At 44.0% G+C, this 108,608-nt stretch overlaps 3 protein-coding genes and 1 long non-coding RNA gene across 4 annotated transcripts in view; 1 reads left to right on the top strand and 3 right to left on the bottom strand.

Annotated features, from left to right (window-relative positions):
- Positions 1–956: 956 nt before the first annotated feature.
- On the top strand, positions 957–22,806 carry LOC106582228 (uncharacterized). The gene is made up of 3 exons (XR_014382055.1): positions 957–1,279; positions 22,192–22,299; positions 22,494–22,806. It is a non-coding gene; the product is annotated as an uncharacterized LOC106582228 (long non-coding RNA).
- A 17,511-nt stretch (positions 22,807–40,317) lies between these two features.
- On the bottom strand, positions 40,318–62,650 carry LOC106582195 (acetylserotonin O-methyltransferase-like). Its single transcript, XM_014165035.2, has 5 exons — positions 62,627–62,650; positions 62,338–62,531; positions 62,115–62,186; positions 61,241–61,347; positions 40,318–40,568 (listed from the first exon to the last, which is right to left on the bottom strand). The coding sequence occupies exons 1-5, from the start codon at positions 62,648–62,650 to the stop codon at positions 40,318–40,320; spliced, it is 648 nt and encodes a 215-aa protein (XP_014020510.2).
- A 2,715-nt stretch (positions 62,651–65,365) lies between these two features.
- akap17a (A-kinase anchoring protein 17A) lies at positions 65,366–75,762 on the bottom strand. The gene is made up of 9 exons (XM_014165088.3): positions 75,627–75,762; positions 75,002–75,098; positions 74,283–74,392; positions 73,912–74,041; positions 73,514–73,717; positions 72,774–72,998; positions 68,412–68,560; positions 67,875–68,115; positions 65,366–67,727 (listed from the first exon to the last, which is right to left on the bottom strand). Exons 2-9 carry the CDS (start codon positions 75,089–75,091, stop codon positions 66,735–66,737), a joined length of 2,142 nt encoding a protein of 713 aa, XP_014020563.2. The 5' UTR covers positions 75,092–75,098; positions 75,627–75,762; the 3' UTR covers positions 65,366–66,734.
- A 27,276-nt stretch (positions 75,763–103,038) lies between these two features.
- The window catches only part of LOC106582226 (E3 ubiquitin-protein ligase SH3RF3), a 91,104-nt gene continuing 85,534 nt past the window's right edge, over positions 103,039–108,608 (bottom strand). Inside the window, exon 9 of the mRNA XM_014165087.3 lies at positions 103,039–105,089. Coding sequence (XP_014020562.1) covers positions 104,921–105,089 — 169 coding nt within the window. The 3' untranslated portion in view covers positions 103,039–104,920. The remainder of the gene's footprint in view (positions 105,090–108,608) is intronic.

The raw sequence follows: 108,608 nt of genomic DNA, 5'->3' as shown, positions 1-108,608 counted from the left end.
CTTATAATATAGGTCATTAAGAAGTCACATTCTGATGAATGTCTACGCTCCACAAACCCTAAACAGGCACCATGCTGATCATTGTTTTATTTATATGGCTTTTCATTTTAATCTGTTTATACCAAATAAGAAATCCTATTTAGATCATTATTGATGGTAGCCTAACCATTAGGCTATCAGCTTATCCGAATTGTTCCAATGAAATCAATAGGCTAATGTTGATGACCGAAAAATACATCTATAAATATTGGCCTATACTAATGAATAACATAGCTCTCTGAAATAAAGCTTAATCATGTTCAACTGAACGAATGTTGTTGCTAGCATGAAAAAAGGCTCCTAGCTGTGCGATCTGTTACAATACAATATGATAAACATACAACCCTATTATGTTACTAGCTACTCACAGAGCGAATGTATAGCCACAGAGATTTATATTGCCTCGAGTCATGACAGGACCGTGTTATTATTATCGTTATTACCAAGCCCCTCACAGCGTGTGCTGCCTGCTGGTCGCCCTCAGGCACTTTTAACCGAGTTCACCACATGCACGCCTCACGGAGAGGATAGGAATACTAATCAACCGGTTTCCTTCGCGACTCGCTAACTGAGCGCAGCAAGCTGCAACAGCTCGCAACTTGGAAATCCTCCGATTCAAATGTGTTCTGGTTGATTTTAGATGTATTATTTAGTCTTTATCCATCATTAAGTTCATTGTTGGATTCATCAGTATTGTTGACTGTGAATTTCATACATGGAGATACCGTTTTGTTTAATAGACAGAGACATCTGAGTCATAACGACTATGTAACAGAGCGGAATTCTGGTGGATTTCTGGATTTCTGCTCTCAGGAATTGGGAAGCCTGAGCTGTTTGCTTGTGTGAGTGGGTGTGTGGGTGTTTAGGTGACTGTGTGAATAATTGTGTGAGGATTCCGCACATCCATCCTCAACAGTTAATGCTGGTAGAGAGCAGAGAAGTGTGTTATTGAGACACTTAGCGTGGAAACACACACACAGAAACCTACACACACACACACACTGTGCTGTCACACACTGTCTGCCGATGAGCTCTGTCATGCAGTCGTTTCTCTCTCCAGTGAACAAGGCTATTCTAGTAGCTCTGTTCATCTTCGCCATCCTCCTCATCCTCTATGTGATCCTCTGGTACATCTGTAGAGACGTGGACTGCGACCACGGCATCTGATCTGATTAACACCGGGAAAACCACCGAATAACCTAACGGTGGAGAGAGACCCGTCTGAAAGAGGGTCACCCTGGTAAGTCAGCACGTCTCCTCTGCTTCACGTTCCTGTGTTTGTGTGTATGTGTGTGGCTCTGTAGTGTCAGAACAAGTGAAACAGAAACAGACAGTCCCGCGCATAGGTTCCCGGTTGCGCCTCCAGGTTCCAGTCCGTTATGAAATGTATGTATAATCTTATTTACCAGATATGTCTTGAGGCTAAAAATCTCTTTTTGGAGATAGAAACCTGGCAAGAAGGTCAGTTGGGAATTATATATATTATTTATTTTTTTTGGCCATTCACAATACAAAACGAGGAGCATAAATTTGTCTTCGTTTTGGTGTAATTGGGGTCTTATTCGCCTGTAATGCCCCCAAATAACAGTAACAGTGTGTGGGCTGGCCACAGAGACTGAAGTAACACAATGCCCGCGGCAGGAATGTTCTGTTATCGTCTCCAGTATGAGCGGAGAGGTAACGGCTAGAATACCAGATGAGCGCACGAGGACAGGCAATGACACCACGCGGGAACCGGCGCTGTCCCAGTGGGCAAGTTTGGGCTGTGGTGATACCAATGTATCATCGCTGTGTGTGTGTGTGTGTGTTCGCCCTTGCATACGTGGGTTGAGCATATGAGCTGCATAGTCCTATATGATCTGACATTGGCATTAACATCGAACATTTTTACATTTAGCAGACGCTTTTATTCAGAGCAACATTCACCTAGTCGGCTCGGTGTTTAGAACCAGTGACCTTTCGGTTACTGTCTCAACGCTTTTCACTATTAGGCTACCTGCCGCCTAACGCGATCAAACAAGAAGATTTAAAAAACAAGATTGTTCTTCACCCTATTGAATCCAATTTCTTACATGAGCTTTTCTTGTGTCATGCATTAATCATTTGATGTTTGTCGCTAGTACTCTATACCCTGACGCTGACAAACGCGTTCGTTTTTGACTGCTGCTGCCCAATAAAAAAATCTGTCTTTCAGTGTGGGATTAATCTCTTCTATCATATGCCTTTACAACCCTGCACCCAAATACATTTGTTACAAGAATAGCAATGAGCATGCCATTTATTCCTCTAATCATCATAGCCATGCTGAGTCAATGTTGCGTGGTTGTATTCAATACATAATACACCTTTAGGCATGTCGACCACTTGGCAGTGAGTGTGTCTGAGTGTGTGTGTCTGAGTGCGTGTGTCTGTGTGCATGTGTGTGAGAAGCACCTTTGGCAGCGATTACAGCATCCTAGTCTTCTTGGGTATGACGCTACAATCTTGGCACACCTGTATTTGGGGAGTTTCTCCCATTCTTCTCTGCAGATCCTCTCAAACTCTGTCAGATTGGATGGGGAGCTTTGCTGCACATCTATTTTCAGGTCTCTCCAGAGCTGTTCGATCGTGTTCAAGTCTGGGCTCTGGCTGGGCCACTCAAGGACATTCAGAGACTTGTCCTGAAGCCACTCCTGTGTTGTCTTGTCTGTGTGCTTAGGGTTGTTGTCCTGTTGGAAGGTGAACCTTTGCCCCAGTCAGTTTCATCAGACTAGAGAATCTTGTTTCTCATGGTCTGAGAGTCTTTAGGTGCCTTTTGGCTAACTCCAAGGGGGCTGTCATGTGCTTTTTAGTGAGGAGTGGCTTCCATCTGGCCACTACCATAAAGGCCTGATTGTTGGAGTGCTGCAGAGATGGTTGTCCTTCTGGAAGTTTCTTTCATCTCCACAGAGGAACTCTAGAGCTCTGTCAGGGTGACCATCAGGTTCTTGGTCACCTCCCTGACCAAGGTCCATTTAGCCAGCAGCATACCACCCTGCATCCCACTGCTGGCTTGCTTCTGAAGCTAAGCAGGGTTGGTCCTAGATGGGAGACCAGATGCTGCTGGAAGTGGTGTTGGAGGGCCAGGAGGAGGCACTCTTTCCTCTGGTCTAAAAAAATATCCATCTGTAGTGTACTGTCTTTTGGATGGGACGTTATAGGGTGTCCTGACTCTCTGAGGTCATTAAAGATCCCATTGCACTTATCGTAAGAGTAGGGGTGTTAACCCTGGTGTCCTGGCTAAATTCCCAATCTGGCCCTCATACTATCAGTCATCTAATCATCCCCAGCTTACAATTGGCTCATTCATCCCCCTCCTCTCCCCTGAAACTATTCCCCAGGTCATTGCTGTAAATGAGAATGTGTTCTCAGTCAACTTACCTGGTAAAATAACAGTTAAATAAATCTCCCCTGATTGCTGCCGGGTGGCCAGCTCTAGGAGGAGTCTTGGTGGTTCTGAACATCTTCCATTTAAGAATGATGGAGGCCACTGTGTTCTTGGGGACATTCAATGCTCAAGATAAATCAACGTGTCTGTAGAAAATTCCTCACACACCCTTGAAATGTAAAATTTTATTTGTCCATATACTTAAATAATAGGCCGACTTAAATAAAGTATAAATAGATCGACAGTGTTCTGATCCAGCTGAAGCTGTATAAACTGACTGACAGAATAACGGCTTCTATCCTGCCTGGAAGAAACAGATAAACCATCCAGAATAGCAACATGAGGGGCTGAAGGACACATCAAGGACAGAAGATACAGCCGCCTTTCTCTGTGTGTGTGGATGTGCGTGTGCGCGCGTGTGTGTATGTTAGATAGTGTATTTCTAGGTTGAGGGTCAGTGAAGCGGTCCATCCTTGTGTGTGTGGAGATCACATGGGCCGAGACTAAGTGTTCGTGTCACACAGGAAGATGACAGTATAGGGAACAGATGTCTTTAGATTACTAACACTACAACTAGGTTATGGTATGTGAGACAGTCGGTGAAATATGAAATATTTTTACACCAAAAAACATCGTTCATCAAGCCAACATGGAACAGGCTCCATCATTTTGTACAGATGAGCTTCCACATAGACAGTGTTCTGACTGGGCTACGAGGGACTGAAGTCGCTTCTCTAGGAGTCAGGCTGGTCAACCTATCATGGTCAACTGTAGATCGTCTAGACACACACACACACACACACACACACACACACACACACACACACACACACACACACACACACACACACACACACACACACACACACACACACACACACACACACCGTCTGTGTCATCATTCTCGTACTCTGTAGTTATTATTATCAAACATTCCGTGGTAAAGCCAGAGTCCTGTACTGTGTGTGACTCATAGTATTTTTTGAGATGTCAGTATAAAGTGGCCCCCCACGGTTTCCTCTTTGTCTGTGCTATGAGCTCAAGGTCCCTGTGATGTGACCTGTCATTATCCTCTCCTTCCCTCCCCCTCTCTCCTTCTGTCACTCCATCTCCTTCTTTACTCCCTTCAAATCAAATGAAGTTGTATTTGTCACACACTTCGTAAACAACAGGTGTAGAATAACAGTAAAATGCTTAGTTATGGGCCCTTCCCAACAACGCAGAGAGAAAAAATGTTAAATAATATAAAAAATAATAACACAAGGAATACACAATGAGTAATGATAACTTGGCTATATACACTGGGTTCTAGTAACAAGTCGATGGCAGGGGTAAGAGGTCATTGAGGTAGATATTCCTTCCTCTCCCTCTTACCCCACCCGCTCTTTCTCCCTCCTTTCTCCTTCCTTACAGACGGTACCTCCTTATCAATCTCTTTAACCCAGGCTAAAACTGTCCCATGGCTAGTTTACCCTCCTTGCACACAGGCATTTGTTAACCCAAGGATTAACACTAAACCAGGGTTAAAGGCCGGCTCACACGTGTTCCCTGAAGCCCACATTTTAAAATGTTTTATGATGAAGAGAGTAGAAACAGCCAGGTAATAGAAAGAGAAGGTTGTGTGGGAATAGCGGTAGGACGGGGATTCAATCCAACACTCGATCATATTGATGTACATATACCAAAGGCGTTGGCAGTAACCACTAGACCAAACCCCAGGGCCACACTGGCTGTCTTGGGTGATTTCCGGGGGGAAAAAATCTAAAAGTCGGTACTACTAACCCTAATCTGGAGCAGGTCCGGCTAAACCCTGGGCTAAGGTTGGGGTTATTCCACTTTCAAACCTCCCTTAGCCCTGGGCTTCGAGGCTCCATTAGCCATTGGAAGTTCTTAGTCCTGGGCTAAACTGAATGTATTCTCTGTGCTGGATAGCACACATACCCTCGAGTTCTGTCATGCTTCATGTCCACTGTACTTATCTTTGAGTTATGCAACATGTTGCACACACACACACACCACACACACACACACACACACACACACACACACACACACACACACACACACACACACACACACACACACACACACACACACACCACACACACACACACACACACACACACACAGCAACACTGTGATAAGTCTGTCTATGATCTTATTAGTACACATTGCTGAACAACAATCCCAATCCGAAGGGATGTGTGTTTTTCGTGTTCATTTGTGTGATTATGTGAGAATGTGGTTGTGTATGTATTCATGTGTGCATGTGTGTATACGGTAGTGTGTGTATGCGATAGTGTGTGTGTACACGCCCGCGAAGCTGTCACAATACTGTCCCATCATCCTAAATAATCCCACAGTCATGCGTGAGATGCGATTTCCAATACAGAGGTGTGGGCCACCTCACTCACCCTGAACCTAGAAGCTCACTCATTCACTCACTCACACTCTCTCTCTCTTTCTCAATGTATGTAAATTGTAAAGTCTTTGTCTGTAATGTCTATTTTCGCTAATGGGGATCCTAATAAATAAAATAAAATACACACACGCAGGTTAAGTCTTAAATAGGAGGAACTTCTTGGTGCAATTAAAGCCTTTAAGTCCGGGAAAACTCCAGGGCTGAATGGCATACCAGTGCAGAAGGGTTGGGTATGTTACTTTCTAAATGTAATCCATTACAGTTACAAGTTACCTGTATAAAATTGTAAACTTTTGGATTACCCAAACTCAGTAATGTGATCTGATTACATTCCGTGACTTTTAGATTAGAAAGACATCTATTGAAGGATAAATCAATGTTAAAGTTTACATAGTGGCCATATATTGATGTTACATTTTACTTTATGAGTTGGTTATGTAGACTTCTTCTAACCCATCGCTTTCTACTACATATAATAATACAATTAAATGATATCTTTACATTAAAAACCAAAGTCTATCAGAATTCCAGTCGTTTCAATAAATGTTATACCCCTTGATCTTCAAGAATAGGACTTGGAAATATGGAAGTATAGATTAGCCAAATTGTTTTACCTGAGCATGACCCCAAAATTAAGGACTTATTAGCCAGCCTTACTCCGTTGTTTATGATTTTGTTGTCATGGAGGACTGATTGGGCTCATTGTTTTCGAGTTGAAAAATAAATGCTGCGCTCATGGAATGCAAAGCTTTCATCAAGGGAAATGGTGGCTACTTTGAAGAATCTAAAATCCAAAATATATTTTGATTTATTTAACACTTTTTTGGTTACTACATGATTCCTTATGTGTTATTTCGTAGTTTTAAGTTATTCACTATTATTCTACAATGTAAAATATATATGAATGCCTGGAATATTTCAATGTTGGAGAATCTGTTATAAAATGGGTTAAAGTTATGTATAGTAACCCCAGGTGTAAAATAGTAAATAATAGCTACTTCTCATGAAGTTTTAAACTGTCAAGAGGAGTAAAACAGTGTTGTCCACTATCGGCATATCTATTTATTATTACCATTGACATTTTAGCTGTTAAAATCAGATCCAACAATAATATACTGCTCAAAAAAATAAAGGGAACACTTAAACAACACATCCTAGATCTGAATGAAAGAAATAATCTTATTAAATACTTTTTTCTTTACATAGTTGAATGTGCTGACAACAAAATCACACAAAAATAATCAATGGAAATCCAATTTATCAACCCATGGAGGTCTGGATTTGGAGTCACACTCAATATTAAAGTGGAAAACCACACTACAGGCTGATCCAACTTTGATGTAATGTCCTTAAAACAAGTCAAAATGAGGCTCAGTAGTGTGTGTGGCCTCCACGTGCCTGTATGACCTCCCTACAACGCCTGGGCATGCTCCTGATGAGGTGGCGGATGGTCTCCTGGAGGGATCTCCTCCCAGACCTGGACTAAAGCATCCGCCAACTCCTGGACAGTCTGTGGTGCAACGTGGCGTTGGTGGATGGAGCGAGACATGATGTCCCAGATGTGCTCAATTGGATTCAGGTCTGGGGAACGGGTGGGCCAGTCCATAGCATCAATGCCTTCCTCTTGCAGGAACTGCTGACACACTCCAGCCACATGAGGTCTAGCATTGTCTTGCATTAGGAGGAACCCAGGGCCAACTGCACCAGCATATGGTCTCACAAGGGGTCTGAGGATCTCATCTCGCTACCCAATGGCAGTCAGGCTACCTCTGGCGAGCACATGGAGGGCTGTGCGGCCCCCCAAAGAAATGCCACCCCACACCATGACTGACCCACCGCCAAACCGGTCATGCTGGAGGATGTTGCAGGCAGCAGAACGTTCTCCACGGCATCTCCAGACTCAGTGTGAACCTGCTTTCATCTGTGAAGAGCACAGGGCGCCAGTGGCGAATTTGCCAATCTTGGTGTTCTCTGGCAAATGCCAAACGTCCTGCACGGTGTTGGGCTGTAAGCACAACCCCCACATGTGGACGTCGGGCCCTCATACCACCCTCATGGAGTCTGTTTCTGACCGTTTGAGCAGACACATGCACATTTGTGGCCTGCTGGAGGTCATTTTGCAGGGCTCTGGCTGTGCTTCTCCTGCTCCTCCTTGCACAAAGGCGGAGGTAGCGGTCCTGCTGCTGGGTTGTTGCCCTCCTACGGCCTCCTCCACGTCTCCTGATGTACTGGCCTGTCTCCTGGTAGCGCCTCCATGCTCTGGACACTACGCTGACAGACACAGCAAACCTTCTTGCCACAGCTCGCATTGATGTGCCATCCTGGATGAGCTGCACTGCCTGAGCCACTTGTGTGGGTTGTAGACTCCGTCTCATGCTACCACTAGAGTGAAAGCACCGCCAGCATTCAAAAGTGACCAAAACATCAGCCAGGAAGCATAGGAACTGAGAAGTGGTCTGTGGTCCCCACCTGCAGAACCACTCCTTTATTGGGGGTGTCTTGCTAATTGCCTATAATTTCCACCTATTGTCTATTCCATTTGCACAACAGCATGTGAAATTTATTGTCAATCAGTGTTGCTTCCTAAGTGGACAGTTTGATTTCACAGAAGTGTGATTGACTTGGAGTTACATTGTGTTGTTTAAGTGTTCCCTTTATTTTTTTGAGCAGTGTATTAAGGATTAGAAATCCAGGGCTTAAAAACAAACGTGTCATTGTACGCTGATGATTCATGTTTTCTTTTAAATCCACAATTAGAATCCATCCACAGCCTCATAGAGGATCTAGATACTTTTTCTAACCTCTCTGGATTAAACCCAAATTATGATAAGTGTATTATATTACGTATTGGGTCACAAAAAAATACAACTTTCACATTACCAGATAGTTTACCAATAAAATGGTCTGACGGGATGTGGATATAGTCAGTAAACATATCCCGAAAGAAAGAAATGATCTCACTCCAATAAATGTAAAAAGAAAGTTAGCAAAAATAGATACGATCTTGCTACCCTGGAAAGGAAAACACCTGTCTATTTGTGGAACTCTTTAGTCATATCACAGTTCACCTATTTGCTTATGGTTTTGCCTACACCTAGAGACCTGTTTTTTTAATTATATGAGCAAACAATATTCCATTTTATTTGGAATGGCAAGCGAGACAAAATTAAAAGGGTCTATTTATATAATGAATATCAATTCGGAGGGCATACATGATAAAATATTAAAGCATTAGACCTCTCATTAAAGGCGTCAGTCATACAAAAGTTATACTTAAATTAGTCTCACCCCATGTTCAAGAATGGCCTTTTCCCCCTTATTCAGATTACAACCGCTCACTTACGGTTATTTGAAGACGAAATAATCTCCAAAATATCGTTCTTTTTTTAAACAAGCCGTAGAAAGTTGGTTGCAATTTCAGTTTAATCCACCAGAAAAGACAGGACAAATAATACAACAAATATTGTGGTTAAACTCAAATATACTAATTGATAAATACCTAGGTGTCTGGCTACACTGTAAACTCTCCTTTCAGACTCATATATTAAGCATCTCCAATCCAAAATTAAATCTAGAATCAGCTTCCTATTTTGCAACAAAGCCTCCTTAATTTTGTACCCTCATAAAACTGACTATCCTGCCGATCCTTGACTTCGGCAATGTAATTTACAAAATAGCCTCCAACACTCTACTCAGCAAATTGGATGCACTCTATCACAGTGCCATCCGTTTTGTCATCAAAGCCCCATATACTACCCACCATTGCGACCTGTATGCGCTCGTTGGCTGGTCCTCGCGACATATTCGTCGCCAAACCCACTGGCTCCAGATCATCTACAAGTCTTTGCTAGGTAAAGCCCCGCCTTATCTCAGCTCACTGGTCACCATAGCAACACCCACCCATAGCATGCGCTCCAGCAGATATATTTCACTGGTCACCCCCAAAGCCAACACCTCCTTTGGCCGCCTTTCCTTCCAGTTCTCTGCTGCCAATGACTGGGACGAATTGCAAAAATCACTGAAGTTGGAGACTTATATCTCCCTCACTAACTTCAAGCATCGGCTGTCAGAGCAGCCCATCTGTAAATAGCCCATCCAACCAACTACCTACTTCATCCCATATTTGTTTCGGTTTTTACTGCTCTTTTGCACACCAGTATTTATACTTGCACATCCTCATCTGCACATCTATCACTCCAGTGTTAATTGCTAAATTGTAATTACTTCGCCACTATGGCCTATTTATTGCCTTACCTCCTTACTTAATTTGCACACACTGTATACAGATTTTCTATTGTGTTATTGACTGTATGTTTGTTTATCCCATGTGTAACTCTGTTGTTTTTGTCGCACTGCTTTGTTTTATCTTGGCCAGGTCGCAGTTGTAAATGAGAACTTGTTCTCAACTGGCCTACCTGGTTAAATAAAGGTGAAATAAAAATAAATAAATATATAGATATTTTTTCTTGATTAAATGTTTATAAAAGGTATGATATTTGTAAATTATTAAAGGCAAGTGGAAGGGAGAAAAAGTAAGGAACTTGTCCGTCGGCCCTGCATTAAAGACCAAAACTGGTTAAAGAAAATAAATAAAATATATACCAGTTTCATTTAAGGACCAAAACATTGACAGTTGTGCCATATAGATTGCAAAATAGTTGGGAAGAGATTTTCGATGTACCAATTCCATGGCACATGGTTTGTGAATTGACACTTGTAGGCCGTCATTGTAAATAAGAATTTTATCTTAACTGACTTGCCTAGTTAAATAAAGGTTAAATAAAAAAAATATTGAAAACATGAATTGACACGCAAAATGACGGCGGATTCAAAACTTTGAATATATCTATTTAAATTATTATTAAAATAATTATTGCATCTAATATAATGTTATATGGGGGATACAATCTTCCCAGCTCTGCAGATTTTGCTGCGAGGAGGCAGAGTCATTAGATCATTTATTTTGGTACCGTCCATATGTAGCTTGTTTTTGGTCACAGGTCCAGGAATGGCTGAAGAATTGCAACATTTACCTGGAGCTAATGCTGCAGATTATATTATTGATCGATTGACTATGACTTTTCAAATCACCCAGTAAAAAATCCCCCATAAATAGTGGGTTCTGTAGCAGTATTGATGTTACTCATATTGATGTTACACTTGAAATGGAAACAAATTGTTACTTACCGTCTTCATGTACTTGAGGTGCTGGTTAACATCATGCATAGTAAAGTTTGCTTAACTATATATCTTTGTCTGTCGTGACCACAACACAAAGCATATTGAAACTCAAAAGAACCTGGATCTCATCGATGTATTTGAAGAATACATCCCAGGCGGCAGTTTGGACAAGTGTCCCGTTTACAAGCTAGTCATCGAGCCGAACGTCAACGCTAGCTGGCTCGTGAGTGATGCTAAAGCAAACTGGCTATGGGACAGAAGCAGATTCGTGAGCAGCTAACATTCCATTCTATAAATAAATCGCTATGGAAAATGCACTGAAACCTCCGAGGGAACAAAGACTGATGATTGCAATTTAGCCTTTACCTAGAAAAGAAGGAAAGAGGAATTCAATTTGTACATGGCTCTTACAATGGGAGAAAAACCTGATGACTACGAAGTGAAGCTACTGTATTATCTCATTGGGGAAAAGGCAGAGAGATTTGTGAGACCGTCTGTGTGGGCTATACAAAATACATTCTCTTTGTTGAGGAGTAATTGCAGCACTGGATGCATTTTGTGATCCCAAGAAAAATGAAAACAATTGGGAGATCTAATTTGTTCATGCGCAGTCATGGCCAAGATGAGAGTTTAGACAAATATATCACTGAATTGAGGACTCTAGTGGCCACCTGCAACTTTGGAGTAATCACAGACTCTCTTATCAGAGACAGGATTGTGTGGCACGTGCGGCCCACACTCAAGAGAACGCTTACTCAGAGAGACTGATCTCAGTTTAGAGAATGCATATAGATTGGAAGAACTGCTAAAGTCATAGGGCCCTGTAGCAGTGCATGCATTAACATACAGAGAGACCGAGAGGGAGAGGAGACCCTACAGAGGGGCCAAGAGGGAGAGGAGACCCTACAGAGGGAACGAGAGGGAGAGGGACGAGAGGGAGAGGAGACCCTACAGAGGGGCCAAGAGGGAGAGGAGACCCTACAGAGGGAACGAGAGGGAGAGGAGACCCTACAGAGGGAGAGGAGACCCTACAGAGGGACAGAGCATTATACAATACAGATACTGTGGACAGACACATGAGAAAAAATGAAAAATGCCCTGCATATGGACAAAAATGTCAATTCTGTGATAAAACAATCTCTACGGTTTACAAAAGTGCGAGAGAAACAGAGTCCTGGCAATGGATAATGTGTCAGCTGACTCAGATAGCGGTGAGGATGTTCTCTGCATCACACTAGGGCCAAAGTCAGAGAGCATCAATGTGGTTCAGGAGAAAACCACAGACCCCAATGCACCTCTCTTTACAACCATGCTGGTCAACAAATGTAAGTCAGATTTCAGCTAGATTGTGGTGCTAGTTGTAATGTTATCCCTGCAAACCTCATAAAAGCCAGTCACCTAGAGCCCTGCAGTCAGGTATTGGTGATGTATAACAAGAGTACTCTGGGGAAGTGTACACTTAAAGTGATCAATCCACGTAATAAGAAAACCTACAGAGTTGAGTTCATCGTAGTCAACAATAATGTGCACAGGCCCATTCTAGGCATTAAGGCTATCCATACAATGGAGTTGATTACAGTGCAGCATCACAACATCCTGGCCATCCAGAAAACAACAGGATCCTGGACTAAAGAGCAAATAAAACAGGATTACGCTGATGTCTTCCAGGGAGACGGCTGCTTACCTGGCAAACTGAAGCTGGAAATGGATGAGCGAGTAAGGCCTGTCCAGCTGCCAAAGAGAAGAGTGCCAGCAGCACTATATGAACCACTCAAAGAGGAGCTTGGTGGTCTAGAGAAAAGAAGGATGATAAAATCAGTTGAAAAAAGCACAGATTGGATTATCAGCCTGATCGTAGTGCAGAAACCGTCTGAAAAACTAAGAGTGTGTATTGATCTAAAACCTCTCAAGGCGCTCTGGAGGAGCCATTACCCACTTCCCACTATTGAAGATGTGCTGCCAGATCTGAACAGAGCACCTGTGTTCTCTGTTTGTGATGTGAAAAACTGATTTTGGCATGTGGAACTGGAGGAGGAATCCAGCTATCTCACCACGTTCTCTACTCCCATGGGACGCTACAGGTGGCTGCGCATGCCAATGGGAATCAGTCCAGCCCCAGAGATCTTTCAGAGTAAGTTGAACCAGGCAATGGATGGTCTTCCAGGAGTCAAAATCATTGCAGATGACATCCTGATTTTGGGAGAAGAAGACAATGATGAAGCAGCGACTCTAGACCATGACAAGAACCGGAGAATGCTCCTGGACAGTTGCAGGAAGCTCAATATCAAGCTGAATCCGGAGAAGCTGCAGCTTCGGCGAAGGAAGTGCCCTATATTGGCCACCTGCTAACATCAGAGGGGTTGAAAGTGGACCCAGGAAAAGTGACAGCCATCAGACAGATGCCTAGGCCTACAGATGTGCAGGGGGTGCAGTGCTTCCTGGGCATGGTAAACTACCTAGCCAAGTTCTGCAGCCACGCCACAGAGTTCTGTGAGCCACTGCTGCAGCTAACACACAAGGACTCACTGTGGGAGTGGTCAGAGAGACATGAGCTGGCTTTCAAGAAAATCAGGGATGCCATTGCACAAACCCCTGTGCTGAAATGCTACAACCCAACAGAACAGCTTGTACTACAATGTGATGCTTCAGAAAGTGGGTTAGGAGCAGCCTTGATGCAGGGAGGACAACCAATAGCATATGCCAGCAGAGCCCTGACAGAGACTGAAAAGAGGTATGCACAGATAGAGAAGGAGCTGTTTGCAGTGGTTTTTGGCATGAAGAGGTTCCACCAATTCACATATGGACGAGCTGTGGAAGTGCAGTCATATCACAAGCCTCCAGAGAGCATCATGACAAAGCCTCTTCTCAACACACTAAAAAGACTACAACACATGATCATGAGACTCCAAAACTACAAGGTCAGTCTCCGATACGTTCCTGGAAGACAAGTGGTGCTGCCCGACCTGCCTGTGTCTCCGAGAGACTAAAGGCCATTCAGAGAGACACTGATCTGGACCAGGAGCTCCAGACACTGAAAATGTTGATCCTGCAGTGGTGGCCTGAAGTGAAAGAACATGTACCCTTTGAAGTAGCCATGTATTTTCACAACAGAGATGAGCCGAGTGTGCAAAATGTTGTTATCTTCAGAGGTGAGCGAGTCGTTGTGCCTGCTGCCCTCAGGTGAGAGATAATGCAGAGAATCCATTCCTCACACAGGAATTGAGGGATGTCTGAGAAGAGCTCGCAAGTGTGTCTACTGGCCAGACATGAATGGAACAATGTAGCACCTGCACTGCATGGGGTGTGAAGCAGCAGAAAGAGATGCTGAGGCCACAAGAAGCACCAAAGCGTCCCTTGGGAAAAAATAGGGATCGACCTTTTCCACTTCAACGACAGAGACTTCATGGTCACAGTTGAATACCTCTCAAACTTCTGGGAAGTGGACCATTTGGAGAACGCACAGTCGAAAAAGGTCATTCCAAAACCGAAAACACACTTTGCACGCTATGGGATACCTGACATCCTTTACTCAGACAATGGCCCCCAGTACTCTTTCAGCAAGGCTTGCGACTTTAAACACAAAACATAATCTCCAGAACACCCGCAAAGTAATGAGAAAGTGGAATTGGCTGTGAAAACATCCAAAAGACTAATGGCAAAAGGAAAGAGAGCAGGTACTGACCCATACCTGGCCATGTTGGATCACAGAAATACCCATCACAAGGAACATACAGCAGCCCTGTAATGGCGCTCATGGGGAGATACAAAGACACTTCTGGTAATGAGTGAAAATCTACTGAGACCGGTGATGACAAACTGTCAGCAGGAAGGTTCAAAGAAAGACAGCAGAGACAGGCAAAGTACTACAACACCTCTGCTAAGGATCTAACAGTGCTGCAACAAGATGACAGGGTGAGAGTTCAGCCACTCACAGGACAGAAACAGTGGTGGCAGAGGGCCACAGTAGTCAGACCTGTGGAGCAAAGGTCCTACGAGGTGAGGACAGGGAGAAGTCTTCAGAAGGAACAGGAAACACCTGAGGAAGAGCAGAGAAATAGAGGAATTCCTCACTGTTGAGGAGCCTGGCACAGAGCCAGTAAACAGAGCACCAGCTGATGCCCAGCAGGGTGCGGAACACAACCTAGAGGTGAACGCTGCACCTCAACAATAAGATCCAAACATCACAGGTCAAACACCTCCTGATGTAATCAACACTCCTCACACAAGGCCTCGTAGGGCCACCCGAAGACCTATACACCTGAAAGACTGTGTGAATGTAAATAAAATCTACAAAATAATGTAATGGACAGTCAGAGACATTAAACAACCGTTCAGTTCAAATTCCAGTTTATTGCAGACATGGACTAAAAGCCAAAGTTAGGTAGAGTCTGCCTTTCTTGTAAAAATAAAAAATGAGAACATGTAGCAATATTGATCAAATCACATGTTATTTGTCACATGCGCCAAATACAACAGGTAGACCTTACCGTGAAATGCTTACATACGAGCCCTTAACCAACAATGCAGTTTTAATAAAATAGAGTTAAGAAAATATTTGCAAAAGAAACTAAACTAAAACATTTTTAAAAAATGGAATCAAGTAACACAATAGAATAACAATAATGAGGCTATATACAGGGGGTACCAGTACCAAATCAATGTGTGGGGGTACAGGTTAGTTGAGGTAATTTTACATGTACAGTAGGTAGGGGTAAAGTGACTATGCTTAGATAATAAACAGTGAGTAGTGGCACTGTAAAAACGAATGGAAGGGGTGTCAATGCAAATAGTCCGGGTGGCCATTTGATTAATTGTTCAACAGTCTATGACTTGGGTGACTGGAGTCTTTGACAATGTTTTGGGCCTTCCTCTGACACCACCTAGTATGTAGGACTGGATGGCCGGAAGCTTGGCCCCATTGATGTACTGGGCCGTACGCACTACCTTCTGTAGCGCCATACGGTCAGATGCTGAGCAGTTGCCATATCAGGAAGTGATGTTATTCATATTAATGTTGCACAGGGAACTGCAACCAACTGTTACTTAGGATCTTGTACTTGAGGTGCTGGTTAACAACATGCATAGAAAAGTTTGCTTAACTATACGGTACCAGTAAAACATTTGGACACACCTACTCATTCAAGGGTTTTTCTTTATTTTTTCTAAATTGGAGAATAATAGTGAAGACATCAAAACTATGAAATAACACATATGGAATCATGTAGTAACCAAAAAAGTGTTAAATAAATCAAAATATATTTTTGATTTTATATTCTTCAAGGTAGCCACCCTTTGCCTTGATGACAGCTTTGCACACTCTTGGCATTCTCTCAACCAGCTTCACCTGGAATGCTTTTCCAACAGTCTTGAAGGAGTTCCCACATATGCTGAACACTTGTTGGCTGCTTTTCCTTGACTCTGTGGTCCAACTCATCCCAAACCATCTCAATTGGGTTGAGGTCGGGTGATTGTGGATGCCAGGTCATCTGAATGTGCACTCCATCACTCTCCTTCTAGGTCAAATAGCCCTTACACAGCCTGGAGGTGTGTTGGGTCATTGTCCTGTTAAAAAACAAATGATAGTCCCACTAAGCGCCAACAAGATGAGATGGTGTAATGCTGCAGAATGCTGTGGTAGCCATGCTGGTTAAGTGTGCCTTGAATTCTAAATAAATCAGTATCACCAGCAAAGCACCCCCACACCATCACACCTCCTCCTCCATGCTTCACGGTGGGAACCACAAATGCGGAGAGCATCCGTTCACCTACTCTGCGTCTCACAAAGACACGGCAGTTGGAACCAAAAATCTCACATTTGGACTCATCTGACAAAAGACAGATTTCCACCGGTCTAATTTCCATTGCTCATGTTTCTTGACCCAAGCAAGTCTCTTCTTCTTATTGGTGTCCTTTAGTAGTGGTTTCTTTGCAGCAATTTGACCATGAAGGCCTGATTCACGCAGTCTCCTCTGAACAGTTGATGTTGAGATGTGTCTGTTACTTGAACTCTGTGAAGCATTTATTTGGGCTGCAATTTCTGTGGCTGGTAACTCAAATGAACCTATCTTCTGCAGCAGAGGTAACTCTTCCTTTCATGTGGCGGTCCTCATGAGAGCCAGTTTCATCATAGCGCTTGACGGTTTTTGCGACTGTTCTTGAAATCATCCGGATTGACTGACCTTCTTGTCTTAAAGTAATGATGGACTGTCGATTCTCTTTGCTTATTTGAGCTGTTCTTGCCATAATATGGACTCGGTCTTTTACCAAATAGGGCTATCTTCTGGATACCAACCCTACCTTGTCACAACACAACTGATTGGCTCAAATGAACTAAGAAGGAAAGAAATTACACAGATTAACTTTTAACAAGGCACACTTGTTAATTGAAATGCATTCCAGGTGACTACCTCAAGAAGCTGGTTGAGAGAATTCCAGGAGTGTGCAAATATGTCATGGTGGCTACTTTGAAGAATCTCAGATATAAAATATATTTTGATTTGTTTAACACTTTTATGGTTACTATATGATTCCATATGTGCTATTTCATAGTTTTGATGTCTTCACTATTTACAATGTAGAAAATAGTAAAAATAAAGAAAAACCTTGGAATGAGTAGGTGTGTCCAAACTTTTGATTAGTACTGTATATATATGTCTGTCGTGACTACAACACAAATTTGTCCCAATTCTACTACTGAGCACACACACACACACACACACACACACACACACACACACACACACACACAGACACAGACACACACCATCTCGAGAGGTGGTCTGAGTTCGGTTCGCTTGAATTCCACGGTCCGGTTCCCTTTTTTAGGGCAATGTGAACACAAAGCTCCCCAGTTTATTCCCTCACCACACACTAGACTACTGCAACACCATTTCCCCTGCCATAACCCCTCACATTGGTGCCACAAATGAGAGAAGAAGATCATGTGCAGGTTCGTGGAAAAAAACGTGTGCTGTTTTTGGATATTGATTAGCAATTGTCAAGGATGGACAGAAATTCCAAAATATGTGTGGAGTTTTCAGTTCAGATTATTTGTTTTCAATATGTGATCTATTGGCTAATAGAGCTTCATAAGCTGTTTATTGATGGTGGGGTTTGAATAGTGTGAGAAGACAACATATTTGGTGAGAATCACAACATAGGGTACAAAATCTAATCTAACTCAATTCTATTCTAGGGGCAGTAGCCTAGATTGGGTGTACAATTTTCAATTACAGCATTATTTAATCTGCAGTGATTCTTCTGCTATTTATTCTGTTACCAATAATATTGACATGTTAATAGTATCTTCTGATTACAATTACTGTCTTTTAACTAAATGCAATCTATTAACTTCCAAAATGTACAGTTGAAGTCGGAAGTTTACATACACCTTAGCCAAATACATTTAAACTCAGTTTTTCACAATTCCTGACATTTAATCCTAGTAAAAATTCCCTGTCTTAGGTTAGTTAGGATCACCACTTTATTTTAAGAATGTGAAATGTCAGAATAATAGTAGAGAATTATTTATTTCAGCTTTTATTTCTTTCATCACATTCCCAGTCGGTCAGAAGTTTACATACTTGTTTAACCTGGGTCAAATGCTTCGGGTAGCCTTCCACAAGCTTCCCACAATAAGTTGGGTGAATTTTGGCCCATTCCTCCTGACAGAGCTGGTGTAACTGAGTCAGGTTTGTAGGCCTCCTTGCTCGCACATGTTTTTTCAGTTCTGCCCACAAATTTTCTATGGGATTGAGGTCAGGGCTTTGTGATGGCCACTCCAATACCTTGACTTTGTTATCCTTAAGCCATTTTGCCACAACTTTGGAAGTATGCTTGGGGTCATTGTCCATTTGGAAGACCCATTTGCGACCAAGCTTTAACTTCCTGACTGATGTCTGGAGATGTTGCTTCAATATATCCACATCATTTTCCATCCACATCATTTTCCTCCCTCATGATGCCATCTATTTTGTGAAGTGCACCAGTCCCTCCTGCAGCAAAGCACCCCCACAACATGATGCTGCCACCCATGTTGGGATGGTATTCTTCAGCTTGCAAGCATCCTCCTTTTTCCTCCTAAAATAACGATGGTCAATATGGCCAAACAGTACAATCTTTGTCCTCATGTGCAGATGCAAACTGTAGTCTGGCTTTTATATGGTTGTTTTGGAGCAGTGGCTTCTTTCCCGCACATGTTTTTTCAGTTCTGCCCACAAATTATCTATGGGATTGAGGTCAGGGCTTTGTGATGGCCACTCCAATACTTCGACTTTGTTATCCTTAAGCCATTTTGCCACAACTTTGGAAGTCTGCTTGGGGTCACTGTCCATTTGGAAGACCCATTTGCGACCGAGCTTTAGCTTCCTTACTGATTGGCCTTCCAGGTTATGTCGATATAGGACTCGTTTTACTCTGGATATAGATACTTTTTTACCTGTTTTCTCCAGTATCTTCACAAGGTCCTTTGCTGTTGTTCTGGGATTGATTTGCACTTTTCGCACCAAAGTACGTTAATCTCTAGGACACAGAATGCATCTCCTTCCTGAGAGGTATGATGGCTGCGTGGTCCCATGGTGTTTATAATTGCGTACTATTGTTTGTACAGATGAACGTGGTACCTTCAGGCATTTGGAAATTGCTCCCAAGGACGAACCAGACTTGTGGAGGTCTACAATTTTTTTTCTGAGGTCTTGGCTGATTTCTTTTGATTTTCCCATGTTGTCAAGCAAAGAGGTACTGAGTTTGAAGGTAGGCCTTGAAATACATCCACAGTTACACCTCCAATTGACTCAAATGATGTCAATTAGCCTATCAGAAGCTTCTAAAGCCATGACATCTTCTTCTGGAATTTTCCAAGCTGTTTAAAGGCACAGTCAACTTAGCGTATGTAAACTTCTGACCCACTGGAATTGTGATACAGTGAATTATAAGTGAAATAATCTGTCTGTAAACAATTGTTGGAAAAATGACTTGTGTCATTGTAACGCCCTGGCCATAGAGAGGGGTTTTTGTTCTTTATTTTGGTTAGGCCAGGGTGTTACATTGGGTGGGCGTTCTATGTTCATTTTTCTATGTTTTTGTATTTCTTTGTTTTCTGTCTTGTGTGTGTTCACCTGGCAGAACTGTTGGCTTTCGTTTTCCCTGTATGTTTTTGAAGTGTCTCATTAAAAATCATTATGACCACTGACCACGCTGCATCTTGGTCCCCTCTTCCAGACGATCGTTACAGAACTACCCACCACAACTGGATCAAGCAGCGTGCTCGGGAGGAGATGGACACCTGGTCTCGTCAGGAGTGGCTGGGGAGGAAAGACTGGACATGGGGCCAGGTGATCGAAAGATATCGGAGCCTATCTGGGAAGAACGAGAGGCAGCCCCCAATTTTTTTTTTTGGGGGGGGGCACACGGGTAGTTCGGCTGGACCAGGGGTGAGGCCTGAGTCAACTACCCATGCTTCTCAGGTGCCTGCCTCGCACTCTCTCTCCAGTACGTCCTGTTCCTGCTCCCCGCACTAGCCTGAAGGTGTGTGTTACTAGTTTGGCGTCTCCAAAGCCAGTCCCACGCATCAGGCCTACAGTGCGCATTCCCAGTCTGGAGCCGCCAGAGCCGCCCGCCTGTCCGGAGCCGCCAGAGCCGCCCGCCTGTCCGGAGCCGCCAGAGCCGCCCGCCAGTCCAGAGCCGCCCGCCAGAGCCGCCAGAGCCGCCCGCCAGAGCCGCCCGCCAGTCCGGAGCCGCCAGAGCCGCCCGCCTGTCCGGAGCCGCCGGAGCCGCTCGCCAGCCCGGTGAGTCCTGTGCCTGCGCCCAGGGCCAGGCCTCCTTCATGTCTCCCCAGCCTGGTGAGTCCTGTGCCTGCGCCCAGGGCCAGGCCTCCTTCAGGTCTCCCCAGCCTGGTGAATCCTGGGTCAGTGCCGCCGGAGCCGCCCACCAGCCCGGAGCCTCCGGAGCCACCAGGGTCGCCCGCCAGCCTGGTGAATCCTGGGTCAGTGCCGCCGGAGCCGCCCGCCAGCCTGGAGCCTCCGGAGCCACCAGGGTCGCCCGCCAGCCTGGTGAATCCTGGGTCAGTGCCGCCGGAGCCGCCCGCCAGCCCGGAGCCTCCGGAGCCACCAGAATCGCCCGCCAGCCGGGCGCAGCCAGGGTCGCCCGCCAACCGTGCGCAGCCAGTGTCGCCCGCCAGCCGGGCTCAACCAGAATCGCCCGCCAGCCGGGCGCAGTCAGGGTCGCCCACCAGTCCTCCGGCGCGGCCAGGGGTGCCACCTAAGTGGGCGACGCCGAGGGTGGAGCGGAGGCCACGTCCCGCACCTGAGCCGCCGCCGTAAGAAGGCCCACCCGGACCCTCCCCTTCAGAGTCAGGTTTTGCGGCCGGAGTCCGCACCTTTGGGGGGGGGGGGGTACTGTAACACCCTGGCCATAGAGAGGGGTTTTTGTTCTTTATTTGGTTCGGCCAGTGTGTTACATTGGGTGGGCGTTCTATGTTCATTTTTCTATGTTTTTGTATTTCTTTGTTTTCTGTCTTGTGTGTGTTCACCTGGGAGAACTGTTGGCTTTCGTTTTCCCTGTTTGTTTTTGAAGTGTCTCATTAAAAATCATTATGACCACTTACCACGCTGCATCTTGGTCCCCTCTTCCAGACGATCGTTACAGTCATGCACAAAGTAGATGTCCTAACTGACTTGCCAAAAGTATAGTTTGTTAACAAGAAATTTGTGGAGTGGATGAAAAACAAGTTTTAATGACTCCAACCTAAGTGTATGTAAACTTCCGACTTCAACTGTAAGTAGTTATCTAGCTGTCCGATAACACGATCTGATGGAATGGCTTGTCCTGCATATTGTAAAAACCCAGAGTAAATTTTGTGAATGTTGGAAAAAGATCTTCGATCTTTGCAATGTGAATGCAAAGAGGACTCGGACCACAAAAAAGGGGAAATGATCTGGCAAAAGAGTTGAGTCCTCATTCAAAGGCAAGGGCAGTGTGAATACAAAGATAACTGAATTATTTAGCTTTTTTTTACCCCAGAGTTCTCTTTAGAGAGGACTGAGATCGGTTATTTTAAAGTGGACTACATGTAAAAACACCCTAAGATTTGCACCATGTTTATTGCTCCATTCCATTTGTACTTTTGTTTATTTCATTTCTCTAGAGCTGCCCAGACAACATGGCAGAGTTGGTATAGTGACGGGAGGCATCAGGGGAATCTGCTTTGAGACCACAAGACACATGGCCAGCCTGGGGGCACACGTTATCATAGGTAGGGCTACAGTAACACAACATACTGTACTCTATAGGCCTACCAGTGTGAATGTATTATTCCTAACGTAGTTCAGGTGCATGTTTGTGCGTGTGTGTGTCTCTCTCTCTCTCTGAGTGTTTACTGGGTGTGTTTAATTAGGAGTTTAAATACATCAGTATTCTCTCTTCCCCTTCCCTCTTCTCTCTCTCTAGCTGGACAGCATGAGCGGGAGGGTGTGTCTGCTGTGAAGAGGATTCGTGTGAGGAGAACAGAGGCCAAAGGTCACAGTCCACACAACCCTGTTTGGTTTTGTGTCTCCTTGGCTCTGGATATTACTGATTGGCTGGAGAGTGAACACACCTTTACAAAGGTAGAAATCATTCCCTAGTTATAAGACAGAATGACCCTCTGATCTAGTGCGTCACGTCAGTTAGAGGTAGAGAGGGCGTCATTGAAGTATATTTCCAGACTGGGACTGTTGCAGGATCGATTTCTTTTCGTTAAGACTAAGAGGCAGGCGTTGAGGGGTGTTAGGGAATGGGGGGGAGGGGGGGCAGCGTGACAGTGCTCTGATTGATGGGGGTGAGTTGGGAGGGGGAGGAAGTGGGGGGAGGTGAGCAGCATTTAGCTCTGTCCTCTGAATGACAATGTGCCGATGGGGCGATGAGGTGGGGGTAGGGAGGAGTGTATGCACTTGCATGCGCGTGCGTGTTTCTGAATGACAATCTGACAGAAGGTTTATTATCATGTGAGGCAAGAGCTTCTCACCAAACGTCCTCTCGCTCCTGGTGTGTGTGTGTGTGTGTGTGTGTGTGTGTGCACCCTCCCTTACAAAAAAACATGAAAAAATCATGTAGTGAAAAAACAAAATATTCACTAGTCACTAGTGAAATTTCACATGTACATTTTTCATGTGTTTTTCCCTCACGACCTTGCCTAGCTTCAGATGAAAACCATTAGTGGGATGCAGGGTGTTATGTTGATGGAATTTATGTGGCAAAACTTGCAACTGGTAAAAAGGCAGAGAAATTAAAGGTCAGGGTAACATAACCATAGATGGGGGAAATTGCAGGAAAAAGAGAGGTGTTTTATATAATTGAATTATAAAAATATTTTTTGGCATCCATTTACAATTACAGTGGCAAGAAAAAGTATGTGAACCCTTTGGAATTACCTGGATTTCTGCATAAATTGGTCATCAAATTTGATCTGATCTTTATCTATAAGTCACAACAATAGACAAACATAGTGTGCTTAAACTAATAACACACAAAGGATTGTATTTTTCTTGTCTATATTGAATACATAATTTAAACATTCACAGTGTAGGTTGGGAAAAGTATGTGAACCCCTAGGCTAATGATTTCTCCAAAAGCTAATTGGAGTTAGGAGTCAGCTAACTTTGAGTCCAATCAATAAGACGAGATTGGAGATGTTGGTTAGAGCTGCCTTGCCCTATAAAAAAACACTCACAAAATGTGAGTTTGCTATTCACAAGAAGCATTGCCTGATGTGAACCATGCCTCGAACAAAAGAGATCTCAGAAGACCTAAGATTAAGAATTGTTGACTTGCATAAAGCTGGAAAGGGTTACAAAAGTATCTCTGAAGGCCTTGATGTTCATCAGTCCACGGTAAGACAAATTGTCTGTAAATGGAGAAAGTTCAGCACTGTTGCTACTCTCTCTAGGAGTGGCCGTCCTGCAAAGATGACTGTAAGAGCACAGCGCAGAATGCTCAATGAGGTTAAGAAGAATCCTAAACTGTCAGCTAAAGACTTACAGAAATCTCTGGAAGATGCTAACATCTCTGTTGACGAGTCTACAATACATAAAACACTAAACAAGAATGGTGTTCATGGGAGGACACCACAGAAGAAGCCACTGCTGTCCAAAAAAACATTGCTGCACGTCTGAAGTTTGCAAAAGTGCACCTGGATGTTCCACAGCACTATTGGCAAAATATTCTGTGGACAGATGAAACTACAGTTGAGTTGTTTGGAAGGAACACACAACACTATGTGTGGAGAAAAAAAGGCACAGCACACCAACACCAAAACCTCATCCCAACTGTAAAGTATGGTGGAGTGAACATCGTGGTTTGGGGCTGCTTAGCTGCCTCAGGTCCTGGACAGCTTGCTATCATCGACGGAAAAATGAATTCCCAAGTTTATCAAGACATTTTGAAGGAGAATGTTAGGCTATTTGTCCGGCAATTGAAGCTCATCAGAAGCTGGGTGATGCAACAGGACAACGACCCAAAACAGAGGTAAATCAACAACAGAATGGCTTGAACAGAAGAAAATACACCTTCTGGAGTGGCCCAGTCAGAGTCCTGACCTCAACCCGATTGAGATGATGTGGCATGACCTCAAGAGAGCAGATCACACCAGACATCCAAAGAATATTGCTGACCTGAAACAGTTTTGTAAAGAGGGATGGTCCAAAATTCCTCCTGACCATTGTGCAGGTCTGATCCGCAACTTCAGAAAACATTTGGTTGAGGTTATTGCTGCCAAAGGAGGGTCAACCAGTTATTAAATCCAAGGGTTCACATATTTTTCCCACCGTGCACTGTGAATGTTTACACGGTGTGTTCAATAAAGACATGAAAACGTATAATTGTTTGTGTTATTAGATGAAGCAGACTGTTTTCTCTATTGTTGTGACCTAGATGAAGATCAGATCAAATTTTATGACCAATTTATGCAGAAATCCAGGTATTTCCAAAGGGTTTACATACTTTTTCTTGCCACTGTAATTGGCTCTTGCATTTAAAAATGATTTCCTTGTAATGTTTTCTTATCATTACTTTTGGGTTTATGTTTTGCTTTTAATATCATTATTTTTGTTTGCAATACTAAGAATGTTGTTCCTGACTTCAGTTGTTTTGCTTGATATTGATGGCACAAAAGTAACTCACGCTAGAGGATTGCACCATATAATAACACTATGACTCTATTAAAGGAACTCACGTTAGAGGATTGCACCATATAATATCACTATGACTCTATTAAAGGAACTCACGCTAGAGGATTGTACCATATCACTATGACTCTATTAAAGGAACTCACGTTAGAGGATTGCACCATATAATAACACTATGACTCTATTAAAGGAACTCACGTTAGAGGATTGCACCATATAATATCACTATGACTCTATTAAAGGAACTCGCGTTAGAGGATTGCACCATATAATAACACTATGACTCTATTAAAGGAACTCACGCTAGAGGATTGTACCATATCACTATGACTCTATTAAAGGAACTCACGCTAGAGCATTGCACCATGTAATAACACTATGACTCTATTAAAGGAACTCACGCTAGAGGATTGCACCATATAATATCACTATGACTCTATTAAAGGAACTCACGCTAGAGGATTGCACCATATAATATCACTATGACTCTATTAAAGGAACTCACGCTAGAGGATTGCACCATATAATGTCACTATGACTCTACTAAAGGTGTTTAAAGCAGCAATCCTGTTTACAGTTCTGTAAACAGCTGAGGGATGAGGCTGTAGAAATGCAACCACTCTCAAATCCATAGACTACGCTATGGATGCAAGGACTGACAATCCATGATATCAAAATTATAGTTTTAATCATGTTTTTAGGCTATAATTTTTTTTTTTTTACATTACTTTGTTTATAAACATTGGAGTAAATGTGGAGTTTTCTTACATATGATACTGCAAATGTGATTTTCACTTTCACTTGTGGAATTGCAAGTTCACATGTAAAAATCAAATTTGCAGTATCATATGTGAAACTTTTACATGTGGTAATCTCACTTTCACATGTGGAATTGCAAGTTCACATGTGAAAAACAATCGCGTGAAAGTTTTTCACGTATGAATCTGCAAATTAGATTTTATCACGTGATTGATTTTCACATGGGAATTTGCAATTACATTTTCCCATGTGAAAGATTTTCACGTGAAGCTGCCAATCCGATTCTCATACGTGAAACGGCAGTTTACATGTGAGGTGAAAACATGTTACTCTCCTTATATGTGAAATGGTGGTGTTAATGTGTGAACTCAAAATGTAATACATGTGAAAACCACTATTTGACATGTTTTTGTTGTAAGGGTGTGTGAGTGTGTACGCATGTTTATGTGTGCGCTCAGATGATCTGCCCAAAGGACAATCTATTCGTTTTGAATATACTGTTGAAAATTAGATGGTGCATCTCAAGAGATTTCATCCGGCAACATTTCTAATAAATAAATAAATAAATAAATATGTGTATGTACTGTGTAGTGTATTTAAGTGACTGCTGTGTGTGTGTTTTGTGTACTCAGTGGAGTTTGAGCAGTTGGATTTGGCGTCTTTGCTGTCAGTCAGGCAATTCATCCAGACTGTCAAGAGGTGGGGCCTACTGCTGCACATGACACTCATATGCACACACGCACGCGCACGCACGCACACACACACGCGCACACACACATAAACACACTCCACCTCTCCTTATTTCTCCCCACTCCCACTTTTCTCAACATCTTTCTCTCTTTAGACATTATTATTCGTCCCAAGCTGGCGCTGCTCTTATTTTTGTCCCACCTGCAACAGAGGCTGAATAGAAGAGGGTTCCCAGTGAGCTCATGTGCAGTGGACCCTGGGATGGTCGACACGTCGCTCTACCGCCACCTCTTCCCCCCATCACACGTCTGCTCTTTAGGGTACACACACTACTAATCCAGTATCTAAATAAAGGGAAGACATAAGTGATAATTCCCCAAACTAACTTCAGCATCACTGACACTACTGTCAACGCTTTCAGAAGAAATCTGAATGATTTATTCAAGAAGTTAATTACAGAATAAGTGTCTTAAAATGTGTGCTGTGGCATTTCACTAAGTCAGTATATAGGCAAAGCTAGACGGAGAGAGAGAACTTGTGAAGCTTAAGAGAGAAAATTCTGAATGCATAAATCATTGTCCCATGACTCTCAAACACACACACACACACACACACACACACACACACACACACACACACACACACACACACACACACACACACACACACACACACACACACACACACACACACACACACACACACACACTCGTGTTTCATCTGAAAATGTAGTTGTAAAACATTTGATGGTTTGCTTACTAAGCTGTGGTTGTTTATTTTAGTGGGTTTATTTTAGAATGTGTTGCATATTTTACATTATTACTTGGCTTGGAGACACTTAATGTCTGGAGGATGGGATGGAAGGAGGCAGCCGTGTGTGTGTGTGTGTGTGTGTGTGTGTGTGTGTGTGTGTGTGTGTGTGTGTGTGTGTGTGTGTGTGTGTGTGTGTGTGAGTGAGAGAGAGAGAGAGAGAGTGTAATCACTATAGGCAGTTGCCTCAGTAAATGACCTTTGGGAAGCCTCTGCCCTGCAACTACAAATGCGACATTAATCACAGGCTTCTCAGCGCTATCACATTAACACACACACACACACACTGTAGAACTAGGATCAAAAGTAATGTTGATGTAGGAAAACTGCAGGCTTTTCGTGTGAGTTTGCATATCTAGCTCTGTCTTTATGCCAGTGAAGTGCTGCTGGTTGTGTGTGTTTGTATAACAGCCTCTGTGTGTGTGTGTGTGTGTGTGTGTGTGTGTGTGTGTGTGTGTGTGTGTGTGTGTGTGCTCCCGTCCCAGGGAGCATCTATGGTCATCTACACTGCTCTGTCTCCATCTCTGGAAGGGGAGAGAGGGAGCTACAGGAGCAACGGACGCACAGAGATGTCATCACCAAACACCTACAACCCCAGGCTCCAGCTCAGCCTCTAGGACTCCAGCTGCAGACTAGTGAGCTTGCAGGAGCAGCACCAACCATGACCCCTGACTTCTAACCCCTGAGCTCTTACTCCATGACCCTGACCCCAACACTGTATGGCTGAGACCCAACACTTCATCTGTCATCCTGCCGTTATCTTTGTTTTCACAATCTCCTCACCACCAGACTGTGATTGGATAAAGATTGATGACCAAGGCTGGACTGTGATTGGTTAGTGAAGCAGTAAGCCCTGTTGCATACTCTTCAGATGAATGGGCTGATGAAAATGAAGCAACCTTCTCCCGCTGGCACTGTGAACCCACACACACTGTGTTATGAGTGTTTATAGTGCTGCTATGAGTGTCTGTAGCACCGCAACCTTATGCCAGTTGGTACACAGATCAGAACAGAAAGAACCTTCCCTCCATGGGAAAACTTTATTTAATCATAAACAAGTGTCATCAGTGTGTGTATGTGTCCATATCAGTTATCATTGTGTGTGAGTGATTTTGTCAGTAGCATCCAGGAGCATCCTGTGTCTGTGAAACATATCCTGATCCCTGCCTGACTGGATGGTCCAGGACCAAGGAACAAGCCAGCATGGCAATAACATCAGTAAATCACAGCCTGAAACTGATATTTTCAGTTCTTGTGAAAGCAAGCAAAAGTTATTTTGTGGAATTCTCCCCAACGCTGTGGGTTACTTCCCCAGGGAGCAGACACCATCTGAGAGAATTAATGCTTTTAGATTGTGTTCCACCTGCTGTGCTGTGAGTCACACACTGTTTCATGGTGTTTGTCCGTCTTTGTTACTGTTAGAGGTGAGTGATGTTTTATCAATACATACATATCACCTCTCTCAATACATCATGTTGCTGTGTGTGTTTCTGGGCACAGTATGTGTGTGTGTGTGTGTGTGTGTGTGTGTGGGGTGTCTTTCAGTGTGCGCTGTTTGTGTGTTTCTTACAGTCATTGGCTTGTATGCATCAGTGGCGGTTCTAGCTTGTATGGCTCCCGGGGCGAACCCCCCCTTCAGCACCCCCCCCCCCCCCCTCAAAAAAGCACAATTCTGCACTAACTGTAATTTTTATTCAGACATTTGGAACAACACAAATAAATAATCATAACATTTAAAACTATATAAATATAAAAATATATACAAAAATAAGACTCAAATATCAAAAAGAAGTAACAAAGACAAATAGAAACAAATTTGTGTTGATTTGGCACTTGAGCATCAATACATTACCCATCCCACAACACAACCTGTTGAGGACAGACGTTCCGCTAGCGGGACCCCTCGCCAACAGCCAATGGAATAGCAGGGCGCGAAATCCAAAACAACAAAAATCTTATAATTCAAATTTCTCAAACAATCAACTATTTTACATCATTTTAAAGATAAACTTCTCATTAATCCAACCACATTGTCCAATTTCAAAAAGGCTTTATGGCGAAAGCATAGCATTAGATTATGTTAGGACATCACCTTGACAAGAAAAACCACACAGCCATTTTCCAAGCAAGGAGAGGCGTCACAAAAACCAGAAATACAGCTAAAATTAATCACTAACCTTTGACGATCTTCATCAGATGACACTCCCAGGACTCAATGTTACACGTTTTGTTTGATAAAGTTCATATTTATACCCAAAAACCCCATTTTACATTGGCACGTGATGTTCAGAAAATGTTTTGCCTCCAAAACCTCCGGTGAATGAGCACATCAATTTACAAAAATACTCATCATAAACGTTGATAACATTTACAACAGTTATTGAAAGAATTATACATACACTTCTCCTTAATGCAACCGCTGTGACAGATTTCAAAACAGCTTTACGGCGAAAGCACATTGTTCAATATTCTGAGTACAGAGCTCAGCCATCAAAGCAAGCTATACAGTTACCCGCCAAGTTCTGGATTCAACAGAACTCAGAAATAGTATTATAAATCTTCACTTACCTTTGCTGATCTTCGCCGGAATGCACTCCCAGGACTCCCACTTCCACAACAAATGTTTGTTTTCTTCAATAAACTCCATATTTATGTCCAAATACCTCCGTTTTGTTCACGCATTCAGATCACTATTCCAAAGGCACAATGCGCGAGCGCAAAACCCTAGACGAAAGTCAAAAAGTTCCATTACCGTTCGTAGAAACATGTCAAACGATGTTTACAATCAATCCTTAGGGTCTTTTTATCATAAATCTTCGATAATATTCCAACTGGACAATAGCGTATTCATTACAAAGGAAAAAGAAGGAACGGCACACCTGCGTGACTGTGCAGTAAACAACTCATTGGCCTCAGGCAGTCCACTTGTTGAGTCAGCTCTTATTCTCTCCTCAGTCACAGTAGAAGCATGAAACAAGGTTCTAAAGACTGTTGACATCTAGTGGAAGCCTCAGGAAGTGAAGAATGACCCCACAGACATTGTAGTTTGGATAGGGAATCACTTGAAAAACTACAAGCCTCAGATTTCCCACTTCCTGGTTGGATTTTTCTCAGGTCTGCCATATGCCTGCCATATGAGTTCTGTTATACTCACAGACATCATTCAAACAGTTTCAGAAACAAAGAGTGTTTTCCATCCAAATCTACTAATAATATGCAAATATTTGACTCTGGGCCCAAGTAGCAGGCAGTCTACTCTGGTGAAAATACTGACCCCTGTCCCAAACAGGTTTTAACCAAGAGTCAAGACTAAACTATATTATTCTTAACGATTTTACACAAAAAATGCAACCATATGTCTGTGAAACTATGGTTATTTATGGTGGTTTATTTGGTATCATTTCATAGTATGACTGATTTTACTGATTGCATTAGTACTGTACAGAGTTAGAGGTGCGCTATTTGATAGATTCCCCGCTCCCCCAACCTCAGGCTTCCAGTGGGGAGACCTGAGGTCAACCTACCCCCACCCCCCTCCCCATTTTGTACTTCTGAGTGGGAGACCTTCCCAGGCAGTAGCCTGCCTGGCTCACAAACTAGAATCAGGGCGCCCACTCCGACAAGGTTAATTGACCCACAGTCCCACACAGTGACATGATATCATTGACGTGACATGCAAATGAGCGATAGAAAACCGATAGCTCAAATGTCACCATTCTGAAAAAGTTTTTGGTGCGGGTGCCCCGTGCCATCCCTCTGCAAGATGCCACCCCGGGCGGCTGCCCACGTCGCCTATACCTGAATCAGCCACTGGTATGCATCAATAAAAAGGCTGTACAACTGAAACCAATACTGATGAATGTGGAGGTGAGAGAGGGAGAGAGAGACAGAGAGTGAGAGATTCTTCCTCTGTGGTGTTTCATCTTCTCTCGCTGCTGCTACCTCGTTTTTCCTTGCTCCCAGTGCATGTAGATGGTAGATTTCCCAGTGGAAATTAAGCAAAATGAAGACAGACAAACAGACGCACACACACAAACATAACCACCTGTGCATCCAAGCACAGACTTATCGAAACAATCAACTCACACTCTCATGGCCAGGGGCGGACTGGGACCAGAAATCGGCCCTGGCATTTCAAACACAATGGCCCATTTTATTAATTGAGGACCCCATTATTAGCCAGATAATGATCTTTTTGCCCCCAAAAAATCCAAGTTAGCCCAATGTGCTAAAAACGGACCAGCCAGTCTGCCCCTGTTCATGGCCAAACCATACCCACTGTGATTTATCTACCAACAGTGCTCTGATTTACAGGCTTATATCAAACTAGCTTCCTTTATATGACACACACATTCCCACAGAGACTAGTATATCAGGACAGGGGGATAACTACAGACTCTGTGTGTAACCTCCCTTTAGTTTACCCTCCCAGTCTCCTAGGGGCTGATTCCACCATAGGAAGTGTACGCCTTTCTTACGCACGCCTTTCAGACTTACCTTATGAAGGTGTGTAATGGGCTTTGCAGGCGTGGTTCCCTTGCAAACGCTGAATAAATATAACTAAACTGTTGAAAAACAATTGCTGGCCCACAGAATTTATCGTGGTGTTTTCATAGGGTTTTCAGTACATTTATCAAAAGACATTATTTTAAATGTGTTTTTTTCTCAATATACAGTGGGGGAAAAAAGTATTTGATCCCCTGCTGATTTTGTACGTTTGCCCACTGACAAAGAAATGATAGGTTTATAATTTTAATGGTAGGTTTATTTGAACAGTGAGAGACAGAATAACAACAAAAAAATCCAGAAAAACGCATGTCAAAAATGTTATAAATTGATTTGCAATTTAATGAGGGAAATAAGTATTTGACCCCCTCTCAATCAGAAAGATTTCTGGCTCCCAGGTGTTTTTTATACAGATAACGAGCTGAGATTAGGAGCACACTCTTAAAGGGAGTGCTCCTAATCGCAGCTTGTAACCTGTAAAAAAGACACCTGTCCACAGAAGCAATCAATCAATCAGATTACAAACTCTCCACCATGGCCAAGACCAAAGAGCTCTCCAAGGATGTCAGGGTCAAGATTGTAGACCTACACAAGGCTGGAATGGGCTACAAGACCATCGCCAAGCAGCTTGGTGAGAAGGTCACAACATTTGGTGCGATTATTCGCAGATGGAAGAAACACAAAAGAACTATCAATCTCCCTCGGCCTGGGGCTCCATGCAAGATCTCACCTCGTGGAGTTGCAATGATCATGTGAACGGTGAGGAATCAGCCCAGAACTACACGGGAGGATCTTGTCAATGATCTCAAGGCAGCTGGGACCATAGTCACCAAGAAAACAATTGGTAGCACACTACGCCGTGAAGGACTGAAATCCTGTAGCCCCGCAAGTTCCCCTGCTCAAGAAAGCACATATACATGCCCGTCTGAAGTTTGCCAATGAACATCTGAATGACTCAGAGGACAACTGGTGAAAGTGTTGTGGTCAGATGAGACCAAAATGGAGCTCTTTGGCATCAACTCAACTCGCCGTGTTTGGAGGAGGAGAAATGCTGCCTATGACCCCAAGAACATCATATCCACCGTCAAACATGGAGGTGGAAACATTATGCTTTGGGGGTGTTTTTCTGCTAAGGGGACAGGACAACTTCACCGCATCAAAGGGACGATGGACGGGGCCATGTACCATCAAATCTTGGGTGAGAACCTCCTTCCCTCAGCCAGGGCATTAAAAATGGGTCGTGGATGGGCATTCCAGCATGACAATGACCCAAAACACACGGCCAAGGCAACAAAGGAGTGGCTCAAGAAGAAGCACATTAAGGTCCTGGAGTGGCCTAGCCAGTCTCCAGACCTTAATCCCATAGAAAATCTGTGGAGGGAACTGAAGGTTCGAGTTGCCAAACGTCAGCCTCGAAACCATAATGACTTGGAGAAGATCTGCAAAGAGGAGTGGGACAAAATCCCTCCTGAGATGTGTGCAAACCTGGTGGCCAACTACAAGAAACGTCTGACCTCTGTGATTGCCAACAATGGTTTTGCCACCAAGTACTAAGTCATGTTTTGCAGAGGGGTCAAATTCTTATTTCCCTCATTAAAATGCAAATCATTTTATAACATTTCTGACATGCGTTTTTCTGGATATTTTTGTTGTTATTCTGTCTCTCACTGTTCAAATAAACCTACCATTAAAATTATAGACTGATCATTTCTTTGTAAGTGGGCAAACGTACAAAATCAGCTGGGGATTAAATACTCCCCCCCGCCCCACTGTACTCACTAGAATATTTGGAGAGATTGGTTCAGTATATTAGGGATCAATAGAAGAAAGCTATGTAGGCCTAAATGCATTCGTCTCCTTTTCAGCACCAATTGGTAAATAAAAAAATACTCTTGTCTATTATTTAGGGTTAGGAAAGTATTTATGAATAACAAAATAACATTTGGAGAGCCTTTACTCATTAAATCTATTTTTTGATTCATCCTGAACGTTGCCATATATTTAATTGTTCAATTCATGAAATATTGGTCAGGAACAACCACACAAACGTGAGAGTAAAGAAAGGTAAACTAACGATGTCATGGAATGATGCAAAATGTAAGGAAACGAACACAAGTGAAAGGTATACATGTATGTGGGTATAACTGACGGTGGCTACCGATAGTGGCTAATATTTAACATGAAACAAATCGTAAAAAAACACAGTGAAAAGTCTGACCATATAATTCAAACTCTAGACATCATAAATCAACTTGGTAGGTGTCACGTCCTGACCAGTGTAAGAGGTAATTTGCCATAGTAGAGTGGTCAGGGCGTGGCAGGTGGTTTTGGGGTTTTCTGTTTCTAGGTGGGATTGTTCTAGATGTCTATTTCTATGTGTTGTTTTCCATGTTTGGCCGGGTATGGTTTCCAATCAGAGGCAGGTGTCTTTCGTTGTCTCTGATTGGAAGCCATACTTAGGCAGCCTGTTTTCCTTTAGGGTTTTGTGGGTAGTTGTTTCCATTTAGTCTAGAGCACCTGACGGGACTGTTGTTGGTCGTTTTTGTTGGTTTGTTGTTGAAGTGTTTTCATTAAAAATCAAAGAATGAGCACTATACACGCTGCGCCTTGGTCTCCATTCAACGAACCCCTATGACAGTAGGTTTGGCGCTATACGTTCATTTGCACATGGCTACAGAAGCCTATAGTTTGGGTCTCCAAATGTCATCCCTGTAAGGCCAGCATTTCATAAACTGCACTGTGGAAAAAGTGATATGTTGATATGCTTCAGTTTGCTGCCATACTGTAGTACTGGTTTCACATTTGTTTTCAGCAATCATAAGGTAAAATAGATCTAAAAGAATTGTCATTTATATTTACCCAACATTTTTTTAAACACAGTGCATGTAGAATGGCGCTATTTCGATTGGAAAAAATAAAGTAGTTTCTTGACCTTAATCGTCATTTCATCACTCGTAAAGGTGGTGGAATTATGAGGGAATTAAGTCAAGAATACGGCATATCTGTAGACTCACCTCCGCCCCACTTTCATTTCTTTGATCTCCACCCCAAAGGAATAGCGGGTGAACAGCATGATATTTTCATGCTTAAATTCAAGGTCAGAATAATCGTGAAGAGAAAAGTGCATAACAAGAGAATAAGGTTCCATTTACGTGCGCTTAGCTCGGTCGGAATCCCCCCTACTGAACACAAGGTTCATGTCTTCCAGAGAGCTGTGTGAGTGTGTAGCTGTCAGACTGCATGTGGATTGGGTTGATTATTCTGGGTAGGGTCAGGTTAGTTTGGACTAAACTAAGGTTATCTGCTGTATAGGGTCCACATACCTCATTGGGCCAACAGTACTTTGCAATAGGGTGCCATTTTGTACACAGCCCATATAATACACCCTTAGTGTTTGTATTAAATGGTTCTGTCCCAGTCAGATGGGAAAACACACTGGGCTCCACTCAATCAAACACACATTGCAGTATCTAGCCTACACAGTAGCTCTATAGTCCATGGTCAAATTAATCACAGAATGGTTTTGGTTTCTGAAAACATAACTTTATTCCCAGCTGTGAGACTCCCATCACAGGTTCATGTAGATAATTCCAGATTTCATAATAAGAAGTGTGTGTTTTCAGTAGTTTGTATGAACATCACCATGACGTGTTTGATTGAATTCCAGACTGTTGACATACAGAGGGGGCTACAGGAGAATAGACAAGATATAGATCATATTGATTTAAAATGTGCAAAATATATGTTGGTTGAAAATGTATCTCTTGCTTTGCTGTGCCTGAACTCCCTCAAATGTAGAATTCGACTGAATTTCCATGTAATGTAGCTGTAGTAAAACTGAACTGTCTTATCTTGTTATTGTCATATTTATGTAAAAACCTTCGATAAACGGGGGTGGTCTGCTGTTTGAGCAATATGAAGACATCTAGCCCTTATACCTGCAGGAGAAAGACTTCCGTTCACTATGAAGACTGTGTCATATGGAGATTATGGTTAGTGTGAATATGGAGGTCAGTGTTTGTCAATATGAAGAGTATTGTTATGTGGTTGTGATGTTCTCCTCCTTTTCTACCACCCAAAACCTCAATAAACATTTCATTGTGCCACTCCACTGTTGAGCCTGCTCTTTACTGGTGTGTGTGTGTGTGTGTGTGTGTGTGTGTGTGTGTGTGTGTGTGTGTGTGTGTGTGTGTGTGTGTGTGTGTGTGTGTGTGTGTGTGTGTGTGTGTGTGTGTGTGTGTGTGTGTGTGTGTTGTGTGTGTGTGTGTGTGTGTGTGTGTGTGTGGTGTGTGTGTGTGTGTGCGCGCGCGTGTGTGTGTGTGTGTAAGAATGTCTGATGTTCACCATGAGAGACATCTATTCAATCCGTATTGAGGAAGTTCAACGTTACATCGTGATTGAAATTGAAAGTCAATGTTCCCGCGTTAGAGGAGACTGCATTCATGGTAAATGCTGTATACAGATGTAGGATCTTAATGTGAGACAGTTTGCGACAGCAGGAAAAGAATCCTGCAGCCCCAGGAAATGTGAATGATTATGTGGATTATAATTAATGGGCATTTTCTGTAGGGGTTGATACATTTTTCATTAGGGCAAATCAATTCTGATATTTTGGAAGCCTTTTTAAACCTTGAATAAACAACAAGTTTGCATTTCCTGATGTGCAGGAAAATTCTCAGCAACTAAAGAGTGATAAAATTAAGATCCTTCATTTGTATGTCGGCTCAATTGGAAATTATCTTTACATTTCTGTAACGTTTCAGCAACTCTGGATCCTTCAGCTGCACCACACACACCCTCCTAGGACCCTACTGAGAGTTTTTCCACATTTTGTTATGTTACAGCCTTATTCTAAAATTGATTCAATGTTTTTTTCCCCTCATCAATCTACACACAGTATCCCATAATGACAAAGCAAAAACAGATTTGATAAATAATTGATAAATAAAAAACTGAAATATCACATTTACATAAGTATTCAGACCCTTTACTTACTACTTTGTTGAAGCACATTTGGTAGCGATTACAGCATCGAGTCTTCTTGAGTATGACGCTACAAGCTAGGCACACCGATATTTGGGGAGTTTCTCCCATTCTTCTCTGCAGATCCTCTCAAGCTCTGTCAGGGTGGATGGGGAGCGTTGCTGCACAGCTATTTCCAGGTCTCTCAACAGATGTTAGATCGGGTTCAAGTCCGGGCTCTGGCTGGGCCACTCAAGGACATTCAGATACTTGTCCTGAAGCCTCTCCTGTGTTGCCTTGGCTGTGTGCTTTGGGTCGTTGTCCTGTTGGAAGGTGAACCTTCGCCCCAGTCTGAGGTCCTGAGCGCTCTGGAGCAGGTTCTCATCAAGGATCTCTCTGTAATTTGCTCCATTTATCTTTGCCTCGATCCTGACTAGTCTCCCAGTCCCTGACACTGAAAAACATCCCCACAGCATGATGCTGCCACCACTACTGCTTCACTGTGGGGATGGTGCCAGGTATCCTTCAGATGTTACACTTGGCATTCAGGCCAAAATAGTTCAATCTTGGTTTCATCAGACCAGAGAATCTTGTTTCTCATGATCTGAGAGTCATTAGGTGCCTTTTGGCAAACTCAAAGTGGTCTGTCATGTGCCTTTTACTGAGGAGTGGCTTCGGTCTGGCCACTCTACCATGAAGGCCTGATTGGTGGAGTGCTGCTCTGTCAGAGTGATCATCAGGTTCTTGGTCACCTCCCTGACCAAGACCCTTCTCCCTTGATTGCTCCTGCGGCCAGCTCTAGGAAGAGTCTTAGTTGTTCCAAAGAATGATGGAGGCGACTGTGTTCTTGTTCTTGGTACCCTGCCCCAGATCTGTGCCTTGACACAATCCTGTCTCGGAGCTCTACGGACAATTCCTTCGACCTCATGTCTTGGTTTTTGCTCTGACATGCACTGTCAACTGTGGGACCTTACGTAGACAAGTGTGTGCCTTTCCAAATCATGGCCAATCAATTGAATTTACCACAGGTGGACTCCAATCAAGTTGTAGAAACATCTCAAGGATGATCAATGTAAACAGGATGCACCTGAGCTCAATTTCGAGTCTCATAGCAAAGAGTCTGAATAAATAAGGTATTTTTGTTTTTTATTTTTAATAGATTTGCAAAAATTAATACAAACCTGTTTCACTTTGTCATTATGGGGTATTGTGTATAGATTTGAGGATTTCTTTTTATTTAATCCATTTTAGAATAAGGCTGTAAAGTACCAAGATGTGTAAAAAGTCAAGGGGTCTGAATACTTTCCGAAGGCACTGTATACACACACTCGCACAGTGAGATCTCTCACTGACGTTAGCATATTGAGAGATGTTAGTTAGCTATTCATCATAGTTTGTCTCCTGAGTCCTGTGTGGCTCTCATACCAGAGTATTGGCAGCCGCCATTACACTGCCCTCAGACACACAGTCATTACCTTTCCCGTCTGTAATTAACGACCATCTCCCCTCTGCCATCAACAATACCAAATGCCTAATTCAGAATCACTAGACTCCTGGTGTGTGTGTCGGCACCAGAGGAGGGAAGAAGCTGAAAGTCATAGAGGACATCAGTGACATGAGCACGCACACACACACATACACACAATCCTGTTCCCTCCTGCTATGAGTCATCTCTCTCCTATTTGAGCTGCCTCCTCCAAATGTTCCAATTAGACAACAACAAATATGTTCCACAAGGGCAGAATAAAACGGAAGAGGAGAATAACAAAAGAAGAAAGCATATGAGTGTGGAGGAACAGCAACACAGCAGGAAGTCACATCTAGAATGATTCATTCAGTAACTGATCGTTTCATTCGCTGATTCATCTTAATGTATTTATGTCCCAGCAGAAGCCGGATCCTCTCCTAGAAATACTAACAATCACAGCTTACATTTCAGATGGTAATTTCAGGTTTGTATGGTAATTTCAGGTCGCACAGTGTGTGTGTGTGCGGCGGGATGATACCGCTTTTCCGCCTTGGAAGACAGATCATTTGTCTTATTTATAAGGCTCACACACACACACACACACACACACACACACACACACACACACACACACACACACACACACACACACACACACACACACACACACACACACACACACACACACACACACACACACACACACACACACACACACACACGCACACAAAAGCTCCCAGGGCATATGGTTTCCCTCTGCCCGCTCATTCCTGCTGTGTCATACCTCCATCCTCTCCTCCACCTTCTCCTCCCTAAATTCCTTCCATACTCTCTTTCAAGTACTCATCCCGACATTCTCTCTATCCTGTGTGTGTACTCGTGTGTGCCAGGTGTCAACTGGGCTTTAGCACGTCTTTAAGATCTGCTGAAATGACTCCTTCTGATCTGAGCTTTTAATAAGCTCTATCAATGTTGAACACAGACACACACACACACACACACACACACACACACACACACACACACACACACACACACACACACACACACACACACACACACACACACACACACACACACACACACACACACACACACACACACACACACCCCTGTATAAGAGTGCTACCATGAGAAAAGCACTAGAGAAATCTCTGAGGAGGAGCTGACGTGACAGATCTCTAAAGGCTGAGAATCTCCATCTCTGTGAGATCACAGTTAAGACCAGAAGAAAGTCTGACTTTATCCCTCCCCACCTCTTCACTTGTACAGAGTTAAGACTTATACATCTAGCTATCTATATTCAGACTGCTGGCAGAGGGAAATACCTGCACAGCCTCTAAAACACATCAGTGAGCAAAACCATCCTCCCTACACAGGCACAAATACACACACCAATACCAACACACACACACACACCTCCCCTGCCTCCTTTGTTTCATCCACAACAGTGTCAAGACTCTCCATTTCAGATCTAATGGAGAGGCACTCCTCCTGAGAGAGGGGGGAAGAGGGACGGAGGTGTGGAGTCAGAGATATGTAATGGGTCTGTAGAGGAGTGGGGGGATGAGGGTCATATATGAGAGTCCTCCATTAACACGCATGCACGTGTGCACACACTGACACGCACACTGACACACACACATTCATGCAGTATGTTCCACTGCTAAAGGCCAACATACACACCCACACCAGATTCATCAAATGTTTCTATCTCGGAAATTGTTTGTTTGTGAACAGTCTATGCAAACAGAGTTTGTGGGGAGTCTTGCCCTTCTGGTTTCTAGCTGCTTACTAGATTTTCCTGTAGACTATATCAGGGATTCAGGGATGACTGCACCTGATGGTCGCTGTCCTGTGTTCTGAAAGGTCAGATCACAGGATTCTGATTACTGTTGTGCATGGAGCTGAATCTCTAATTGCTGCTGTCCGTGGATCCAAATCTCTGATTGCCGCTGTCCGTGGTGCTGAATCTCTGATAGCCGTTGTTCGTGGTGCTGAATCTCTGATTGCCGTTGTCCGTGGAGCTGAATCTCTGATTGCCATTGTCCGTGGTGCTGAATCTCTGATTGCCGTTGTCCGTGGTGCTGAATCTCTGATTGCCGTTGATATTAGCTAGTTTCTTTACTTTAGCGCCTTTCCAAGATGGCTGCCAGTCCAATATGGCTGCCAATGAACAGATTGGGTTACAGATTGCTACTGTTATTTCTCACTTTCAAGTGTTGTAAGTCTACAGTTAAAAGAAACAGAAGCCTCCATTACTCCGTGCTCTTCCTGGCAAGTCACTATACACATCTGCTAATGCTGCTGTAACACAGAGTGAATCATCTCTTTCTCATCCAACAAGCTTATTTCTCTCTAGACTGCATCCTGTCACTAAAGACAGATACATGTATCAAACACAGGCATGCACACAGATGAGTGTCATTCTATAAAGCTATAGATGGTTTAAACAGACAGAATCTGTGTCATAATGACAGTCCTGAGTTATATCTGGCTCTACTGTCCCTCTGCTGTCACTGTGGATCAGTGTTTCTGCTGCTGTCTGACACCGATACACACACACACTCATACACACACGCACGCACGCACTCACACAAAAACACACACACATGAGTCCAGATTAAAAACAGGCTGTTTATGCCACGGGCCTCAGCTCTTTCTAGCCTGCTGGTAACAGGCTGCCACCTTGATGGATGTGAGAGCAGTGTGTGTCCAGCCCCCTGTAGTGCCATAATGAGTCAGATCCAGCAGACAGACAGACGAACCGACCCTGGGGAAGGAATGGTTGAACAGAGGCTTGAGAGAAGGAAAGGTGGGTAGGACTGTGTGTGTGTGTGTGTGTGTGTGTGTGTGTCTATCAGGCTGGAAATAAAAGTGTGTTTACTATGACTCTGGCTGGACTGGCTGGAATGACTAATCTGTTAGCATGAGTGACTAAACAAGCTGTATGTTTCAACAAGGACAGGATGAGAGGAGAGGACAGAAAAGAGGAGCGATGAGAGTGGAGAAGGGAGAGGAGAAGAGAGGAAGAGGAGAGAGAAGAGAGGAGAGTGTGTGTGTGCGTACATGTGTGCGTGTCAGTGCTCTATGGCCTTTGGGCTCCCAAAGACAAACTGTTGGAATAAAAGGTATGTCTGATAGGAGGGAGAGTGTTGGCCTGCAGCCAACAGAGCTGAAATACATCTTACAGTACAGCAGGCTATTCACACCTTCAGAGAGAGAGTGTGTGTGTGTGTGTGTGTGTGTGTGTGTGTGTGTGTGTGTGTGTGTGTGTGTGTGTGTGTGTGTGTGTGTGTGTGTGTGTGTGTGTGTGTGTGTGTGTGTGTGTGTGTGTGTGTGTGTGTGTGTGTGTGTGTGTGTGTGTCATATGCACAGCATCACAGTAGGGAAGCATTTTTCCTGCCTCATTGCCAACAAGACAGAGTACTCATAGATTGTTATTTACCTCATACATACATAATACACAGTCACTCAGTCACCCACAATTATTTCCGTCATAGGAACCTTGCCTGAGACCTGAAGACTTGCCTTTTCTCCCTGAGAGAATGCCTAGGCTTTAACTCAGTAATACAGTCTCCAGGAAGTCTTGGTTAGTATTCTGTGTGTTCCAGCAGGTGTTTCCTGTGTGTAGCAGAGAGAGAACCAATCATTTTGGTAATGCCTCAGACACCTATCAGATGGGCTTTCCTGCTGCTGCATGGGAATAAGCTAATAATAGGTGTGTATAACGCCTGTGTGTGTGTAGTGTGTGTCTGTGTGTGCGTGCGTGCGTCCGTCCGTGCATGCTTGCGTGTGCGTATGTATGTGTGTGTGTGTGTGGTATAAATAATAAGGCATAAGGATAACATTTTTGAACATGTTGATTTGCCGCAGATTATATAGACAGAAAATAATCGTTGTGTGTGTGTGATTACAGAGAGAAAAGCAGCAGTGTGTGTGTGTGTGTGTGTGTGATTACAGAGAAAAGCAGCATTGTGTGTGTGTGTGTGATTACAGAGAGAAAGGCAGTGTGTGAAGATAGCTGCAGTCTTCAGAGGCTGTATAGCTCAGAGCTGATGGTGACAGGAGAGACGAATACTGAATCTATTAGACATTTATATTATCAAAACACAAACTTTACACATTTAAATAATCAAAACTCTGAAACTTGAGATTTTTTCACCATTTCATTATAACTTGTTAGGATGAGTCAGCGACAGCTTGCAGCCATTTGAACTCTCTCTCTCTTTCTCCCTCTCTGCTCCTCTCATTTTGCAGCCAATACTGCAGCTCTGGGGACTCATTTCTGAGTTTTTATACAAGATTTAATGTAGTCTACAGTCAGTTCCTAAAATGTGAGCAAGATCAATACATGAAATGTCTATATGCATTTACACTGAGTGTACAGAACAGTACAGAACATTAAGAACACCTGCTCTTTCCATGACAGACTGACCAGGTGAATCTATGTGAAAGCTATAATCCCGTATGGATATCACTTGTTAAATTCACTTCAAATCAGTGTAGATGAAGGGGAGGAGACAAGTTAAATAAGGATTTTGAAGCCTTGAGACAATTGAGACAGATCTTGTATGTGTGCCATTCAGAGGGTGAATGGGCAAGACAAAAGATTTAAGTGACTTTGAACGGGGTATGGAAGAAGTTGCCAGGCGCACTGGTTTGTGTCAAGAGCTGCAACTCTAGGGCTGTATCACAACCGTACGTGATCGGGAGTCCCATAGGGCGGCACACAATTGGCCCAGCGTCATCCGGTTTAGAGGAGGGTTTGGCCGGGGGGCTTTACTTTGCTCATCGCGCACTAGCGACTCCTTGCGGCGGCCGGGGCGCCTGCAGGCTGACCTCGATTTTTAGTTGAAAGGCGTTTCCTCCAACACATTGGAGAGGCTGGCTTCCGGGTTGACCGGGCGGGTGTTAAGAAACGTGGTTTGGCAGGTCATGTTTCGGAGGACACATGACTCGACCTTCGCCTCCCAAGCCCATTGGGGAGATAAGACAAGATCGAATTTGGGGGGAAAAATATATATATAAAAAATAAGAAGAAGAACTGCAACACTGCTGTGTTTTTGTCTATTAACACCTTCAATGTGTGTGTGTGCGTGCATGCGTCAAATGCGCAGCATCACGTGTCCAATGATCGCTGATGCGCGTGACGGGGAAGGCAGGTGTGCACACTGATGGTGGCTTGAGTGCGTAATGCTGGGAATGCTGGCACCCTCGAGCGCCAGGGGGAGGAAGAGCGGGAGCAGGCGTGACAGTACCCCACTTGGGCGAGCCGGCCGAGACATGGGCGCTGGGCAAGCCGGCTGGGGGTAAACTCCTCACGAACCAGCAGGGGCATGGGAGCCTGGCGAGCCGGCTGAGGCATAGGAGCCTGACGATCCGGCTGAGGGATGAATGCCTGTCGATCCTGCTGCGGCGTGGAAGCCCGATGATCCGGCGGAGACGTAACAGTCTGATGAGCCGGCTGGGTGAACAAGACCTGACGATTCAGCTGAGGCCCGCCGTGGGAGGGGCACCTTCCGAGCCAACCGGGGCAAGGAAACCTCTTGAGCCAGCTAGGGCGTGGAAGCCCGACGAGCTCGGTAGGCACCCCCAGTTCCATCGGCGGCAAACCCAGGACCGACGTCACCACCAACCAAAGAATCCCGAAGTAGGTACGGGGAGTCAGACATTTATTTGGGAACAGACATAGAACAAGACAGGAACAGCGTCAGCACACGGGTAAACACAGACATATGACAAACAAGGCAGCAGCCTGGAACAGAGCTTGGGAACAGACAGATATAGGGAAGGTAATGGCACAAGTAATTGAGTCCACGTGAGTCCAATGATCGCTGATGCGCGTGATGGGGGGAAGGCAGGTGTGAGTACTGATGGTGGCTTGAGTGCGCAATGCAGGGGATCCTGGCGCCCTCGAGTACCAGGGGGAGGAAGAGCAGGAGCAAGCATGACACCTTCTTAATTAATGGATTTGAGCCAATCAGTTGTGTTTTGACAAGGTAGGGGTAGTATACAGAAGATAGCCCTATTTGGTAAAAGACCAAGTCCATATTATGGCAAGAACAGCTCAAATAAGCAAAGAGAAATGACAGTCCATCATTACTTTAGGACATGAAGGTCAGTCAATCTGGAAAATATCAAGAACTTTGAAAGTTTCTTCAAGTGCAGTAATAAAAACCATCAAGCGCTATGATGAAACTGGCTCTCATGAGGACAGCCACAGGAATGGTGCACAGGATAAGTTCATTAGTTATCAGCCACAGAAATTACAGCCCAAATAAATGCTTCACAGAGTTCAAGTGACAGACACATCTCAACATCAACTGTTCAGAGGAGACTGCGTGAATCAGGCCTTCATGGTCGAATTGCTGCAAAGAAACCACTACTAAAGGACACCAATAAGAAGAAGAGACTTGCTTGGGCCAAGAAATACGAGCAATGGACATTAGACCGGTGTAAATCTGTCCTTTGTCTGATGAGTCCAAATTTGAGATTTTTAGCTTAACGGATGATCTCCGCATGTATGGTTCCCACCATGAAGCATAGAGGTGGAGGTGTGATGGTATGGGGGTGCTTTGCTGGTGACACTGTCTGTGATTTATTTAGAATTCAAGGCACACTTAACCAGCATGGCTACCAAAGCATTCTGCAGCGTTACACCATCTCATCTGGTTGGCGCTTAGTGGGACTATCATTTGTTTTTCAACAGGACAATGACCCAACACAACCCCAGGCTGTGTATGGGCTATTTGACCAAGAAGGAGAGTGATGGAGTGCTGTATCAGATGACCTGGCCCCCACAATCACCCGATCACAACCCAACTGAGATGGTTTGGGATGAGTTGGACCGCAGAGTGAAGGGAAAGCAGCCAACAAGTGCTCAGCATATGTGGGAACTCCTTCAAGACTGTTGGAAAAGCATTCCAGGTGAAGCTGGTTGAGAGAATGCCAAGAGTGTGCAAAGCTGTCATCAAGGCAAAGGGTGGCTATTTGAAGAATCTCAAATATAAAGCATATTTAGATTTATTTAATACTTTTTTGGTTACTGCATGATTTCATGTGTTATTTCATAGTTGTGATGTCTTCACTAATATTCTACAATGTAGAAAATAGTAAAACATAAATAAGTACCCTTGAATGAGTAGGTGTGTCCAAACTTGACTGGTACTGTACATAATACACAGTCATACACAGTCACCCACAATTATTTCTGTTAACTTCATATATAAACTCAGCAAAAAAATAAACGTCCCTTTTTCAGGACCCTGTCTTTCAAAGATAATTTGTAAAAATTCAAATAACTTCACAGATCTTCATTGTAAAGGGTTTAAACACTGTTTCCCATGCTTGTTCAATAGACCATAAACAATTAATGAACATGCACCTGTGGAACGGCAATTAAGGTTACAGTTATGAAAACTTAGAACACTAAAGAAGCCTTTCTACTGACTCTGAAAAACACCAAAAGAAAGATGTCAAGGGTCCCTGCTCATCTGCGTGAACATGCCTTAGGCATGCTGCAAGGAGGCATGAGGACTGCAGATGCGGCCAAGGCAATAAATTGCAATATCCGTACTGTGAGACGCCTATGACAGCGCTACAGGGAGACAGGACAGACAGCTGATCGTCCTCGCAGTGGCAAACCACGTGTAACAACACCTGCACAGGATCGGTACATCCGAACATCACACCTGCAGGACAGGTACAGGTTGGCAACAACTGCCCGAGTTACACCAGGAACGCACAATCCCTCCATCAGTGCTCAGACTGTCCGCAATAGGCTGAGAGAAGCTGGACTGAGGGCTTGTAGGCCTGTTGTAAGGCAGGTCCTCACCAGACATCACTGGCAACAATGTCGCCTATAGGCACAAACCCACTGTCGCTGAACCAGACAGGACTGGCAAAAAGTGCTCTTCACTGACGTGTCGCGGCTTTGTCTCACCAGGGTCGGATTCGCATTTATCGCCGAAGGAATGAGCGTTACACCGAGGCCTGTACTCTGGAGCGGGATCGATTTGGAGGTGGAGGGTCCGTCACGGTCTGGGGCAGTGTCACAGCATCATCGGACTGAGCTTGTTGTCATTGCAGGCAATCTCAACGCTGTGCATTACAGGGAAGACATCCTCCTCCCTCATGTGGTACCCTTCCTGCAGGCTCATCCTGACATGACCCTCCAGCATGACAATGCCACCAGCCATACTGCTCGTTCTGTGCGTGATTTCCTACAAGACAGGAATGGCAGTGTTCTGCCATTGCCAGCAAAGTTCCCGGATCGCAATCCCATTGAGCACATCTGGGACCTGTTGGATCGGATGGTGAAGGCCAGGGCCATTGTCCGGGAACTTGCAGATGCCTTGGTGAAAGTGGGGTAACATCTCACAGCAAGCACTGGCAAATCTGGTGCAGTCCATGAGGAGGAGATGCACTGCAGTACTTAATGCAGCTGGTGGCCACACCAGATACTGACTGTTACTTTTGATTTAGACCCCTCTTTGTTCAGGGACACATTATTAAATTTCTGTTAGTTACATGTCTGTTGAACTTGTTCAGTTTATGTCTCAGTTGTTGAATCTTGTTATGTTCATACAAATATTTACACATGTTAAGTTTGCTGAAAATAAACGCAGTTGACAGTGAGAGGACGTTTCTTTTTTTCTGAGTTTACATACATTTTAGTCATTTAGCAGACGCTCTTATCCAGAGTGACTTACAGGAGCAATTAGGGTTAAGTGCCTTGCTCAAGGGCACAGACAGATTTTTCACCTTGTCGGCTCTGGGATTCAAACCAGCAACTGAGACTCTCTCCAATACAATCCAACATTGCAGAGTTATGTGCATCCTTTCAAGCACACGTAAGTATTCAGACTCTTTGCTATGAGCCTCGACATTTAGCCCATGTGCATCCTGTTTCCATTGATCATCCTTGAGATGTTTCTACAACTTGATTGGAGTCCATGATTTTGGACATGATTTTGAAAGGCACACACCTGTCTATATACGGTCCCACAGTTGACAGTGCATGTCAGAGCAAAAACCAAGAGATCCACAACAGGATTGTGTCGAGGCACAGATCTGGGGAAGGGTACCAAAAGGCACCTAAAGATTCTCAGACCATGAGAAACAAGATTCTGGTCTGATGAAACCAAGATTGATTTCTTTGGCCTGAATTCCAAGCGTCACACCTGGAGGACACCTGGCACCATTCCTAAGGTGAAGCATGGTGGCGTCAGCATCATGCTGTGGGGATGTTTTTCAGCAGCAGGGACTGGGAGACTAGTCAAGATCGAAGGAAAGTAGAAGCTGTTCAGGGTCCTGTTGGTTCCAGACTTGGTGCATCGGTACCGCTTGCCGTGCAGCAGCAGAGAGAACAGTCTATCACTTCAGTGACTGGAGTCTTTGGCAATGTTTAGGGCCTTCCTCTGACACCGCCTGGTATAGAGGTCCTGGATGGCAGCTGGCTCAGCTCCAGTGATTTACTGTGTAATGTGATTATGTGACTGATGTAATGTGTGCGTGTGTGTGTGTACATGCATGTCTAATGCCGCGTTCACGTGCTAGTTGGAACTAGGAAACTCTGACATTTCCGACTAGCTAACTGGTTGTAGTTATACACGTGCCGCATTTCACAAATCAGCAAGTCAGAAATGTTTTAGTTTCCTAGTTCTGACTAGCATATGAAAGAGGCATGAGCGCATATGTGCATGTGCCTGTCGCTTAAAACACATCATAGTTGTATGAGTCATACGGCATAAGGATAGTATTTTTTTATGCTAATTTGTAGCAGATTATAGAGTCAGTGTGTGAAGATAGCTGCAGTCTTCAGAGGCTGTATAGCTCAGAGCTGATGGTGACAGGAGAGACGAATACTGAATCTATTAGACATTTATATTATCGAAACACAAACTTTATATATTTAAATAACCTGAACTTTGAAACTTGTTAGGATGAGTCAGTGACAGCTTGGAGGAAGAGAATCTAGCAGGCATTTGAACTCTGTCTGTCTCTCTCGCTGCTCCTCTCATTTGCAGTCGCTCCTGCAGCTCTGGGGACTTATTTCTGAGTATTTATACTACATTTAATATACTACATTTAACAGTCGGTTCCTAAAATGTGAGGAAGATCTATTTATAAAATGTATCTATGCATTTATAATGACAGTTATCATATGTGGAGTACAGAAATTCGGAGATATTCTGAGGTTTGCAGTAATGCCAATCACAGAGATAGCCAGTCAGACAGACAATAGCAATATCACACACAGAGATAGCCAGTCAGACAGACAATATAAATGTCACACAGAGATAGCCAGTCAGACAGACAATATAAATGTCACACAGAGATAGCCAGTCAGACAGACAGTAGAAATGTCACACAAAGATAGCCAGTCAGACAGACAATAGAAATGTCACACAGAGATAGCCAGTCAGACAGACAGTAGAAATGTCACACAAAGATAGCCAGTCAGACAGACAATAGAAATGTCACACAAAGATATCCAGTCGGACAGAAGAAATGTCACACAGAGATAGCCAGTCAGACAGAAGAAATGTCACACAGAGATAGCCAGTCAGACAGACAATAGCAATATCACACACAGAGATAGCCAGTCAGACAGACAATATAAATGTTACACAGAGATAGCCAGTCAGACAGACAGTAGAAATGTCACACAAAGACAGCCAGTCAGACAGAAGAAATGTCACACAGAGATAGCCAGTCAGACAGACAATAAAAATGTCACACAGAGATAGCCAGTCAGACAGAAAATATAAATGTCACACAGAGATAGCCAGTCAGACAGACAGTAGAAATGTCACACAGAGATAGCCAGTCAGACAGACAGTAGAAATGTCACACAGACATAACCACTCAGACAGACAGTAGAAATGTCACATAGAGATATCCACTCAGACAAACAGACAGTAGTAATGTTTGTCAACCTCACTACAGCTCATTATGTTGCCGTGTACAGTTAATAAGAGAGGAGCTGGCTAATTATCCAAATATAATGAGTACCAAGCATTCTCCCCTGACAGACATGACCGCAAATAGCTGACTTTAGCCAGACTTGATCTTAATCAACAGTGGCAGAACTGATCAATGTTTTGTGTATGTGTGTGCATGCGTGCATGTATCTGGTCTGATGCTGTGAGAGATAAACCTAGGACCGTGGCATTTCCACTGTATCAAAAACAATCATGGGAAATATGCTAATGAGTTGAACTGTGGTTGGCTGTTAAAGGCCAGCTTCCCCTGGCAGCAATCACCCATGGCAACCGCATCCGTTTAACCTTAAACATTAGAAACATCACTGTCTCACTGCTCACTGTCTTACCGCTCAGTACCCGTCTCACTGACTCGTTACATTATAAACATCACTGTTTCACTGCCTCAACGCTCAGTACCTGTCTCTCTGTCTAGGTTTACAATAATTTTATGAACTTCACTGCTCATGAAGGTTACGGCTCGGTGAGAGAGGGAGGTGGAGAGAGAAAGTGAGGGATAAGTGATTATCAGGGTTGAGATGGTCCTCAGAGACAAACAGCTACATACAAATGGACAGACACACAACATGCTTAGACCCAGAAAAGCCCTTAGAAACACATACCGTAAAACCTCAGAGATTCACTGTAGCATTATTACACAGCTTGACCCTTCCAACCACACAGCACTAACCCTACCCACACCAGTCTACTGCAGGCACCCCAGCTCCACCTCACTACCTAACCAGCTACTCAAAGAAGTGTGTGCGTGCGTGTATGCGTGTGTGTGGCGCCTACTGGCCAGACAGACTTTGTCCTCAGCTCAATACTGCTGTCAATGAGACTTCAGCATTAATTATGGAATGTTTATAGGGAACAAAAGCAGGCTTACAGCTGAGAATGGGCTTTCTTGAATTGTGAGAAGTGTGTGTCTGTGCAAGACAGTTACAATGAAAAGAACTCTGAGCTGTGAGTCTCATCTGCTCTCTTATCTCCTCCTTTCCTCCTCTCATATCTCCCCCTTTCCTCCTCTCTCCTCCTTTCATCTCCTCTCTTATCTCCCCCTTTCCTCCTCTCTCCTCCTTTCATCTCCTCTCTTATCTCCCCCTTTCCTCCTCTCTCCTCCTTTATCTCCTCTCTCATCTCCCCCTTTCCTCCTCTCTCCTCCTTTCATCTCCTCTCTTATCTTCCCCTTTCCTCCTCTCTCCTCCTTTATCTCCTCTTTCCTCTGCTGAAATCAAATCTCAACTATCTTTGCTCTCACCTGCAAGGAAGAGTATGTCATACTATCACCTAAATACTTTTAATCTAACAAGGCCTTGTTTGACCAAGGCCGACCATGCAGAGCTATGAGAGACTTGTTTCATCTTTAACGAATACGCCTCCAGCAAAATGTGGTTTCCATGCTAAAATATACAGGAGTAAAACCTTGCTATAACCTCTAGAAAAAGTAAACTTTTGCCAAGAATAACCAAGACTCACATACATATGATTTAGTGGGTGTATGCCCAAAATCCCTTGGGGCTGTTGTCTTACAGCAGCGTCCTGCAAAGGCCCCTTGTAAAGAACAGTGACTCCGTGTTAGTGTGGTGTGACCCAGCCTGAGGCCAGATTAGTATGGTGAAGATGAGGGAAAGACAAGAGGATGAACGTCCTTGAATGTCTGACCCTCCCTCTACTTTATTTACTCACTCCCTTTACCTCTCCAGAGAACCAATCAGAAACAGAGAAGCTGTAGCACATTCCATTACAGTTCTAATGGGTAAATATTCTATAATACAAACATCTGAAGAACAAAGGTTTACAAAGACGACAGGTTTACTACACAGGCTACAGAGATGGGACAGGTCTACCAAGATGGGACAGGTCTACAGAGACGGGACATCTCTACAGAGATGGGACAAGTCTACATCAACAGTAGATAGACTACTCTATTTGCAACCCAGGACAGCATCAATACATCTGGCCTGTCCTCTACACATGTACGTTGTTAAACCCTACGGCTGTCAGCAAGGCAGTGTCACAATGAGACAGATATTTCGCGGGATGTATAAATGTGAAGCATCCGCTTGGCGTTTCCACTCACTACCAAATATGGTAGTTAGAGGAAGCCCAGTGGCCGGCAGTGGGAGAAGATGGAAGTGTAAGGTTCTGGGTGTAGCTGGTGCAGAGGAGTCAGGCGCAGGACAGCAGAGATGAGTAACACAATTAACTTTACTCAAAATTTCCAAACACATGAAGTAATACCAAGCCTACAAACATCGGACCGAACTTACAATAAAACAATCACTCACAAAAACCATGGGGAAAACAGAGGGTTAAATAATGAACATGTAATTGGGGAATTGAAACCAGGTGTGTAAAACAAAGACAAAACAAAAGGAAAATGAAAAGTGGATCGGCGATGGCTAGAAGGCCGGTGACGTCGACCACCGAACGCCGCCCGAACAAGAAGAGGGACCGACTTCGGCGGAAGTCGTGACAGCACCCCCCTTTGACACTCGGCTCCAGCAGCGTGTCGACACCGACCTCGGGGACGACCCGGAGGACGAGGCGCAGGGCGATCCGGATGGACACGGTGGAACTACCGCAGCAACGAAGGGTCCAAAACGTCCTCCACCGGCACCCAGCATCTCTCCTCCGGACCATACCCCTCCCACTCCACGAGGTACTGAAGGCCCCTCGCCCGACGCCTCGAGTCCAATATGGCTCGAACAGCATACGCTGGGGCCCCCTCGATGTCCAGAGGGGGGCGAAGGAACCTCCCGCACCTCAGACTCCTGGAGTGGACCAGCCACCACCGGCCTGAGGAGAGACACATGGAACGAGGGGTTAATACGGTAATCTGGGGGAAGCTGTAACCTGTAGCAAACCTCGTTCAGTCTCCTCAAGACGTTGAATGGCCCCACAAAACGCGGGCCCAGTTTCCGGCACGGCAGGCGGAGGGGCAGGTTTCGGGTTGAGAGCCAGACCCGGTCCCCCGGTGCGAACACCGGGGCCTCACTGCGATGGCAATCGGCACTCGCCTTCTGACGCCTCAAGGCCCATTGTAGGTGCACATGAGCGGCGTCCCAGGTCTCCTCCGAGCGCTTAAACTATTCGGCCACCGCAGGAGCCTTGATCTGGCTCTGATGCCAAGGTGCCAGGACCGGCTGATACCCCAGTACGCACTGGAAAGGGAAGAGGTTAGTGGAGGAGTGGCGGAGCAAGTTTTGGGCCATCTCTGCCCAGGGGATGAACGCCGCCCACTCCCCCGGCCGGTCCTGACAATAAGACCGCAGAAACCTACCCACATCCTGGTTTACTCTCTCCACCTGCCCGTTACTCTCGGGGTGAAAGCCCAAGGTAAGGCTGACCCTCCTCCAGACCCTTGACGTGAACTGGGGACCTTGATCAGACACTATATCCTCAGGCACCCCGTAGTGGCGGAAGACGTGTGTAAACAGGGCCTCCACAGTCTGTAGGGCCGTAGGGAGACCGGGCAAAGGAAGGAGACGGCAGGACTTAGAGAACCGATCCACAACGACCAGGATCGTGGTGTTAACCTGTGAGGGAGGAAGATCCGTGAAGAAATCCACCGATAGGTGCGACCACGGCCGTTGTGGAATGGGTAAGGGCTGTAACTTCCCTCTGGGCAGGTGCCTAGGGGCCTTGCACTGGGCGCACACCGAGCAGGAGGAAACATAAACTCCCACGTCCTTGGCCAAGGTGGACCACCAGTACTTCCCACTAAGACAGCGCACCGTCCGACCGATGCCCGGATGACCAGAGGAGGGTGACGTGTGGGCCCAATAGATCAAACGGTCGCGGACAGCAGACGGAACGTACAGACGCCCAGCTGGACACTGGGGGGGAGTGGACTCTGTGCGTAAAGCCCGCTCGATGTCCGCGTCCAGCTCCCACACCACCGGTGCCACCAGGCAACAGGCCGGAAGTATGGGAGTGTGATCTATGGACCACACCTCTGTGTCATACATCCTGGACAGTGCATCTGCCTTAGCGTTCTTGGAATCTGGTCTGTAGGACAGGGTGAAAACAAAACGGGTAAAGAACATGGCCCACCTTGCCTGGCGAGGGTTCAGTCTCCTCGCCGCCCGGATGTACTCCAGATTGCGGTGGTCTGTCCAGATGAGAAAACGGTGTTTAGCCCCCTCAAGCCAATGTCCCCACGCCTTCAGAGCCTTGACAACAGCTAACAGCTCCCGGTCCCCCACATCGGACTGTTGGAAGAACAGACATTTCTCAGCCTTGACATGCAGGTCATGCTCCAACAGTCGACCAAGCACCCTGTGCACCAGGGACACATGCTCGGCGCGTGTAGCGGAGTATATCAGAATGTCGTCGATATACACCACTACACCCTGCCCGTGCAGGTCCTGGAAAATCTTGTCTACAAATGCCTGGAAGACTGATGGAGCATTCATCAACCCGTACGGCATGACGATGTACTCATAGTGCCCTGAGGTGGTACTAAATACCCTCTTCCACTCGTCCCCCTCCCGGATATGCACCAGGTTGTAAGCGCTCCTGAGATCCAATTTTGTGAAGAAGCTCGCCCCGTGCATTGACTCTATCGCACTGGCTATGAGAGGCAGCGGGTAGCTGTACCTCACAGTGATTTGGTTGATACCTCGATAGTCAATACACGGGCGCAGACCTCCATCCTTCTTCTTCACAAAAAAGAAACTCGAGGAGGCAGGTAAAGTGGAGGGCCGAATGTACCCCTGCCCCAGGGATTCAGAGACATATGTTTCCATAGCCGCCGTCTCCTCCTGTGACAGGGGATACACGTGACTCCTGGGAAATGCTGCGTCTACCAGGAGATTTATCGCACAATCCCCCCATTGATGAGGTGGTAATTGAGTCGCCTTCTTTTTACAGCAGGCGAGAGCCAAATCGGCATATTCAGAGGGGATGCACACGGCGGAGATCTGGTGTGGACTTTCCACCGAAGTAGCACCGATGGAAACCCCTAAACACCTCCCCGAGCACTTTCGTGACCACCCCTTGAGAGCCCTCTGTTGCCACGAAATAGTGGGGTCATGACAGGCCAACCAGGGTAGGCCCAGCACCACGGGAAACGCAGGAGAATCACCTTGTGACCGTCCTGCGTAACCATGCCCAGTGGAGCGGTGGCCTCCCCAATTAGCCCTGACCCTAATGGTCAACTACCTAGGGTGTGCACAGGGAAGGGCGTATCCACAGGAACAATGGGGATCCCTAAACTATGGGCAAATGCTCTGTCAATAAAATTCCCAGCTGCACCTGAATCTACGAGCGCCTTATGCTGGGAATGCGGGGAAAACTCAGGAAAATTTATAAACAAAAACATGTGAGCAACAGGGGGCTCTGAGTGAGCCTGGTGCCGACTCACCTGGGGTGACACGAGAGTGCCCTGCCTGCCGTCTCGACTCCCAGAAGAACCTCCCCAGCACTGACCAGCCCTCTGCGGCCACAGATGGTACAGGGAACGGCCCCTCCTCCGGTCACCCTAAGTGCAGCACCTCCCAGCTCCATGGGCGTCGGAACGGTGGTGCTGGGGGATGGAACTGACAGGTTCCGATCCGGACGTCCGCGGGAAGCCAGCAGGTTATCCAGCCGAACGGACAGGCTTGCAAGCCTCCCCCTTTTTCCTCCAAACATAACAATGGTCATTATAGCTAAATAGTTCTATATTTGTTTAATCAGACCAGAGGACATTACTCCAAAAAGTACGATCTTTGTCCCCATGTGCAGTAGCAAACCGTAGTCTGGCTTTTTTATGGTGGTTTTGGAGCAGTGGCTTCTTGCTGAGCGGCCTTTCAAGTTATGTCGATATAGGACTCGTTTTACTCTGGATATAGATACTTTTGTACCTATTTCCTCCAGCATCTTCACAAGGTCCTTTGCTGTTGTTCTGGGATTGATTTGAATACACCTGTTGTATTCGAACCATGTGACTAATAAAATTTGAATTGATTTGATTAGTGGAATGACAACAACATGGATACTTGTTAGAGATGGACAGAGTGAGAGAGGGACAGAGACATAACATTGCCACATTCAGAAACTACTCGCACCTACAATAACCATATACTTTGCACACGAACCGCCGCCCGCTTTGAGCAAGAAATCATGAATGTGTTTACGTGAAATGCCTGGGTTCGCTGGTGATCTCTCGGTGAACGGGGCAGCCTTGTTAAGGGTGTTGGGCCTTTTCACAGCACACTTGTAAGGCTCTGATTGTCTGAAATGGTTCCAACAAGTCTTCTACTGTTGTCCTCCTTCTTAGTTGTCCAGTATCCGGTGACTTGTTGTGTAGTCCTGAACAGAACTACAGAGTGGATTTTCCTTCCATTCGCTCTTGAAAATACTTCTTTGAAGATAGGATAGCCAGCCGTATCGATGGTTCCCCAGTGGGGTGATGAGAGTAGCGTAATACGATGGTTTGAGCAGAGTGACAGGATGGTCCTACTTAAATTAGCTTTCGAAGATACTTTACTTAGGACAGCTGATCAGCCGTACCAGTGATTGTCTGGGATGTGAGTTTATCGTCTCCACCTCGTGTTGAGATTCAAAGTTCAAACCCTTTTAAATGCGCAGCTGCAGCATCGCACTTTTCTGGTCTAATGTGTTCACTTCTTAACCCATCCTTTATACCATTTGCTCAAAAGGGGCGGTTTCGGCAGGCTGGGACTCTCCTTGACCTCACTCCGGGGCGGTGATTACTCACTGTGCAAAGTTATGGAAAACAATTATCTAATATAACTTCTCAAATCACATCCCTCTCTTAACAAAAACCCTTTCATAATTTTTCATATCACATTCACAGCACATAGTATGGAAACTTCATATATGTAGTGGGTACACTTTCCAAGTTACAGTATTTCCTTTATAACATTTTTAATGACATCACAAAATACCAAACAAAATGACATTAGTGTTCTATAGATCGCCTCTGACCATTCCCCACGTTCTACGTTAGAAATATTGTTCCAGTATTTGCTTTTGAATGTGTTAGTTTCAACAGGAAAAAGGTCTGTTGAGACAAAGCACATTCCTTTGGTGGATTTGGAGAGGGAGAGACTGGATCTTCTCCCTTGATTTACAACAGGACGTGAGTTGTTAATCCCCACTAGTTATTTCCTACCCCCTCAACGGTTAAGAGGGGGCCTGATTGAAATTATTAATTGCAAACCTGATCTGATCTTTTTGGATTCTCGTGGTCAGTCATGATAGTTGTCATACCCAGACTGCTGCTTGCTGTTTGTTTCTAGCAGAAGGTTGAGCTGAAGGTTAAACAATATCCTCATTGTTATGCAGAATATGTGTGTGTGTGTTATGTACTTGCAAGTGTGTGAGTGTGTTATGTAGCAAGCTTCTGGCTACAGCAGAGCTTTCAAAGGCCAGAGATTTTGTGTTTGTGTGTGTGTGTGTGTGTGTGTGTGTGTGTGTGTGTGTGTGTGTGTGTGTGTGTGTGTGTGTGTGTGTGTGTGTGTGTGTGTGTGTGTGTGTGTGTGTGTGTGTGTGTGTGTGTATTTGTGCTTGTGGGCTTGTCTGACAGGATGTTTTTGTTGACACAGTCACCCAAGGCGAAGAAGGGGGGTGCTGAAGAATAAGGAGAGTCAAGTCGCATCTGATCTTTCTCACCAGAGAGAATGACTGAAGGAGAGAGAGGGGATGGAGGAGGGTGTGTATACTTGGTTTGCAGGCCCTGTAGACTTCTCAGTAGTTCTATGCTGCGCGTGTCCGTCCAGCCATGAAGGATTCTCGCCAGAATGTAGAGGTCAGCATCTAGCAACTCGTCTTTGAAAAAGTCCACTACACATACAATGCTGTCAGTCAATGACAAAGATAACTTAGGATAGAACTTGTTACGGGCTCCTCCCATCGCTTTGTCTGAGGTCATTGATTGGCTGTCTCTCTTTGTGGAACTTAATGGAAGCTGATCGTCTGGTTGTCGACGGTAACAAAGTGTTCTCTGGATGTCAAAGATCGTCACTGTGCATTCTGGGTATGTCAACACATATTTCTTGGCTAGAGCTCCACAACAACCTAAAGAGAGAGATAGATGCAGTGATGTGTAATATAGGATCAGAGTATTATAATCACATGAATAAACGGCCTGGGTACCGGAGAGGGTAAACCAGGTGATCGTGTTGTCATGGTAACCTATACACTGTTACTGACTAATGGACATTAAGTTAGACCTGGGGGCAGGACTAATTGGTGGATCAATAATCCACAAATGACCAATGAGGTGCTGAGTCCCAGGAGAGCCCGCCCAGCCCTGGTCTGTGTTTGTGATGTGTGATCTCTATGTGGGGTTTACACCCAAACAGTGTCTACAGAGACACATAGAGATCAGTAAGCAGCAGAAACCTGGCCTGTCTAGGAGACTGTCTAGCCCTGAGGTTGGATGAGGTTTAGAAGAACATTGTTTAGTGGAATCTGTATTCTGAACACACCCACTCTCACATCACAGACACACACACCCGCACACCCACACACACACACCCACACACTAGAGGTCGACCGATTAATCGAAATGGCCGATTAATTAGGGCCGATTTCAAGTTTTCATTACAATCGGAAATCTGTATTTTTGGACGGCGATTTATTTTTTATTTTTTTTACACCTTTATTTAACTCGGCAAGTCAGTTAAGAACACATTCTTATTTTCAATGATGGCCTAGGAATGGTGGGTTAACAGCCTTGTTCAGGGGCAGAATGACAGATTTTTACCTTGTCAGCTCAAGGATTCAATCTTGCAACCTTACGGTTAACTAGTCCAACGCTCTAACCACCTGCTTTACATTGCACTCCACGAGGACCCTGCCTGTTACGCGAATGCAGTAAGAAGCCAGGGTAAGTTGCTAGCTAGCATTAAACTTATCTTATAAAAAACAATCAATCAATCATAATCACTAGTTAACTACACATGGTTGTAACGCCCTGGCCATAGAGAGGGGGTTTTGTTCTTTATTTTGGTTAGGCCAGGGTGTTACATTGGGTGGGCGTTCTATGTTCCTTTTTCTATGTTTTTGTATTTCTTTGTTTTGGGCCGTGTGTGGCTCCCAATCAGGCACAGCTGAAGCTCGTTGTTGCTGATTGGGAGTCACACATAAGAAGCATGTTTTTCCTTTGGGTTTTGTGGGTAATTGTTTCTGTTAGTGTTTTGCACCTGACAGGACTGTTTTGGCTGTCAGTTTTCTTGTTTTTTGTATAGTGTTCACATTGTTCAATTAAAATCATGATGAACACTAACTCCGCTGCACCTTGGTCTACTCTCTCTTCAGACAGCCGTTACAATGGTTGATGATATTAATAGTTTTTGTAGCCTGTCCTGCGTTGCATATAATCGCTTAGGTACACGTTGCTCCAACGTGTACCTAACCATAAACATCAATGCCTTTCTTAAAATCAATACACAAGTATATATTTTTAAACCTGCATATTTAGTTAATATTGCCTGCTAACATGAATTTCTTTTAACTAGGGAAAATGTGTCACTTCTCCTGCAACAGAGTCAGGGTATATGCAGCAGTTTGGGCCGCCTGGCTCGTTGCGAACTGTGTGAATACTATTTCGTCCTAACAAAGACAGCCGACTTGGCCAAACGGGGGATGATTTAACAAAAGCGCATTTGCGAAAAAAGCACAATCATTGCACGACTGTACCTAACCATAAACATCAATGCCTTTCTTAAAATCAATACACAGAAGTATATATTTTTAAACCTGCAGCTAAAAGAAACCCAGGTTAGCAGGCAATATTAACCAGGTGAAATTGTGTCACTTCTCTTCCGTTCATTGCACGCAGAGTCAGGGTATATGCAACAGTTTGGGCCGCCTGGCTCGTTGCGAACTAATTTGCCAGAATTTTACGTAATTATGATATAACATTGAAGGTTGTGCAATGTAACAGGAATATTTTGACTTAGGGATGCCACCCGTTAGATAAAATACGGAACGGTTCCGTATTTCACTGAAAGGAAAAACTTTTTGTTTTTGAGATGATAGTTTCCGGATTCAACCATATTAATGACCTAAGGCTCGTATTTCTGTGTGTTTATTATATTATAATTAAGTCTATGATTTGATAGAGCAGTCTGACTGAGTGGTGGTAGGCAGCAGCAGGCTCGTAAGCATTAATTCAAACAGCACTTTTGTGCGTTTTGCCAGAAGCTCTTCGCTGTGCTTCAAGCATTGCGCTGTTTATGACTTCAAGCCTATCAACTCCCAAGATTAGGCTGGTGTAACCAATGTGAAATGGCTAGCTAGTTAGCGGGGTGCGCACTAATAGCGTTTCAAACGTCACTCGCTCTGACACTTGGAGTAGTTGTTCCCCTTGCTCTGCATGGGTAACGCTGCTTCAAGGGTGGCTGTTGTCGATGTGTTGCTGGTTCGAGCCCAGGTAGGAGCAAGGAGAGGGATGGAAGCTATACTGTTACACTGGCAATACTAAAGTGCCTATAAGAACATCCAATAGTCAAAGGTATATGAAATACAAATCGTATAGAGAGAAATAGTCCTATAATTCCTATAATAACTACAACTTAAAACTTCTTACCTGGGAATATTGAAGACTCATGTTAAAAGGAACCACCAGCTTTCATATGTTCTCATGTTCTGAGCAAGGAACTTAAACGTTAGCTTACTTACATGGCACATATTGCACTTTTACTTTCTTCTCCAACACTTTGTTTTTGCATTATTTAAACCAAATTGAACATGTTTCATTATTTATTTGAGGCTAAATTGATTTCATTGATGTATTATATTAAGTTAAAATAAGTGTTCATTCAGTATTGTTGTAATTGTCATTATTACAAATAAACAAAAAAATTGGCCGATTAATCGGTATCGGCGTTTTTGGTCCGAGAATAATCGGCGTCGGCGTTGAAAATTCATAATCGGTCAACCTCTACCACACACACACACACACACACACACACACACACACACACACACACACACACACACACACACACACACACACACACACACACACACACACACACACACACACACACACACACACACACACACACACACACACACACACACACACAAATAGTTCAATACAGCAGGACAGGGGAGAAAAGGAATCAAAGAAGCGAAAATAACAAAACAGAATGAAAGGGGAAAACAACACACAGAACTTTTTATCTCCCTAGCCTCTTCCTCTCTTTCCACAATGTGTGTGTGTGTGTGTGTGTGTGTCAGAGCCCAACTCCTCTCAGCCTCAGCTAGTACAGCTACCCCCTGTGGTCTTTGGAGTTATTTTCCTACAATATCATGTTAAGGTTGTCCCCTTTACATACACACAAACAAACACACACAGGGGCGTCATGCACTCCAAAAATCAGAGGGGGTACAATGTAAGTGAGGATGGCTGGGGATTGGTCCGGAGACGGGCTAGGTCCCTTGCTGGGAAGTTGGATAATTCTGCATTTCTCAAACACCTTAATCAGCTTTTTCCTGGAATCTAAAGCCATAATCATTATCCTTAATGTGTTTATTTTTCTGGATATCTAAGTATACCTCTAGAGCTGTCTGTATCCTCCTGACTGGTGGTTCTTATTTTAATGAAACTAAATATGCTTCTCTGCATCTCTGCTCAAATCTGGGTAAAATATTTAAAGGAATTTCAGTCTTACTCAGTACATTTAGTTATTGCTTGCTTGTCTAAAGTCTACCAACCTTGCCAGCAGGCATGCCAGCTAAAACTTCATAAAATTGCTATGTGGCTAATAGTATTACAGAGAAACTTCAACAACAAATGTAAACTTTTTTTTTACTTGAAAAATCTGAGGGGGCATGACGTCTCTGCATACGCACACACACAGGTCCTCACCCCTGAGGTTGTACAGTAGATGGTTCTAAAAGGTGAGAGGTCGAAGACAGTCACTACGTCTCGACCACAGATGTTCCAGATGGAGTTCATCAGCTGCATAAACTGCACCCTCACCTCCTCAGACCCACACACACACACACACACACACACACACACACACACACACACACACACACACACACACACACGGACAGAGACACACACACGCGCACGCACACAAACACACGTGTATGTGCATGCAGACACATTTTTAAAACACATGCTGAAGGCAGAGTTTCAATCAGCTGTCTCCCCCTATTTCCAGAGTCAATCCTACCCCCAAAACAAACACACACACACACACACACACACACACACACACACACACACACACACACACACACACACACACACACACACACACACACACACACACACACACACACACACACACAGGCATGCTTACACACACACACAAACCTCTCGACACATACAGTACCAGACAGCTGTGAATGATTTCACAACTCTGATTCCTCCTCCTTCCTCCTCTATGTCCTCCTTCCCCGCCTATCACACAGCCAACAACGACTGACAGACACCAGGCAGAGAGAGAGAGAGCGAGTAAGGAAGACATAGTGCTTGGTTCTGAAATAAATCCTTTAACTTGTAATCCTAGACTAGAAATACCACTGAACCATAACAAGTGAATTATTATCATTAGATTGACTGTGAAGCTCAAGGCCATTCTACAACTTCTCACTTTCCTAATCTTTTCTCACTTCACTGACGCTTTTTCACCAGGCAGGAAAGCGGAGAGGGAGAGAGAGAGAGAGAGAGAGTGGAGGAGAAGGAGAAGATGAAGAGAGAGGGAAGGGGTAGAGATGAAGAGCTGTGTGTGTGTGTGTGTCTCACCTGTACATGGCTTCAAACAAATCATCAGACTTGACACCAAATGCCTTCTCATACTGGTTACTGCCTTCCCTGGGGAGAAACAATCACACATACTGAGTTAGAATCTGAATAAACAATCACATCTCTTTTTTTAATCATACAGGACAAGTTCAGGTACCTCTTTCAATACATGTCCAAACATGTTCTCCTTGGTGAACACAACTCGGGTGAGAGGACTCACCTCACAGCATCAATCAGGTAGTGCCAGCAGAGGTAGATGGTCTTGGAGCTGTAGTGGATGGACCGGGTCAGATACATCTTCTCAGTACCGCTCAGGCTGGCCCTGATTACCTGCACTACCTCCTCTAGAGACAGGGGGCACCATGACGAGGCCAGCAGGTCAAATAAACCCATCTCACACACTGTAAACAGGGTCTGGGGGAGAGAGGGGACAGGGTAAAACACACAACCATCAAACAGTGCCCAAGAATGGGACTTGAATTCTATGTGGGTGTATCTATGTGTGTTACCTTGGAGACCAGAAAGACTTCCATATAGTCCATAATCTTCTGCGTGTAGGCAGCAGCTGCAGCAGCATTAGTAGTACCAGCCGCCAGCTCCATTGAAAAACTCTTCCCCGGTCCCTCAGCCGTAGCCTCACTAGACACCACTGGTTGACTAACATACATTTGAGTCCGTCGCTGTATGAGACTGTCAGTGTTAATGCGTGGCCTACTGTTGTCAAGAGTTCCTGTATGAGTCCCTTAGGAGTGTGTCCTGTATGAGTTGATCCCAAGTCAATCCTGGTACTGCTACTACTGCTAGTGGAACAGCAGAGAGCTCTCGTGAGTGTGTGGTAGTACAGCCGACTGAGGGAGTAATGTTAACGACCACTGCTGTCTCGGTCTCAGTGAGAGCAGCAGGGTTTAATCATACAGCCCATAGGTCTTGTGTTATTGTGTGTGTTAGATTGCAGACCCAGTCAAAGCAGAGTGGTATAATCCGATTACAGTTTACAGCCGGGGGCTCATACCTCAATACACTGGGGCCTTGTTTACCACACCACTAACACACACTCTAATAACCACACACACACACACACCTTTCTGTTTCAGACTAGCAATATACTGGGGCCTACTTGAACACTAACAATACACTTACCACGCTACTATAACTACACACAAAACCTCATCTCATTCTGTAATGAAACACCAAATGAGTTAAAATAATTACATGTTTAGAAGGAATGATGTAGTAGGCTACTAGGGATGGGCAGTTTTTTACTGTTCAGAGTTCTCCCATTATCTTTTTCAGAGTACTTAAGTAGGCCTGCACTGGATTAAAAAAAAAATCACATTTATCTATAGGCCTATGCCAACAGTGTTCAACAATGCCTAATTAATCATAACCATTACAGATAAATCTGAATTCTTACAATTGCCCCATATACACTGTTTACAAAAGATTAGGAACACCTTCCTAATATTGAGTTCCATCCCCTTTTGCCCTCAGAACAGCCTCAATTCGTCAGGGCATGGACTCTACAAGGTGTCGAAAGCATTCCACAAGGATGCTGGCCCATGCTGACTCCAATGATTCCCACAGTTGTGTTAAGTTGGCTGGATGTCTTTAGGGTGGTGGACCATTCTTGATACACACAGGAAACTGCTGAGTGTGTAAAACCCAGCAGAGTTGCAGTTCTTGACACACTCAAAACAGTGCACCTGGCACCTACTACCATACCCTGTTCAAAGGCACTTCAATATTTTGTCTTGCCCATTCACCCTCTGAATTGCACACATACACAATCCATGTCTCAATTGTCTCAAGGCTTAAAAATCACTATTTAAACCTTCTCCTCCCCTTCATATACACTGATTGAAGGTGACATCAATAAGGCATCATAGCTTTCACCTGGTCAGTCTGTCGTGGAAAGAGCAGGTGTTCCTAATGTTTTGTTGATTCAGTCAATAAAAAGCAAGCGCCATTTAAGATGAATTTATCTAACCCGTAATATCAACTGGTTATATTATATCATGGAACACAATCTTCAGAAAGGCAGTAACCTCAGCAGTGGCGCTTGCTTGAAGAAGCCTATGGCTGTGCAATGGCATAGCCTTGTTTTGATAATTTATCAGACAACACACTGTTATTTCCCAAAGCATTAGTCCAGATACCTATTTTATAGTAAAAGATGTAATATAACAGAATAAAATAGAACAGAATAGTGATGTGCATAGTCTGCAACAGTTCTTTTCAAAGTATAATAATTAGAAAACGGGGCTCAATTTTGCGAGTTTACACTTTTTTCAGGAATACAAATGAAAATCAGTTTTTTCGATATAGAGGTTTGATTTAGATTATTCTGCCATCTTGTTTTTTATTTTCTGAGTGGATTAACGACTCCACATTGAACAGTGCATGGTGATGAATAACAGCCATGACATGTTTGGTGAGAAGGCCTATGCTTAATGATTCTGATAAATACGCTCTTTGTCTTTGTCAAACTAATGTTTTTGCGTATTTTCAGTGTGGAACCGGTCTATATTTCGGGGGGTTATAGCCTAGGTATTCAACTCTTAACCTACGAGATCCAGAGCCTTCTGGCTCTGTTCTACCTGATAATGAATTACTCCCACCTGGTGTCCCAGATCTAAATCACTGCCTGATTAGAGGGGAACAATGAAAAAAACAGTGGCACTGGCTTCGAGGTCCAGAGTTGAATTTGAGGAGCCTAGGCCAGGAATGGCCAACTCCAGTCCTCGGGGCCTGATTGGCATCACACTTTTGCCCCAGATAACACACCTGACTCCAATAATCAACTAATATGTACAATGTTTTGTCATTTGATCAGACATGTACTTCTTTGTTACACACATGATCTTCAGTTTAGAATGCAATTACTTTCATCAGCTGTGTTTGCTAGGGATGGGGAAAAAGTGTGACACCATCCCTGGCCTTGGCAAACCAATTCTACATGGCACTAGCAGTTTGCAAAGTAGCCTAAGCAGAAAATAGACAGGATGCAATTATTCCAAAACTGCAGCTTGTTCTTGGAACACATTTTCCTACTTCAATCACCCAGTCCATTTAGAATTTGTGATAAAGCTGTCGTCATTTGGCAAGGAATGTAGCTTGTGTATCCAATCATACTTTTTATAGGCATTTATTTCTGTAGGCCTAACAGGGAGCTTGTGTGTAGGGAGCTGACGGAATACAACTGAGTGAATGAGACTGAGGGGAAAGGGAATTTAGGGAGAAGAACTGTGTGATGCTTGGATTTGTTTATTTTTTGTTTTGCCCCGCAAATGCACAAATACAACACTAGAGCCAAAGCAAATGAACATCGTCTCCAAGACAAAATTTAACTTGCCCGTTCGGGCAGCCACAAAGCACATTCCACCAAATAGTTTAAACAATGTAGAATAGATATATATTTTTTAAATGTCTGGTTAAAGATCGAGCTTTGGTGTCCGTTCCAGTACTCGATTACTCATGTCCATCCCTAGTAGGTATTAGGTTAGTAGGCTATCCACGCATTCAGTCAGAATACACATCTGAAATAAATCACAACTTTTTTGTAGTTTCTTTATTACAACAAATAAAATGACAAGTGTGTTGAAGACATGCTGCCGCCCATCAGAGCAGAGAAACATGAGAATATACAGTACAGACTGATGAGCCTCCTGACACCCTGACCTTTATACAACCTATATGCAATATTACCCACTCACACCACTCTACTCTGTTTTACATACTTTCAACAATAAGGCAACTTAAAATGTTCATACAGAACCACTTTGTTATAGTGACATTATCAAATCAATTTTTATTGGTCACATACACATGGTTAGCAGATGTTATTGCAAGTGTAGCGAAATGCTTGTGCTTCTAGTTCCCGAGGGAGGAGGAGCCATAGTGACGTTATCATTTAACCAAGTTAGAACTAAAACTACGGTCTCGTCTGGTGGTCAAACGTGGAACTCAGAAACATGACATCTGGTCATCTTTAGCCTGTAAGTCTTTGGCTTCGATTTCTCTCATGAATGATTCGATTTCTCTCTAGAAAAACGGCACAAACTAAATAGAATTCAAGTAATTGAACCAACGTCGGTCAGTTGTTTAATACCCCCCTACTTTATCCTAGGGTAAAAAGCTTGACTTAAACTACAGCTGTCTATCTACTGTACTAGACATTTTCCCACAGGACTACAGATCCCTGCATCCTGCTGAAGCACTAATACTTAACTACAATTCCAAGAATCCAACTAAAGCGGTTCTTCTGAAACACAATCCAGGCCATTCACTGTGACCCTAAAAAGATCAAGTATTTTTTGTGTGTCCTTCCACACAGGAGACGCATACTAACCGCGTGATCAATCTACAGTACATATGGAATCTACACTACATGTGTCAAACAGAACATAATACCAGTATAGCATTTTAATTCAGTAAATAAACCAACTAGAGATGAACAAAGAGCATTGGGGGGAGAGAGCGAGAGAGAGAGAGAGAGAGAAAGAGGTGTGTGTGTAAGAAGCTGATATGGCCCAGACAGTAGCATACTAGAACACCTGACCATGCATCACTTAAACTAGACCCAGGCATAGGGTCCTCTTCTGTCTCCTCTGGCTGCGTTTAGTGTCGTCTGGAACGAGAACGACTCCTACTACGCTTCCTGGAGTCCCTGTCTCTACTCCTCTCTGTACTCCTGTCCTTCTCCCTGCTCCTCTCTCTACTCCTAGAGCTGCTGCTACTAGATCTGCTCCTGCTGTCTTTATGTCGACTATGTCTATGGCCCCTCCTCCCTCTGCTGTGGCTCCTCTCACTAGAGCTTCTGCTCCAATCATGGCTGGTGCTCCTGCTGCTGCGGCCCCGTCCATGGTGACTGTCTCTCCTGTGGCTACGACTACCACTCCTCCGTCTGCTATCGCTTCTCCTCTTAGAAATGCGACTTCTCCTCCGTCTGCTTTCGCTTCTCCTCTTAGAACTATGACTCCTCCTCCTCCTTCGACTATCACTCCTCTTTCTACTAGAGCTTCTTTGTCTCCGGCTGTGGCTGTACCTCCTCCTACACTGGCTATGGGACCGACTCCTCTCCCTTTCTCGAGGTTTCTCCCTCGCCTCTCTGCTTCTCCATTCATTACCTCTCCTCTCCTCCATGCCTCCTCTCCTCTCCTCCATGCCTCCTCGCCTCTCCTCCATGCCTCCTCGCCTCTCTCCCATCTGTTTCTCAGTGACGTGTGATCGTACCATAGCTCTGGGTCTCTCCTCTCCCCTCGGTCTCACCCCGTTCACCCCCAGGGCCCTGCTTGTCTTACTCAGGTCGGAGCTGTCTCCCTTGTGTATGGTCAGGGCTGAGGGCTGGGTGGAGGTCTGGTTTTCTCCCTCTCCTCCAGCCTTCTTCAGCAGGTTACCAACCAGTCTCTCCCTCAGCTCTCTCTCTCTGCGCTGCAGATCCAAGGCACGCCCTTTCTCTAACTCCACACGTCTCAACTCCGCCTCCTGTTCCCGCCTGCAGGCCTCAAGCTGCTCCAGCCGGGCTAACTCCTCCTTCTGCCTGGCTAACTCCTCTTTCTCTCGCTCCTCTCTCTCCACTCTCTCCTTCTCCTGCTGTTGCTGTTTCAGAGCCTAGGGAGGGGAGAGAGAAGGAGAAAGACACAGATTGTAATGTAGGTCCTATCGGCATGTGTCTGTATTAAATGTGCATTGGTATAGGTGTAAGTACTGGTGCATTAAATGACACCATGCATCAAGTCTGTGTGTGTCTGTGTGTACCTTGGCCCTGCCCAGTAGTTCAGCGATAAGGCGTATAGACTCCAGGTTCCTCTGAGCCAACAACAGCCTTCTCTCCTCCGTCGCAATCTTCATCTGCAACTTCTTCTGCTCCTCCTCCTGTCTCCTCTTCACCTTCTTTAGGTTCCTCCTCTCCTCCCGGTCTCTCAGCTTCTGCTCTCGTTTCCGTATCCTCTCCTCCCTCCTCCGTTCCTTTTCCTCCTCCTCCGCCTCCTTCTGTTTCCTACAACCACAGCAGAAGCATGGTTCATTCACTAGTCTAATACATAGCTCTGCTACTGTCTACCAATACAGGCCTTAGTAGCTTAGTTCCTACCACCTTCGGTTTGCAGATCTGAAGGACTGGATGGGTGACAGCAATATAGTGGACGCTTACACTCATTCGAAGGCGAGGTGGAGCAATCACCATGTTCCTTACACCTATCCAGTCCCCTCAGAACTACAGACCACTAAAGAGGCAAAGACAGGGGACAATGTTTTCAGACCAGGCATATGACCTCATCTCTTTTCTCTGCATACCTCTCCTCCTCCTTGTGTCTCTCCTCTTCCTCCTTCTCCTTGCGTTTCAGCTCCTCCCTCTGTCTCTCCAACTCCAATATTCTCAGTCGTTCCTGCTGCCGTCTCTTCAGAGCCACGTCACTCAGGTGCTTACTGGTGTCAAAGGTCACCTGACAGACAGGCAGGCAGACAGTTAGCTGAGTGATTTGGGGTAGGACTGCAGGGTCCACTAGTGACACTCGGGTGTTTAGTCATGTCAAAGGTCACCTGACAGACAGGATGTGCTACTCCCCTGCCACTCTCCTCCTTCCACCCTCTCTCTCTCCTCATCCCCTCCCCTCTTTCTCTTATTTTGGGCTGAGAAGCTGTGACCCACGTGGATTAGAGACATCTCTCTCTCCTAATTTCTCCCTCTGCCCCTCCATCTCTCTCTTCATTAAGGAAGAACAGTTTAGTTCTAAATTAGGGACCAGGCCTCCCGGTTTGGTCCAGTGATCCTTGGAATTATAATGGACCTGACTTTCTGACTTTCATTTCACCAAAAGACCTTAAACCTGCTGTCCTACACAAGCCCCCCCCCCCCCCAATTACTTCAAAGAACCTAATAGCGTTTTAATTAGTTTGTTACTCTAGGCTAAAAGTAAAAACCACAAGTTCAAGAGTTAAATCCATCACAAAGAAATCCACTATAATTTCATTTTGGTAGGTCTAAAGAAACATTGTGAAAATAAGAAAATGGAAAAAAAAAAAAACAATAGCATATTTTAAGTGTATTATGTTACTAGTCTTTGCTTAGTAGCCTGAGAAATGCTGCTATGTGAGTGGTCATGTGCTGAACGCATGGACAGCGTGCGAGTGGTCATGTGCTGAACGCATGGACAGCGTGCGAGTGGTCATGTGCTGAACGCATGGGCAGCGTGGATATTCTTGGAAAAAGTGATATTTGGAAATAGAGCTGCACCACTTGAATTTTGAGTTATTTGACAAAGGTACATTACCGGTCAAAAGTGAGAATACCTACTCATTTTAGAGGTGTTTCTTTATTTTGACTATTTTCTACATTGTAGAATAATAGTGAAGACATCAAAACTATGAAATAACACATGTGGAATCATGTAGTAAAAAAAAAAAAAAAGTATTAAAACAAAATCAATATATATTATATTTCAGATTCTTCAAATAGCTACCCTTTGCCCTGACAGCTTTGCACACTCTTGGCATTCTCTCAACCAGCTTCACCTGGAATGCTTTTCCAAGTCTTGAAGGAGTTCCCACATATCCTGAGCATTTGTTGGCTGCTTTTCCTTCACTCTGCGGTCCGAGTCATCCCAAACCATCTCAATTTGGTTGAAGTCGGGGGATTGTGGAGGCCAGATCATCAGATGCAGCACTCCATTGCTCTCCTTCTTGGTCAAATAGCCCTTACACAGCCTGGAGGTGTGTTGGGTCATTGTCCTGTTGAAAAACAAATGATAGTGGGACTAAGCGCAAACCAGATGGGATGGCGTGTCGCTGCAGAATACTGTGTGAGCCGTGCTGGTTAAGTGTGCCTTGAATTCTAAATAAATCACAGACAGTGTCACCAGCAAAGCACCCCCACACCATAACACCTCCTCCATGCTTTACGGTGGGAAATTCACATGCGGAGATCATCCGTTCACCCACACCGCGTCTTACAAAGCCACGTCAGTTGGAACCAAAAATCTCCAATTTGGACTCCAGACCAAAAGACAAATTTCCACCGGTCTAATGTCCATTGCTTGTGTTTCTTGGCCCAAGTATGTCTCTTCTTCTAATTGGTGTCCTTGGTGTTTCTTTGCAGCAATTCGACAATGAAGACCTGATTCACGCAGTCTCCGCTGAACTGTTGATGTTGAGATGCGTCTGTTGCTTGAACTCTGTCATGAACTTATCCTCTGCAGCAGGGGTAACTCTAGGTCTTCCTTTGCTGTGGCGGTCCTCATGAGAGCCAGTTTCCTCATAGCGCTTGATGGTTTTTGCGACTGCACTTGAAGAAACTTTAAAAGTTCTTGAAATGTTCCGTATTGACTGACCTTCATGTCTTAAAGTAATGATGGACTGTCGTTTCTCTTTGCTTATTTGAGCTGTTCTTGCCATAATATGGACTTGGTCTTCAAAAAAAAAAAAAAAAATATTCACCTTTATTTAACCAGGTAGGCTAGTTAAGAATAAGTTCTCATTTACAACTGCGACCTGGCCAAGATAAAGCAAAGCAGTTCGACACAAACAACAACACAGAGTTACACATGGAATAAACAAACATACAGTCAATAACACAATAGAAAAAAATGTATATTTTACCAAATAGGGCTATCTTCTGTATACCACCCCTACCTTGTCACAACACAACTGACTGGCTCAAACGCATTAAGAAGGAAAGAAATTTCACAAATTAAAAAGGCACACCTGTTAATTAAAATACATTCCAAGTGACTACCTCATGAAGCTGGTTGAAAGAATGCCAAGAGTGTGTGCAAAGCTGTCATCAAGGCAAAGGGTGGCAAGTCGAAGAATCTAGAATATAAAATATTTTGATTTGTTTAACACTTTTTTGGTTACTTCTAGTGATGCACCGATATGACATTTTTGGCCGATACCGATATCTAATATTTTCCTTACAAAAAAAACCCGATACCGATAACCGATATTCAAAATGTTTAGAGGCCTTTTAATCATTCTAGTAGTTAAATAGTTAACACACACACACACGGACGCAGAGGTCTAAGGCACTGCATCTCAGTGCAAGAGGCTACAGTCCCTGGTTCAAATCCAGGCTGTATCACATCTTGCCGTGATTGGGAGTCCCATAGGGAGGCGCACAACTGGCCCAGCGTCATCCGGGTTTGGCTGAGGTAGGCCATCATTGCAAATAAGAATTTGTTCTTAACTGACTTGCCTAGTTAAATAAAAGGTTACACACACCAAAATGTTATTTTGTTGGCATTTACGTATGTCCCCATTACCAGTAAAACATCATCAAAACCTATTTCTTTCACTTACTTGCTGTGCTGTTTGGTTGTTCAGTCATTTCGTTCTCAATCAGGATTTCTATGGAATGCTGTTTGGGTCTTTGCATGTCAAAAAAGATACACGTCAAATATCACTATTTGACGTGTCAAATAAGCTGGTTGACCAATCAGGACCTGAATATGACTGCATGTCACATAATTTAACACATTCATACATTTTTTACGTAGTTATTACACATTGATTACACTATCACTTGTATTTCATATGTCACAACTATTCATCGATATGTATGCTATGGTGCCGGTAAAGTTGTCTCGCGCACCTACAGTGCTGGTCATAAAAAAATGAATCCAAACAATGTTCTTTCCCAAAAACATAGCAACACGACATCTGTTTCAGTAGCTATAGCTAGCTAGCTAGTAGCTATAGCTAGCTAACTATATAGCTAGGCGTCATCATCTAAAATAACCCTAATAAATCAAATAACTACTGTCTGATAAATGGTGGTCGGATCCATCTATGTGATGCTAGCCACAATAAGGATTAGCCACAATAGTGGCTGCGCAGGCTGACTGGCATCGTTTGTTTCCCCTCGCTCATCAACTCGGATTGAGTCAAGGATATGTTTAGCATTATTCTAAAGGCCTTTTGCAACACATAGCATGTTTTCATTTCCCTTACAATACATTTTACAAGTAATAGTTATTGTAAATAAAACAGTCCTGTAACAGATTATTTTTTTCAAAGTAAAAGACAATGATATCAACCTGCAAGGCGTGCGGTCAAATGATTAGCTATAAAAATGAGTGCCAACGTTGGTAAATAGGCTCATAAACACTAATCCTTCCACTATTATACTTTTTAATTGAATCATGAACCTCTTCACCCTCCTTAATTCAGTTAGGCCTAATTAAAATGAAATAATGTGCACAATTATCGGCCATTCATCCGTTTGTCATTCAGTGAGGAGCGAGAGACACATTAGCCCCTGGCTGGGTACCAACATCCTACAGCGCATTGTCTTAGCTGGTTAAAATGGGAATAGGTGTGAAGAAAACTGAGAAAAAAGGCTTGAAACACTTTGTTTGTGATTTCAAAATTCTGACCAATGAGCAAGGTAAAACACAAACTTTAAGGAAAAGTCAGGGAGGGTCGTTGCATTCTTTTGGGGGGGGGGGGGGGGGGGGGATTATTTTATTATTTTACTAAATCAAACGTCAGTGGTCGTTGGGCTATGGCGGTTCTTGTGCTAACACAGCAGGACAATCGCCTCAACCTTCACCCAAATCTAACAGTGTGGATACCCTCCTCTCCCTTCTATATGTGGTTCATCCCCCTTAGTGTGTGTATGTTTGTGTGTCTGTAGTGTGGATAGTGTGTGTAGTTCAGTACCTTGATGTTGCAGGCCACAGCCTTGCCGTCCTCTCCTTTGTACATGAGCTTCATGCCTCTCAGTGTGTCCATGGCCTTGGCGAAGCCATCGTACTCCTGGTACTGGACGTACGCCTCAAAGTTAAGATGGCCGCCGAAGGTGAAGGTGTTGAAGTTCTTATCAAGAGTCTCCTCTCTGTACGGGTCCAACATGGGGATGTCTACATGACGCACCTGACCAAAGCCCTGGGAGGAGTGATAAGGTTAGGTGTAGGGCTGGGACAATACCAGTGTTGCGATACTCATTAGTATCGTGGCAAGGAAACAAAACACAAACTGGATTTCACTTCTTATGTTGGAAACAAACATGTTGTCATCCAGAGTCACATTTATTTATATTCCAAGCAATAGAACACAATATTTTACATACAGCAGGTTTTTAAAGGACCACAAGTCTGCTTTGTGTTTTCATTTTAGCCATATATCTGGTATCGTCCCAGCCCTAATTAGGATGTGTGTGTTAGGGTAATTGATTGATCGATGACGGATTGAGTGATTGATTGTTAGGTACAGTACCCTACAGTATCAGGTAGTAACCCTTTTTTGGTTACTACCTGATTCCATATGTGTTTATTTCATAGTTGTGATGTCTTCACTATTATTCTACAATGTAGAAAATAGTAAAAAATAAAGAAAAACCCTTAAATGAGTAGGTGTGTCAAACTTTTGACTGGTAGTGTATATAATGAGTTCTTTCCTACCTGGAAGATGGTCTGCAGGGCCGTCTCGGAGGGCCGATCAGGGGGACCGTCAGGCAGGGTAAACCAGCGGCAGGGCAGGCCCTCCAAGTGGATGGTGTCTGGCCTCTCCCCTGGAACCGTATCGTTCATGTCCTTGGCGTCACGGAAGAACGAGTCCCAGTCATAACGTGTCGGGAAGTCCATCTTATTCTCCACTGCACGCACCTGGACATCCCACAGACCAGGGAAAATTATTATCAGTTGTATTATTCCCCGTAAATGTATCAGTCCGATTGATTAGGAGAAAAATAGTTATGTTTTACAAGAACTTGGGGAAGGTACTTTATCACCAAAAATACAGATGTTTTTGTTAACACTTTACCTGACACATTTTGAAAACTACATAACATTTCTGTTACCTTGAGTATGTCAGTGAAGCCACTGAGTTTGATGCTCTTGCCATCCAGTTTGGCCAGTAGGATCTTCACCACCCCTCTGTTCTCCACCTCGCCCTCGAAGCGGATAAAGTCCATGGTGCTCTTAGAGATCCTGGGGAGAGACAGCGGTGAGACGTATTGCTTGATGATTACAGCTTCATACAATACATATATCCATACCAGAAAATATTGATACCAGGCAACCCATTGGCCATATTATCAGTACTGTCATGGCTTTACTGTTATTGTAGAGTTATTAGCTTGCTTGTATCTTAGCTATAAAAAATGCAAACACACATGACCTATGGCTATAACAGTATGAATATGTTCCTATGGCCAGGGCACATGCCAACCTGAGGGCAGAGAACTGTTCAGGAGCCACCATGGCCTTCACCCTCTCCATCACCTCCCAGTTAGAGATGCTCTTCCCAGGCAGCTTCAGCTGGGGCAGTGCCACACTCAACTAGAAGAGAAATCATAAAATACATTTTACTGTAATACATGCTCATCTGGATGTCAAATGCATTGCGTTGGAGATGCTCATTACTTCAGGTACAGGAGTATGGTGTATTTGCCTGAAACACTAAGTTGAATTACATTGAACTGTACGTCAGGTCAGAGATGCGCATCTGAATCAGGAATGTTTCCTCTCAACCTCTACAAGACAGAATGTTGAATAAAATTTAATTTCAGCGTACTTTACTGGTTGTCTGTGCGGTTGTTCCTTTTGGCGGTAGGAACGTGAGACAATATATCCACAGGAAAGTATAATTACATCAACTTTTCAAAGCGCTGGTAGTGCATTCAGATTCCTATCACCTGAAGCATGCACAGAACCATGTAAACACATGCATGAGCTCGGCAAGTGTGCATGCATCTGTGCATGTATTTTATATTTTTCCCCAGCTTTATATGATAGAAATCTGAATGCACTACATTTTATTCAACATCCTGGCTTGTAGAGGTTGTGAGAGTTAACTTTTCTGATTCAAACGCTCATTCCTGCCCAACGTAGAATTCAATGTCGTGTTTCCAGCCAAATGGTGTATGTGACACTGTATGTGTCACTCACCGTCAACTTGTCGATGGGTTTCAGGAACAGGTTGTACTCCTGACACAGACACACTGCCTCAGTGGTGTCATGAACGAGGGTGGTCATCATGACCTGACTACAGAGGGAGGGGAGAATGTAAGAGGGGTGCGGGCGAGTCAATGGGATCAGTGTCGAAAAATGTGTAGATGTACTGTCTTTCATACAGTACTATTACTGTAAATCTGGTTGGCCGGCCGGCCGGCCAGCTAGCTATAACTAATGTAGCATAAATTGCCAATGAATCGATTTCTTGTTAGCTACAAGCTACTACTATATTTTTTCTAATGAATCAGTAACGTTAGCCATCTTGCTTCTTGACATCTTTTATCGAGTCACTATAAAGGACATCACTGTGAATTTTTGCTAGCAAACTAACATCATCTAAATATCCGATATGTACCTAAGCAATCAAACTAAAAACAGAATATATCTAGCTAGCCGACTAGCTGCTACGACCGAATGGTTTCACATAGGTAACGACGTTAGCTGGCTAACATAGCAGCTAACTGTTAGCCGGCTAATGGTAACCAATGCGGCCGCAGCACTTTTATACTGAAAATAAAACACTGAAATCATTGACAGTTAATGATGCAAATACACCAACCTGCTTTACCAGCTGCTAAATATATGTACTTTTTGTTGTTTGTATGTGTTAAAATTAGAATATGTCCACAAAGCGTCAATTAACTGTAGTTTTCTGAACAACAAATGTAGTTACTCAAGGAAACTTCCGAGTTGAGAGAACTTTGAACTTACCGTAGACATCCAAATGTCTTTTTACTGTAGAAAAAAAACTTTACCGCCACCTTGCGACGATTCCCGAAGCGCATTTGCGCAGACACTGTTTACTAACAAAATAACTCTATGTAACATAATTACATATTTGCAAATTATCTCAATTGTCTTTTATCAGAGAGCATCAACATTTCCCACTATCATCACATTTAGAAAAATATAAAATTGGCAATACACTTTTCCTGTTGCCTTTCTAAGATTTCTGCGAATGGATACCTACAACTGGTGTAGGGATGTGAGGTGTGTGTGGGCAGCCCATGGGAAAAGTGTATTTGCCAATATTATATAGTTTACTAGCTGCTTATCCATGGTAGATCACTGGCTAATTTCCCAAAAACAATCTACCAAACTATTTCTCAATGTTTCTCAAATTTAGGGTAGCTTTGATCATGCTTTGTGATACACACGGTTTTATGCCGTTAGTCCACACAACATGTCACCCTGTCAGCTACAGTAGAACCTGATGAACAACAAAACGATACAATTGGACTTGCTTTTTTGTCCTACCAGATTCACGTTGAGAAGGTTCTAGCTAGTTCTATCTGTACCTCCCTATGTCTTCCGACTCTTGTTGGATGTAGTTGTCCGGTTTGTCAGGTCCCAGGTTCCCATGACTGATATGATATTTTATTTACGTTAATTACAATTAGCGTTTTACTTTAGCACAATCTGTACCTCATAGAGCAGATAACATGCTGACCAAATCGGCTACATTGCGTGCGCGAGAGCGTTGCAATATAAATGTACACATAGATGTTATTCAATCGATTCATCCAAACTTCTCATGCGTCAACAGCTGTCTGTGTAGCCAGGCATTCTTGACATGCTGCAAGTCCCCTCTGGTCCCATCTATTGATTGGTTTTTATGAGTATATACCCAAGTGGGTGATTGAAAATTGAGGTCCACACTCCAATCCAGTAGTGATGGGAAGTTCCAATCTTTGTGCTGAATGGTCAATCCAACATCTGCATTGGCATGCAGCATTTATGGTGATATGGCCTCTGCAGAAGTCAGGACATTCATACATCTTGTGCTTCGCCAAACAGTACAGTTGTGAAAGAAGTTGTCAAAGAAGTGAGTTTATGTTTATACAGGACCTCCCTTCCTCACCTAACATCAGACAATCATGTCAATGTGGAGCCATACAGAGCCCTCCACATTGTTTCACATTTTGAGAGGTGCACACACTGCACAATGATGCGGTATGGAGCACAATATGGCCTCTGCGTGCCCCTGGAGGCCCCACACGTGCATCACACCATCAATATGGCGCCTCCGACCACATATTTGGATCATGTATAAATTGGCTCTTACTGAAGATGATCTTTTCGAGTCTTTCAGTCAAATTAACAAGTTAACAAACAGATCACCGACCATTTCGAATCCCACCATACCTTCTCCGCTATGCAATCTGGTTTCAGAGCTGGTCATGGGTGCACATCAGCCACGTTCAAGGTCCTAAACGATATCATAACCGCCATCGATAAAAGACAATACTGTGCAGCCGTATTCATCGACCTGGCCATGGCTTTCGACTCTGTCAATCACCACATTCTTATCGGCAGACTCAACAGCCTTGGTTTCTCAAATGACTGCCTCGCCTGGTTCACCAACTACTTCTCAGACAGAGTTCAGTGTGTCAAATCAGAGGGCCTGTTGTCCGGACCTCTGGCAGTCTCTATGGGGGTGCCACAGGGTTCAATTCTCAGGCCGACTCTTTTCTCATTTTGATGTCGCTCTTGCTGCTAGTGATTCTCTGATCCACCTCTACGCAGACGACACCATTCTGTATACTCCTGGCCCTTCTTTGGACACTGTGTTAACTAACCTCCAGACGTACTTCAATGCCATACAACTCTCCTTCCGTGGCCTCCAACTGCTCTTAAATGCAAGTAAAACTAAATGCATGCTTTACAACCGATCGCTGCCCGCACCTGCCCGCCCGTCCAGCATCACTACTCTGGACGGTTCTGACTTAGAATATGTGGACAATTACAAATACCTACATGTCTGGTTAGACTGTAAACTCTCCTTCCAGACTCACATTAAGCATCTCCAATTCAAAATTAAATCTAGAATCGGCTTCCTATTTCGCAAACAAAGCATCCTTCACTCATGCTGCCAAACATACCCTCGTAAAACTGACCATCCTACCGATCCTTGACTTCGGCAATGTCATTTACAAAATAGCCTCCAACACTCTACTCAGCAAATTGGATGCAGTCTATCGCAGTGCCATCCGTTTTGTCACCAAAGCCCCATATACTACCCACCACTGCGACCTGTATGCTCTCGTTGGCTGGCCCTCGCTTCATATTCGTTGCCAAACCCACTGGTTCCAGGTCATCTATAAGTCTTTGCTAGGTAAAGCCCCGCCTTATCTCAAGTCACTGGTCACCCTAGCAACACCCACCCGTAGCACGCGCTCCAGCAGGTATATTTCACTGGTCACCCCAAAAGCCTATTCCTCATTTGGCCGCCTTTCCTTCCAGTTCTCTGCTGCCAATGACTGGAACGAATTGCAAAAATCACTGAAGTTGGAGCCTCATATCTCCCTCATTAACTTTAAGCATCAGCTGTCAGAGCAGCTCACAGATCACTGCACCTGTACACAGCCCATCTGTAAAGAGCCCATCCAATCTACCTCATCCCCATACTGTTGTTTTTTTTTTCTTCTCCTTTGCACCCCAGTATCTCTACTTGCACATTCATCTACTGTACATCCATCACTCCATTGTTTAATTGCTAAATTGTAATTATTTTGCCACTATGACCTATTTATTGCCTTACCTCCTTAATCTTACCTCATTTGCACACACTGTATATAGATTTTTTCTATTGTGTTATTGACTGTACGTTTGTTTATTCCATGTGTAACTCTGTTGTTGTTTGTATCGCACTGCTTTGCTTTATCTTGGCCAGATCGCAGTTGTAAATGAGAACTTGTTCTCAACTGGCCTACCTGGTTAAAAAAAGGTGAAATAAAAATAATTAAAATTTACAAAAAAATAACTTATCAATTTGTTAATTTGAGTCAGTAGGCCTAAAAGCCAACTTGATCCGAAATGTGGTCAGAGAGTCATAATTCTACAAGCTTCTCATTTACATGTCATTCACAATAAGGGGCTTATTGGAGCCGTCATCAGTGACAGACTTGTACAAATGTGCTTTAAACATTGTACATTTGTGGATTGATAGGCATACAAATAAGATTATTTCTTGATACAGTTTAAGCAAGGTCTATTTTTAATTTTTTGTTTTTGAGTTAACCTTTATTTAACTAGTCAGTTAAGTCAGTTAAGAACAAACTCTTATTCACAATGACGGCCTACACCGGCCAAACCCGGACAACGCTGGGCCAATTTGTGCGCCGCCCTATGGGACTCACGGCCGGTTGTGATACAGCCTGGATGCCAACCAGGGTGTCTGTAGTGATGCCTCTAGCACTGACATGCAGTGCTAAGGCGCAGCAGTCTTAGACCGCTGCGCCTTAGACATTACCAGTCAAAAGTTTAGACACATCTACTCATTCCAGGGTTTTTCTTTATTATTACTATTTTCTACATTGTAGAATAATAGTGAAGACATCAAAACTATGAAATAACACACATGGAATCATGTAGTAAGCAAAAAAAGTGTTGCACACTCTTGGCATTCTCTCAACCAGCTTCATGAGGTAATCATCTAGATAGCATTTCAATTAATAAGTGTGCCTTGTTAAAAGTTAATTTGTGGAATATCTTTCCTTCCTAATGCGTTTGAGCCAATCAGAAGTGTTGTGACAAGATACAGAAGACAGCCCTATTTGGTAAAAGACCAAGTCCATATTATGGCAAGAACAGCTCAAATAAGCAAAGAGAATCAACAGTCCATCATTACTTTAAGACATGACGGTCAGTAAATCTGGAAGATTTCAAGAACCTTGACAGTTTCTTCAAGTGCAGTCACAAAAACCATCAAGAGCTATAATGAAACTGGCTCTCATGAGGACCACCATAGGAAAGGATGATCCAGAGTTACCTCTGTTACAGAGGATAAGTTCATTAGAGTTAACTGCACCTAAGAAATTGCAGCCCAAATAAATGCTTCAGAGACTTCAAGTGACAGAAACATCTCAACATCAACTGTTTAGGGGAGACTGCGTGAATCAGGCCTTCATGGTCGAATTGCTCCAAAGAAACCACTATAAAAAGGACACCAATAAAAATAAGAGACTTGCTTGGGCCAATAAACACAAGCAATAGACATTAGACCGGTGGAAATCTGTAATTCGGTGTGATGAGTCCAAATTTGAGAATTTTGCTTCCAACCGCCGTGTCTTTGTGAGACGCAGAGTAGGTGAACGGATGATCTCCGCATGTGTGGTAGCCACCATGAAGCATGGAGGAGGAGGTGTGGGGGTGCTTTGCTGGTGACACTGTCTGTGATTTATTTCGAATTCAAGGCACACTTAACCAGCATGGCTTCCACACCATTCTGCAGCGACACACCATCCCATCTGGTTTGAGCTTAGTGGGACTATCATTTGTTTTTCAACAGGACAATGACCCAACACACTTCCGGGCTGTGTAAGGGGGATTTGACACAGATGGAGAGTGGCCTCTACAGTCACCCAACCTTAATCCAATTGAGATGGTTTGGGATGAGTTGGCCCACAGAGTGAAGGAATAGCAGCCAACAAGTGCTCAGCATATGTGGGAACTCTTTCAAGACTGTTGGAAAAGCATTCCAGGTGAAGCTGGTTGAGAGAATGCCAAGAGTGTGCAAAGCTGTCATCAAGACAAAGGGTGGCTACGTCGAAGAATCTGAAATATAAAATATATTTTGATTTGTTTAAAACTTTTTTGGTTACTACATGATTCCATATGTGTTATTTCATAGTTTTAATGTCTATTATTCCACAAAAATTAAGACAAACCCTTGAATGAGTAGGTGTGTCCAAATTTTTGACTGGTACTGTACTTCTGCCAGGTAAGCCTACTTTGCAGATAACATTTAATTGAGAAGGTTTTGGGGGAAAGTACAGTATTGTCATAGGTTGCTTTTTAAGCCAATAGTGGCTAACCAGGGGTGGGATAATGTCAATGTTGTGTTGATTAGATAGCAGCTGGGAGCTTGCAGTGTGTATGAGATTTCTTAATAGTGACATCCAGTGGAGACTGCTGAGGGGAGGACGGCTCATAATAATGTCTGGGAAGGAGCAAATGGAATGGCATCAAACTATGTGTTTGATGTATTTGATACCATTCCACCCCAGCCATTAACACGAGCACGTCCTCTCCAATTAAGGTGCCACCAACCTCTTGTGGTGACATCGCAGGATCAGAGGTGATGAAATGGTTTGGAACGCTGCTACAGACTCTGACCGACAGGTTAACGATCTCATCTCCTATTGTGCATTTAGAGAACTAATGAGAGAAGGGAATGAGAAGGAAAAGAAGAGGAGAGGAAGAGTAGACTGTCACCCAGGGGTCGGAGGCGACGTGTACCTTATGGACTGTAGTTTGGTCCAGGTGTGTGTGTGTGTGTGTGTGTGTGTGTGTGTGTGTGTGTGTGTGTGTGTGTGGTGTGTGTGTGTGTGTGTGTGTGTGTGTGTGTGTGTGTGTATGTGTGTGTCTAGCTGACAGACCTTAGTTTGACCCAAAGGTTGTCCCCGAGACCTCCATGGGAGGTTCGTCAAATGGTGGCTCAGGGTCAGAGATCGCAAACTGGGCCGCATCTTCGATCACCTTCCTGATCTCTACATCTATCTCCTGTAGGGAGGGAGGGAGGAAGGACGGAAAGAAAACATTTACAGTGCCTTGCAAAAGTATTCATCCACCTTGGCGTTTTTCCTATTTTGTTGCATTACAACCTGTAAATTAAATAGATTTTTATTTGGATTTCATGTAATGGATATACACAAAATAGTCTGGTAAGATCTGGTGTAACCAATTACCTTCAGAAGTCACATAATTGGTTAAATAAAGTCCACCTGTGTGCAATCTAAGTGTCACATGATAGTATATATACACCTGTTCTGAAAGGCCCCAGTGTCTGCAACACCACTAAGCAAGGCGCACCACCAAGCAAGCGGCACCATGAAGACCAAGGAGCTATCCAAACAGGTCAGGGACAAAGTTGTGGAGAAGTACAGATCAGGGTTGGGTTATAAAAAAATATCAGAAACTTTGAACATGTCACAGAGCACCATTAACCTGTTATGGCTAGGGGGCAGTATTTTCACGGCCGGATAAAAAACGTACCCGATTTAATCTGATTATTACTCCTGCCCAGAAACTAGAATATGCATATAATTATTGGCTTTGGATAGAAAACACCCTAAAGTTTCTAAAACTGTTTGAATGGTGTCTGTGAGTATAACAGAACTCATATGGCAGGCAAAAACCTGAGAAGATTCCATACAGGAAGTGACCTGTCTGACAAGTTCTTGTTCATCTTGGCTCTTTTTATTGAAGACTGAGGATCTTTGCTGTAACGTGACACTTCCTACGGCTCCCATAGGCTCTCAGAACCCGGGAAAAAGCTGAATGATATCGAGGCAGCCTCTGGCTGAAACACATTATCGCCTTTGGTAAGTGGCCGATCAGAGGACAATGGGCTTAGTCGCGTGCACGAGTCGACCCCATGCTTTATTTTCTTTCGTCTTTTTACCTAAACGCAGATTCCCAGGCGGAATGTTATCGCTTTTTTACGAGAAAAATGGCATAAAAATGTATTTTAAACAGCGGTTGACATGCTTCGAAGTACGGTAATGGAATATTTTGAATTTTTTTGTCACGAAATGCGTCGTGCTCGTCACCCTTCTTTACCATTCGGATAGTGTCTTGAACGCACGAACAAAACGCCGCTATTTGGATATAACAATGGATTATTTGGGACCAAACCAACATTTGTTATTGAAGTAGAAGTCCTGGGAGTGCATTCTGACGAAGAACAGCAAAGGTAATAACATTTTTCTTATAGTAAATCTGACTTTGGTGAGTGCTAAACTTGGTGGGTGTCTAAATAGCTAGCCCTGTGATGCCGGGCTATCTACTGAGAATATTGCAAAATGTGCTTTCACCGAAAAGCTATTTTAAAATCGGACATAGCGAGTGCATAGAGGAGTTCTGTATCTATAATTCTTAAAATAATTGTTATGTTTTTTGTGAACGTTTATTGTGAGTCATTTAGTAAATTCACCGGAAGTTTGCGGGGGTATGCTAGTTCTGAACGTCACATGCTAATGTAAAAAGCTGGTTTTTGATATAAATATGAACTTGATTGAACAAAACATGCATGTATTGTATAACATAATGTCCTAGGGGTGTCATCTGATGAAGATCATCAAAGGTTAGTGCTGCATTTAGCTGTGGTTTGGATTTATGTGACATTATATGCTAGCTTGAAAAATGGGTGTCTGATTATTTCTGGCTGGGTACTCTGCCGACATAATCTAATGTTTTGCTTTCGTTGTAAAGCCTTTTTGAAATCGGACAGTGTGGTTAGATAAAGGAGAGTCTTGTCTTTAAAATTGTGTAAAATAGTCATATGTTTGAAAAATGGAAGTTTTTGTATTTTTGAGGAATTTGTAATTCGCGCCACGCCCATCATTGGCTATTGGAGCAGGTGTTCCGCTAGCGGAACGTCTAGATGTAAGAGGTTAAATCCATTATTATAAAAGGAAAGAATATGGCACAACAAACCTGCCAAGAGGGGGCCGCCCACCAAAACTCACGGACCAGGCAAGGAGGGCATTGATCAGAGAGGCAACAAAGAGACCAAAGATAACCCTGAAGGAGCTGCAAAGCTCCACAGCGGAGATTGGAGTATCTGTCCATAGAACAAACTTTATGCCGTACACTACACAGAGCTGGGCTTTACGGAAGAGTGCCCAGAAAAAAGCCATTGCTTAAAACCTGTTTGGGATTATTAGTATTTTCACGTTCGGATGAAAAGCGTACCCAGAGTAAACTGCCTGCTACTCGGGCCCAGAGTCAAATATGTGCATATTATTAGTAGATTTGGATAGAAAACTCTGAAGTTTCTAAAACTGGTTGCATGATGTCTGTGAGTATAACAGAACTCATATGACAGGCAAAAACCTGAGAGAAATCCAACCAGGAAGTGGGAAATCTGAGGCTTGTAGTTTTTCAAGTGATTGCCTATCCAAACTACAGTGTCTGTGGGGTCATTTTGCACTTCCTAAAGCTTCCACTAGATGTCAACAGTCTTTAGAACCTTGTTTCATGCTTCTACTTTTACTGGGGAGAGAATAAGAGCCCATTCAACCAGTGGACTTCCTGAGACCAATGAGTTGTTTACTGCGCAGTCATGCAGGCGCACCTTTTTCCTTTGTAATGAATACGCTATTGTCCGGTTGGAATATTATCGAAAATTTATGATAAAAAGACCCTAAGAATTGATTGTAAACATCGTTTGACATGTTTCTACAAACAGTAATGGAACTTTTTGACTTTTCGTCTCTGGTTTTGCGCTCGCGCATTTTGCCTTTGGATAGTGATCTGAACACGCAAACAAAAGGAGGTATTTGGACATAAATATGGAGTTTATCGAACAAAATGAACATTTCTTGTGGGAGTCCTGGGAGTGCATTCCGACGAAGATCAGCAAAGGTAAGTGAAGATTTATAATACTATTTCTGAGTTTTGTTGACTCCAGAACTTGGTGGGTAACTGTATAGCTTGCTTTGATGGCTGAGCTCTGTACTCAGAATATTGAACAATGTGCTTTCGCCGTAAAGCTATTTTGAAATCTGACACAGCGGTTGCATTAAGGAGAAGTGTGTCTATAATTCTTTCAATAACTGTTGTAAATTTTATCAATGTTTATGATGAGTATTTTTGTAAATTGATGTGCTCATTCACCGGAAGTTTTGGAGGCAATACATTTTCTGAACATCACGCGTCAATGTAAAATGTTTTTTTTGGATATAAATATGAACTTTATCGAACAAAACATACATGTATTGAGTCCTGAGTCCTGGGTAACATTGAGTCCTGGGAGTGTCATCTGATGAAGATCGTCAAAGGTTAGTGATTAATTTTAGCTGTATTTCTGGTTTTTGTGATGCCTCTCTTTGCTTGGAAAATGGCTGTGTGGTTTTTCTTGTCAAGGTGATGTCCTAACATAATCCAATGTTATGCTTTCGCCGTAAAGCCTTTTTGAAATCGGACAATGTGGTTGGATTAACGAGAAGATTCTTTAAAATGGTGTAAAATATTTGATTGTTTGAGAAATTTAAATTATGAGATTTTTGTTGTTTTGTATTTCACGCCCTGCTATTCCATTGGCTGTTGGCGAGGTGTCCCGCTGGCGGAACGTCTGTCCTCAACAGAAATAAAGAAAATATAAGCAAACACGTTTGGTGTTCGCCAAAAGGTATGTGGGAGACTCCCCAAACATATGGAAGGAGGTACTCTGGTCAGCTGAGACTAAAATGTAGCTTTTTGACCATCAAGGAAAGCACTATGTCTGGCACAAACCCAACACCTCTCATCACCCCAAGAACAACATTGTTTTTCCATCGGCAGGGACTGGGAAACTGGTCAGAATTGAAGGAATGTTGGATGGTGCTAAATACAGGGAAATTCTTGAGGGAAACCTGTTTCAGTCTTCCAGAAATTTGAGACTGGGATGGAGGTTCATCTTCCAGCAGGACAATGACCCTAAGCATACTGCTAAAGCAACACTCGAGTGGTTTAAGGGGAAACATTGAAATGTCTTGGAATGGCCTAGTCAAAGCCCAGACCTCAATCCAATTGAGAATCTGTGGTATGACTTAAATATTGCTGTACACCATTGGAACCCATCCAACTTGAAGGAGCTGGAGCAGTTTTGCCTTGAAAAATGGGCAAAAATCCCAGTAGCTTGATGTGCCAAGCTTATAGAGACATACCCCAAGAGACTTGCAGCTGTAATTTCTGTAAAAGGTGGCTCTACAAAGTATTGACTTTGGGGGGTGAATAGTTATGCACGCTCATGTTCTGTATTTTTTGTCTTATTTCTTGTTTGTTTAACTTTTTGTTATTTTGCATCTTCAAAGTGGTAGGCATGTTATGTAAATCAAATGATACAAACACCCCAAAAATAAATTTTAATTTTAGGTTGTAAGGCAACAAAATACGAAAAATGCCAAGGGGGTGAATACTTTCGCAAGCCACTGTATATGTCACTCCCTTTGGTTTCTTCCCCAGTTGTCATTGTTTCTGTTCTATGTCAGTGCGCTGTTTGTGTTTCTTGTTTTGTTCATTTATTCATTAAATGTATTCACTCCCTGAACCTGCTTCCCGACTCTCCAGCATACATCATTACAAGCAGAAATGTGCAGAAAGTAGATTTTAATGCATTGTTTTGAAGGGAAACAATAACAGTCTTGAACTTTTTTGGCAACATAGTGATATATTCTTATATAGTGTACAATGAGGAACTCAAATACAAAATACTAGTCTTCTCCCATTTTCTTTAACCATTGCCCCTACCCACAAGGTGTATTAACAATAAATAAGATAATAGATACAAAACAAATGTGAAGAACATAAATCAATCAACTCTAATTTGCACACATAGGATAGTATGCAAGTGTGTGTGCATGGACTTTGCAGATGTATTTCTCACATGTGCTGCACATAGTATTTGTTTTACAGTCCTTCTTTGGGGGGCAGAATTGGCATCTCCTCCCCTTGCCTGCCCCAGCTGCAGCCTCAGGTGGATCAGGACAAGATTCAGCCCCCTAAACAGCCTTCACAAGCACTGCAGAGACTGCTGTGCGTGGGAGGTGCTCCCTTCTTTAAATGTATGGGGTTACAAGTGCCTTTCACAGCTCTTCCAGGAACACCCTCTTGTCCTCTTGTTTCCGCTTATCAGGCATCCAGGTAGGGTTGATCTTGTTCCATATCACGAAGGCATTGTATGAGGACACATCAATGATGTTATGGAAGATGACCAGGGGCCAGCGGGCAGTCATCCTCCTGCAGCTGTAAGTTCCAATCACCTTGTCCAGGTTGTCCACGCCTCCTTTATTGTGGTTGTAGTCCAGAATGATGGCTGGCTTCCTGTTCTCATGATCATTGATCTCAGCCGTTTTGTGCAGTGTGCTCAGGAGGACCACATTCTTGTTCCTCTTTGGGAGGTAAGAAACTAGAGTGGTGGTGGGGGTGAAGGCAAACTTTGATGAGAAGGCCTCTCTCCCCCTTGTTGTGAGGAGTGCAGGGGGGAGAGATCTTCCTCTTCAGGAGCTGCTGGCTGAGTTCAATCAGTAGCACACATAATCTCAATTTCTGTGTGTGTGTGTGTGTGTGTGTGTGTGTGTGTGTGTGTGTGTGTGTGTGTGTGTGTGTGTGTGTGTGTGTGTGTGTGTGTGTGTGTGTGTGTGTGTGTGTGTGTGTGTGTGTGTGTGTGTGTGTCTTTGTAGTTATTGTGGTGTGTAAATTATTTTATAACTGCCAGGTCAAAGATGACCATAAGACAATCTTTGTACCCTGGTGGTGTACAGCTTTCATGGAAATTTGAACAAAGGAGATGGTTCACTTTTTATAATGTTGGGGTCACTCTAGGAAAAGTAATTAAATTTCAAGTTGGAAAAAATATCATTTCGGGGGTTTTCTCTGCTGTTAAACATAGTGATGGGTCATTTTTGACCCTTAAGACAACACAAGGGTTAAGACAGTTGATGAAGTAATAAAACATTTATAAGTTATAGTCTTCAAGAATCAATGTCTATATTTATATATATATATATCTCAATAATTGTACAGTCCACAAATTGTTAGTACCAATCCCATATTGTCCCTTTAAATAAATGCAGTAAAATGGTTTCAGGCCTACACATCATCATCATCATCATATTATGTAAAGTACCTCCATATCTCACCACTGTTTTATTGTTAATCTGTAAATGAGTCACAATAGTTGCATAGTCTGCTGATGATTTCTTCACACAAAAGTTGCAGCTGTACAGTCCTGTGTTTCAGAATTGTGCACAGCTTCATGATCTGTGCCCGACTTTAGTACCGTAACATGCTTCCGAGTGAGGCTTGTAAACAGTATCACGATACGCACATATCAAAGCACTGTCAGAATTATGCATGCAACAAAAGCCTTAGTATTCCATAAGTTTAACTTGTAGTGAATACAAAATACAGTCGGCACACAACGCTGATACCAGTGTACAACTTCATCTAATTAACTAAAGTTGAAACTGGTTTAAAAGTTCTAGCGTACCTCAGTCATCTGACTGACGAGCAGGCAACTACTACAGCCTTGTGTGATATTTGTTATGCTAGCTTGAATGCTTGTGACTCTTTGGGAATGTTGTTAATGTCAATATCAATTAACATTAGCTAGCTATATTCTAACATAACAGCTTTCCAGTTATCTGTAGCTATCCGATTATGTTGGCTTCAAATAAATAACAAATTGGGTAGGTAACGTCTCTAATTGAACCCGTTGAGAAGTAACAAAGATATAGAGGTTGCTTATGTGGAAGAACTTACCGACATTTTCGAAGTGAGACTGCAGCTTTCTTCATCAATAAAAATATGCACTTAAAATAAATTATATCAAGAAACGCCCATACCAACAAAAAAAACGAATTGCAGTCGCTGATTACATCCTTCTCGACTCATTGGGAGTTAGACTAGAGCAAACCCAAAAGTTTCAAGTTTTATTAGTCATAATTACGGGATGCGCATGGTATACGTCGTCCAACGACATGCTTACTGGCAGGTTCCTTCGTGACAATACAACAACAATAAGAACTAATAAATTATAAGAGTACGAACATAAAGTAAATGGCTCAGTAGAATAGAATAAAGATTTATAAGTATAATATAGTCCGATATTTACACGTGTATTGGGGATGGGGGCAGTGTATAAACTGAGCAGTACAATAAGTTGTGTGTGTGTGTGCTAAGGTGTGGAGAATCAGAGCAGGTGGTCAGTCCTGTTCAAGTGGTCTGCAGTCTGATGGCTTGTACACTACATTGCCAAAAGTATGTGGACACCTGCTCGTCGAAAATCTCATTCCAAAATCATGGCCATTACTATCGAGTTGGTCCACCATTTGCTGCTATAACAGCCTCCACTCTTCTGGGAAGGCTTTCCACTAAATGTTGTAATATTGCTGCAGGAACTTGTTTCATTCAGCCACAAAAACATTAGAGAGGTCGGGCACTGATGTTGAACGATTAGGCCTCGCTCGCAGTTGGCGATTCATCCCAAAGGTGTTCGATGGGGTTGAGGTCAGGGCTCTGTGTAGGTCAGTCAAGTTCTTACACACCGATCTCAACAAAACATTTCTGTATGGACCGAGCTTTGTGCACGGTGGCATTGTCATGATGAAACAGGAAAGGGCCTTCCCCAAACTGTTGCAACAAAGTTGGAAGCACAGAATCATCTAGAAGATCATTGTATGCTGTAGCGTTAAGATTTCCCTTCACTGGAACTAAAGGGCCTAGGCCAAACCATGAAAAACAGCCCCAGACCATTATTCCTCCTCCACCAAACCAGGTGAAGTGTGATTCATCACTCCAGAGAATGCATAACCACTGCTCAAGAGTCCAATGGCTGCAAGCTTTACACCACTCCAGCCGACGCTTGGCATTGCGCATGGTGATCTTAAGCTTGTGTGCGGCTGCTCGGCCATGGAAACCCATTTCATGATGCTTCAGACATACAGTTCATGTGCTGATATTGCTTCCAGAGGCAGTTTGGGACTTGGTGGTGAGTGTTGCAACCGAGGACAGACGATTTTTACATGCTACGCACTTCAGCACTCTGCAGCCCCATTCTGTGAGCTTGTGCGGCCTACCACTTCGCAGCTGAGCTGTTGTTTCTCCTAGATGTTTCCACTTCACAACAACAGCGCTTACAGTTGACCGGGGCAGCTCTAGCATGGCAGAAATTTTACGAACTGACTTGTTGGAAAGGTGACATCCTATGACGGTGCCACATTGAAAGTCACTGATCTCTTCAGTAAGGCCATTCTACTGCCAATGTTTGTCTATGGAGATTGCATGGTTGTGTCCTCGACTTTTATACACCTGTCAGCAATGGGTGTGGCTGAAATAGCCAAATCCACAAATATGAAGGGGTGTCCACATACTTTTGTATATATAGCGTCGATAGAAACTGTCCCTGAACCTGTTGGTATCAGACCTCATTCTCCGATACCATCTGCCCGATGGTAAGGGAGAGAACAGCTCGTGGCTGGGGTGTGTAGGGTCATTGATGATGCTACGTGCCTTCCTCATGCACCGTTTCATGTAGATGTCCTGGATGGGTGGGAACAAGGTCCCAGTGATGTACTGGGACGTCTTCACCACCCACTCGAGGGCCTAGCAGTCGTGGGCGGAGCAATTCCCTTACAAGGCCGTGATGCAACTGGTCAGGATGGTCTTGATGGTGCAGCACTAGAAGGCCCGGGGCGGCATGCGGAATTTCTTCAGCCGGCTTAGGAAGTGGAGACGCGGTTGCACCCTCTTGACAAGAGTGTTGGTCCATGAAAAGAACTCGGTGATGTGGACGCCGAGGAACTTAAAACTCATGGCTCTCTATTGCAGTCCCGTTGATGTGGATTGGGGCATGTTCCCTTCTCTGCTTCCTGAAGTCAACAATCAACTCCTTTGTTTTGCTGACATTGAGGGAGAGGTTGCTGTCATGACACCACAATACCTCCTCCCTATAGGCTGACTCGTCATTGTTAATCAGGCCTAAAGCTGTGGTGCCATCAGAAAAGTTGATGATGGAGTTGGTGTTGTGCACAGCCACGCAGTTGTGGGTGAACAGTGAGTACAGCAGAGGACTGAGGACACACCCCTAGGAGCCCGAGTGTTACGAGTCAGTGTGGAGGAGCTCACAACCTGTGGTCTGCCCGTCAGATCCAGTTGCAGAGGGTAGTGTCCAGACCCAGGGCTCTGAGTTTGGTGTCAAGCTTGGAAGGAACAACTGCATTCTTACATAGATGTTCCTCTTGTCCAGATGTGTTACGTCCGTGTGAATAGCGATGGAAATTACATCTTCCGTTGATCTGTTAGAGCGGCAGGCAAACTGGAGTGGGTCCAGTGTGCATGGCATGCTGGTCTTGATGTGGGCCATGACCAGCCTCTCGAAGCATTTCATGGTGTGGCAATAGTCATTTGGGCACGTCACCTTGTTTTTATTTTGGGCACTGGGACGATGGTGGTCTCCTTAAAACAGGTGGGGACTAGAGCCCGGGACAGGTTGAAGATGTCAGAGAAGACGCCCGCCAGCTGGTCAGCACACACTCTGAGGACGCGGCCAGGGATGCCATCTAGGAAACACAGTTTTCCGCACGTCAGCCTTGGAGAGCGAAAGCATTTGGCTGCCGGAGCAGCGAGGTGTGAGAACAACAGTTCCTACCTGTGTGTGTCCATGCATAGCGGCCAGGTGAAGGGGCGTGTACCCAACACTAGAGCGCACATTAACATCCACAAGAACATTGTTCTGCTTGGCTTGCTCCAGTAGCTGTATCAACAGTTACTTGTTGCCCTACTTGGGAGCCCAGTGGAGGCAGGAGAAGCCAGTCACAAAGTCCCTCTTGGTCCGCAGGCTGGGGTCCAGGATTAGCAGTGGAAACAAACGTCCCACTTGCAGTCCAAAGCACACAGCATCCACTCGTGCTCCAGGGGTTCCAGGGCCACCAAGACACAGTCCCTGTTTGTAGACGACAGCAGGGAGGCAGAGTCACCTTCGCTCCTGACAGTCTCTCTAAGACGAGAGCCGCGGTTGAACAAAGACTGACGTACCTGGAGACAGACAAAGACGGAAAGGAACAATTAGTAGGCTACATCTCGGAAATGGCAGCCTAAACAACTTGAGACCAGAGCCAGTGTGGAAAATCTGTACAAAAAACTAAAACACAAAAGAGCGGTGTGTGATTTAATGTGTGTGTGTGTGTGTGTATGTTTGTGTGTGTAGCCTACCTGTGGGGAGCTGCTCATCATCAGCTCTATGAAGTTCCTTCAGCTGCTCTTGGGGGTGTTCCCATCTCCGTCTAGCCCCTCCCACCTGGCGTCCTCTGTCAGAGAGCTGGACAGAAGAGCCCTCTGGGAGCCCCGGGAGGTCCTCCTACTTCCCCTCATCTGCACCTGGCCAGCTAACACACCTGAGTCTGTCCCTATTGCTGGAGCTGACTATATCCTCCTCCTGTCTCTCAGCTTCACCTTTCCACCAGAAAACGTATCATCACTAATTGTATCTTCAGTGAGGACCACGATGATTCCCATTTGATTCCATGTCATTATCAAGCCCAGATCGGGTATCAGGTGCATTTGAGTCTTTTTCAGGTGAATCACATTTATCCCTATAATTTCTGTTGTCATCTCGGCTGACACCGCTGCTCCCATCTCATTCTCCCGGTTCAGATAGTGCTGCGCTGTCCCCACCACACCCCTCGTTGCCTTTACACTCTCCATCCTCGTCGTCAGGATCTGTGCGCATCACTGAGCTTGTGCTGCTCTCCTTCAAACACAAATTTCACTCCATCCTCCAGCTTCACGAAAGCAGTTTAACCTTTCATTGTACAGTGTTTTCTTTGACGGAACAATTTTTCACATTGATTCAAAATTATCAATCACGTCTATGTTTGACCACCCCTCCTCTCTGTTAGGAACTGCAGCACGGCTTGTTCTGTGGACTCAGTCGTCATTTAGAATAGTGGAAATAACTAACACGATAATAACAATTTTAAAAACCAATGACATCATCCTCATTCCTGCTCTCCGATTCTCTCCTCCAAGGGACTCACCGTGTGTGACAGGTTCCATTTGAAATTAACAGAGGTTCAGTCCCTGACAGAACCATAATGGTAGCAGTGGCAGGTTTTGATTTGGATAATACCAATTGTTGTGTTGGAAGAACGATACATTTTTCTTAATCAACAACAAAGTTTATTCGCTATCACTAAAGTACGGTGGCCCTTCAGGATAACAATACAGTGAGTCAAAAGACCCACACAACAAACTCACAGGAGGTAAATAACGAACATAACACCCCCCACCCCGCCCAAAAGCCTATTTATGAAAGGTAGTATCAAAGTCCTGAAAACGCCCAGGGTGTGCACGAGCCCTGACAGTTCTGGGAGCAGTGGCCACGTTCGGTGTGTTCACGGGAACACAAACCCTGCTTAGACAGCTGGTGTGCCAACGAGGTCCAACTGACAGTTGAAATATCACTGAGCCCAGTTGACGACTGAACTGACTTGGAGAGCACCAGAACGTGCTCAGTTTCTTGGCCCGATGAGGACAGCGTGCTCTGACCCAGTCAGACATCTCAGTGATTGGTGGCTGAGGTTTATGCTTCTTGTCGAACGTCTGCTTCATGTCATGCTGAGGCTTCCACATTGAAGACCCAACTGCTGAGCGAGGTAGCAGTGCCCTTGATGGGCGAAGTCTGGTGAGGGGCAGCACAAGCTCGCACCCCAACATGAGTGAGGCGGGGGAGACTCCCATAGTGGAATGACAAGCTGCGCATTAGTGAAGAAGGGTCTGGGAGACTGCAGTACCCAGAGAGCACCCTTTGGCTGTGCGTGCACAGTCCATTTTTTAGGGATTGATTAAATCTTTCCACCCCCCATTCACCTGCGGGTGATAGAAAGCAGTATGGCTGTGGGTGACACTTTTGGCTGCGAGATGAGGTGAAGTGTTTTGACAGGAACCAGGGTTATTGTCTCTGGTAATGGCCCGAGGCAGGTCCCAGGGAGCAAAGAGCTGATCAAGAAAGTTGACTATGGTCTCTGCTGTGACTGTGCCCATTGCTGTGACTTTGGGCCATTTCGAGTGAGGATCATACAGCACCACGAGTAATCTGTCCCTCCCCACAGACATTACACTTTAGGTGCTCACAAGGCCTAGCTGGCCAGTCTAGAGGTTGTAGAGGGGGAGGGGCAGGTGGGCCAGTCTTCCCACTGATGTGACATGACGTGCAGGACCTGACAAGCTCTTCAAGGCCACAATCTATGCCAGGCCACCCCACCATGTCACGACACCTCTGTTTCAGTTTGACGATGCAGAGATGACCTTCGTGCATCATCGCCCTTACACAACCCCTGAGGGCCGAAGGGATCACTACACAGTGGCCGTGTGCGATGCAGGCATCACCCCAGCATGATAGTTTGTTTTTCATCTGTGAGAATGACTCCAGTTCTGATGGGACACAGGAAGGCCATCCGCTCCTGATGTACTCAATGAGTGTGTTAAATTATGGTTCTGCAGTTGACGTGTCCTCCAGTTCCTGCAGGGACACCGTGTTCTATAGAGGAGAGTAGACGAGATGCACCAACTCCTCTTCACCATCTGTCACCATCTGAGTAGATGGGGCGGGACAGGAAGTCTACTACAACATTGTATTTTCCTGGAGTGAACTGTATTTGGAAATTGCTGTAGGTGATCTGACCACCTAGGGGAGACAGAGGGGCCTGTGTCCCCTGCCAGGAGTATTTTGGTAGAAACCGCATGAAGTAGGTGGTCATACCTAGGAATGATGCCAATTGTGAAGCTGATATGGGGGCGGGCACTTTGAGGATAGAATACACATTCGACTGCAGTGGAGAGATGCCATTGGATGACACCCGGACCCCACAAAGTCTATGGCTGACACTAAGAACTCACACTTGTCAGTGTGAGGTGTGAGGTGATAGCGGTTGAGGCTAGTGAACACCTGCCATAGGCGCTCTTCATGAGTAGCAACGTCTGACCCATGCACCAAAATGTCATCTAGGTAGACCACAACACCAGGGCAGCCGGAGAGGACCGTGGTCAAGATCTTCTGAAGCAACTTGCTGCTGAGCTGAGGCCAAAAGCCATGAGCTTGTAACGATACAGGCCAGTGTGAGTGATGAAAGCCGTTTTAACAGCTCTGGATACTGGCTGATGCCATGGAGAAGACACATCAAGTATCTTGGCCCCACTGCTGTCCTGTAGAAAGAATCCAAGACTGACAAAAAGGTCGAGGCCCATGATGTTTGCACCCTGGCGTGTGACGTGAAACGGGAAGGAGTCTAAGGCCTTGGAACCATAACGTACTGGGAGGTGGAGAAGGTCGACAATGTCTATCTTGCTCTAACCGTAGCCACAGAGTGTGGTGGACGGAGGCTGCAGCGGTACATGCTGGAAGAACTGGTTGTATGTTGTTGCAATTAGCAAAGACACCATGGCACCGGTGTCAAGGAGAGTGGGAACATAGCTCTCTTCCAGGTAGAGAGGGAACATACAGTAGTAAAGTTCCCTGACTGTGTGTTGTGGCTGTCGTAGGCACGTGGTTGCGCTGATGCATTAGCGGGTGTGGAGCGGCCCCACTTTGAAAATGGGTTCAACTTTTGACAACGTCTGCATGTCTGGCCCTTTGCTGGACAATCTGGAGCCCTTGAAGCGTGACAGGTAGATCCTCAATTTCCGCAGCGCCTCTGCTGGAACCCTTGGTGAGGTCGTGCTTGCTGTTTGCGGCAGTTGAGTCTGTCACAAACTTCATAACTAATATGTAGCTGCTGCACTGACGGCTCCCTAATGCTGACTCTTGTTGTGGGGTAAACTTGTGTTTCAGCTATTTTAGCAGCACTTTCAGTGGTAGATTGAATTTGTAGAGCAAGTGTCAGTGAATTAGCAAGGGTTAAATTAGCATCTTCAAGTAACAGTCTTTCTTGTACCTGGGTGTTGGACGGTTTTTCAATCCCCTGATCTCTTATCAGTTCCCTTGTATTGCGCCAAAAAAATGACATATCTGTGCCAAAGCTTTCAAATCAGCAATAAACTGTCTATCTGACTCACTAATTAGCTGTGAACAGAAGCAGTCTCAGTAGAACATTTAAATATTTCAAAAATATTTAGCTGCTATTGTTTCTTCGTATGAGACCGCAGGATCCAAAGTGCTGAAATTGCGGCGCCCTTCCTCTCTGAGGCAGTGTAGGAGGATAGCACGTTTCCTGGTGCCGGCAACGGTATCCAGTCCTATGGCTAGAAGGTACGTTTCAAACTAGCCTTTCCATTGCTCCCAAGGAATGACAGGATTGCCTGGGTGAGGTAGAAACGGGTCCGGAGGAGGCAGAAAGATGGTGGGGAAGACAGGTGCGGGATCAGCCATCCTGGTCGGCAATAATTTTTGTAAGCACAACGTTATCTACGTGCAAAACAAAACGCTGCAGTTCACAATGCATACATGAAGTGCAGCCTAAGTCTACATGGCAAAAATCCAAAATGTTCCATAAAATTACATTTTATTTGGTCAACTACTGGTCAACTAATTATTGACCAGTAGGCCTAGTTTGTTTGATCGCGGCTGACTGTTGACATAGTTGAAAGGTTGATCAGAAAATCTATCAGGAATCTGAATAAACTCAGTTCCTCTCTGTTAGAACTTATACAGAGAGGAAATTAGAACTTTGTTTGATATTTTTTATTGATCACTGAAACTATGGACTATAAAGTGTTATTGGATAACGATTTTAATATCTAAACAAAAGTTGTATTTTTCATGATTAGATCTGCCTCCATCTGTTTGTTTCCTCTGTTGTGTCTTGGGCATTGTTGATATCTGTGGCTGCAGTGTGGTACTGAGACACTAGAGGGCGCTAAGTAACTGCCAAGAGAAACTGACCTGCACTATAATATACTGCTCAAAAAAATAAAGGGAACACTTAAACAACACATCCTAGATTTGAATGAAAGAAATAATCTTATTAAATACTTTTTTCTTTACATAGTTGAATGTGCTGACAACAAAATCACACAAAAATAATCAATGGAAATCCAATTTATCAACCCATGGAGGTCTGGATTTGGAGTCACACTCAAAATTAAAGTGGAAAACCACACTACAGGCTGATCCAACTTTGATGTAAAGTCCTTAAAACAAGTCAAAAAGAGGCTCAGTAGTGTGTGTGGCCTCCACGTGCCTGTATGACCTCCCTACAACGCCTGGGCATGCTCCTGATGAGGTGGCAGATGGTCTCCTGAGGGATCTCCTCCCAGACCTGGACTAAAGCATCTGCCAACTCCTGGACAGTCTGTGGTGCAACGTGGCATTGGTGGATGGAGCGAGACATGATGTCCCAGATGTGCTCAATTGGATTCAGGTCTGGGGAATGGGCGGGCCAGTCCATAGCATCAATGCCTTCCTCTTGCACGAACTGCTGACACACTCCAGCCACATGAGGTCTAGCATTGTCTTGCATTAGGAGGAACCCAGGGCCGACCGCACCAGCATATGGTCTCACAAGGGGTCTGAGGATCTCATCTCGGTACCTAATGGCAGTCAGGCTACCTCTGGCAAGCACATGGAGGGCTGTGCGCCCCCCCAAAGAAATGCCACCCCACACCATGACTGACTCACCGCCAAACCGGTCATGCTGGAGGATGTTGCAGGCAGCAGAATGTTCTCCACGGCGTCTCCAGACACTGTCACGTCTGTCACATGCTCAGTGTGAACCTGCTTTCATCTGTGAAGAGCACAGGGCGCCAGTGGCGAATTTGCCAATCTTGGTGTTCTCTGGCAAATGCCAAACATCCTGCACGGTGTTGGGCTGTAAGCACAACCCCCACCTGTGGACGTCGGGCCCTCATACCACCCTCATGGAGTCTGTTTCTGACCGTTTGAACATCATTCGTGTTAGACTACAGGACGTTTCATGATGAAATGAGGTGTAACAGTGGCTCTTTGTGAAACTCCTCTCAATGGAACACTCAGAATAAAAACAAAACAAAACAAGTTATTTTCATCAACTTCTCATCATCTTCTCAAGATTGTTTTTCCTTACAACTATTTTTCAGGTGATGTGTCTGTAGACTATAAAAGGTGTTTTCTGCCGTACTGAGATGATCTATTATCTGCAGTGTTCCCTTCATGAAGCTCTATGCACTTCACCTTCTCCTGTCAGCCGGCTGTGCTGCCGGTAGCGATGTGCAGTTGCAAAATAATCATTCTTTTTGAACGACTCTTTTTACTGACTCGAGTCATAATTAATTTTTCTGAGGGACTTGTTCATTTTAGTCGTTCATTTGACCAGTGTTCATGCCGGTCGTAATGAGTCCTAGAGCAGGATTAATACACGAGCATCCGGCTCAGTGGCTCAAGATACGTGCTCCGAGTCCGACCATCAAATGTCTTTCAGCCTCTGTTCAACGTGCTCGAGAACTAATTGTTTGGAGTGGGGGCTGCAGTTCACAAGCATGTTGGCGGCAGCATCATGCTGTGGGGATGTTTTTCAGTGACAGGGACAGGGAGACTAGTCAGGATCGAGGGAAAGATGAATGGAGCGAAGTACAGAGATCCTTGACGAAAACCTGCTCCACAGTGCTCAGCACATCAGACAAGGGTGAAGGTTCACCTTCCAACAGGACAACGACCCTTGTCGTGGAAATTGCAAGATTATGTTATAATGCTTGTATTGCATTATAATGGTTGTTTTATTCGACAGAATAGAGTGTTCTGTTAACTATTGTGTGTGTGTGTTTTACTGAGGATGGGCCTCTATGAGATAGCACTGACGGAGGAGATTTACGATGTCTTTGGGTAATAAAACCTAAAGAGCATTCCACAGAACATGAGTTAATGGTTCTGTTCTATACCGTACCAGGGAGAGACGGTTCCAGTTTGGAGTAGGAGGACCAGACACTGGTCTTTACAATGAAGTAGATACCTTTCATACAGAGAATGGTCACAAGGTTAAGATTTGTATCTGTTGTTTGTCATGTAGGTTGAGAGGGGTGTATCTTGGCTATAAAAGATCTTTGTACTTTTGTGTTGTCACTTTCAATGGTTCATTAGAAATGGCACATCATTGAAAGTCATTGCTAATGCAAAGCTCTTATTATTAAAGATGTAGTTTAAGTATAACTCTGACTGGTGTGTGAAGTTTGTAACTCTCCTCATTTGGTAATGCAGAAATTATCCACCACACCCTAAGCACACAACCAAGACAACACAGGAGTGTCTTCGGGACAAGTCTCTAAATGTCCTTGAGTTGCCCAGCCAGAGCCTGGACTTCAACCCAATCGAACATCTCTGGAGAGACCTGAAAATAGCTGTGCAGCGATGCTCCCCATCCAATCTGACAGAGTTTGAGAGGATCTGCAGAGAAGAATGGGAGAAACTCCCCAAATACAGGTGTGCCAAGCTTGTATCTTCATACCCAATAAGACCCGAGGCTGTAATTGCTGCCAAAAGTGCTTCAACAAAGTACTGAGTAAAGGGACTGAATACTTATGTAAATATTTCAGTTTTACATTTTTAATACATTTACAAAAATGTATACAAACCTGTTTTTGCTTTGTCATTATGGCATATTGTGTGTAGGTTGATGAGAGGAAAAAATGATTTAATACATTTTAGAATAAGTCTGTAATGTAACAAAATGTGAAAAAAGTCAAGGGGTCTGAATACTTTCCGAATGCACTGTGTATTTACAGTACGTTTTGGACACACCTATTTTATTTTTTACTATTTTCTACATTGTAGAATAATTGTGAAAACATCAAAACTATGAAATAACACATGGATCCATGTACTGTAGTAACCAAAAAATATATTTTATACTTGAGATTCTTCAAAGTAGCCATCCTTTGTCTTGATGACAGCTTTGCACACTCTTGGCATTCTCTCAACCAGCTTCACCTGGAATGCTTTTCCAACAGTCTTGAAGGAGTTCCCACATATGCTGAACAATTGTTGGCTGCTTTTCCTTCACTCTACTTTCCAACTCATCCAGAACCATCTCAATTGGGTTGAAGTCGGGTGATTGTGGAGGCCAGGTCATCTGATAAAGCACCATCACTCTCCTTCTGTGTCAAATAGCCCTTACATAGCCTGGAGGTGTGTTGGGTCATTATCCTGTTGAAAAACAAATTGTATTCCCACTAAGGGCAAACCAGATGGGATGGCATATCGCTGCAGATTGCTGTGATAGCCATGCTGGTTAAGTGTGCCTTGAATTCTAAATCAATAACTGACAGTGTCACCTGCAAAGCACCACCACACCATCACACCTCCTCCTCCATGCTTCATGGTGGGAACCACACATGTGGAGATTCACCTACTCTGCGTCTCACAAAGACATGGAGGTTGGAACCAAAAATCTCAAATTTGGACTCCACCAGATTTCCACCAGTCTAATGTCCATTGCTCGTGTTTCTTGGCCCAATCAAGTCTCTTCTTCTTATTGGCGTCCTTTAGTAGTGGTTTCTTCGGAGCAATTCGACCATGAAGGCCTGATTCACGCAGTCTCCTCTGAACAGTTGATGCTGAGATGTGTCTGTTACTTGAACTCTTTGATGCATTTATTTGGGCTGCAATTTCTGAGGCTGGTAACTCTAATGAACTTATCCTCTGCAGCAGAGGTAACTCTGGGTCTTCCTTTCCTGTGGTGGTCCTCATGAGAGCCAGTTTCATCATAGCACTTGATGGTTTTTGTGACTGCACTTGAAGAAACTTTCAAAGTTCTTAAAAGTTTCCGAATTGACTGACCTTCATGTCTTAAAGTAATGATGGACTGTCGTTTCTCTTTGCTTATTTGAGCTGTTCTTGCCATAATATGGGCTTGGTCTTTTACCAAATAGGGCAATCCTCTGTATACCACCCCTACCTTGTCACAACACAACTGATTGGCTCAAACACATTAAGGAAAGAAATTCTGCAAATGAACTTTTAACAAGGCACACCTGTTAATTGAAATGCATTCCAGGTGACTACCTCATGAAGCTGGTTGAGAGAATGCCAAGAGTGTGCAAAGCTGTCAAGTCAAAGGGTGTTAACACTTTTCTTGATTACTACATGATTCCATATGTGTTATTTCAGTGTTTTGATGTCTTCACTATTATTCTACAATGTAGAAAATAGTAAAAAATAAAGAAAAACCCTTGAATGAGTAGGTGTGTCAAACATTTGACTGGTACTGTATATGATATACAGTATATCAATAAATTGCAGGGGGCAGTTTGGGAAGAAATGTATCCCGTGTGAATAGGGCTGTAGCCTTAATAATAGTTCCTGCAGAATTAAAACATTCTTGCAGTAAAATTATACACTAAACGTAGGCAAAATTTTGACTTTGGAACAGGAGTGGAGAAATGTGATTTATTTATTTGAGAGAATGCAATGCTCAGTTAGATACGATTAGTAGAGGTGCTGTCTTCATCATAAAAGCTGATAGTATTTCAACCACGTTCAATATGCACCGAAGTCGAACTGAAATCAGAAACACACTGGGTCGTTTTCACAGCTTTCTTTTCCCATACAACCGGTCAAATTGATGTCATTTGGACATTTTAGCACAGCTAATCTTTTCTGTTTTTTTTTTGCTTTGTATTTTCTCCCCAGTCCCTAAACGTCTTTGCTACGTGAAAGATGACCGAGAACTTTACCAATGTCAACTAGATATAATTAATTATTCAATCGATCTATGACATTATTCATTTGAGCAAGGGTTTATTTAGTCATCTAGGGCAACATATAATAACAAAAGAGGAGCTACATGTATCTAATTAAAGACAAGTTGACTAACAAATAGCCTATCAAAATGTCGGAAATTATAATCAGAAACATACCTAAATCAGGCAAAATAAATCCTGCAACCTCTGACAAAAAAATCGTTCTGCAGTCTTTGACTGTAGCCTATAGCACATGTTTCTATATTTGCGGGTTAGGGTTGGGTGCGGCCCTCACCTTTCACATTTTCACTTATCAATTCACTTTAGCAATTGCCGGCATGTGCGGGTGAACAAAAAGCTGACCCGCGCACCACTTGTGTTTGTGTGTGTGAGTGTGTGTGTGTGTGGAGACAGTGGATGAAGCATGTGTGTGGGGAGTGTGTAGTGGGATGGGTTGTCCATGTGGAGTTGGAGGAGGGGAATCTGGGGTGGGGTGACTTTCACTGTATCCTGAGGAGAAACACACCAATACAGAATCTGGCATGCTGTAGTGCTGTTGGCATCAGAGTAGTGTTGACTAAAATGGTGATCAGTGACCTTACAGCACAGTGTCTTCCTCACACACACACACACACAGACACACAGACACACACACACACGGGCAGGCGTGAGTCTCTCTACCCTGTGATGACACACAGTGTCACACACACCTCTCCGCCTACATAAAGTGTTTGTTGGCATGCCAGGCCTCAGCTTCAATCTAAATGCAAATGTAAGGTGATTATTCATGACAGCCTCGCTGTCACACACCTCCACTGGGACAAAGAGAGGAAAGAAGAGGAGAGAGAGTGAAGTGATGGAGTGGAGGTGGGAGGCAGTATGGCTATATAAAGGGTTTGTCATCAGGCAAAGGTGACACAGGTTGGTTTAAAACAAAGGCATTTATTGGGAAAATGCACTTGACATGAAAAACCAACCAAACCACAAGGTCATCAATACGAGACAATGTTTAATGATCACATGGTAGAACGCTGGTCTCGAGTGCAGGGCGACTGGCACCCACGAAATATAAATAATCTGCACAATATATATATTTATATATATCTCTTATTTTCTGTTACAGTAATGTAAAACGTCTCTCATAGTTAGACAGCATGAGATTCTATGCGTAACAAACCCCTTGTAAAGTCTGTAAAGTCTTGTCAGTGGTACAGTACTCACACCAGACAGTCCAGACAAACCAGAAACACAGTCCACCTGAACACACTGATTTATGGGAACTGGGGAGCAGGAATAGCAAGATGGACACTGTGTGGTGTCTGGGTCATGTGGAAGTGCTCTATCTCCAACATGGAGGACTTGTGCATTAGCTCCACAGACACACAGTAGACACAGACAAAAAGACTGGCCTTTTGGGTTCAGGGATACAGCTGGCTCATCTGGAGCTAAGGGTTGTGTCTGGCCTGGACCGAAAAGCTTATCCACAGCAACAACATCAACATGTTTAACTGATACACTCTCTCTCTCTGAGGAAGAGCGGAAAGACTGGGACCTATCCACTCCTTTCACATCAATGACTGTGTGTGGTTGTGTGTGTCGTGGCTGATGGAAAGGTTCTAATCTCATCTGAATCTCTGGGTGTTCTCATCTGTCTGTCACCCAACTCAAGGATTACCCAGACTCCCCTGCATCTGCTACTCCAATCAGAGCCAGATGGTCTCTATCACACACACACACACACACACACACACACACACACACACACACACACACACACACACACACACACACACACACACACACACACACACACACACACACACACACACACACACCACACACATATGCTTTAGGCTGAGACAGTGTGCTGTATGGATGTAGCCTGATCCCATCTGTATGTGTTGTAACCGACTTGTTCTGGCCTTCCCAACTCTGTGTGCTTCACTCTGTCTTCCTAACCTGTAGACTTCTTTACTCTTCTAAACCAGTTGATCCTACTTCTGTTGGGGTACAGTTGTTGTGTGCTTAGTAAATGAGAGAGGAACTGTGTACTTAGCCAATTAGAGAGGACCACCATTGTGTGCTTAACCAATGAAAGAGGAGTACTGTTGTGTGCTTAGCCAATGAAAGAGGAGGTTTGAAGTAGCTTGCCAGAAGTGGGGTATGTTAAAATGAAGACCATTTAGGACTGTTGATGTGCTTTCTTTCCCATGACTGGTATTACCAACTACTGGTCTCTCTTACTCGCACACATGCACGCACACACACGCATGCATACAGACACGCATACACACACACACCGACCAGAAAGAACAGGTATCAGGTTAGCTAGGGTCTTTAGGTGCTTCTGTAACCAGTACGGCCTGTCTCTAACCATACCACACATTCATACGGACACTGATGTTTAAAACAAATACACACTGAAGCAATAGAAAAATACAGTGTGCCGCTCATTGTGCCTTCAATAGTTGCTGGCGCCTCCTGATGATGTCAACATCACTAGTCATTGATGAGGTTGATAAAGGACCTCTGCCATAGCTGTCCTGTGTTGATAAAGGCCCCCGCTCCTATGAGGCTGGTTGGAGCTGGGGTAGCCGTGTGTGCAGAGATGGGCAGTATTTTGTAAATTGTATTACACTGGGCTGGACTACACTCCAATGTACAGTATTTTGTAATAAGATACTTTCGAGAGCTGTAATTTGTATTTCAAAATACAAAATACTTTTCTATACTATTTGTTTATAGCGGTTCACCATCCCCCTTTCACCCTGCATTGGTATCAAAAGTCTGATGGCACTATGGTGTGATAAGAGCGTCTGCTAAATGAACTAAATATAAACGTGTATGTAATAATGGAGTATTATTCTAATGAGCTCTGCCCTGAAACAAGGTTTAGTCTAGAAAGGATACAGCTTTTGTCAAAATATACTTTTCATAGCAGGTTTAATAGAATTAACGTAGCAGGTTAAGAAAATTAGGTTAAGATATATCCCATCTAGACATGACCCTGAAACAAGGCCAATAATAATACCTAGTGTGCTTTGCAGTTCGTTTTGGTGTGTTCATTTTCACATATATACAGCATTTTGGTCATTTAGCAGACACTTATCCAGAGTGACTTACTGTCAGTACATTCAACTAAGGTAGATAATCAACATCAGTCATAGCAAATTAAAAGTTTATGTAACCGTCACTGAGTTTGCAAATGTATTTATGTATTTAAATTACAAAATACATGTATTTTAATTAAATACAAAATACATGTATTTTAATGATATGCATTTGGGGCGGCAGGTAGCCTCGAGGTTAGAGCATTAGGCCAGTGATCAAAAGGTTGCTGGTTTGAATACCGGAGGCGACAAGGTGAAAAAAAATCAGTTGCTGTGCCCTTCAACAAGTCACTTAACCCTAATTGCTCCAGGGGCGCTATACAATGGCGACCCTGGCCGTGACCCCACTCCCTACGGGTGTCTCGGGGGAGTTGGGATATGCCCCCAAAAAACATTTCCATTACACACTTGTGTGTAATAGGACACATATAGGTGCCCCCCAAATTATTATAAAATACAAGTATTTTGTAGTTCATTTTGATACATTAATCTTTTGTAATTGTATTTTGTAATTTTTGCCCATCCCTGCGTGTGTGTGTGTGGTGTGTGTGTGTGTGTGTGTGTGTGTGTGTGTGTGTGTGTGTGTGTGTGTGTGTGTGTGTAGCGGTCCTGTTCAGAAGATCTCTACGAAGCTGCCAGGGAAGAGGCCAGTACGTCCAGTCCTCTGCAGAGTGCCTTTGTACCAGCCATCTTCTCTCTTCTTATGAACAAACACCACGTCTCCCTGTCTCAGCTCGATCTCCGCCTCGCTCTGAGGGGGGTAGGGCACCACCACACGATACCTAGGGAGGGAGGGTTACGGATAATGACCCACTGTGCACAGACGTCAGTTCAACCTCAACCAATTTGGTTGAGTTGTCAACTAATATGAATTCAATGAAAAATCAACAAAACATTTCACCATGACATTGGATTTAGGTTAAAGGTTGGCAGAGATGGGCAGTATTTCTGTTACATGTTTTTGAAATATGTATTTCAATTACTTCTGAGTATTTAGTCATTTGTATTACGCTGGGGTAAACTACACTGTATTATGCTGGGGTGAACTACACTTTTGTAACAAGATCTTTCAAAAAGATGTCATTTGTATTTACAAAATACTTTAAAAAATACTTTCACCCTATATTGGTATCAGAAGTCTGATGGCACCATGGTGTGATTAGAGCATCTGCTAAATTAACTAAACTCGGCAAAAAAGAAACGTCCTCTCACTGTCAACTGCATTTATTTTCAGCAAACTTAACATGTGTAAATATTTGTATGAACATAACAAGATTCAACAACTGAGACATAAACTGAACAAGTTCCACAGACATGTGACTAACAGAAATTGAATAATGTGTCCCTGAACAAAGGGGGGGTCAAAATCAAAAATAACAGTCAGTATCTGGTGTGGCCACCAGCTGCATTAAGTACTGCAGTGCATCTCCTCCTCATGGACTGCACCAGATTTGCCAGTTCTTGCTGTGAAATGTTACTCCACTCTTCCACCAAGGCATCTGCAAGTTCCCGGACATTTCTGGGGGGAATGGCCCTAGCCCTCACCCTCCGATCCAACAGGTCCCAGATGTGCACAATGGGATTGAGATCCTGGCTCTTTGCTGGCCGTGGCAGAACACTGACATTCCTGTCTTGCAGGAAATCATGCACAGAACGAGCAGTATGGCTGGTGGCATTGTCATGCTGGAGGGTCATGTCAGGGTGAGCCTGCAGGAAGGGTACCACATGAGGGAGAAGGATGTCTTCCCTGTAACACACAGCGTTGAGATTGCCTGCAATGACAACAAGCTCAGTCCGATGATGCTGTGACACACCGCCCCAGACCATGACGCATCCTCCACCTCCAAATCGATCCCGCTCCAGAGTACAGGCTTCGGTGTAACGCTCATTCCTTCGAGGATAAACGCGAATCCGACCATCACCCCTGGTGAGACAAAACCGCGACTCGTCAGTGAAGAGCACTTTTTGCCAGCCCTGTCTGGTCCAGCAACGGTGGGTTTGTGCCCATAGGTGACGTTGTTGCTGGTGATGTCTGGTGAGGACCTGCCTTACAACAGGCCTACAAGCCCTCAGTCCAGCCTCTCTCAGCCTATTGCGGACAGTCTGAGCACTGATGGAGGGATTGTGCGTTCCTGGTGTAACTCGGCAGTTGCTGTTGCCATCCTGTACCTGTCCCGCAGGTGTGATGTTCGGATGTACCGATCCTGTGCAGGTGTTGTTACACGTGGTTTGCCACTGCGAGGACGATCAGCTGTCCGTCCTGTCTCCCTGTAGCTCTATCTTAGGCGTCTCACAGTACAGACAATGCAATTTAATGCCCTGGCCACATCTGCAGTCCTCATGCCTCCTTGCAGCATGCCTAAGGCACGTTCACGTAGATGAGCAGAGACCCTGGGCATCTTTCTTTTGGGGAAGTTATTTGGATTTTTACAAATTATCTTTGAAAGACAGGGTCCTGAAAAAGGGACATGTCTTTTTTTGCTGAGTTTACATATAAATGTGTATGTAAAAATTAACAATTGCAAAGGATGCTGAGTATTACTCTAATGAGCTCCGCCCACGAAAGAAGGCCAATGACAATACCCAGTGCGCTTGCAGTTGTTCATGTTCACATATACTGTACATTTACATTTTGGCCATTTAGCAGGATGCTCTTATCCAGAGTGGCAATTCAACTAAGGTAGATAAACAACGACATATCACAGTCATAGCAAGTAAAACGATTCTGTAACCATTGCTGTGAATGTTGTTGCTGTTCGGCCGGCTACTTGAAAATGTATTTTAAAATACAAAATACATGTATTATAATTAAATACTATACTATGCAAAAGTATATAATATTTTATTTGGATACAGTGATCTTTAGGGTATTTTGTAGTTGTATTTAGAAATTGTAATTTATGCCCATCCTTGAAAGTTGGGTGGAAAAAATAGAAAATTGATGACTTTTTGAAAATCCAATCAGTTTTCCACATTGATTCAATGTCATCACGTAAACATTTTTAGTTGAAATGACGTGGAAACAAAGTTGATTCAACCAGTTTTTGACCAGTGGGGATGCATTGTAACTCATATGCGAACACATGCACACACACACACACACACACACACGGGGAAGTGATATACAGTGCCTTGCGAAAGTATTCGGCCCCCTTGAACTTTTCGACCTTTTGCCACATTTCAGGCTTCAAACATAAAGATATAAAACTGTAATTTTTTTGTGAAGAATCAACAACAAGTGGGACAAAATCATGAAGCGGAACGAAATTTATTGGATATTTCAAACTTTTTTAACAAATAAAAAACTGAAAAATTGGGCGTGCAAAATTATTCAGCCCCCTTAAGTTAATACTTTGTGCGCCACCTTTTGCTGCGATTACAGCTGTAAGTCGCTTGGGGTATGTCTCTATCAGTTTTGCACATCGAGAGACTGACATTTCTTCCCATTCCTCCTTGCAAAACAGCTCGAGCTCAGTGAGGTTGGATGGAGAGCGTTTGTGAACAGCAGTTTTCAGTTCTTTCCACAGATTCTCGATTGGATTCAGGTCTGGACTTTGACTCGGCCATTCTAACACCTGGATATGTTTATTTGTGAACCATTCCATTGTAGATTTTGCTTTATGTTTTGGATCATTGTCTTGTTGGAAGACAAATCTCCGTCCCAGTCTCAGGTCTTTTGCAGACTCCATCAGGTTTTCTTCCAGAATGGTCCTGTATTTGGCTCCATCCATCTTCCCATCAATTTTAACCATCTTCCCTGCCCCTGCTGAAGAAAAGCAGGCCCAAACCATGATGCTGCCACCACCATGTTTGACAGTGGGGATGGTGTGTTCAGGGTGATGAGCTGTGTTGCTTTTACGCCAAACATAACGTTTTGCATTGTTGCCGAAAAGTTCGATTTTGGTTTCTTCTGACCAGAGCACCTTCTTCCACATGTTTGGTGTGTCTCCCAGGTGGCTAGTGGCAAACTTTAAATGACACTTTTTATGGATATCTTTAAGAAATGGCTTTCTTCTTGCCACTCTTCCATAAAGGCCAGATTTGTGCAGTATACGACTGATTGTTGTCCTATGGACAGAGTCTCCCACCTCAGCTGTAGATCTCTGCAGTTCATCCAGAGTGATCATGGGCCTCTTGGCTGCATCTCTGATCAGTCTTCTCCTTGTATGAGCTGAAAGTTTAGAGGGACGGCCGGGTCTTCGTAGATTTGCAGTGGTCTGATACTCCTTCCATTTCAATATTATCGCTTGCACAGTGCTCCTTGGGATGTTTAAAGCTTGGGAAATCTTTTTGTATCCAAA

The sequence above is a fragment of the Salmo salar genome, chromosome 21 (assembly GCF_965601325.2).
Source record: "Salmo salar chromosome 21, fSalSal1, whole genome shotgun sequence".
Lineage (NCBI taxonomy): Eukaryota > Metazoa > Chordata > Actinopteri > Salmoniformes > Salmonidae > Salmo > Salmo salar.
The sequence above is the reverse complement of the archived record's forward strand: the minus strand, read 5'-3'. Positions and strand labels throughout refer to the sequence as shown.

Bases quoted from the DNA above. Each gene is read 5' to 3' on its own strand.
- akap17a (XM_014165088.3), bottom strand. From the start codon at position 75,091: ATGATGACCACCCTCGTTCATGACACCACTGAGGCAGTGTGTCTGTGT. The intron at 74,393-75,001 runs GTGAGTGACACA...TTTCTCTTCTAG, and splicing joins AACCCATCGACAAGTTGACG to TTGAGTGTGGCACTGCCCCA. The intron at 68,116-68,411 runs GTATGCAGAGAA...CTGTGGTTGTAG, and splicing joins AGACACAAGGAGGAGGAGAG to GAAACAGAAGGAGGCGGAGG.
- LOC106582195 (XM_014165035.2), bottom strand. From the start codon at position 62,650: ATGGAAGTCTTTCTGGTCTCCAAG. The intron at 62,532-62,626 runs GTAACACACATA...TCTCTCCCCCAG, and splicing joins AAGTCTTTCTGGTCTCCAAG to ACCCTGTTTACAGTGTGTGA. The intron at 62,187-62,337 runs GTGAGTCCTCTC...GTTTCTCCCCAG, and splicing joins TACCTGATTGATGCTGTGAG to GGAAGGCAGTAACCAGTATG.